We start from the raw sequence: 121896 nt of genomic DNA on the forward strand, positions 1-121896 counted from the left end.
TTTTCTAGCTGTAATTTCAAAAGAAAGCACCTTGTCATTTGTTGAGCCTAATAAGCTAATAAACACGGTCACAAAAAATTTTCCTAGGAAAACAGCCATCAATTTTTTTACCATAGAAGTAAAAAACTTGTTGGCCCCCTCCAAGAGCAGCTTATGCAAATAATCATACCTGCCAGGGTTCTTTCTGGTGTGCCTTATTTCCAGCCCCAGAGCAAGGTAATTTATTTATCAGCTTCTATTGTGTAAATTAAGATTATCCTTTAAGAGAGTTTTAAGTTAAATCAAGCCAGAAGTTTTAACCTTTTTGTTTTAAAACATGAAACATAGAACATTTATTCATTCCGACGAAACAAAGACAGACACGTGGACAGATTTGGCGCGCCAAGGACACACAGTAGATAGAGAAAGCATAACTAAGAATTCTCTTCAGTAGGAGCCAGAGAGAAACCTCCTAATTTGCTCCTGCTCCCAGAAGGGCTCTGAAATAGCCTTTCTTTTGTTAACACGCCTGAGAGCACACTGTTTTAGCTCTCTCTCTCTCTCTCTCTCTCTCTCTCTCTCTCTCTCTCTCACTCACTTTCTGTTCCTTTCACCAAATATTGCAGAGTAAAGCCCTGCAGCCCCTCAAGTCTCTCTAACTTCTTCCAGCAGTCAAGAGTCTCCTCATCACGTGCACAACAAGGACAAAACACAAAAACAGCAAGCAGAAACCAAACAACCTGAAACACACTGGCTACACCTAGTACTCCCCAACCACACAACCGACTCAGATGGAAGGGGGTTGCGAGGCTCCCCTCTCAGAAGGAGACCGCAATCCTCTTTCCTCAGATAGGAGGCTTTCACCAGACACCTCTGGCCCTCCTTAACCCCCCCGGACGTCTCCAGGGTTGGCAGCTTGTAGCCATCCAAGCACGTCTGCCGACTACAGCTTCCCAGTCATTACGACCAGTGAAGCAGCTGCAAAACCAAAAAGCGCTTTTCCGAATACAGAATACAGGTACAGATACAGAATCAGACCCGACAACTGACTTGCCGGTGCTTTACAGAATACTCCAAACCGAGTTCAGATTATTTCGGACCGAATACAGATTATTTTAAACACACCTCAAACAGACAATGGACTCGCCGGCCGGCTCATGCACTCACTCACTCACACTGGGGATCCCCTTACCTCCAAGGTTGTTTCTGGGAGTGTGGGGGTGGCTGCTGTTTCCCGGTCAGGGAACCAAAATGTAAAACCCAAATGAAAAGGACCTCACCAATCCGTGGAGAACTGCAGACGCACCCCAAATCACTCACGAGAAACACAACTTGATGCAAATTGCAAGAGGTTTACTGGCTAGCCAGGGCTGTCTTTCCTTCAAGCCCGCGCAGGGGCAGTGGAATTCAGCAGCAGAACAAAAGAAGTTTACAGCTTTTAAGGGGGCATCTACAAACCAGGTGGGGGTGGAGTTAGGGAAGAGGGAAGGCTGAGAGTGGAGTTAGGGAAGGGGGAAGGAGGGAGAACAGGTCACTAGGTCATGGATACATTTGATCTCAAATTCCTAAGATGCATGGTGTGTCACTTTATAATTGGCTATTTCGAAGTAGTTTCACACTATATATCATGAGCTCCAGTTCAAGGGGGTCAGGCTTATCTCAAACTTTTAGCATCCTGGCACCAACTGTCTCAGGGCTGTTAGTTCAAAGCCCGGCCAAGCTAATCTCGGGCCCATAGCATCCTGACACCATGAATCTTAAGATTTGTTTAGTTAGGGCCATCTGTTCAAATGGTCAGCTAATTTCCTGGGACTGAGGCAACACAGTGTTTGACTTACAGCTTTTTATGTCTTTGCTTTTAAGAGTAGGGTTCAGGGGATCAACTTATGATTTTTCTATCTTTCAAGTCCATTGTAGCAAAAAAAGACATGGTGGCAAGAGCAGGAATCTGGTCTCACCACATTCACACTTAGGAAACAGAGAGCATGAATGCATGCCACTGCCCAGATTCCTTTCTCTACTTATGCAGCCTAGGATCCCAGCCAGGGAATGGTGAAGCCCACAGTGGATGGGTATTCTGGTTCCTCACAGGCATGCCCGGAGCTCCATCTCTCCAGCAATTCCAGATTCTGCGATGTTCATTAATAACATTTTCATAGGGGATTAACATGGGAGGGAGCTATTGGAATTTGCCATTTATGTCAACATTTTCATTCAATCTACCTCAAAGATACTCTAATCCCCTCAACTCTCTTGACTGAGTCCAGTGTTCCAGAATTCAAGGTTCTCTAAGATTCCCAAGTGTAAGTAAGACTTTGGGGCTTTATTGGGTAGGTGACTGATAAGCTCCTTGAGCCACAGCAGTGGTTCTCAACCTGTGGGTCATGACCCCTTTCAGGGTCAATCAATCCTTTTACAAGGGTTGCATATCAGATATCCTGCATGTCAAATATTTACATTACAATTCATCACAGTGGCAAAATTACAGTTATGAAGTATTGAAAATAATTTTATAGTTGAAGGTCATCATAACATGTATTAAAGGAACTGAGTTAGGAAAGGTGAGAGCCAGGAAGCTAGAGAAAGGAGACTGGAAGCCTGGAACCTTCTTAAAGGAGCTTTCCAACCCCTAGTCTTTGTCCTTCAAAGGTAGGTGGTACCATCTGTGATTCTGCCTTTCTGGAATTCTGAAGGTGATCTGGTTGGCTTATAACTGGATTTTCCCTCTCATCTCCCCCAGGCATAAAGACAGCATTTTCATTTTGCAAAATTATGTTGATGTCGCTTTCTCTTTTTCCCCCCTCTCTGATTTTTACCATTTTCACTGCTTTATTCTCTTTTCATGGAGGAATAAATACCACTGCACATGTCCGGTTGAGAATGTTTAACTAGAGCGTGAAGTGTCAGCTTGCTTCAACTCTTCAGGCAAGGGCAACATCCATCAAGATGAGAGACCAATCTGACTACATTTCTAGACTGTTCTAGAACTTCCCTGCATAGAATCTTGTCCAGTTTTGCCAATACAATGAGACAAATTGGTTTGTTTTGATCTTGTTTTAGTTTTTTTTTTTTCCTTTCTGAGACAAAGTCCCATTTAGCCGAGGCTAGCTTCAAACTTATCCTCTTGCCCTCACCTCTAACAAGACAATTAACTTGAAAGAAAATATGTAAATGTTGGTCAGGCAATGAGCAGTATAAATGCTCAGGGTGTTTGTTACATTTTAGTCAAGATAAAGAACTTGACCTGGAATCAGGCCTTTCCTTGGTTGAGTTCAAGTCAACCAAGGTTGAGTTTGTGATCATTTTACAGCATTCTATATGTATCTTTTTATTTGGGGTTTTTAAGACATGCTTTCCTGTAGTTTGGGATGGCCTTGGGTTTGATATAAGCTGAGGATGACCTTGAACTCCTGATCTTCCTGTCTCTATCTCACACATGCTGCAATTACAGGCATGTCCCACCAAGCCCAGCTTCCATGACTCAGTGGTCAAGATACAGAGCTATTCATTCAACACTGTGAGTGAAGCCCTGAAGCCATCCCCACCTTTCTCCCACACACGCCTGGGAAGGCAAACAACAGGTGCAGTCCAGCAGACTGCTGCCTTTGTACAGCCTATGAGCTAAGAATGTGTCGAATGAAGAGAGAAAGAAAAACGAAGAGCATTTTATGAGGACTGCATGACATTCAAATTGCAATTGAAGGGATTTTTAGCCTTAGACCAAATTAAATGATCTAGGGTGTATGGAGTGGGAGGAAGGGAAAATGTTTGAGGTGCTGCTGTGCTTAAAGATTAAATGTGCCCACTTAGTGTGCTAAAGATGTAGACGGGTCAGTGGGGGCTTGTCCCTATTCCCAGGGGATCCTTTGCATAGGAGAAGATAGGGTTTTTTGTTTTTGTTTTGTTTTTTTTAAGGCAGGATCTCACATAGCCCAGGCTAGCCTAAATAACTGAGGATGACCTTGAATTTCTGACCCTCCTGTCTCCACCTTCAGGATTTGGGGATCCCAAAGTGTGTGCTAGTATTCCTGGCTAGAAGATAATTTTATTATTGGTTTTTTGAGACAGGGTTTCTCTGTGTAGTTCTGACTGTCCTGGAACTCACTCTGTAGACCAGGCTGGCCTCGAACTCAGAAATCCGCCTGCCTCTGCCTCCCAAGTGCTGGGATTAAAGGCATGTGCCACTACTGCCTGGATAATTTTATTATGGAATGGATATGCAATTGGAATTTGATTTGATATTTTTATGCTCAATTACAACTTTCATTAAGTTTCCTAAGTAGCAATCATCCCCAGACCTTTTGGGAACGAACTATAAACATGTAAGATTTAAATATACATATTTTAATGTCTAAGAAAAACCCCAGGAAACCAAACAAAATCTTAGAATAAATGCTATTGGATAAAGAGTAGGGCATGTCCTAAAAATATCAGATCTGAAAGTGTATTTTAAGTTTCAAAAGTCACAGGTCCAGGCACTGTGTCATTAAAAGCAAATTCGAGAGCTGGGGAAATGGCTTGGGGGTCGAGGGGGCGGGGTAAAAAGTGCTTGACAGTCATCTTCCAGTAAGCGGCCAGAGTCACTAGCTGCTGTGTTCACAGGTAACCTGTGAAGATGGTTCGCTACTCTCTTGACCCAGAAAACCCCACAAAATCATGCAAATCAAGAGGTCCAAACCTTCGTGTTCACTTTAAGAACACCCGAGGAAACTGCCCAGGCCATCACGGATATGCATATCCGCAAAGACACCAAGTATCTGAAGGATGTCACTTTAAAGAAGCAGTGTGTGCCATTCCGGCGGTATAATAGTGGAGTCGTAGGTGCGCCCAGGCCAAACAGTGGGGCTGGACACAGAGACGGTGGCCAAAAAGGCATGCTGAATTTTTGCTGCACATGCTTAAAACTGCAGAGAGTAATGCTGAACGTAAGGGTTTAGATGTAAATTCTCTAGTCATTGAACACATAAGATGTGCCGACGAACCTACCGAGCTCATGGCCGGATTAATGCACACACGAGCTCCCCCTGACACACTGAGATGATAATCCTCACTGAGAAGGAACAGACTGTTCCAAAGCCTGAAGAGGAGGTTGCACAGAAGAAAAAGTTATCCCAGAAGAAACAAAAACTCATGGCACGGGAATAAATTTAGCATAAAATGAATGCAGATAAAGTAAAAAAGAAAAGAAAACAAAAAAACTGCTTGACATTCGATGACATTTGATCCCGACAGCCCGAGTGCTAATTGCTGGGACTATGTAAAAATCAAGATGCAGCAGAACACATCTATGCTCCTAGCTCCCTTGGAGAGAAAGCAAGATGGGAGGTAAAGATAGGGCAAGTATAAGCCAGCCCAGAGCATCCAGTATGGTGGCAAACAAGAAAGGCTCCACCTAGAGACAGCATCTCCTGGACAGGGCAGGGGCACTGCATCCATGACCTCTCAACAATAAGGCTGCCTGCACAAGACAACATCAATCAACATGCCAACATGGATGGGAGAATGGATCACAAATCCCCGCCCCTAGATGAAATAGCTACAGTCAGATGATGGCTACTGAGGGAAAGTCAGGTTTTCTTAGTGGTAAGCCCCCTGATAGGTCACCCAAGCCTAAGTGGTCAGCCCTAAACTCACAGCCAACACAAACTGGAATCATTAGGTTGTGTGAGTATGTATGTATATAAATATACACATATGAAATTCTATAAATATATGTGAGGAGTATATGTATATGTATTTACCCTCTCCATGACTCCCTTTGGGTCCCTAGTCATATGATAATCATAGAAGACATGAATTCAGGGGGAGGGGGATGTGGAGGGAGAATACAAGAGATGGAGGAAGAGAATAAGGGATGGAAATAATGCAAGTACAGGGTATGCTCACGTATGAATCTCACTATATTTAATCATATATTTAAATGCTTAGGGATTCATGAATAAAATTCTTTGAAAGAGAGACCCTGCTTCAAGCAAAGTAAAAGGAAAGAGCCAACTACCGAAGTTGGCCTCTGACTTCCACACACTGTTGCACATGCAAGCACATACACACAAGCAGATAAAACATTATAAACTAAACTACATTTTAAATATAAGTTAGAGGTCTGGGGTAAATATATCCCAGTAGTATAAAAGTAAAGATCCTCACCAATGTGTAAGGCTCTGAGTTTTATCTTCAGAAACACACACACACACACACACAGACACACACACAGAGACACACACACACACACAGACACACACACACACACACACACACACACACATTCTATTATAAGAAATAGTTTTCATACTTTGCCATGAAAAGGATCCTCAGCCCTTATTCCATGACAAGTACATCATTTCCCTCTATGACCTCTCTTGACCCTCCCACCCTCAGGTAGAATAAATCTCCCCTATGCCCAAAGCATTGGAGTCTTGTTATTTGGTTTCAATTTGAAATGTCCCCGGTAGGCTCATAAGCTTAAACACTTGGTCCCAGCCGATTGCACTGCTGGAGTGGGGTGGGGGTGGGGTGCCCAGGGGTAACCCTGCTGCCATAGGTGGGTCACCTTGACTGCTTATAGCCCAGCCTGATTCTTGACAACCCATCGTTTCATGATCCATCAAGATATGAGGAGTCCCAGTCACATGCTTCTGCTTCCGTGAACTCTTGAGGACCTCTCACACTTTATGGACTATGGTCATTTGACTAAGAATGGCCCCCATAGGCTCATATATTTAAATGCTTAGGCACTGGCACTATTTGAAAGGCTTAGGAGGTATGGCCTTGTTGGAAGAAGTTTGTCACTAGAGGTGGGCTTTGAGATTTCAAAAGCCCAAGCCAGGCCCACTGGCTCTCTCATCTTGCTGCCTGAGGATTGGGATGCAGAACTCTCAACTCCTTTTCCAGTATCAGTCTGCCTGTGTGCTGCCGTGTTTCCTGCTATGATGATAATGGACTAACCCTCTGAACTGTAAGCCAGTCCCAATTAAATGCTTTCTTTTATAAGAGTTGCGGTGGTCATAATGTCTCTTCACAGCAATAGAATACTGGCTAAGACATGGACACACTCAAACTGTGAGCCAGCAGGAGCCCTCCCTTGGTTAAGTTGCTTACTTCAGGTAATTGAGAAGAGTGATTGTTCTGCTCGCCCAACACCTGAGATCCTTTTCTTCACTGGAGCCCTAGAAGGCAGCTCACCTGTCTCATGCCCCTGTTCTTTTTATGGAGTCAGGGTTATAGCAAGTGGTCTGCCCTAGATGTCTTCATCATACCATACTAGGCTCTGCTCACTCACACCTGGACCTCAGCCATCCAAAAGCATCTATCTCAAAATGTCCTGGAGCTGTAGGGATTTCCCACTGAAGCTAGGAACTGCAAACAAAACCAGAAAGTAATCCTTTAACAAGTTCCTGCCAAATGCCACTGGCAGAGAAACATCCCCAATGGAACTTGAAATCAACAGAAAACACATATGCTTCAGATTGGGGGAGCAGTGTCGGAAGGAAGCCACTGCTCCCTTGTGTGTCACAAAAGCAGAAAAGATTGCAGATGAAGAAAAAAAAAAAAATCTCCTTTGCAATATGGTTCCAGAGGCAGCTTCTAAACCTCTCAAATGTGGTAATGGAAATTACCACTCACTGAAGGTAGGTGAGAAAGATGTAAATGTTTCTAAGATGTCTCAAAGCCCATTTTCAATGGCTGCTTATGAAGTGCTTTCTCTGGCCACAAAAGGTCACTGAAACGTGTTGCTTGAGTAAGCTCAATTGAAACCCAACTATCCTCTTGGATCAAAGCTGTAAAAGTCACATTACTTATGCATATCTAGACGGTGTTTTCTTTCTGTTTACATTTGTTGGACTGTTTGGTCTTTGTACCAGGTGCCCAATGTCACTTGTCAGTTTGACATACTATTGAAGAAGAGGGTCTTTAAGGGTTTCCCATAGCTTTCAAGTGTTTCATTACAGTAGTGCAAAGCAGAATAATACATCAGATGTGTACTGTGGTGGTTAGAATATCTATGGCCCCCATAGACTCGTGTGTTTGAATGCTTGGCCCATGAGGTGTGGCACTATTAGGAGCTGTGGCCTTATTGGAGGAATTGTGTCACTGTGGGAGCAGGCTTGGAGGTCTCCTATGCGCAAGCTCCACCCATTGTGAAACATGGTCCTCTTCTGCTGAGTCAGATGACTTTAAACTTCTTCTTTATTTTAAGATTTATTTTATTTTATATATGTGAGTACACTGTCGCTGTCGCTGTCTTCAGACACACCAGAAGAGGGCATCGGATCCCATTACAGATGGTTGTGAGCCACTACGTGGTTGCTGGGAATTGAACTCAGGACCTTTGGAAGAGCAGTCAGTGCTCTTAACTTCTGAGCCATCTCTCCAGCCCAACTTTAAACTTCTGTTCCTTCTGCCCCAACATCCTGAGTGCCAAGACTATAGGCATGCTCCACCTTTAATGGTTTCTGTAGAGCTGGGGACAGAATCTAGGGCTTTGTGCATGCCAGGAAAATACCAACTGAGCTTCATCCAAAGCCTCAAGTGATGGTTTTCATGGGAATAAATGCTAATTTCTATCTTTTCTAAATTCAGGTATTATTAACCATGCAGAAATGTTAGAAAGAGGACAGTTAGGTTAAGCCCTGTGCCAACTGATCGCCAGCCTCAGACTGAGCAATATCTTATCTAGCTGGTGCTTAGGTAGTTGAGCACCTAACTAGTCCCCAGATAGCTATAGAAGGATGATAAATGCAAGGTCATTCTTAGCTAAAAGGCAAGGTCAAGGCCAGCTTGAGATACAAGACACTCTGTCTCAAAAAACAAAGTGAGGGTTGAGGAGACGCCTTGATTGGTAAAGTGCTTGCCATGGAAAAACAAGTGTGCTGGGTAGTTTTAAGTCAACTGGACACAAGTTGCCTTTTCATCTTGATGTCATCCAGAGTCATCTGAGAAGAGAGAACCTCAATAAAGGAAATGCCTCCTGTCTTAGTCAGGGTTACTATTCCTGCACAAACATCATGACCAAGAAGCGAGTTGGGGAGGAAAGGGTTCATTCAGCTCACATTTCCACATTGTTGTTAATCATCAAAGGAAGTCAGGACTGGAACTCAAGCAGGCCAGGAAGCAGGAGCTGATGCAGAGGCCATGGAGGGATGTTACTTACTGGCTTGCTACCCCCGGCTTGCTCAGCTTGCTTTCTTATAGAACACAGGACTACCAGCCCATGGATGGCACCACCCACAAGGGACACTCCCCACTTGATCACTAATTGAGAAAATGCCTTATAGCTGGAACTTTTGGAGGCATTTCCTCAAGAGAGGCTCCTTTCTCTGTGATAACTCCAGCTTGCCTCAAGTTGACACACAAAACCAGTTAGTACACCTCCCTAAGATCTAGCTGTATGTACTGGGTTGTGGTAGCACATGCCTTTAGTCCTAGCATTTTGGAGGAAGAGGCAGGACAATCTCTGAGTTTGAGGACAGCCTGCTCTACAGAGCAAGTTCCAGGGCAGCCAGGGCTACACCAAGAAACCTTATCTTGAAAATAAAACCAAAACTCTACCCCTACCCCCACCCAAAATAGGATCGGCCTGTATGGAAGCCTGTGTGGCGTTACTAGGAGGGGACACAGTCTCACAGCACACTCCCTGGTCCTCTGGCTCTTACAGTCTTTCTGCCCCTCTTCTGAAATGTTCCCTGGATTGTCGGGGACTGCTCTGCCAAATGTTGGAACCCGTACTGCCCCAAGCTTTGGGGGCTAAATTGTCCCGGCTCGTACTGCTGCTCCAATCCACGGGTCAGGGTTCAGCAAGAGAGAGTGAGGGTGGATGTGAAGAATGGAGACCAGACAGAGTGTGATTCAGTCCTGTTTATTAAAGTCTCTCTTCTCTCTTTCCAAGTTTCTTGTTCCTAGTCCAAGTCCCAAGTCTCCAGTTCCTAGTCCCTAGTTCCTAGTCCCTAGTGCCTCCAAGTTCCAAGTTTCCAGCCCCCTCTTCTGTGGCCTTCTCCCTTTTATAAGTCTGACTTCTCAAGTCACGCCTTTAAGTCACACCTTTAAGTCACACACACCCAAGGGAAAATCCTGGGTATATAAAACAAGACGTTATCAGAGTGTGCTCAGCTGTTGTAGGCTGTTGAAAACAAGTCTCTTGTCAGGGTATATGGCTCAAGATGGCTGCAAGGATGATAGCTGCCTTTTGTTGCTCCCCACACTGGGTGGCTCATCATTTAAGAGCCTTATTATTCTTCCGGGAGACCTGAGTTTGACAGGTGGCTCTCAACCACTTTGTCTTCAGCTTCAGGAGCTCCAACACTGTCTTCTGGATTCCACAGGCACGTGCACTCATGTACACATAAACACACACACATACCACACATATGCATATACCATACACACACACATACAGAGAGAGAGAGAGAGAGAGAGAGAGAGAGAGAGAGAGAGAGAGAGAGAGAATACAAATATAAGAACTAGCCCCTTTTAGTTACTAGGGTACCTATAACTAACCTACAAATCCCAGTCAGCATCAGTCAACCTCCCTCTCTTCCTCTCTCCCATACTCTTTCTCTTCTCACTTTGTAGTCCAGACTGACATGAAACTCACTACGTAGTCCAGGCCGGTCTGGAAACTCAGTAATTCTCCTGCCCTAGCCTCCTGACTACTAAGATTTGAGGCATCTGCCACCATACCTAGTCCAACCCTCTCTTAGGAAAGAACAGAGTCAGCACATGCCAAACTCTCCTCATATTCACCGCCATCTTTTGCAGCCTGCAGTGGTGAGAGGCAAGGCTGCAGAAGTGCCGACTGTAGCAAGCAGATTCCATCTCTACAGAAACCTTCTACTGAACAGTGGTGATCTCACTTTGAAGCTGGTGCCTGTGACAACAGGGCACATGACGGGTGTCCTGGATGTAAACATACTGTTTTCAAAGCAGCATCAGAAGGTTTGCACGGGATTGCACCTCACAGTTGTTCCCCCTTGTAAACAGCAAAGCTGCCTGGCCTTCAGAAGCTTGGGAGCTGCACCCTCCAGTGAAGCAGTAATGGTAGCTACTGACAGTTCCACAAACTGCTAGCTGTAAGCAAAGGAAATGAGTGACGGGGGCTGCACTTGGCTTCCAAAGATCACTTAAGGGAAAACAAATGCATTAGTCAAACAACACATGGACATGTTTTCCCAAGGCAAATGTCCTGTGTCTGCCACAGTGCCCTGGGGTTATTTCTGTTTGGTTTGCTTTTTGCTGCTTAAATTTTCCGTGTGATTGTATGGTTGACGGGACCTTCACAACTGGAGAGACGGCTGTGAAACTGCCCTAGTGAACGTAACACGTGGCGTTTGCATGACGGTAAGATTCTTTACAAAACCTCCATTTGCCATCTGTAGGACCATGTGGCACTTACAGCTATGCTGGAGATATCTGACAAACTACTGGCATGGCTTGATTAAGTCTTAAGGAGACCCTAAGAAGTTAAGAGGTCCATCTTCCATAGGTACTGAAAATAACATTTCCCACATGTCAAGTTTCGAATCATTTATATCTAACATTTTTTTTTAAGATCACAATTTTGTATAAATTTGCAAGAGAGTATTTTCCTCGATTTGCAAACTCTGCTTTGCCAAGCCTGCACTTCAGCTGCCAGCTGGGCAATCCAGCTGGTGACAGGCGATCAGCCTGGTCTCTTCAGTAAATGTGGAATTAAAACTTAGGCCTCTGTGAAATCAAGAAATCACAATCCTGGGCTTTTGAAAAACTTCTTCAAAGGATGAATTCATGGGTCTATGATAACTTAAAGGCTCTGCTTTGGCAAAATAATGGATTTCAAAGTTTTGGGGCAACGGATCCTGAGACGGCCCATGTGGAGCCCCTGGGAAGGATCACGCTGTGCTGTGTGAAATAGTTTCCTACTCTTGTTCTGTAGCATGAATTTTGTGTTTTGTATGCACGCCTGTACAAATGCATGCATGGGGATATATGTGCTTGTCTAGGGCACACACACAGAGGCCAGAGGCCAATCTCTGCTGTCCTTCTACAGGTCTGACATCTTGTCTACATTGAGGCCTCTCACTTGGTTACCCTGCCAGGGAGCTCCTGTGGTCCACTTGTCTTCATCTCCTCAGGGCTGGGATTCCAGGGAGACAGCACCATGCTTGCCTTTTCTGTATGTTTTAGGTGTAGCAGCTCAAGTCCTCACACTTGAAAGTCTATCTCTCCAGCCCTGGCATGGCACTGAGCACCTTCCAGGTTCTCTCCAGCTTTTACACTTCAGAACTTGAACCCTGATAACAGGAATGAGGTTGGGTTCAGTTACTCACAATCGACTATAGCGCAGAAGGCAGAGAAGCAAGCATCCAGCCCTGGAGGCATTTGGAAAGGTCGTTGTTTTCAGTGCCAGTCTTCTGTTTAGTAATTAAATAGCTGACACCTGATTTGCTTATGACAGTGCGTGGGACTGTTGATTATTGGTGTGAACCAACTAGAGAGCAGGAAGTGTTCCCATTTCATGTGGGTCCTGGCTTATAACAGGTACCATCACTATGGAATAGCTTTAGGAAAAGCTTTACATTATAGCAAAGTTATTCGCTACACCCACTGGGCAAGTACATATTTTATGCTCTGGGATTGCCCTAAGCTGTGCCAGGCATCAGGGCGAGACCAGCAAGCAGAGAAGCCCCAACTCTGTAGTAAGTGACAAGGCTCTTGGGGGAGAAGATTACAAGTGCTTCTATTTCATACCACATCTTTGGCATCCTACAATGCATCCTAAAACAGGGCAATGCTATCTTCCAAATAGACTTGCCTTCATTGCAAACACGCCCATTTCTGGGTGTAAAGTGAAATGACACTGGCCATTCATATGGGATTCCAAGTGGCAGAATCCTGCTTCAAAAATGGCAAAATTCTGCGCTGATAAAGGTGCATTGATGTGACCTCAAAGACCTAGATTGCTCAGTATTAAAGCTGACATGATCCAGTGACAAAGGTTCTGTTTAAGTGAAGCCCTGTCTCTTTAGCTTTCTATATGGCAAGCTACGTGGTCTCTAAATGTCCAGCTGTGCTGAACAACAGCTGCCTGGCTCAGAGAAGACACCACCCAAAGCCGCAGAATTGCTCAGTTAGTGTCTAGAGGTGCTTTGAAGTTGGTATTTTTGCTTTTGCTCTGAGCACATGAGTAATTCTAAGCCTTTTAGGAACCCGAAGAATGATCTAGTCTCCCTAAATTCAGAAGATTCTTAAGTCTTCTTCAATCCTACGCTGTAATCATCTAGCATATTTTTATTTTCCGGTGTTAAAGAATCAAACTTGGGGCCTCACCTATGCCAGGCAAGCATTCTACCACTGGGCTATAACCCCAGCCCTCCATTTCCTGTGTTTTTATTTACCACAGCATAAAATAACAGCAGCGGTCTCCATCACTATTACCTTTCAGTTGCAACTCGATTCTATAGTCACAACAAACAAACAAAGTAAAACAAAACCACAGAACAAATATTTAAAATATTTATTTTCTCAACAAGGCTTTCTTGTCTTCCTTTATTATGCCATGGAGGAAGACAGTTATTTAAAAACCAGAGTTTCATGCTCCGGAATACCGTATTTCCCTTTGTGTTCATTAAATAGTTTCCTTAGCTCCTCCATGTATGTCTGATGCAGCTCCTCAATCTGCTCTGGGGTCGGGTGCAGAGTCTGCTGAACAGGGATGGGACGGCCAACTGTGGAAAACAGAGCACGCGTCATCCCTGAGGAACCACTCCACCTCAGTCTGTATCTCCCGTGGGCAGCTGAGCGCTGGGCTGCCAATCGGCGTCCCTCCAGCCCGCTGGCTCCAGTCCTCTCCTCAGCTCACTGGCTGTCTACCTCAGTCACACCATCCCACTTGACAACAAATAAAGAGTTTCCCTTCTCAGCAGACACTGAGCTGTCATTCTGGTGGTTTAACTTCTGAGTCAAACGCGCTGCTGTGCCGACTGCAGCTGTGCACAGAGTAGGCGTTGCTGCATGCCACGTCACCCTCATTCTCCCCTGGGCACAGCTGACAGCAAGACCACAGGGTTCTTATTGTGATTGACTGTGAAATGCTCAGGTCACGTGACATCCCTCTATTATGACTTTTTTTAAACGTCTTTCGAAACAATTGAAAAATGTCACTTATCTTTACAGCAAAGCCTCTGTGCGAGAAAGTCATATAAGCACAAAACTGAAAGCAACCACAGCTCATTATGAAAACAGTTATATAAGCTGAGTGACATTCCAGTTATTCACTGGAATCTTAGGCAGCTATCTTTTTTAAAAGAAATAACAAATAACGTGGCACACACGATGCCTAAAATGTCCAAGAAAAGTTGCAAAATGAAGTGTGATCCTATCTATAAAAAAATTATTTCTATGTGCACCAACATTTTCAGTGTGCAGGAAAAATCTGGAAAGATAAACATTTTCCTCTGGGGACCGGATCAGGGATGCGGAACGGTGCATTTATTTTACCTGTATCATATGAATGTTTAACAAAGGGAAAAAAAGCATCTGTTTCATCTGTTTAATTACAAGAATGCCGATTGGTTGTAAATAAATCTGGTGGCTTCTGCACATATTTTAAAGGATGTTTATATAATAATCTCGGAATTTTGGAGTTCGGAAATACAAGTCTTGGCGACCTGTATACATTGCACCCTCTGCTGGCCTGATGCTGCTACTGCTCCCAAGGCCAGGCTAAGCCGGGTCATTAACTTCAAACCTTGAAGCAAACTACTCCTTGGGAAGTCTTTAGCTTGGGGGGCATGACGCCTGTGAACGCTGCTGTAGGGGAAAATGGAGTGCAGAAAGAGGGGTGAGGTGGAGGGGTCAGCTCCTTTGTCTTTCTTCAAGCTACATGTAGAGTGAATCTGTGCCAGTAACGGAAGGTGGTTATTTAAGAAAAAACTGAGCAACCGTAAAGGAATAGAGAGGCAGCACGTGATAAAGAACATGAATATGGGAGTTGAGGGGCACAGAGAAAGGTTGGACACACTCACACCTCTAATTGCTGAGTGTTTTACCAGACAGAGCCTCCGAACACTCATGGAGTGTTTCCTTTGATCTTTAGGAAGTCTGATTTATGCATGGTAGACATCAATCCTTCGATACACAGCAGCGAGAACTCGGAGGGAATAAGGCACTGCTGGTGTATACCTATAATTCCAGCACTCGGGAGGCAGAGGCTGGAAGGCCGGGAGCTCCAGGCCAGCCTTGGCTACACAGTGAGCAGCATGGACCTATCTTAGTTTTCTCTGCCCTAAAGTTTCCCAGGCAAGAGATGGAAGAATACAACTTGATGTTCTTAAAGCTTCCTCGCAGTTCTGAACTTTGAGGAAGGAAAACTGAGAAATCTGTACACGGATGGACCAGTAAACTTGTACACTCATAGAAATAGCTGTAGTTTTTAGTAAAACTACCTCAGGGAGAGAGGTCAATGGGATTGTGCAGTGGGGACTGTCGGAGAAGCATTGCTGTCAAGGGTGAGAGTAAGAACAGCTTACTGTTAGAGGAATTGTGACCTCTCAACTAGGGCATCTTCTCCTAGGAACGACACCACAGCTAAGTAAGTCCTATTCCCTTCTTACTAAGTTTTGTTACATTTCAGTGGGTTCTTCCAGGAGCTCAAATATACCCCTTCCTACTGACCGAGTCATAAGACCTTCTTCTTGTAAGATGACCACAGTCCTATTGCCTTCCTCTGAGATGCTAAACGTTCCATCACAGGAACTTAATCTTTAAGCCCAGCACCCCTTCCTCCTGCTCCTCCCCTGTCCCCTAACAAGATTAGAAGGTAAGAAAAATCTCAATGCTTTTTAGGGATGAGCTAGAGGTAATAAAGGAAAACTTTGATCATCAAGACCATTCTTAGACTACAAGACTCAGGGAAGCTCATCTAGTAGCTATGAGGCAAATCCACCCACTTGGGAACAGTGGGCCAATGGGAACAAGCTCCCGTGTGGGTTCAGTTTGATTCCTGCTTCTTGAAATTGAACTGAGCCCTTATTAAAAGCATTCATGCTTATGGGAGCCTATCAGATGCTATTAAATAGACTGCTAGAACAACCTAGGGAGGTTGCCACCACTGTCTCTCCTTCACAGATTAAAAAAAAAAGGCTCTAAATTCAAGCCAGCCTGGGCTACAGAGTGAGAGACCCTGTGACGAGGAAGTTTTTGCTTTCTTTGGCTCTACTAACTTTTCTTTTCCTCCAGCTCTGGTGGGTGGGGGCTGAAAGGGAGATTAAAGCATTTTAAAAAACCCTTATTAAAGTAGGTTAAGTATACAACCTCTCTTAGAAAGAACCCCCACCTGGAGCATTCTAAGTTTTCGTTGCATGGCTGCCATGCCCCGAGGCTCCAGCTTTCAATTGTGTGCAGCTATTCCAGTGTGACTGCTGATCTGTGGGTTCCACAGCAGCCCTGTTCATCTCCTCGTGCTGTGATAAATTTATCTGGCACAGAGAATGGAAAAAGCATATTGATGGCATAATCACCCCAAGGATCCCCGTCTTGCTTCTAGTCCATGCTACCACTTTGCAACTCGTACCTGGGCTAGAGGAGGAGGAGTTCTGTGAGCCAGTGCAGACAGCAGTTAGGAGGGTTGGGCATGGATGCTCTTTTTTTTCCCCTCGGGAAAGAATCAATTGTGGTGGTTTGTATATGGTTGGCCCAGGGAGTGGCACTATTTGGAGATGTGGCTTTTTTGGAGTAGGCGTGTCCCTGTGGGTATGGGCTATAAAACCCTCATCCTAGCTGCCCAAAAGTCAGTATTCTATTAGCAGCCTTCAGGTGCAGATGTAGAACTCTCAGCTCCTTCTGCACCATGCCTGCCTGGATGCTGCCATGCTCCCACCTTGATGATAATGGACTGAGCTTCTGAACCTGTAAGCCAGCCCCAATTAAATGTTGTCCTTAGAAGAGTTGCCTTGGTTGTGGTGTCTGTTCACAGCAGTAAAACCCTAACTAAAAAATAGATCTTTTAAAATGAAAACATCTTTAGTCTGCTTGTCTGTAGGTAGAAAGATTCCATAGAGCTTATAACTCCCCAATTATTTCTTTCTTTTAGACACAGATTCTCTGTGTAGTCAAGCTGACCTTGAACTCACTAAGTAGCCCAAGCTGGCGTCAAACTGCCTCAGCTTCTCTAAAGCAACTTGTATCAACACACCAAGCAAAATTCTCCTAGTGTAATGAAGGAAGCTCCCTCCTTAAGGTGTACCACTAGAGAAAGAACAGGTAGGCATATGTGGCCAGGTGCGGCTGTGGATAAACTTGGGAGCTGGAAGATCTCTGAGTTCAGATCCAGTCTGTGACGGAAGTTCAAAGGATGGCCTGTGTGTGTGTGTGCTTTCAAATGTGTACTTTGGTGCATGGCAGCACATAGGCACTCACTTGTGAACCTTCCTTGAGCAGTTAGAATGTAATACTGGGCACTGAAGTGCTGTAAGGATGCAGTGTGGTTTGCCACTTTGGCTCATGGGTTATTTTGAGTGAACAATACTTATAATGTGGCAGGGAATAATTTTGTGATGTGAGATGGGGCTTATGGTTTTCCCCTTTCTTCATGAGAAAAGGAACTAAAACTCTCGTGTAAACGATGCTCTTCTTGTACCAGGAAGAAAAGAACATTCTTTCCAGCAGATCAGGGAGGTAGCCAAGAGGAATCCTTGCAGTCTGTGTTACAATAACGCTTTCCTGTCTTTAGTCTCTGCATACATTTTAGCTACTTTCCCACACTGCTTGTCTTTGGTTAACCCAGTATATAAATGTGTCTCCTACCCACTTCTGTGAGACTTCAAGACATTATTCTCTCCTCTAATATTTCCTGTCTTATATAAATAAAACTTAAATTGCATTGCCTTCTTTTCCTTCTATTTCAGAAATCCCTTAGCCTGTGTCTCCTCCTCTAGTATATGACGACTTAAGACACAGTGGACTGTTTTGCCCTTATGTGGGTTGGAATCAGTTTCATTAAAATAAAATACATCTCCTTATCCTTTTTAGAAAGAATGCCAAAAGTACTTGCATCCTCTCAGCTACATTCAACCATTCCTGTGTGCTTTGTATATGGAAGAATACATATGAACATCAGCATACATAGAAATTATTATCTTTTTAATTTTTTTTGAGACAAGGTCTCCTATAGCCTGGGAAGGCCTTGAACTCACTATGTAGTGAAGAATGGCATGAACTTTGGATCCTCTTGCTTCTAACTTCCAAGTGCTGGGATTAAAGGTATTCATCTACCCTATCTGTTTTATGCCGGGGATCAAATCTCAGCCTTGTGCTTACTAGACAAGCATTCTGCCAACCAAATTACTTACCTAGTTCCTTATTAGGGTTTTTGTTTGGTTGTTTATTTATCTGTTTCATTTTGAGATGGGATCTAGTATGTAGCCCTGGCTAGCTTTAAACATGTAACAGTCTTGCTGCCTCTGCCTCCTAAATGCTGGAACCAAAGACACATACCACCATGTCAGGCATGCTATTTATGTCTTTAAAACATCTGAAATGAGATCATGGATAGCACTAACTCAGGCATGTGAATCACCCCTTTTTTATTTTCTAAGAATGGGAAAAGTGTCCTATGAATCACCACAATCACACCTAGAGTCCATTGCCAGATCACACTCACAGAGTCACACCTTTATGTGACATTTTGCACATAATCCACATTCAAACTCTGTCAAGGGCTTCATTAATCCTGCTTCCATTTGCTTCCTCAGCCCATGACAGCTGTATGTCTTTGAGTGTCTTCTCCTCTCTGTCCTCCCAGAAACTGATTTTTTTTTAAAATGAGCCATTTGTCTATTTCCTCACAATTTGATTTGGGTTAACATTTTGGCAGGAATCCCTGTTCAAGGAAAGCTCAGTACACTCAGAACCCTCAGCAAGCTGGTCAGGAAGGCTTCCTGGCACTGGAGTGGCATAGCTTTGCATGCATCATGACACACAACGTAATCCCTGGAGAAGCCCAAGAGAGAATGGGCCAGTTACACTTACTGTCTCTCTTAGAATTACAAAATCTAAGGCTAAGAGAAAAGGAAACACTGCTGGTCACTCGGAGTCAGACCTTAAACCTCACCACTCCCTTCAGCCCATCAGCCTGGTGCATGATAAGGATTCTTAATGTCAATATTGATCTGTGTACAGCTGGGGACATGTTAGCCACAGCCATTAAAACATACCTCCTAAGAACCAATCTCTCTCCCTCCTTTTCTTATTTCCTTCTTCCTTTGTTCCCTCCCTTTTTCTTAGCCTTCCTGTTTGCAGTTCTGTGAACTGAATATGCCTTTTACATACTGGGGAGTGGTAGAATGACTCCTCTACCACAGAGCTAAATAGAGTCTAACTATGTAGTTTATGTCCAGGCTGGCCTTGAACTCATTCTGCAGCCCAGGTTAGCTTTGAACTTGTGATCTTCTTGCCTCAGTTGCCTAGTAATTGGGACCCCAGGTCTATGCTTTGGTTCCCACAAATCAGGCTCTTTGGAATCCTTGACTTCCCTTCCGTTGTCCTAAGATTATGACAGCTGGGCCTTTATGAAATGTTCATATTTTTAGCCTCATTTAAACTTTTCAAATAATAACAGGCCGCCAGAGATGCTATGGACTAAGAACCATGGGGAGGGTCAGGCAGTGGTGGTGCACACCTTTAATCCCAGCACTTGAAAGGCAGAGGCAGGCAGATTTCTGAGTCCGAGGCCAGCCTGGTCTACAGAGTGAGTTCCAGGACAGCCAGGGCTACACAGAGGAAACCCTGTCTCAATAAATAAATAAATAAATAAATAAATAACCAACCATGGGGAAGAAGCAAAGGGAGGAGCCAATGGAGTGTCCCCTTATTCTGAGTTTTCAAAAGAAGCGCAGTGCACAGTATGAATGATAGTAACGTCTTGATAGCTAGCTCACATTTAGCAATTGCATTTGATTCTGGCTTTGTCAGAAAAGGCACAGTTTAACTATGTCAGATAACAAGTGACTCTAATTTTAAAAAACAACTAATTCAGTGGGGTAATAGCTATAATCCTTTAACTGAACAGAATGCCCTTTATTTTCAGGATGTGAGCATATACACTACATGTAATTAAACTTATTCCTCAAATCGTATCTTATAATTTCCATTCTATTCCTTCCCTAAATCAACAGCATGACACAGGGCAGCCCAAATGATGAACTGATACTATACCAAAGAAATAAGCCAGTTGATCATGAAGCTACAGTTGTACTCTGATCTGTACCTGTGTTCCCCACAGTAACCAACAGGCTGCTATATCCCATCTGAGTAAATATGACAGCCACAAACAGTATCATGTAACTACATCTGAATGGCAAGCAAAGCTCATGGGAACCGACAGCAGGAAATGCTACGTACGTTCATGCGCACTGTGACATTTCAGCAGGAGTGGTTCGGGTGGAAGCAGAAACATCAGCAGATCAAGAACACCTGGCTACATAGTTCCAGGCTAGCCTGGGCTACACGAGATTGTTATGAAAGAGAACCAGGAGGAGGAGAGAAAGTGAAGAAGGAATGAAGGAAATCCTAGTGAAATGGAGCTAAAAAAAAAAAAATAAGTTGGGCTGGAGAGATGGCTCAGCAGTTATGAGCACTGACTGCTTTTCCAGAGGTCCTGAGTTCAACTCCTAGTAAACACATGGTGGCTCACAATCATCTGTAATGGGATCGGATACCCTCTTCTGGTGTGTCTGAAGACATCTACGGTGTACTCACATACATAGAATAAAGAAATACATTTTAACTCAAAAGAGTCACTATGTTCAAATTTCAGTTATTAGGTTATTGTGGTAAAAATACTATTTCCATCTCATATAAAGCACAAAGCTGTGATTAATTCTGCTGAAGAGGTCAGCTCAGGGCCCTTGGAAAATTCCACCAGCCCCTCCCTTCCCAAAAGGGAGAAGTCAATGAATAAACTCCTTTTGCTTTTTCATCCATCTCCGGCCTTGTGTGGTTCACTCGGGGGTGTCCCCAGTAGCTAAGGCTCATCAAAGTCTTACATTGCATGTTTGGCTTTTTTTTTTTTTTTTTTTTTTTTTTTCATTTTCGACTTCCCAGTCTCTTCTGAGCCTAAGAAGGAAATTATTCCGCTCCTGTCAAACAGTTTTTGTTTTCTTTTTGAGACAGAGTCTTGTGTGTCGCTCAGCCTAACCTTGACCCTGGGTTCCTCCTGCCTCCATATCCTCCTGGTGAAACTACAGACACATCCAGGTTGGGTGCTGCCCCTTCCCTTTTCTACTCCTCCCCATCTCTAGTCACTCAGACACGCACCTTATATACATAAAATCACTCTATACCAGAACATATATAAGCATAATTAGTGACACAAAGCATGCCTTCAGTGACGGACTGACACCAGGGGTGTGTGGCTGTAGAGACGTAGAAGGAGCCATTTAGGAAAGGCCAAAGGCAAATACGTTTTCTGAAGATGGCCACTGAGATGTCTTTAAGCAACAGAGAAAAGAAACCAGCATTAATTAGCACAGAATAGTAAGAATTGCGGAGAGTGGAAACCAGCGCTTATTAGCAGAGAACAGTAAGAAAGAGTTAAGTTTCCAGAGGCCATCCGCTTCTGGCCTCCAGAAGAGCAGAACAGTAAGAGAGAGTAACAAGGCCACAGATCATCAGTCTTTTGCCTTCGTCCAACCTCATCACTTGTGATGCTGGGAAGGTCTTCAGCAAAGACATATATAGAAACTTCCACGTATTCAGCCTCTGATGTTATTTGTCTATCAGTCAACCACTACACTACTAAAGGCAGTTGCAGAGAATCAGGTCCACTAAGGGGCACTAGAAACTTCATGCCTAAACTTGGATTCTAATCCAACAGTGGAATTTTGCAAAGTAATCAACTGCCACTCAAAATTGGAATAGAGATAGTTCATTAAATGGGCATGCTATGGTTAAAAGTTCAGTTAAGGTCTAAGACAGTGGTTCTCAACTTATGTGTCTTGATGCCTTTGGGGACTAAATGACCCTTTCACAGGGGTTGCCTAAGACCATCAGAAAACACAGATATTTACATCACAATTCATAACAGTAACAAAACTATAGTTATGAAGTGGCAACGAAAATAATTTTATGGTTGGAGTCACCACAAGAAACTATATTAAAGGACTGTAGCATTAGAAGGTTGAGAACCACTGGTCTAGGGCATTAAGAAGTCCAAACTCAGGACTACTACCTTTTATTTTATTAGCACCTGACCAATAACAGCGAACACCACATGAAGTAAAAGCTTTGTGTATTTCATGTACATACCAACAGTGCAGATCAGTTTCCGATAGGGAATTATGCCAAAGTTGTACTGGAAAAGTCCTCTGGCATAGATCAGTGGCAAAGGTATTCCTGTTAAACTCTGCATTATGTCTTGTACAGTTCGAAGCCAGGAGCCTTTAGGGTTGTTAATTTGTTTATATAGTTCATTTTCACCAAAAGAAAACACTGGAACCAAATTGGCACTGCAACAGAGGGGAAGAGTACAAATTTACAAGTAAATGCAAAATGTTTGTTTGGTTGTGCATAGCAAAATGTATGCACACAGGTATCTGCAGGTGCACACACTATGCAGGCACAGAGATTAAAAGGTGGCCCTCCCTCTGAGCTAGAGCTATGCGTGTTTGCAGGATGCCTGGCTCACTATGTGGGTACTGGGATCTAAACTCCAGTCTTCATAATTGCACAGTTTAATTGTTGAGCCCTGAATCCCCACCCCCACTAGCCTCAAGTTTATGAATTTAGATAATTTACATTCATCCAGAGTTTTCAAGAAAACTTCCCAAACTCTAAACGTGCCAGTGACGTTGAATCTTTACTGTCAACTTGAGAGGATGTAAATGTAAAATCTCCTAGAAGACACACTATAGGCACCGGTCTGGCTTGTTCCTGGGCAGCCACCATGTTCCCACTGTTTCTCGGCTCTGACCTGGGGTCCAGCTAGCTAGATGCACAGGCCCTGGCACCCACAAGACGCCAGCATGGGGGATTGGCTGCCAATCCCCCATGCTGCATCCACAAAGCTCTGCTGAACCCCAGACAATATCTGTCATCCTTGCAGTACCTGGTAGAAATGAGACTCTTAAAGCTTAATGACTATCTAAAGGATTTATACATCTGGAAATGCTCAATTAACAAGCTGCCCACACAATTAGAACTGTAACCCAATATCTAACCTTTTGATAGAAGTTGCTACCCAGAACAGCTTTCGACCCATCTGTGGTTCTCCATGGAGGCTAGCTTCCTCTTTCTCCTCCTCTTCCTCTTTTTCTCCCCTCCCCTTCCTCTCTTTTTTCTCCCAGCTCTACCTCCTCTCCTACTGCCAATCACCCAGCTCCCCTGGGAATACAATGTAGCAGAATAAATATCCTGCTACAGCCTCTGGGTGTGTCTGTGAAGGTGTTTTTATAGAGGTTTTGAATGAAGAGGGGAAGATGATCCCTAAGCATAAGTGGCAAACATCCCATGGGCTGGGGTCCTGGACCGAATAAAGAGGAGGGAAGGAGAAAGTGAGCTGAGTCCCTTCGTTCATGTCTCTCTGCCTGTAGACTCTGGGTACAACAAGACTAGTGGCTTCCTGCTCCCCAAATGCCTTCCCCAGGAAAATGGACTGTATCCCCTGAAACAGGGAACCCAAATAAACCCTTCCTCCCTCAGACTGCTTTAATCTGGCATTTTTCAGCAACGGGAAAAGTAACTGACACCGTGCCCAACCCATCCACTTTGAGACACTGAAGCTACATGAAGCTGCATGGACTTCACAACGCTTTAAGCTGTTCTTGAAACCCCTAAGAAGTACTTCACCAAGCTAGCCATGGCCAGAGTTTTATTCTATAAAAGTCAAGTTTTTGGGTTAGTTAATTTTTCCCCACTGGCTTCCGTCCATTTTGTGGAGTATGTAAAATGTGTCCACTGTTGTTCTTTAAATTGCTGTGAGCTGTGACGTCAAACTGCCTTGGTCGAAAACTCATACTCCGTTGCCGTTGACTCGGAGAGTGTTCTCTAAGGACCAGGAAAGTTATTATCACTCCTTGTGCTCATGTAATTACTTATCCTTTTAAAACCCTAAACAAATAGCCATGTGACTAGGCCAGGCAGGGTGGCTCACACCTATAATCCTAGGACTTGGCAGGCTCAGAAGGAGGATCACAAGTTTGAGGCCTGCGTGGGCTACATAGTGAGTTCCAGGCCAGCCTGGACTATATATGAAGGTCCTGTCTTCAACAAAATGAAGAAAAAAAAAAAAAACACTTACCCATGGGTCAAGGCAATCTTAATAAATCCTTTGCGCTGGAGGAGGCATAGGGTAAATTTTCCTGGCTGGGACTCCAGTGTCTCCTGTGCACCCCCGAGGACAATGACTGAAATGTTCCCACCTCCATTCTTGCTCAACACATGAGACACACTCTTCTTAGAAACTGAAACCGGCCCTTAGTGAGTCAAACAGAAAGTATAGATAGCCATTTCTTTTGAAGAATAATTTTTTTAAATACTAATTTATTTAATGTATATGAGTACACTGTCGCTGTCTCCAGACACACCAGAAGAGAGGGCATGGGATCCCATTACAGATGGTTGGGAGTCACCATGTGGTTGCTGGGAATTGAACTCATGACCTCTGGAAGAGCAGTCAGTGCTCCTAACCCCTAAGCCATCTCTCAAGCCCTGAAGAATAATTTTTAAAAATAATGTTTTATAGGGACAGTGATGGTTTTATTATGATTCCTACTATTAGAGAAATATAAGACTTTGAATGATAATCTGTCTCGGTCTCGGTCTCTCTTTCTCTTGCTCTATCTCCTCTCTCTTTCTCTACATGGTCACACCATGTAGGCTTACTGTCCCTCAGCTCACTAGCCTAAGCTTGCACCAAACTCATGGCAATCATATTAAATAAGCCTCCAGTATGCTGGGGTTACAGGTCACACCTGGCTTTGAATGGACTACTCCCTTGAAAGAAAAGACAAGCGCTAATGGATAAGAAAATCGGACCTTTCGTGGATAGCTTTGAACTTTCCCTGAGTTCAAAGACATGTTATTTAGTTCTGAGTAACCTACATGAGAGAAGAAGAAGAAGAAAAAAAAAGATATCGCTTCTCTTGCAAAGACAGCCCCTGGATCTTGACACATAATCTTTCTGGCTCTCTCCTGGCCACTTCTCATACCCTGCTAGGTTTTGTCAACCCTTTCTGTAAGCTGCTATTTCTGAGAGTCCCTTCATTATTTCTGTTGTGTTCTCATCTCTATTCATGGACTCAACTACCACTTATGTGGGTTGTATCAAACCCATCTCCTGCAATATTTTCCTCAGCTTCCCAGGCCACATCACCAATGGCCAAAAGGAAATCTCCACTTTGATGGCTCAAAGACACTTCAAACTTATTATCTCCAAATCCAGTGCATCAAATCATTCCTAACAGCAGGCCCTGTTCCAACATTAACAACTAAGACAAAGAATTCCGTCACCCACCCGGTCATCCAGTTCAAAATATCAGTCTGTTGTGTAAATTCCCTTCAGCTGGCTATCAGTTGACTGTTGACTCATTTCATTCCAAAGCATTTATTGGACACCTGCTCATTGTATCAAATACCGACAATAATGATAATACCCAGCTGCTGCCAACTGAAGATGAGTCAATCGTGAAGTCTTGTTACTGTGTCAAGCATTGTTCTCTTCCAGATTTCTATTATCAGAACACTGTGTCAGTGCAGTGCACATCAGATCTCTCTGGTTACTGCCATAGACCTGTCCCAGAGTTCTAGCGTTCAGACTACACCCATCTAACCTGTCTCTATGCTGCTAGATGAATGATCTTTCTATCACAAAGCAAATGAGCAAGTAGATAGCACTTTTGTTCAAAGTCCCTCCCAAGTTCCCCAGGGCTTTACTCACAGAGGAAAAGCTAAAGTCCTCTGCACAAGAGGCTGCTGTAACTAGATCCCTGGCACCTACGCCAGCCAGCGTAATAGGCGGACAGATAGCCCATATGCACTGTTCCGGCTTACATCCGGTGGTTCCAGACCCTCAAAATGGGACAAGATGAATGGGCTGTAGTTAGGATTTAAACTTCCTGTGTGGGAGGAAGGTCATAGGAGGAAGCCTTGGACCACAGATTGTCCTCAGAAGCCAGCACTGGGAAATAATGCTGAAAACTTAAAGATGGCAACAGCCTCAGTCGTCACTGGCTACAAATTTGGATATTCTTATTTAGCATTTAAGGCATGAAGGCTACAGCAATATTATAAAGCCAACGATGACACACAGCATCTCAGCTCTAGTAAACAAGAACAGATATGATCACAATATTACGAAAGACTCGGGCTGACTGTGACTGACATGGCCACGGAAAGGGGAGTAGCTTGCTGTCTCTGCCGCACCTGTTCTCAACTACTCAAATTTATCAGCGATCATATTTTGATTCAGCAAAAGTATATTTAAAATCTATTTCTGTGACTTTTTTGGAAATTAAATATTTATCACCCCCCTTTCATAAAACTCTAACCCAATGTCTACAAGATGAGGAGAAAGAGAATGTCTTTCTTCGGTAGTTTGGGGTGTTAGTGCACCCTCTTGAGGCCAGATGGTAGATCACTCGGTAGTTCGAGGGGTTAGGGCGCCCTCTAGTGTGCTCTGCTGCACTCACTGGACTGAGGCGTTTGAGGCTACAAACTGGTGCAGACTCTAGCCAGCTTTGGATTGAAATGATTTCAAGATACATAACAACAGAAGTGACTATATAGGAAGCCATGCCAATCTGGAAGATAATAGAAAATCTGTCCCTAAATCTGTCCCTAACTCTGTCCCTAATCGATACTGAAATTTTTCTTTTTGAAAAAGGCTAGCCAGGTGGTGGTGGCGCATGCCTTTAATCCCAGCACTTGGGAGGCAGAGGCAGGCGGATTTCTGAGTTCGAGGCCAGCCTGGTCTACAGAGTGAGTTCCAGGACAGCCAGGGCTACACAGAGAAACCCTGTCTCGAAACAAACAAACAAACAACAACAAAAAAAGGCTAATCATTTTTCTTTATACCCAGGAGCTGCAAAGGTAATTATAACCACTGTACATAACATTGACAAGTACAAAATATTTTGTAAGCTTTGTAAGCTATTGAGGTGAGTGGTCAAAAAGCCCATCAAGTTGGAAAACCAAATAGAGTTGAAATGAAGGCTACTGGCATGAGCGTAGCTCTGCGTATATAGGCATCACTAAACCACTTCAGGATGATTCTGTTCTCAGAATTAGTCATTAAAGAGTATTGAATTGTACAGGCACAGTGGCACACACCTACAGTTTCAAAATTTGAGAGGTGGAAGCAGTACCATCAGGGATTCAGGGCCAGAAGACCAGCCTGGCTTACAGAGGGAGGTTCTGTGTAGCACTGGCTGTCCTGGAACTCACTTTATAGACCAGGCTGATGAGGGGTTACTTTTATTTCTCCATTCCATGCCCTCCCCTCCCTCTTCTTCTCTTTCCTTGTAGATCTGGGGGTAGCTTTGTTCATGCTAGACAAACACTGTACCACTGACAACATCCACAACCCTAGGAGTTACACACAACCTAGGATGACAGAGCCGGCAAGCACACTGAGTATTTTATAACTATTGCTACTGCGAGACACAATAGAAGACATTTTCCAGGTCTAGCATTCATAAAAGTATGCATACCTCTGCAGAGTGCAATTTATCATTTATTTGATCTGTGACTGTCTTCCACATTGGAATATACTAAATGCATTCACCAATTTCTTTTTTTCCAGTGGATTGGTGTTTATTGAAAAAAATCCCTATGTTGCTATCACAATACTAAGTACTTGGGATGAACAGAGGAACAGAAGGCATGGTTTCAAGGTCTATGCACTATGAGTTCAGGAGTGTGTATGAGGACAATTCACAGAGCTAGGAAGTGTAAAATCAAGTAGCTGCTGGAGGCGCTGCTGCCTGCCACCCCAGAACACTGTAGGGACAGTGGCTGTGTTACTGAGCCCTGTAGGGACAGTGGCTGCATCACTTACCGTTACTCATGAGATATTCTCGAAACAATGGGAAACAGAACCAGATCTTGGCCACGTGGAGATACGACGTAAACTTGGGAAATAGCTTCTTGAAGTCTGAGTAATTTGTACAAAAATTTCCAAAAGCTCCAGCCACAAATATTCCATGAGGGTGAAACCCAAATATATAATTGTGACCTGGATCCAGATCCTGGGTTTTGATGAGCTACAGCATGTTCACATGGAGAGAAGGAAATGGTATGACCTGGATCAGTGAGAGATGGAAGGGTTCCCTTCTCCGAACTTCAGTGGGAGATGAGCAACAAGCTTCATCGTAATTCCCTGGGTTGGAGATAGTTTGATATCCACTGAGCCCAGGTCCCTCCATACACAGTCTTCCAGACTTTGTCAACTTGTCTTAAGATTCATTTATTAACTTGGACCAAACTGCAAGCTTTCTCTGTAATAATTTGAATGTGTCCATCAGTTACCCACAAAACCACACTGGACACATAAACTCCAGAGCAGCAGTGTGGGGATATGGGACCTCATGAGAGGAGCTTAGATCATGATGGTGGAGTGAGGAGAGCCTGGCATCCTTACTGCTAGTGTGGGTGGCCTTTCTAAAAGGACAAATTGGTCCTTCCCTTACAATCTCTCGTCTTCTGTATGTCATGAGGTCATGGGACAAGATGATACTTAATGACTATTAGAATTTTTTTTATTGAATGTCCTCCCTCACCCCAGATTTCAGAACTGTGAGAAATAAATTTTCTCTATATAAATCTGAAGCTCTGGTATCATTATAAGAGGACAAAATGGACTATGGCACATTCTGCCTGGCAAGGAAGAAGGTGGGGATACACTGAAGGAAACACACTCCCACTGTTCTCCTGATTCAATCCTTTAGATGACAGTTCTACTTACATGTATTGGAAAATAGTCCTTAAAATACTTCCACATAGTCCAGCTTTGGACCCAGTTCCATCTCCTGCCTCCTTGCTCTGGGGTTTGCCAGTCATAGCAAAGCCAGGCCAGATACGGGATGTATAGGAACCAATAGTTGTACATGATCAGCATCACCATGATCCCAGTGCCCATCAGCCCTGTAAGAAAGGGAACAGCCAGGTGGAATTGGCCCATCTGTATCTGCTGTCTGTACTTCACAACCACTGGCTATGGAAAGTAGAAGATTCACTACTGTAGGAAAGTACTTTGACTGTACTGCCATTGTTCATGTACCCAGGAGGAGGGTGTGTGCTAGGTACACCCTCCATCCTCAAGAACTCTATTATCAGAAGCAGAAATAGCATTGTATAAGTTACTTTTCCATCGCTGTGACAAAACATCATGATCAAGACAACCTGTAAAAGAAAGTGTTTAATTTGAAGCTTATCATTTCAGAGAGCTAGAGGTCATGATTGGGTAGCAAAGGCATGAATGCAGGGACAGCTGGGAACTCACACCTATAAGCAGGAGGCAGAGAAGTCATACTAGGAATAGCACTTCACTTTTAGAGCCTCAGAACCTGCCAGCAGTGATGTAGCAGTGATGTACCTCCTCCAACAAGGCCTTGTCACCTAGTCCCATCAACCAAGGATCAAGTATTTAAACTAATGAGTCTCTGGGGCCCCATTCTCATTCAAACCACCACATTTAAAGAATGTATTCTTGGGCCAAGTATGATGGTACACACCTTTAATCCCAACACAAGGAAAGCAGAGGCAGAGGCAGGCAGAGCTCTGTGAGTTTGAGGTCAGCATGGTCTACATAGAAAGTTCTATGCCAGCCAGATATATAGTAAGACCCTGTCTCAAAAAAAAATATATATATATATACCTTAAACATAATGGGTTCTTGTAAAGTCATCTTTTGTTGTTGTCAGTATTCAGTTCAAGTTTTCTTCTTTTTTCTCCCCCACCTATATTTTGAAGCAATCTTGTTAAGTACATAAAAAGTTAGAATGACTCTCATAAACCTAACAAGAAGTCATAGACCCTAGAACCTGGATTAAATATATTGTGCACTGTGTTACAGCTACAAGCCTATGGGGGCCAGGGAGTGGAGTGTGGTGATTTGAATAGGTTTGGCTCCCAGAGACTCATGTGTTTGAATGCTTGGTCATAAGGAGTGGCACTATTAGGAGGTGTGGTCTTGTTGGAGGAATTGTGTTACTGTGGGGGTGGGATTTGAGGTCCCCTAGTGTTCAAGCCCTGCCCAGGGTGGAACTGGGCAATCTCTTTCTGACTGTCTTTAGATCAAGATGTAGAACTCTTAGCTCCTTCTCCAAAACCATGTCTGCCTGTGTGTTGCCATGCTTTCCACTATGATGGTAATAGGCTAAAATTCTGAAACTCTAAGCCAGCCTCAATTAAATGTTTGCCTTTATGAGAACAGCCTTGGTAATGGTGTCTCTTCACAGCAATAAAACCCTAATTTATACTGTACAGCATTGTTGGAGGAGCGTGTCACTAAGGGGTAGGCTTTGAGGTCACAGATGCTCAAGTCACACCCAGTATGGCAGTCTCTTTCTGCTGTCTGCTGATCCGAATGTAAAACTCCTTCTCCAGCTCCTTCTCCAGCACCAAGTCTGCCTGCCCACACCATGCTTCCCATCACAATAAGAATGGACTGAACCTCTGAAACTGTAAGCCAGCCCCAATTAAATGTTTTCCTTTATAAGGGTTGTCGTGGTCATGGTGTCTCTTCACAGCGATAGGAACCCGGACTAAGACAGCAATTATCAGTGATGATGGTATGTTCAGTGTGGATGGGCAGCCACTTTTAGCCAGACAACTTGAAGAGTGACTTCTGACTCATAAGCACCTAGATTTTAAAGACAAACAAGATCAGGGCAGAATAGAGACACACTTAGGTCATCCTAGACAGCTCTCAGGGAAACAAGGACAATTACAGTGCTTCGTGACTCTTCCCAGGGAGAGGTAAATGAACATTTATTCACCCAAAATAGGGTATCATCCACAGGCCAAAGGAAAATCCCACTGAAGTCCTGCTTGGGGGACCAGTGAATTTACTGGAGTTACAGCAACATGGGTGAGGGGGTACTCATAGAAGCATGGGTGAGGAAAGAGTTATATAACATAGGGTTTATAAGAAGCAGTAATTATTAGTTATCAGTTAGCTACCACTGAGTGTTTGGAATTTTTAGAAAACCATCCATTTCATGGAGTTTAATTAAATACATTACATTAAAAAAAAATCAAGAAGAAAAAAATATGCCAAAATTATAATGATGGTGTTTGGAATTGTCCTGTTCTCTTTCACAGATTTGAACCCAGATCTTGTTCACGCTGGACAAGCATTTTACCACTGAACTACATCCCCCCAAAAATTGCACATTTTTCTACTTTTCTCATAATTAGAATGGATTTTCTTTCATTTATAAAATTATTTGGTGGTGGTGGTGTGGTGTGTGTGTGTGTGTGTGTGTGTGTGTGTGTGTATGTGTGTGTGAATGTGTTGCTGGGAATTGAGTCCAGGGCCTTTTGTATGCTAAACAAGCATGCTACCTCTGATTTATATTCCCAGCCCTCAAAAAAATTCTTTTTTTAAAGAAGCTATCAAAGGAAGAAAAGAAGACCCAAATTAACCGTTGCAGACCAAAGTCACTAATCGAAGAATGGTCACAGCTTTAAAAGGCTTCATTAAATTTACACACACACCCTGTAACATGAAAACAGGCAAAACTTGACTCATTTGCATTAATGATCAATGTCTTATAAAGTGGAAACTTTGGAAAGTCAGTTGTGTTTGCTGGGGCAAATGTGAAGGAGCATTTTCCTGAAGTGGATACAGATGAAAGGCTAAAGCAGACTCTCGAAGGAGTGTTTGGCTGAAGCAGACACAGGTGAAAGGATGTTGTGCTACAGCAAGTATGTGAAAGGACACGTGGTGAAGGATTCCTAACTAATGACACCCATGTATTGGTTCCCCCTTACATTGTGTAGCCGAGCGCTGTGCCATGCTGGTTGGTCTTGCATTTTTGCTGATCTTTGCTTCGATGAGAGAGGCACAGCCAAGAATATTCCCCAAAGGTCTTGTTGGCCCTGGTCCCTCCTGCTGACTAGTGCCAAGGCTGAGGCCTAGCTGTCTCTGCTAGGTAGTGCCATAGATGCTGCTGACCAGACTCTACCGAACTGGATTGCTGATATTTCCATGAGGTGTTTGTGAGTGGATTGAGCTGTCACTGCTAACCTGTGAACTGAACTGCTGATTTCCAGACAACACAGACAGGGAAGTTGCTCTAAAGAACCTTTCTAAGCAGGTCCACCTCCCACCCCCATCCTTTCCTTTTCCATTACCTCTGGTGGGTGATGGGCTATAAGGGAGATTAAAGTGTTTAAGAACCATCATTAAAAATAGGATTTGAGGGCTGGAGAGATGGCTCAGTGGTTAGGAACACTGACTGCTCTTCCAAAGATCCTGAGTTCAATTCCCAGCATCCACATTGGTGGCTCACAACTATCTGTAATGGGATTCAATTCCCTCTTCTGGTGTGTCTGAAGACAGCAACAGTATACTCCTATAGATAAAACAAATAAATCTTTAAAAAAAAAATAGGATTTGAAAAAATTTAAATTAGTTAATTAAAATTAGTTAGGGTTTTACTGCTGTGAACAGATACCATGACCAAGGCAACTCTTATAAGGACAACATTTAATTGGGGCAGGCTTACAGGTTCAGAGGTTCAGTCCATTATCGTGGACTGGAAAGCATGGCAGAGTCTAGGCAGGCATGGTTCTGGAGGAGCTGAGAGTTCTGCCTCTTGTTTTGAGGGCAGCTAGGAGAAGACTGTCTTCTACAGGCAGCTAGGAGGGAACTCTCTTGAAATCTCTCTCTTCTGCACTGGGCAGAGCTTGAGCATAGGACCTCAAAGCCAACCCCCACACTTTCTACAACAAGGCCATACCTACTCCAAAAGGCCACACCTCCTAGTAGTGCCACTCTCTGGGCCAAGCATATTCAAACCACCACAATCAATATTAAGAAATAACAAGATATTTAAGTTATATGTGTTCTTTCCTTTCTCATCCCATCCAAGATGTCATCAATTTCTCCTATAAAACTGTTTCTGTCTGGTCAAGGTAGCACACACCTGGAATCCCAGTCTAAGATGCCAAGAGGGGAGGACTAGGAGTCTAAGGCCAGCCTTTGCTACATGAGATCCCATGCTTAAAATTATACAAAACTTAAGAAACAAACTTAAAAAGAAAAAACCTGCTTCTATATTTATTTTGATGATTTAACATGGAATAGTGAAAGATAATAGAATTCACAGGCAAGCAAAATCTATTAGCACTTTTGTTCATTTATATCCCTTAAGGCACAGAAATTCAAACCACTAATTAATGCCATCTGTTGAAGAGAGGAACATAAGTGTAATGTCCTCCTCATTCTCACAACTCATTCTGTAAGAGAACTCTCCCAGAATTGAAGATGGTGTTAGAAGACAAATCCTGCAGTCTGTTCTTCATATTTGTTCACTCCATACTTTTAAAGTATTATGTAAGAGGAATTCTTTTTCTTTTAAGAAACGAGTCCATTATTTGACCTAGTTCTTTGCCTATAGATGTCAAATGAATCAAAACCAGAACCCAGTTAAAACCTAGTCCCCTGTTGTGTGTGCTTTGGGAAGGTTTGCACATTTGAGACGGTACCAGCACAAATACCATTTTATAGCTTCATGCTGGAAACCTCGGAGCTTGTCCCTAAAAAAGAAGGTATGTCAGTATTCACAGATGCCCAAGAGCTTCATAAAAATCATTCCTATGTTAAAAGTTGCCCCTCTTTCCCAAAACTCCCAGCTCCAAGCAGACAGACACAACTAAATAAATGTGTGCAGACCTATGTGCTCCAGCTGCCCAGGTGAAAATCAGGTGTGCAGTTGTCAGGACTCAGAGTCATGACACTAAATCCATGTGGTTTTTCAGATTCGTATGTCAGTATGTGATGGCTGCAACTACAAACTATTAGTGACCAGAACACAGGAATTATGGACAGAGAGAACATTACTCACTCAGAGACAAAACTACCTTGAGAGAGCTTAGTCCCTTTTACTGGCCACTTAGCACCAACCTCTGTATCTGATCCAACGTCTTCCTCACTACTAGGTAAAACTCTGGCAAACTATTACTAAGCTTGCAGGACCTCTAACTTCTATTAGTCACAAAGCTGAGTGTCCTGGAAGATAACACCTGACACCTCAGAGAAGAGTTTGTCTGTCTGTCTGTCTGTCTATTACCTGCCTGACTTCGCTTCTTTTTATGATTTGCTTTGGTCCTGTGACAACGGCAGTCCATTTAATTGTGAAACAGGGTGGAATCCTGCATCGGTGGTCTCCATTACTCCCTGGTCATGTGTATTAGCTCAGAATAAACCATGCCTTCTTTCCTTTGGGACATAAACAGTGTTTCACTATGTAAGGGAATGTCCTTCATTTCCAATACATATAAAATCAGTAATATGTGTCAAAGTCTTCAGCGGAACAAATGTCCACACCTCCAAGTTAGTCTTTAAAGGAGTTCAGAAAATATGATAATGTGTGTGTGTGGCAAGGAAGATCTAGGGAAAGGAGGAGAAACAGAAAGGAGGGGGAGAGAGGAGGAGACGAAAATGGAGGGAGACAAGAAACTGTTTCCCAGGATTCACAAGCTGGAACCTCTAGAAATCTTCATTCTAACAAAAATCTCCAGGCATCGATCCTCTTCCCCACTCTTCCTCTCCCCCTCCTCATTCCCCTCCCTCTCTTCTCCCTCCTCCTACACCCCCCCCCCATTTTCTTCCATTTTTGCTTTCCTCTGAGACAGGGTCTCATAGACCAGGTGACCCAGAACTTGATGTGAAACTCTGGCTGACTGGTTGGCAATTTATAACCTTCCTACCTCACCTCCCAAGGGCTGGGATTGTAGGCACACGCTCCCATACCCTGTATCCCAGTGATTCTAGGATACAAGCTTCTAAGATAAGAATCTAAGTGCTGACCTTTTGTGTTTCCCAAGATAACACATAAAGGGATTTCAATTGCAACCAAGAGGCATCCTAGTTGAATACCAGCAGGGTTTTTTATTTAGTTTTTATGGAAAAGTTGTAAAGATGATTTGAAGACAAACAAAAATGGCAAGGACCTAGAATATTCCAAACAAGTTTGAGATGGAAGAGAGAAACACTGAGCTGGGTTTGGTGGCTCACACTTGTAATCCCAGTACTCAGGATGCCGATCAGGAGGGCTGCTAAAAGTTCAAGGCCAGCCTGGGCTACAGAGCAAACTTCAGGTCAGCCTGAGCTAAAATAAGACCATACTTCAAAAAGAAAAGCAAACAAAAATGAAGATAACCCCGCCCAATAAAGGATTATAAAAAGATTTATTAGATATGAAATTAAAGATACTGTCTGGTTCATTTTTGGAAACCCCCTTTTCCAAAAGTCTAGCATTTAGACAAAAGCAAGAATTCCCTTGGGGACATGAGAAAATAGTCCCCACCTGCTAAAAGGCATCATTCTCCTTATCTCTTGCAAAAAGGAGTTCTGCACATTAAGGTCTAGGCTAGCTTCTAGACACCTTCAATCCCAACTCACAAGTACCTGTTATGTGCTTCAAAGCCCTCCACCTCAGCTCACAGGTTCCCCTTCTCCCAGGTACCTGTTCCCTTAAGATCCTGGAACTCCACACCCCTTGCCCTCCACCCCCATATCCCCCCTACCCACCCCCAACCCACCATTGCTTCTCTGTTCATTCCTTGGCAGTTTGGAATAGACTTTTCCCTTTTCACCCACAGAGCAAAAAGGGTTTTTTTTTTTTTTTTTTTTTTTTTTTAACGGTGCTCATTTTGTTCAGATGTAATCTTTAAAAGACTGATGATTCAGGGCTGAGGGATGGTTTGGTAGGTAAAAACTCTTAAGTTTAGATCCCCAGAACCCAAGACAAAGCCAGATGAAATAGCTCAATCACCCACAATTTTAGCATGCCATAGCAAGATGGGAGGGAGAGACTGAGAGAATCTCCCCCAAAGCTCTCAGGTCAGCTAGCCTGACTCACTGAGCAGCAAAGAGACGATCTCTCAAACACTGTGGAAAGGTAAAGACAGACACCCAAAGACTGAAAGATAAAGGCTATCCTCTGGCATGTGTGATGGCATGTGTGGGCCTGCACCCTACACACAAACAAGCATACACACATACACACACACACACACACACACACACACACACACAAATTGATAAGACTGAACCAACATTAAATCCTCTGCTCTTGAAAAGACACTGGTAATAAGAACAAACTATCCAATCAAAAAAGGGCAGAGGATTTGAATAGATAATTCAACAAAACTTGCACAGGTAGCAGATGAGCCAGTGAAGATTCAGAACACACCATGCCAACAGGAGCCACAGTTAAAGACCACTAAGCAGCTATTGTAATTACAAATAAAAGAAGACTGAGTATGACAGGCTCTGGAGCCAGTGGAACTCTTGCCCACTGCTCAGGGGAATGTAAAATGGTAAAACTGCCTTTAAAAGCTAAACCTACACATGCCTTGTGACCTTGCCATTCTGGGCTCATTTCCCCAAGAATAAAGGAAAGCATGTTGGGACTGGTGAGATGGCTGATTGTGTAAAGGTACTTGTCACACAGACTAGAGATGCAAGTTTGATCCTCAGAACCCAGGAAAAAGTAAAAGGAGATCAGGGTCTCCACAAAGTTATCCTCCTCACCTTCCCATCTGTACAACATACACTTGGATGCATGCATGTGTGTGTGCGCACACACACACACACACACACACACACACACACACACACACACGAACACTGTGCTGGCAGCTTTTGTGTTTCTCAGTTGAGGAAACCTCAACCCATTGTGGCTGGTACTATCCCTGAGCTGAGAAAAGTTCCCTCCTTCAGATGACTCTAGCTTGTGTCAACTTGACACAAAAGCAACCAGCACAGTACTTGTCTGTGTTTGTGGTTCTATGAGCAAGCCAGTAAGCAGTACTTCTCCATGGCTCTGCATCAGCTCCTGCCTCCAGGTTCCTGATCTATTTGAGTTCTGGTCATGATTTTCTTCAGAGATAAACAGTAATATGGACTTGAAAACCAAATAAACCTTTTCTTCCCCAACTTGCTTTGGTCATAGTGTTTCATCACAGCAATAGTAATCATAATTAGTATAAACACATATACAATAATTATCAATTAAAAAGAGGCAACCCAGTAGTGATGGCACACATCGTTAATCCTAGTATTAAGGGGGCAGAGGCAGGCTGATCTCATAATTAAATGCCAGTCTGGTTTACACAGAGAGTTCTAGGACATCCAGAGGTACACAGAGAAGCCCTGTCTATAAATAAACAAACAAATAAACAAAAAACCAAATAAGTAAATAAGTAAATAAATAAATAGTAAGTATGTTCTCATGGAAAGATTACCAAGTAAGAACTTGTGATGTTTTAAATACTCTTGGTATAGAGAATGGCACTATTAGGAGATGTGGCCTTGTTTGAGTCAAAGTGTGTCACTTTGGGGGTGGGGACTAGCTGCCTGGAAGACTTCTAGATACCTTCTGATCAAGATGTAGAACTTTCTGCTAATCCAGTATCATGCCTGCCTAGATGCTACCATGCTTCCCCCATCCACCTTGATGATAACGGACTGAATCTTTAAACCTGTAAGTCAGCCCCAATTAAATGTTTGCCTTTATAAAAGTTACTGTGGTCATGATGTCTGTTCACAGTAATGGAAACCCTAACTAAGATAGAACTTACACATGACAGGTACAAGATAAACAAGCAACGGCACAGAAACACACAAACTGTGGTTTGTTCATTCAACAGAACATAATTTAAGGTGGCTCCACTCGGTGCAGGCTGGTGGAACAGGATGAAGACAACTCCTGCCCAGCTGAGACACTGAGGCCTGGCTGGTACCACCTCAGAAGATACCCAGAGGCCTCCAGGTGCCACTAAAATGAACAAGCAGGTGGTGGAGAGAAAGAGAAGCAGAAGGATGTGTGCACAATGGGGCGAGGGGCTGGAGACTCAAGGGTAGCGAGGAGCAGTCTGAAATGAGTAGCCTTCAATGATGTCTTGGCCTGGGCTGCCACTGAGGAACACGTCTGTGCCCATGGCCCTGCAGCAGTGAGGGTCTGGGTTGATATCCATGACCCGTTTTACCACCAAAGGCCATGCAGATGTCCCTGGTCTGGACTACTGCCTCCAGCAATGTTGAGGAACCAGAGCTGTGCAGATCTGGCCCTGAGGGCATGAGAGCAGGAGAGCTGGACTGTCCCTCACCAGCTGCAACACACTGAAGAGCATGTCCTGAACTTTGTCTGGGCAGCACAGTACAGTTGGCCCTGGTGGAGTGGGCAAGAGAGAGTTGGGAGCGAACCGGCGGTGGCGCAGCTGCTAAGGCATCCGTCCTGCAGAGGGCGCAGGGCCCTCTGCCGTCTCTCTCTCTCTCTCTCTCTCTGTCTCTCTCTCTCTCTCTGTCTCTCTCTCTCTCTCAGCCCGTAGGAATCCCGCTCCGTCCCGTTTTCTCCGCCCGAGTCTCATGGGGAAAAAGAAAAGAAAGAGAGAGAGAGAGAGAGAGAGAGAGAGAGAGAGAGAGAGAGAGAGAGAGAGAGAGAGAGAGAGTTGGGGCCATGAGAATAGGCCCTTGTGGGCTGCTGCACTTGGGTGAACTGGCCGACTTGGCCCTGCCCCTCACCTGGGCAGTGTTGGAGAGGTCGCAGGTGTCAGGAGCAAAGGAAAGCGGTCGGACTGACCAACTCAACTGTAACACACAGGCCCAGATCCAGGACAGCATCTACTCCATCTATGAACTGCTGGAGCTCATGAAGGGGCTGGTGTTCCAGAATCAAAGCTGCAAGATCTCCACGACACAGGGCAAGAATAGGATATCTGAAAGGAGTCCCAGTGAGGATCCGGTATCGAAAGTGTAGCCAAAGCCAGAGGCCTCAAACCAGACCAATAACTCACTGCAATGAAAATTTGCAAGAAAAACTGTTTAGACAAAGGGTATGTGTGTGACATACTGTGACCTCACCTTAGCTTCCATGGTAAAAATTTTTGTTTGTTTTCTTTGGGGGGGAGAAGTTGCAAGGGGAAAGGGTGGATGTGGAGGGACTGGGAGGTGAATGGGATTGGGGGCCATGATGTGAAATGCACAAAGAATCAATAAAAATTTTTTTTTTTTTTTTTTTTTTTTTTTTTAAAGAACATAACTTGGGAATCCCGAGAAGTGACTTGTTGGAATTCAAATACAAGAATAAATCTCAAAATAGTATGTGGAAAAGATAAATTTTTAAAGCTTTTTTTTTTTTTAACAAAACATTATAAAAAAAAAAATGGCAAAGCATTAAATGATTGGAAAACAAGGTCAAGTGGGATAGCTCAGGCCTGCAATCCTAGCACTGAAGTAGAAGGATTACTATGAGTCCAAAGCTAGCCTGGGCTAAAGTGAGACCTTGTCTCTAAAAGCTAAATAAGAAAACAAAACAAACAAATAAAAAAAAACAACAAAAAACAAAACCTGGCAAAGACAAAGAAAGGGACCAAGACCAGTTGGTTTGTGGGAATCCACCTCCTTTTCTCTGCCCTTCTATGTCTAAAAATAAAATCTACCTGCATGTAGCATATAGGCCCCTCCCCCCAAGCTAAGGGACCTTGTACAATACTTTCCTCATTGTGACACAAAAAACGAGAACAGTCCCACCCTTACTGGATTGTTAAGATGACACGAGTTTATACTTTTAGGGACACGTGAAGGGCAGCTTCTATTTTGGGTGACAGAGTAGAAATAATGCTAGTCCTCTTGGGTGTCTGGGTGTCCCTGGCCAGGCAGCTGCTGAGTATTCCTTCTCCGAGCTTGCACACTAAGATGCTGACATAGACACCCGCAACTGTAGACATTTACAAATGCAATCCATGATGACCGCCATGAATGGAAAGGGCTGTGGGCTCTTGGAGACTTGCTGTGTGATGTGTTAGAAAGTGAGGCCATCAAAGGCACACAGTGGCTGCTGAGCCAGGGATGTTGGACAGAAAACAAGTGTTTGCCTCCAGCTTCTCCACTTACTGGTTGTGTGGCCTGGAGTAATTCACTTTGTCTCTCAGTTCCCCCATCTGTATAGACAGTAGAAAGAGTCCTTACCACATTCTAACTATAAAGAGGGTGTGGGTAACAGCAGAAGGTGCTTGGGGTCCATTGGTAGTACTGAATGCTGGACACAGTGTCCTTAGGATGTACTTTGGCCCTCGGTCCAGAGAAGAATGAAATGTGCTATCACCATCCCAGCCTCTGAGTTTGGTCTGTGAGGACCTAGTGAGTTAGTTAATGCTCTAAATCACCTTTTCATAAACCTTTGCTGCACACTTGGAGAGTTCTGTTTCTGTTTTTCTTTTTTATATGTCTGGGTGACATATAAAGGCTGCAATCCAAGACAAATGAGCTAGAAATACTAGGGCTGGAGCCTGGGTATTAGCGTGTATAAGAAGCTCCTTCAATGATAGTTGTGGCCAAAGTCTTTAATTCCAGCACTGGGAGGCAGAGGCAAGCTGATCTCTGAGTTCAAGGCCAGCCTGGTCTGCAGAGTGAGTTCCAGGATAGCTAGGGCTACACAGAGAAACCCTGTCTCTAAAAACAAAAATGAAGAAAAAGAAGAAGAGGAGGAAGAGGAGGAGAAGAAGGAGAGAGGGAGAGGGAGAAAAAGGAGAAAGAGGAGAAGGAGGAGGAAGAGAAGGAAGGAGAAGAAGAAGGAGAAGGAGAAGGAGGAGAAAGGAGGAAAGAGGAAGGAGGAGGAGGAAGAGGAGGAAGGAGGAAGAGGAGGGTGGGGGGTGGAGATGTAGAAGAAGAAGAGGAGGAGGAGGAGGAGGAGGAGGAAGAGGAGGAGGAGGAGGAGGAAGAGGCAGCCCCTTCAGTGGTTCTCATATGCAGTCATGGTTGAGATCTGTGAGTGCACAAAACTCATGAAACGACTTTCAACGTGCAAAACTCTGTGATGAATGTTTTTATCATTACTTAGACCCATCGGTCTACAGCTTTGTCTTGACCCACATGGTGATTTCTGTTTCTCAGCAAAGTTTAAACAGAGTAGTTCATAGTCGTTCCTCTCTTCTCTTTGTGTGTCACACACCTTTCTCCAGAGGACAAGGACAAGTTTTCTCCAAGTGCTGTCCAGCGATCTGGTCCCTATACTGTCACTGTATTGGCTTAGTCTGGGAATACTCTAGAACCCACCCCTGGGTGGATTATTTCCAAACAGAAGGCATTCGAATCCAACACAAACACGCTGTTGGGTCTAGGCAGAAAAGCCTGAAAGTGGATGCAACCGGAAAACAGAAAACTAACAGTAGCTCTTTGTCCTGAAGTCAAGATGGCAAAGTTTTAATACCTAGAGGCATTACTTACCCATTATGAGTCAAGGAATCCAGAAATGAATTGGCCATCTTTGAGGGACTAAAATGCAACTTTGAATAGCACCCACTTTCTAGATGGGGTTATCACTACATTTGGGAGACCATAGTTGCTCTAAATTACCCACCTGTATATTTAAAACCCGTGTCTTCTATTGTAAGTAAGACACACCTCGCTTTAGAAATAAAATAGTACAAGCCAGTCGTAGTAGCGCATGCCTTTAATCCAAATACTTACCTTGCAAAGGCAGACAGACTATGATCTATGAGTTCGAGGCCAGCCAGGTATAAAGCAAGTTCTTCTGAGATAGCCAGGGCTACATAGAGGAAACCCTGTCTCAACACACACACACACACACACACACACACACACACGAGAGAGAGAGAGAGAGAGAGAGAGAGAGAGAGAGAGAGAGAGAGAGAGAGAGAGAGAGAGAGAGAGAGAACAAAGTCATTTGTCTCAAGTGAGAGAATCTAAAGCAGGGAGTCCCAAGGTAGGTGATCACCCTTTCTGACTGCCTCTCTGAGAGGCTGTGAGCCGGTAGGGCGGAGACTGTTGAGAGTGCATGGCGGGACTCTTACCCATCAGGAGGAAGGTAAAGATCCCCTGCAGCACCGCAGCGGTCTGCAGGCGCCTTGCCAGCGGGATGTTGAGCGGCGCGAACTCAATCTTCATGGTTCCACCTGGAGGACTCCTTGAGGACTCCTTTCGTAGGGTCTGTGGTACTAGTACGGACCGGACCGGACTGTCGGGGAGGCGGAGGCTCCTGCTGGCAGGGAAGGAACCAATTCGCCTTAGGGCAGGAGGTGAGAGAGGGTGTGCAGGGCTGAGGCGGGGTGCTGGGGATCACTGTGGTCAGCGTGAGACAGAACCCTGAGCACTCGTGGGAGAGGTCAGTCAGCCTCCTGCCCAATCGCTAGATCCTGGGTCTCCACCCGTGTTTGACCATTGTTCATGACTGCCTAGCGCTCAGTTCCAGCATCTGCCCTTAAACCCACCTCTTCCTCTGAACCCGAGGATTGGGGAATGGTAGTTTGGTTAGTTTTGGGGGGTCCAGCACTAGCTGGAGATAGGCGTGGGACTTGCAATTTTTAGCGTGGGTCTCCACACTACCACCGGTCTCAAGGTGTGTGTGTGTGTGTGTGTGTGTCTGGTCTCTCTTTGTGTGTACTTTCTTTTGTGTCCTAAAATTCCTACACAGATCCTTTATTCATTCTCTTAACCCATATTTACTGAAAGCCCACCAAATCTCCATTATCTTGTTCTCAGAGAAAATGACTTGGGGGTGTGTGTGGCAATTCTAAGCCAAATAACCACACAGCTGATAGTACATAATTATAAGACCCTATTATGGGCACAAGACTGAAGGATCTAGAATCTGGTGGCATGACTTCTTGTGTCTGTCTGTCTTTCTCAGCGCTTACCTGAATAGTGTTCTTAAATGTGTGCACAGGAACGTGTGGAGAGGCCAGAGGTCAACCTCAAATATGTTTCTCTACACTGTCTTAGCCCTCGACTTTGGTTTTTGAGATAGAGTCAGTGAAGCTTGTGTCCCATCCAATTAGGCTATGGTAGTTATCCTAAGAGCCCTAGGGTGCTCTCTGGTGCCACCTTACTAGCCTGACTTTTCACCTGGATTCTGGGCACCAGACTCAGATTTTCACGCTTGCAAGCGTTTTAACAGTTGAGCTGTCTCTCCAGTCCTTGACCCGAGTTTTAAACGATTAATTTAATTAACTGAAGAGGTCTGCAAGGTAAAGGGAATGTGTGTGCAAAGGTCTTCCTAAGAAAGGGGGAAGGAAGGGCACCATTTGTGACTTGCTGGCAAAACTGTTTGTTTGAGTTTTGTTTTTCTGGTCGAAGTGGTACTTTCTTCTCTCTTAGAGTTCTTTCTGAGCTATCCTCCATGCTAGTGGGAGACTCTGTGATTGCACACTATGCCACACACTGTAACAGTCTCTTGTCAGGCATGGCCTGCCTCCATAGCAGCACTCCAGAGTATCTGTTCCATTTCGCAGCTAGGGAAATCGGGACACAAAGTAGAGGGCAGCATGGGCTACCAGATCCTGTCTCAAAAATTAAACACACACACACACACACACACACACGAGAGAGAGACAGAGAGAGACAGAGAGACAGAGAGACAGAGAGAGACAGAGAGAGACAGAGAGGAGAGAGAGAAGAGGAGAGAGAAGAGGAGAGAGAGACAGAAACAGAGAGGAGAGAGAGAAAAGAAGGGAAGGGAAGGAGAAGGGAGGGAAAAGCAGAGAAGAGGGAGAGAGAAAGGAGGGGAGCTGTTATTGTAGGTAAGTGCTGAGGACCCTGGCTTGCCCTCCTGGAAGCTAGGCAGAGCAGAGATGAAATGAGATTCAGATGAAAGATACAAATGGATATGTGGAACACCTAAAACCCTTGGTCCTAATCGCTTAGAGTGTTATTCAGGAAGCATTTGTCACATCACAGAAAGCAGCTAGTAAAGAACAATCGAATCTTTTGTTGGAGGTGGAGAACTAGCTTGAGAGAGGGACTCCTGTTGCTCAGGCAAGCCTGCACTCCACGTGTTGATCAACTCGACCTCCGGATCCACCCACCTCCCCCTTCCTAGCGTTAAGGAGCTTACAGGCATGCAACACCAGGGGCAGCAAGAACCATCATATTTTAAAAGACTTATTTACTTTTATATGAGTGAGTGGGTTTATTTCCTATTTTGATTTTATGTGTATGGGTGTTCGGCCTGCTTGTCTGTCTGTCTGTGCACTACATGTATACCTGATGCCCACAGAGGACAGAAGAGGGTATTGGATCCCTGGAACTGCATTTACAGACAGTTGTGAACTGTCATATGGATACTGGACATTGGACTCAAATGCTCTGGAAGCACAGCAACTATTCTTAGATGCCAAGCCACTCTCCAGCACATATTATCACAGTCCACTGACGCCACACGCTGACCCAACAACAAAGTCAGTTCACTGGTCTGTCAGCATCTCCTCATTTTATCGTTTGTTTTTGTTTGTTTTGGGTTTTTTTGTTTTTGTTTTTGTTTTTGTTTTGTTTTGAGACAGAGTCCCATTATATAGCCTTGCTGGCCTGGAACTCATTCACAGACCAGACTCAATTTGAACTCACAAAGATCCACCTGTCTCTGTCTCTTAAGTGCTGGGATTAAAGGCCTGCACCACCACAGCCAGCTCTATCTTCACTTACCTCATTTGACCAACATTTGAATCCTTTCCTCATTTCTTGGGCATTCAGTGTGTCCATGTGTTTATAGGCTGTGTGGTCACTGGACTTGGGTGATTTCTGACTTGGAAGGTTGAGAAAGTTTCTCAGACTCTTATTGTTTCCTATAAGTCGTCTTGATCTCTAGAATTAAAACTAATAGGAAGCCAGGCAAGGTGGCACTTGCCTGTAATCCCTGCATTTGGGAGATGAGCGTTAAATCTCAAACTGTGGGACAACTGGCTGAGGTACTTAGTTAACATATCAAAGCAGGAACTTGGCCACCAGGTTTTCCCAGAATCCCTCAGTCCCAACCTGTTACAGGATATGGCTGGTATGCCCTGTCCTCTACTCTCAATTCTCCTGGCCAGGGGCTGGGCTGCTCTTCCCCAAGAGGCTCTTCTGTGTATATATATAATGCATCCATTTTGGTTACTCATTCCTCTTTTACTTTTGGCCATCTTGGCTGCTGACACCCCCACTGCCTGCCTCCCATCTCCTCACATGGTTCAGGGTCATGTCTACTCCAGACTCTCCCAAATGTCTCTGCTTCTGGTTATGCTCTCCCTTTTATCTACAATAAATTTTTTCCTCCACCATACCTAGGAGCAGTCATATTCTTTCTTTTTTTTTATCACTCAGTGAGGAAGGAAGAAGAGGAGTTCACACCATGTTTGCTATGCAGTAACTTCGGAGCCAGCTTGGACTGTATGAAATCATGTCTCAAGAAAACCAAACTAAACCAACCAACGGAAATCAACCAACCACATAAAAATCCATTGGACAACAGGAGCCATTGACATTATGCTTCCAAGCTGCACACTTAATAAATCAGGAAATGGAGAGCAAAGAAACCGAACGGCTTGCCTAAACAGCCAGCTACTTCCTGGTAAGCCATACACCTAGATCTCTCCATAGCCCTGCAAGCAATTCCTGTTCTCATGGGCTAGAATGAATGAGAAAAAGCAGTATGGTGTAAGACACCGGCTTCAGACTTTTTCTCTCAACGAAATATTGTTTAACCCTCGAAACCTTCCAGTTTATAAAACAAAGTGAAGCAAAGCAGCCATGGCAGAAGCCAGCATAGAACCGGACTCCTGCCTAATCCACATCCTCCCCCTTCCTGGGGAGACTGGAGTTTTTAGTAAAATGAAACCAGTATAAAGTAAACACCAACAGTTTCAGCTCCTCTGTGTCCAGCAAGAGCCACTGTTTTATGTGCTCGTTTTGGGGTATTGATCTCATTTTGTGGGTGGCTCAATATTTGGAGAAATACAGATCAAAGGAGGGTTATACTTCAAAATTTAACATCCAAGCATCACTGACTGAGTACACCTCTGCATATAGAGCTACGAGCCTTACACACCATGTCTGATTTCATCACAACAGGGACCTGTCCAGGGTAGGTATCATTCCTTTTATCAATTAAGAAAATGACTCTAAAAGTCAAGCGAATTTCCACACAGGATAGGCTGAGATAGGAAAGAATAGAACCAGATTTCTACTTTGGGGAAATAACTTTTGTCTCTAGCATTCTGGTAAATAGCTACCATAGTAAGACTTTTGCTTAAATAAGGAAGAGAGTATTATAGAATGAAGATCAGAAGACAGACCAAACTGGTCAGTTTAGACTGGGGGTATTCATTCAGTCAACAAACATTTGAACAAGTGGTCAAAGAAAAGGAATTGTGGGAGACAGTGTACCTGTGTTTGGCACTGCCAGCAACTAGGCATCCACTGACACAACATTCACCCTAAACGTTTATTCTTTTTTTTATGTGAAAATCTTTATTGAATATTTTATTTACATTTCAGATGCCATCCCCTTTCGCCATTTCCCCTCCCTAGAAAACCCCCACTTCTCCTTTTTGCTTTTATACTATTTTTTAGTGTTAATCAAGGGCTTTATAAGTTTGGTAATGTTCAATATCAATCAGAAGTGTAACCCAATACCCAACCTAGATATATCAACTATCTTTGACTGGCGAGGACACGCAAACATCCACCTCCATGCCCCCCCCTTGTCACCTAGCTCCTTCTCTCCTCCTCCTCTCCTTACTCCTTATCTTCCTCTCCTTACTCCTCCCTCCTTAGCTTCTCCTACATATCACTCTTCCTGTTAAAATAAACCTTTTCTCTTAAAATACAATTAGAGTATAACTATACCAATTTGTGCCAGTAAGGTACAAGATAGACCTAATACCCAGTCCATCATTTTGTTGACTAAATAGAACCTCTGTCGTCCCTCCTAACTAAAAGACTTAATTCTGAACCTGGCTTTTTTCTTGGCTTTAGAATGAATGTCAGCTGAAAACTATCCTCTCAAATCTTTTCTCTCAAAGTAAATAGCCAGGATTGGCTATGAGACTATAAGTCTTCAACCTCGTCAGAAATCCAGAATGACTGAGTTAACTGAAATTATGGGAAGCACAAAGCATAGCTTCTAAAACTTAGCCAATTTATAGATACCACTGAACACCTGGACAGTCCCTATACTACAAAACGTTGGAGCATCTGATCTTCAGCCTTCTGGCCCAGGATTATCTGACAGACCTTAGTGATGCAGAATTATTAAGGGCTAATTACTCTGTCTTGGCAGATATAATCAGTCGACTATTATGCAAGTGTGTCCTTTTCTGGACAGTGATTTGTCTGTAGATGAAAAGAGGCAATTCTTGCCTAGTGGCTGTCTCACCACAACTGGAGTAACTCCAAAGATGCTCAATTTCTTCTTAGAATCCAAGACAGAAAGCTGTCAGGAGCAGACAGGTCTCTAATCAAAATAGACATTAATACAGAAATGTTTGTAACGTCAATTCTGTGGACTTCTGATGCTAAACGTTTATTCTTATACCATTCATAAAAATCAATCTGCAGTAGATTCTAGATATACACATAAAAATTTAACTACAAAATTTCTGCCATAAAGTAGACTGGTAAAAATATTTCTGAGATGAATACCCAATAAACAATTTAATCTAGAATATGTAAAAATGCTTGTAGTTCAATAATAAAATAATACTCTTTAAAAATGAGTAAAATAGTTGGAGAGACATTTTACCAGTTAAGAGATGCATGGGCTCGGGGCTGGAGAGATGGCTCAGTGGATAAGAGCATTGACTGTTCTTCCAGAGGTCCTGAGTTCAATTCCCAGCAACCACATGGTGGCTCACAACCATCTGCAATGCAATCTAATGCCCTCTTCTGGTGTGTCTGAAAACAGCTACACATATACATTAAATAAATAAATAAATAAATAAATAAATAAATCTTTAAAAACAAAGAGAGATGCACGGGCTCACTGTGCGCTATTAGTGAAGTGAAATAAACTACATGTCTACGTGTAAGGTTTAAAAAAAATGACAGTGGGACGCTGAGCATGGTGGCACATACCTTTATCTTAGCACCCAGGATAAAGAAGCAGGTGGAACTCTGGGAGAGTGGCGCCAGCCAGGCCTACATAGTGAAAAGAAACCAATGACAACACGGGTGGCTGAGAGGTCTCAGAGGGTAAAGGCACTTGCCACCAGGACTCAAGACCTATGTATGTTTGGTCCTGTTCCACACCTGATGGAAGAAATAAAGTGACTTCTGTAAATTGTCTTCTGACCTCTGAACCCACCTCATATCCAGAAACAAACAAAAAATGTAATGGGGTATTTTTAAATTGCAATACAAAGTACCAATGGAAATACACAGCAATTAAACAATTCTTAACTAAACAATAAGAAAGTCACAGTTCAAATTGCCCCACAGATTACTGAAATGTAGACTGGATAATTAGGAATTTTGACTTCTTTCCATGCTTTTTATTTTTGTGTTTTACCATAGGTAACTGCTATGAGCAAGGAAATGCAAGCATAACTTTTGCCTCGACTTAAGATGAGACTAGTTTTAAGTTATAAAATAATGTGGCTGGGCAGATGGCTCCTTGGGTAAAACACTGGACATATTAGCTTGAGGACCTGAGCCAGAATACCCAGGTCTCAGCTAACACCAGATGTAATAGCATGTATGTGTGTACTCCAGAGAGAGAGAAGGAGGAGGTGAAGGAGACAGGAGAATCTCTGGTAGTTAGTGGGCTTGAGAGACTGCCATTTACAGAGGGAAAGGGGATGGGGGGACAAAAACCAGAGACCCTGTCTCAAATAAGATAGAAGGTGTTAGGCTCCAAAGGCCAACCCTCTCCCACCACAAATGGCAATGGCACCGACAATGTCCTAAATGGCATTCTGGACTCAGCTCAGGCAGGGTAAACAGGACTGCTGACAGACAGACAGACAGACAGACAGACAGACAGACAGACAGAGAGAGAGACAGAAAGGAGAAGCTTACAATCAGCTTTCCTCAGGAACCTGTGAAATGAGTTTCTGTCTGCCAGGAAGAGCCATCAAAGTCCCTTATCTCCCTCTATCCCAGCAAATAGGGTATCTAGTGTCCTATCGGCACACGCCTGTGACATGAAAGCCCTCACACTAGCCAGCTGGTTCTTCTGGCTCACAAACCTCCCCACTGTTGCTTTAAACATCCAGGCTTTTCTGGCTTGCACACCCCCCTCTCCGCAGCTGGCCTTAACTTTCTTTCTTTCTTTTTTCTTTTTTTTTTTTTATTATTGATTGATTGATTGATTGATTTGGGTTTTTGAGACAGGGTTTCTCTGTACAGCCCTGGCTGTCCTAGAAGTCACTCTGTAGACCAGGCTGGCCCCCTCAACTTTCTTTAAAATCAGTTAAGGATTTTCTCCACCTTCTTGCTATTCTCTCTCCACCAAGGGATAGCCACACGGCAATCTCACATTCAAAACCCACCGGAGTGACACACTCCTCCAAGTCCACACTTTCTAATTTTTCTAGATAGTTCCACCAAACCAGCCAACTATAACTCATGGGGGCCATTTCTGTTCAAACACCACAGGTACTTTGCTAGAATGACAGGCAACTGAAACAATGCTTATTGGGAGTTTTTCAAAATACCAAATTTTAATCTTGTCATTTGTAAAAATCCCAGAATTTCTTTTAACTTTTCTCAATGGATACTTAAATAGGTAGAGTATAAACCTTTCAAACAAGATTTATTTTTATTCATGTGTTTATGTGTGCTGTGCATACCTCTGCAAGAAGATCGTGTCATATCTCCTGGAGCCATGATAGTTGGTTGTGAGCAGCCCACATGAGGGCTGGGATTATAGATAATCTGCTTATTTCTTGATTCTCAACTGGAACATTGCAGCATGGAACACTGTAAGCTTTACCACTCTTGAACATCTCCCTGTTGAAAAAGCAGGAGGAGTAAAGGGTGTCTTAAAAACAACCAGGGGGTTCAGCCCCTTTAAGAGGCTCCACCCATTTGCTTTCTATCTTTTCAGTTGTCATCTCCCATTGAGAATTAGTTTTGGGTTTATTCTAGAGTCAGGACTAACACTGAAATCACAGTTTCATGTCAGCCTCCCAAATGAGTAGCTGGGGTTAAGGGAGTGTGCGTTGGTTGTTTTTGTTTACAAGACTTGGGACTGAGGGGGCTCACACTTGCTGGGAAAGTGCGGTCGGTACCAAGCTACATCTCTAGAAATCAGAAAAGGCATGCCATTTCTATTACAGGCAGTTAATACACACAATGAGTGCAAACTAGACAGTTATAGGAAATTGTATCCTCCGCCTATGCCATCTCACTTCTGGAAGACAGTAGATAAGTCGATCAAGTTCCAGTTGACTTAATATTATAGGGTTTATAGCCTTGGATCACTCAGGACTGTTAGCTCTAGTGTAAATATCTAATATCCAAATAGAAGGTTGTTTCTACAAGCTTTATTCTGACTGTCATCAGAGGAAGAGCTGTGTTCTTTTTATGAAGGAGAAAATGGAAACTGGCAGTGGACAACATACACGTGAAAACATATGTAATATCAGTGTGTCATGTTAGTCTTCCTCCACTCTAGTTTAAAGTGTACTGCATTTTAGGGCCTACACAGAAAGGGTTTCATACCTAGAGTATCACTCACTCAGTTACTGCCTGAGCCACAAGCACTACAGGAAGGAAAGGTAGTTCGCTCAGCAATGTTCTCTGTAGATACTGAAGCTCTGACAGGCAAAAGCGATCAGCCCCAACCCTATGTGCAATGAGAGAGCTACATTGTCTACCGGTAGTTAGGTGTGAGAAAGAAGTGAGTGATAATGTGTTTCATAATGACACTCTTCCTTATATTAAAAGCAATGACTATTAATTATAGTTTTGTAAACTATAAAATATATAATGAAGAAAATAATTGCACCATCTAGGGATAGCTATAACACTTAGAGGTATATTGTTGTACATTGTTGTTTTTATTCATACCCATGTACTCATATTTACTCAATTTAGATACTCAATTCTGCAAAATTAATCATTTTAAGCATATATAATAACTTCATTTTCATATTATTTGTTGAAAAGTCTTTTCATGCCGGGCGTGGTGGCTCACGCCTTTAATCCCAGCACTTGGGAGGCAGAGACAGGCAGATTTCTGAGTTCGAGGCCAGCCTGGTCTACAGAGTGAGTTCCAGGACAGCCAGGGCTATACAGAGAAACCCTGTCTCGAAAAAAAAAAAGAAAAGTCTTTTCATGTTAAAATTTCCACAGCACACATGGGCTGTGGTGGCAAGTGTTTTGATCCCAGTACTTGGGAGGTAGAGGCAGATGGATCTCTGTGAGCTTTGGGCTAGCCTGGTTTATATCAAGTTACAGGACAGCTAGCCAGGGCCACACAGAGTGTCTGTCTCTCTTTCTCTCTCTCTCAAAAATCTCACAACATTATATGCATACATAATGTGTGTGTTTTCCCTGCTATTGTGATAAAATACTTTGACAAAGCAACTTAAGGGAAGGGGGCATATTTTAGTTTACTCCTCAAGGTACAGTCCTCAAAGAGGAAAGTCAAGGCAGTGAGAACTTGAAGCAGCTGCTCACACCACATCCCTAATCAAGAACTAGACAGGGATGAATTCAGGCACGTAATAGTGCTCACTGTAGTCCAGAGTCCCCTGCCAAGGCAGGAGTCTCAATCATAATTATGATGGGTTTTTCCACATCAGGATCAAAATAATCCTTCGTAGGCATGTTCAGGGAGCCATCTCCCAGGTGGTTGTAGATTCTGTCAGGTTAACACTAAATCTACAACAGTCAACATTATTTTGACTTTTTTTTTTTTTTTTTACTTTGGGATGTTGGACATTTAACCAAAGATGTGATGCATACTGGGTAAACACTACCACTGAGCTGAATCCCCGGGCCTCTATATTGCTTTTAATGTTTTCATATTAGGTTATACCAAAAGGCCATGTTATCAGATGTTTCAGCAGTTTCGATTTTTTTCTATACTACAAAGAAATGATACCAGTTTGTTCTTTAGAATGATTCTAAGAATGGAGTTTCATGATGAAAGAGAAAACTTGCTTATGAAAGTTACTCTCATTGCTAACTTGACTGGATTTAGAACACCTAGGAGTTGGGGAGGTACACCGCTGGCTATGTTTGTGAAGGCTTGAGTCCAGAGAGGAAAAGGTCTGTCTTGTATGTAGGTGGCACCATCCTACCAGATAGAGATCTGGATGGAATGAAAACATTAAGGGAGAACTCTAAGAGAGCACCCACCTTTCCTTCCCTGCTTCCTGGCCCTCCATGATGTGAACTGAGCCGCCTCTCCTTGCCTTGCCTACCATGACAGACTGAATGAACCTTTTGAAAGGATGCCAGAAATAATTTTTTTCCCTTGAATTATTTCCGCTGGGTGTTTTTGGTCACAGCAATGGGAAAAGTAACTGGAGAAGTAGGGTCATTGCTGTAACTAAACTTGACAATGTGGTTCTTTGGCTTTTGGAACTGGTTTCCAGGAGGGATTTGGACAACAACACCATGATCATTAAAATAGCTTGGTACTGGCATTGAAACAGATACTTTGGTAGTGGATCCAAATATATGTGGAAATTTAATATGTGATATTACAAACTGGATGGGGAAAAGCAGCTTTTTAATAAATGGTACTGGCATTGGTGTTTGAAAATAAAATAAAACTAGCTTGTTCACTACTTCCAAAAACCAAAACAAATTTCAAAAAAGATCCGAGATTTAAATGGAAAAGAATTCTACTGATGTACTCAAAGAGGAACACATGATTTAAAAAAATGTGTGGAGGAAGATTTTTAAAAACACAACCTAAATCCAGAATCAATAGAAAAAAATAATTTAAATTGGGCTGAAACTTTGTAAATCTCTGCAGGAAAACAAACCTTAAAAGTAAAATATCAAGAACTATTTCTCTTTTACTCTCCAAATAGCATTATTTACTTTGTTTCCCACATCCATCTAAAATTTCTTATAACACACCTGTGGTGACATATCAGGGAAAACAAAGCAGTATTTTAAAACCTCTTACGAATCATGAGAGTTAATTTTGTGGTCAAATGGCTGAGTTAAAAGATCTCTTAATAAGTAGTCAAATACTGTTAGTTGTTTGTTTCTGAGAGATGAGCATTTGAGTTGGTAAACTAAGTAAGGTAATGAGATGCTCTTTCTGAGTGAGAACCATTCAATGGCTTGGATAGAGCAATAACATGAAGGGTATGTGAAATCATTCTTTGCTTGACTAAGCTAAGACATTGATCTTTTCCTGCCCTCAGTGTTCCTGGTCCTGAGACCCTCAGAGAGGTTACACACGTTCAGACCTTCAAGCCAGCGTATTCACTTCTCTGGGTGTCCAGTCTGTAGACAACAGATTGTATAACTTCTCGGTCTCCTCGTTTGCATAGGCTACTACTTTACTATCTGTCTGTCTGTCCATCCTGCTCACTGGTTTTCTCTGGGGGACACTGATACTCCCCTTCCCAGGAGCACTCCTTCCACCACACTAACTGGTTTGTGTTTGTTGCTATAGGCTTTTGTTTTTATCTTACAATTCCACCATTTATGTATGCTTGAAAATATAATCTTTAGGTTAGTGCAGTTTCTATTTCCTGTTACTGTAATAACAATTAAGCTTTCAGATTGGCCCCAAACTTAGACAAAACAATGTCATCTATTTGTATTTTGGATGTACTACATTTTTCCCTCCAAATATCTTTTCTATCAATCAGCTGATGCCATTTGTGATGAGTACCCGTGTTATACTTTGGCTTGTTCCTCTAGAATCTTCTAAGAGCCTTTTTAGTCACAAAAAAAAAAAAAAAAAAAAAAAAACACACAGTAGTTGTTTGTAATGAGGAAAATCACAATGCATTGTTTGGGAGAGATGACAGATAGAAACAGAGCATGTCACTGATGCTGAGAGCAGGAATATTGATAAGATAAAAATGGTGATATCTGCCCTATTTCTAGGACCGGTGAGGTAAGAACTCACTGTGTTAGTTAAGAGAATCATTTCTAACTCTTACATCAATTTTTCTAAGGTATGTATAATCATCTCTAGTTTGTAGATAAGAAAACTGAGGTTATGGCCATGGAAAAGTATGCAGTAAGTACATACTTACTGCAATTTAGGGGCAGAAAGTTACACATGGGACATAAGTGGACATTAGCGCAGTGAACAACTTATTAACTGAGGCCTAGATCTGGCCTCAGTTCTGCTTCCCCAAGTGAAGGGCAGTGGTGGCCCTTGCTCTATTTCTCTTGAGGAAGTAATGCTTCTGCTCTGCCTTACAGGTTAGGTGAGTCCCACAGTCCCTGGCTGTTTTGTTATCTCTCTGCTTTGATGTATTTGTTTTTTTCATGGCTCCTGAAAAAAAAAAATACCACAAACTTTAAATTTCTGGCCAGTCAGGGCTACAGGATGAGTCTGCTTTAGCTACAGAGTTGAGCTTTATCTCAAACCAAAAATATTAATAAATGAGATGAAACAGAGTTTTGTTATATTCCGGTTCTGGAGGCAAGAAACCCAAAAGCAGTTACACTGGCCCAAATCCAAGTGTTTGGGGGGCTGCGAGATTTCTTTCCTTGTTTCTTCCAGTTTCTGATAACTACTAACTTTATTTTTATTTTTTGTAGTGACCTTACTCGAACCATCGCCTTCCTCTTACCAAGGCTACACACAATTGCATTTAGGGCCCATCCTAATAACCTTGGCTATTCCATCTGAAAACCCTTAGCTTATTCCACAGACTCCGATACCACATAAAGTAGCATTTGCATGCTACAAGGGATTAAGTCCTGACATCTCAGTGGGCCATTATTTGACCTACTGTCCCTCAGAGTTGTTCTAAGGGGGAAATCTGCCCATGCTCATTTTAGGCTGAGAACAGCACTTGACAGTAGACAAGTTCCGCCGTTTTTAACGACGCCTACCTGTAAGGTTGCTGTTGCGTTCAAACAAGGCTTGGGTATAAAATCTATAGAGTTCCAAGAGGGTTAAAGAATTAAGTAAAAGTTGGGACGTGGTGGCGCATGCCTTTAATCCCAGCACTAGAGAGGTAGAGGCAAGCGGATCTCCGTGAGTTCAAAGCCACCCTATTCTACAGAGCGAGTTCCCAGACAGTCAAGGCTACAGAGAAACCTGTCTTTAAAAGGCCTGTTAACAGACTTTGCCATTAGTATTGCAAATTCTTCTTTCCAAGAAGCCTTGCACCCGGTTACCCTGCTTTTCAAACACGTCAGGGTAGACTTCACTACCTGGAAGTCCTTCCCACCCCGGTAGCGCTCCGCCTATCCAACTTGGCATCCTCCTTAGGGCTTTGGGAGCATCCGGGCCTCTGAGGTCTGTTGGCACTGTCGCCTGTCAAAAAAGAGGTAATTCCACCCGATTATATCTATTTTTCAAACTTTTTGGTTATCAGCACAACAGGACTATATTAAATAATCTAGAGAGTGGTATTTTTCTATACGCAGCTGGAAAACTGCTATGCAAATTGTTGAATTTAGACAGGCATTACGTGAGACAGCCTAAGAAAGGAGCGTCGGGTCCTTCGCTCTAGGGTCGCTGAGGCCCCGCACGTGGCGCAGGCGCAGTGTCCACGACTCGCCATGCCGACTGTCAGCGTGAAACGCGACCTGCTCTTCCAGGCTCTGGGCCGGACCTACAGTGAGTGCCCGCCCCGTGGTGTGGGCTCGGTGCCTTGGGGAGCCAGGTTCACCCTGCAGAAGGGCGTGCTGGCGGCGTTCATGCCGCCACGCGGGGTTTGGCCCTGCACGGCCAGAGTCTACAGGGGCGCGCTGATGGGCGAGGAGACTCGGCTGGGCTGAAGTAGCTTCTCGGAACCAGCTCTGCGGTGGCTCCGTTGCATCATCAGCGCGTGACGGGCGCTCCGTGTCATTCATTCAGAGACCGATCTCCTACTGCATGCCTAGTACCGACTTTGGTTTCAGGACACAGACGAGGAAACATGCCCTGGGTTACATCACGGGTGTAGGCTGTGGAACCAGATTGACAGTGAAGGGGAGACGTTTGAGAAAGATGCGGGTCTCACTATGCAGCCCAGACTGTTTTCGAACGGTCGCTCTTCCTGCTTCAGTTTCTTGAGTGCGGGGATAACAAGCGTGTGCCACCAAGCCCGGTATTGGCTTTATTTAGTGTTGACTAGGCTCCAGACTTGTGTCAGGCAGTGTTTGAGAGTAGAGCTGTGCACATGACACATACATGAGAAAATAACAAACCATGACATTAGTCAAACGGTTATTGGACATGCTAAATGTTTCTAGGAAAGGAAAGCAGGTGGTGTGCAGGGGTGGCATTTGATAGGTAACATTGATTTAAGCCCTGAATAGAATCTCTTCTATGGGCTTAGCATTCACGGTACACTTCTCTCTTCCTCAGTTCTAAAACTAAACCACTGGGGGGGGGGGGGGAGGGGAAGGGAGGTAAATATTAGTCAAGTTATCATTTCCTACACCGATGCAGTAAGTTGAAGCGATATCTGCCTCACCCTGTAATTATCAGCTTCTATAAAGGTCATAACGAGAGTTTTAGGAGAGCCACCTGTTTTTTGAGTATTAGAGGCCAAAATGATAACAAAATGGAGCAAGTACAGCTGCTCATATTAACACAGTACTGATGTATAAATAAACTTGTAAAAAATTTTTCTAAAGATGGACTTTTAGATATTACTCACACCCCGTGTTTGTCAGTTTTTGTTGCTGTTCTTTTGGAGACAGAACCTTATTCTAAAGTCCAGGCTAACTCTAAAATTGTGACAATCTCCTAACTCAGTCTCCCAAGTGATAACAGTTATAGTTGTGACCAGGAACTGTCCCAAGTCCTTAGAAACAGAGGAAATATCTTTGCTTTTGGAATGTGGTTTTAATTTCTTAACCAGTTTCTGTTCTATAGTAGTAGGCTTATTTATATCCCTCACTTTTCCTGTTTTCCTAAACCATATTCTCTCTACTGGTGGTTGCTGTCTCTGAACTGCATATGATGGTGTGTGGCAAGTTTAGCACCTTTAGAATCAGTTCCTAGTCAGACTCTGGAAAAGTACCAGATTGTCTGAATTGTAAGAGATGACAAGACTTAAAACTTGTTCACTATTATCAGATAATGCTTTGTTAATACACTCTCTGGCTGTTTCCTTTTCCCTCCACTTGGAAATGGTGAGCGATTAAATAAGCTTGATTTCAGGACACAGATTGTTAACTGTAAGCTCTTTTGAAATTCTTTATCATATATATTGACGGTATTGAGATATATATCAGATGGGTTAGTACTAATCTTCATTGTTTCTAAGCCTTTCTTTTTAAATGTCAGTTCAGTGGTGGTTGGAGTTGGAAAAGGCTATTCACCAAAACAGGTAGTTTCCAAATGAAGTGTCGATCCCCTTTGTTTTTTTTTTTTTTTTTTCTTTCTTGTTTTCCTCCTCCTCTTGTTTTCAGATAATGTCTCATTTGTGCTCTCACACAGCTTCTTCTTATTGAGTCCTCCTAGGGTTGCTGCCACCATCACCTTCCATGGCTTCTCTTACAGAGCACATTTCTCATCGAAGTTTTTGTTACCCAGGGCATTTTGTTTCCCCTGCCTTCGTTGGAGCAGCTCTGTCTTTTTAGTCTTTGTGATTACCTTTTGTTCAGGGTTTTTGTTGTTGTTGTTGTTTGTTTTGTTTTTAATATTTGCTTTTTGATATTTATTTTCTTGTGAACTGATTTCTTATTGCTTTTAAGTTTGGGCTTTGTTCTAACTTGGTATAGTAAGTTCTGTCAGAACCATCTGTGTGCCATGCAAACAGTATTTTAGGTTTATCATTTTATTGTAGGGAATTACTCATTGTTTTACTTTTGTTTCTTTTATCGAAGTTTTAAAAATATAGCTTAAAGGAATAATGAATAAGATTCAGTATATTTTAGTAGTTCATATAATTTTATTGCCATATTTAGCTGACAAAATTTTTGCATATTACAACAATGATTATTTGCTATTTTGTTTTTGATGGTTAAGACTAGATGCTTGGTGGTCCTGAATCTTACTCCAGGTTGCAAATCTGAAGTCAGGTCAAGAGCTCATTGGGGCTGGTCTGTTTCTAAGTTATTTCTTAAATTATCACCATCATTATTATTATTTAGACTTAACCCATAAGTATTTTGCTGTGCATCATGTGCGTATCTGGTACTTGTGGAGGCCAGAAGAGGGCATTAGATCCCCTGGAACTTGAGTTACAGATGGTTGTAAGCCACAGGTTCTAGGAAGCAAACCTGGGTCCTCTGCAATATCGACAAGTGTTCCCAACTGCTGAGCCATCTCTCTGCTAAGTGTTCTTAAGTGGTATCAGTGGGTCTTGTTTACCTACTGCTGTTTTCCAGTTTCTTCCACCTTGGCTTTTGTTAATTTGTCCCAGAAGGAGAACTCTTAAGAGAACAGGTAAATGAGAGAGCTTAAGTACTATCCTCTGTGTTTGATAATTGCTCAGAAGTGCTATTCCATCCTTTTCCATATTCTGTTGGTCACAGAGACGAATCCTGACCTCGGGTTAGGGGACTAGATAGACAGGTTTCATTGGTATGGGTCTCTCCACACAGCCACCAGATGGTTCTTGTTCATCCACATGCTTGTCCCAGAAGCGTCATCTTAACAGCAGCATCAAAGTCCACAGTGTTTAGCATCTTGTGATAGACAATTAACAATTAACCAGTGACCTGAGAGGCTCAAGCACTAGGATAGCTGTTTCCCATACATCTAAGATGCTATAGAGAGACGTAGCTGGGGTAACTATTGGAGGGGAGAAAATGGAACTCACAGAGGAGCCATTGGTCCACGCAGTTCTGAAGTTGAATGTCAAATGCTGGATGGTCTTGATTAGTTCTCAGGCCTGGGATAATTCTCCATGGCTCTGCGCCTTACCCTCTAGGCTCTGATTCCACCCTCTGAGTGATCCCCAGAAAGCATGTGCTTCACAGCTGATTAGCTTTCTCATTCTACTTCCTGTCAATAGAATTTTAGGGGCTCAAAGACTTCCTTTTGTCTTACTTCCGCCCCTTTCAGTTCAAGCTGGCTATGTCTGTCCAAGTGTTTTTTCTAAAAACTTTCTCTTTGGTAAATTTTTTGGTGGATTCCTTTTCATTAGTTAAAAACCACAGACTCCAAAAACCTCTGAAATTAGCTGTTTCAGTACTTGAGGTTTTTTCATACAGTGCTCTTAATTAAGCTTTATTGTTTGATTAATTGGATTTGTGAGGCACACCCTTAATTTCTTTATTACACCTTTTATTTGAATGAATTGTGCCTTTGATCTTGAAGGCTTTTCAGTCACACTGTTGATTCTATCTCATGCCTAGGATTTGGTCTCTGTCCATAAGCATTGCTTTACATTTAGAAGACCAAAAAAAAAAATTTTTTTTTTTTAAATCACCAACATCCTGGCTCTTTTTTGTTGAATACCTCTGTGTTTATCTCTTCTTACATAAATGGTAAAACAAAACAACAATCAAGCTGCTCTTTGAGCACTGATCAGAAGTCTTAGTAACATCATTTTTTGCAGTGTGAGTACCTGCAGCAGTGGTACTGATCAAGTTTTTCCCTTACATGACAAGGATGCCCTTGTACTTTCCTGCAGTGTTACCCCATTCCCTACCCCACAACCCCCACCTTTGCTTGCATTCTGATTCAAGATCATGGAACTTCAGCCAATAGGCTCTTGGGTTTTCTTTTACAATCCTCAAAGCCTGCTTTGTGATTCCAAATCTATTCCCAGAATTCTGGTTCTGGTGCCACTTCCTTTACAGGAGATTTGTATTAGTCTATTGTTACATAACAGATTATCCCGTTTCTTAGGAGGAGAAAACAATATGCCTTTGTTACTTCACACAATCAGAGGGAGTTAGCTGGGTGGCTCTGTCTCTAGTGTTCTTGCTAGGTGGCAAGCAAGCTGTTGTCTAGAACTACAGTCACCTCACGGTTATGGGTTAGCTGAGCTTCCTAGCTCACTCATGTGATTGCACCATATATAAGTTCATCACACAAAGGTGAGCCACGAGGCAGGATCATTTCAGACCATATTGGAGGCTAGGTATCACCAACACTGCATGCCTTTCTTTTTTTTTTTCCTTTTCACTTAAGTGAGCTGGGAGCTACGCCGTTCTTACCATTTCTCCTGTAATTAGCCCACCACTGAGTTTTACACATTCTGCTTCTAACACTTTTCATGTTCCTTCTTCCCCATATTCTGTTGGTTTATGAGAACAGCTCTGTGTTTCACCTGTACTGTTGTAGGAGACTCCCTTCAGTTCTCCATCCTCCCACCAGTCTTAAAAGTTCAGATATAAGGAACCAAGCTTGGTCCCTATGACTATGAGAGAAACACATGGTAGTCTGAGGCCGGAGGATCTTGAGTTTATGCCAGCCTTGGTATACATAATTTGCAGTCTGGTTTGGTCTACCTATGAGGGAGGCCTTGTTTCAGAAAAATAATAGAACAAAACAAAATGAAGATACAGAGCTAAGGGGTTGGAGAAGCACATCTAATCAGAGTTTGCCCAGCTGAAAAGCTGCTGAATACAGCTCTCATTGCCTGCAGGTTGGACAGAGGGCAAATCCCTTGGCGTGCCATGAGCTACCTTTTTTCTACTTGTATCCTATTTCTTTCTAACACAAACTTTATTCTTCATCCATACTGAACTGCTTAGGAGTTCCCAGCTTTGCCAAGTACTTGATTCACTGCCTCCAATCTTTGACTAATGAAGACATCCTTTATGTAGCTCTAAGTGAACCTAAGCGGAACATTGTGTCACCCTTGAACCTTGTACTGTATTTATTTACACTTATGGTTTCTTTGCTTAAGAAGGAAGTAGTTCAGGCAGGGATGGTAATTTATTTATCTTCATAGCCGTGGCATCTAGTACTGTTTCTTGGCACATAATGGCAGTAAATATTTGTTAAATTGAATTAAAGTTGGATATCTAGGCCAGACAAGTCTTTTGTCATTTTATTTTGATGTTGGGAATTGAACCTAGGGCCAGTGACATACTAAACATGCATTCTACCACTGAAGCCAACTCCTCACCATGGATCAGGAAACCTAAGACATCTGCTTCATTCACTAGAATATAATGGTAATTGTGGTGTGTGTTCGGTGTTTGATAAATGAAGACCTTGAAAAATACTGTCTTAGGTAACAAAGCAAATCGAAATAAGGAAGAAACATTGGTTTTGTAGACCTGCGGTGTTTCAGAGTATTAGGCTAGGTCCATTTCTACTTACACCTTTTTAAGGTTTCATACTAAAAATGTTGACAAAAGGTTGTTTCCAGATGAGGGTGTTGGTGAAATTTTACATAAAGGTGCTGAGCCTTCAAAGTGAGGGACATCAAATCCTGGTTAGTGTGGTTCCCAAAAATACCTGAGAGAATTTTAATTAAATACCAAGACTTAGTGGCATTCTTTTGTATAGGACCCGTGCTTCTGAGCTTGCTTTCTCATATGATCTCTACTGAATGATTCTTTTTCTCCTGAGTCTATACAGATATCTCAGCACCGATAACGAAAGCGTATAGCTGATATTAGTGCAGCGTGATCGGCTCTTTGTTTTTCTAGATGTTTGGCATCAGACAAATCTTTTCTTGTTATTGTTTTGATGCTAGAGAGTGGACTCAGCCTCTGACGTTCTAAGTCCCACTCTTTTCCTTGGAACTTAGGACATGTAGCTTTTCACTCATGTGTGGTGGCTTTGATGGTTTGTGGTCAGTGATTGATAATGTGAAAACAATGGAGATGCTGCGTCAGGTAACAAAGCAAAGCAGATAAAAGACCTTTGCCAGTCTGTAGACACACTATATTTCAGGCTGTTTCTTAACCATGTTTCTTAGCTTAAAAGAAAACCAGACAAAGCCACTGATGCACTATAAAGTGCTATCTGATGTATGCTAGAATGCCCATGGTTAGCAAACCGAACAGTAGACGACATTCATACATCCACATGCAGTTTTCACTTGTGCTCAATACATTAAAATTAGCATTCTTTTCTTTTCTTTTCTCCTAGCTGATGAAGAATTTGACGAACTGTGTTTTGAATTTGGTCTGGAACTTGATGAAATTGTATGTATTAGACTTTTTTAAAAAAGCTATTCTATGAGCTCATATTTAAAAGTGTTTTCTTATTACTATTGGATAAGCCCTGATGTATTCTTGTTTGATGAATTTGTGTTATATCATTTAATGATGAATTTAGTTATATCATTTCCCTCTTCCCTTTTCTCCTTCCAAATCCTTTCATGTACACATCCTTCTTGTCTTTTATACAGGGCTTCTTTTTTCTTTGATTGTTGTTGCATATATACACACACACACACACACACACACACACACACACATATATATATATATATAATACATAAATATAACCTGTTTATATGTTACTTGTATGTATATGCTTTCAGGGCTGACCATTTGGTGTTGGATAACCAATTGATGTGTATGTATGAGCTCGCTCTCTCTCTTTTTTTTCCTAAGAGTTTGCTGTGTTTTATCTTTATTAACCTATAGTGGGTCTCTGGTAATAAATTTGGGGATTTCAGTATTGTATTCTGGGGAGGGTTACTTGTGTTCTTGATCTCTGAATTTGTCTTGCCAGGCCTCATTTTGGAGAAACAAATGATTTGTTTTATATGATCACACATGCCTTCTGGCTCTGAAATTCATGTGGTCTTTGATTTCTGTAAAACTTATGTCAGGTAGCAGTACAGGCTCAGCCTTCACATATGGGCTTCATGAACTGAGTTGTAAGATGACACTGATAGCCACACAAATATCAGGTTACTTTCTATTCATGTGCCTTCATTTCTCTGGTTACCCTGTTATTTCCAGTTCTTTATTTAGAACTCTTCTGATATCTGCCATCTAGCTAGCTTTCTTCACTGAAAAACATTACTCTTATTACTGCTTTAATCAAACATTATTTCAGTTTTAGTTATTATTATTATTATTTTGGCCTCTCTGCATCCTTGTCTTTCCTTTTCCCTCCTCTCTTTGTCTTCTTCCCTTCCTAATTTTTATCATCTTCTCTGATTTTAAGTTTAATGACCAGGTTAGATGTGTTTTAAAGCCCTTGGAACAGCCTTGAACTGTGTGGCCCAATGGCTCTTTTCTCTCCTTTCCCTACTTTGCCCCACCTCCGTTTTTTTAGCAGCATATGAAGAAATGGGTTTTAGTGTGACATTTTCATGCACATGTATGTGTACGTTGTCCTCTGTTGCCCTCCTCTGTTCCCCTCTGCCCATCTTGCTGATGGTTTTCTTTCCCCCAGATAGCAGCTTGTAATCCTTACTGTGGACAGGGCCTGGCTAGTCAGTGTTCACAGGAAGGTGTCATGGCGGGCAGGAAGCTCGGCATGTTGTTACAAAGCTCCCGTTGTTACTTTAGCAGGTCACTGATGCGTTGCCATTGAGTAGCATTTCTAAATAAAGGGTAACAGAAACACTTGAAATTTAGCTTTTATCACTGTTCAACCTTTGGCTAAGGTCAGGTGTGGAATATAACTTTTAGTCATTGTGACTGAAAATTTCTTAAATGTATTTATAGTGCCCCGCTGTTTTAAATAACAAATATAAAAAAAAATAGTAGAATTTTAACATTTTGGCCATGATTATTTTTTTCAAAAATCTGTTATTCTCTGCTGTAATGTGTTATTTTAGGCATACCTAAGAAGGTTTTTAAGCTCTGCTGCTGCATTAGGGCCACTGTTGTGGTGGCTCCTTCAGTTTGCTGTCTCTCTATGGCTTCCCACCACCTCTGCTGTCCTTCATTTTCAGCCCAGCTCTCCTCAGGGTGTTCAGATTTGCCTCAGTGCAGTTCCTCCTGTCCTCATGTTCCGTGGGACTGCTTGCTGGGGTGCTGTATTTCTGCACTCCTTCTTTCATGTGGTAACTCATCTGTTCCCTTCTGACACTTTTCTTTTCTGGGTTCTTGACGATTTCCTTTGATGGCAAAAATTTTTGTGTAAGGTGGCAAATAGAAAGTATTGCCTCTGTTATAACTCAGTTGTTTCAGTGTATGACAGTAGAAAATAATTGTAATTATTGTAATTGTTTTTATCCGTGTTCCAGTTAAAGCATTGTGTGTAAAAACATATGGGATGTGTGATTTCCTGGTGGACCACTGTTTGCTGACGGTGCTTTAGATGGATTATAGTGTGCTACGATGAAATAGTAGTTTTCTGTTTGCTATGATTATAACACACGTAACATTCTTGTGGTGTTATCACTGCAGAAAGGATATATTTTGTAGTTCATTAAACTCTTTTTGGCTTGCTTTAGACTTCTGAGAAGCAAATCATAAGCAAGGAACAAGGTAATGTGAAGGCACAGGGGGCCTCGGATGTTGTGCTTTACAAGATTGATGTCCCTGCCAACAGATATGATCTCCTGTGTCTGGAAGGATTGGCTCGGGGACTCCAAGTCTTCAAAGAAAGGTAAGGAATTGCACACATCACTGAGTTGTCTCGCCACTTTTCTCTCTGCTGCTGTCAGCAAATGAGTTCAAATTTCTAGGGGAAACCTCATATGGGTAACATAGCTTCAGGTCCTCAGAAGTGGTGATTGGGAGATAAGAGTCATGTGGATTGTAGCCATCTCAAAGTTTGGGAATATTTAAAAACCGGGAATACATGATCTTAGGGTTACTATAAAAATCCTTCATCAGGATTCTATGGTTTCCCTCAGTAATCCTGTGCAGTGGATAGTTCATTAGATTTGTTAAAGCATCGAGGGAAAAATAGAGGTGACAATGGACTTTATTTGCCTTTACTTACTTACTAGTTGTAAGGCACCCGAGTAAAAAAACCCTTGTGGAAATCTTGAATATGGTGGGTATATGGTCTCAGGTGTGCTAATCACCTTCTCTAGTTTTAGTCTCTTGATGTGTAATGAAGACTTTTAAGGCCCTTCAAACCCAGCACGCAATAGATGTAGAAGGCAATGAATGTAAGATGAAGACAAAAACAGTTATCAGAATTCATTATTTTTGTTTTTATTTACTTACACATCATCTGGTCGACTGCAAAAGAGTATATGCTTTGGTTGCTAGACTAGATTCTGAAATTATGACATCTTTGGGTAAATGTAGATATTTGACATGAGGTTTGAGTTTTGGGGGTTTGTTCAGTTGCTTTCATACTTGAAAATTAAATGACTGGATTTTAAGACTTTACATTTAATTATTTAAATTAATGGTTGTAGGTGTTTGTGTTTGGCAAAATGGGGGCCGTTTTATGTATCTCTGGTAGCCTGGAAGTTAGTATATACACCAGGCTGCCCCTGAACTTGGGGTAGTTCTTTTGTCCCTGCCTTCCAGGTGCGTATAGGCATTATAGGTGTGTACAGGCATTCCTTTCTAGGATTTGTATTTTTAATAAAAGCCTTGTGAAGGTTTATGTCTAGACAGAATTGGGATGTGCTTTCAACCTTTCCAATGACAAGTATGGCCCATAAGCCAGTAGCATCTGCATTGCAAGAGAGCTCAGCCTCTGGGATCCATCTGAGCTCCAGCAATACCATCAGAGAGATGGTGCAGAGATGGACAGCGGTGGGCTGACAGTCCTGTGAGTGGGAGAAGTGCTGACTTACAACAGCAGTGCCTGGGGCTTCAGGTGACGAGAGTTGCCCAGAATACCTTCAAGCTGCACCCGTTACCAAGCTTTCCTAATACCTTCACTGCTGTAGTAACTTCAGATAGAACCAGAGAAGCTCTATTTTCAATTTAAGTAAACTTTATTTATTCTTAGAAGCTTAGAATCTTGTGTTGTAATGAAATTTGAACACTGTTAAGTCCAGTGCCTTGAACAGTTGCTCTGCTAATAGCTTTTTAGTTTTTCTGGGACTCCAGTGAGAAGCTCATTACCATGGGCTATTCTGTGCATTTTTAGATTACTTTAAATGTTAGGAAGCTTGCATTTTTTTTTTTTTGTTTTTATTTCTGACATTCAAGGGAAGCTGACACTGTAAGTTAACCTATTTCTTTAATTCTATTGATTATATATATGCACTTAATATTTATAAACATAAGATATAATTATCAAATAGTCTTACTATTTCGAGTAACTTTGCTTTAATATTATTTTAGGATAAAAGCTCCAATATATAAACGAGTAATGCCTAAGGGAGAAATCCAAAAACTGATTATCACAGAAGAGGTAACAAAATAGGTTCTTACTTTTCCCTTAAGCCCCCCCATCCCCCGCATGTATTGATAAGGTGGGAAGGAGAAGGTAATACAACTAACCCTTCTGTCAGATGTAATTTCCTGTGGTCATGTGTTAAGGATGGATGGATGGTTTTCAGTTTCTCACCCTTGAAAATTGTCAATCTATGGGTCTGGAGAAATGACTCAGCAGTTAAGAGCACTGGCTGCTCTTTCAAAGGACCTGGGTTCCATCTCCAGCCCCAACGTGGCAGCTTACAGCCATCTGTAATTCCATTTGTAGGGAGTCTGATGCTCTCTCTGTGCCTCTGTGTTCACCAAGCGTACATGTGATGCATAGGCATATATGCAAGGCAGAACACCTGTACATATAAAATAAATTAATAGTTTTTAAAGGATTGTAGTACCTCCTTTCAATAGGTAATTTTGAAAAATATCAATTGCTTTTAAAAAGCACATTTGAACTAGGCATGGTGGTACAAGTCTGTAATTCCAGAACTGTTGGGGACACAGAGGTTCTTGTGCTCACAGAAAAGCACTAAGAGATCCAGGTTTGTTAATCACACAGGGGTGTCTCCTCAGTGCAGGGATAAAAATTAAATACCTGCGTTCCATCCAGAAAGCTGAGAGTGGATTTTGTGACAACCTGGTGACCTTTTTACTATCTGTGGAGACAGACCTCACCCACTTTTGCTATAGCTTCCCTAGAATGATTATCCCAGACTCTCCCCTCCCTAGAACTTTACCCATTCTTAAGGGAGATGTCACATGTACTTTATGGCCTGCTGACTTCTGTGCTGTCTGTCAGACACCACACTAGATTTTAGACCTTTTAGCTATAGACCTCACCCTCATGGTCACATGTACTTCGTAAAAGTTGTTATGCGGTCATACTTCGAGCTTTATGGTGTACCTGGAATTGGACTGATATTGCCTGGGAACCTTTTCCCAAATTGTACTGTGTTTCAAATGTGCTTACAATGAATTGCTTGGCTTTAGACTCCCTGAAGTCTGATCCAGACTGACAAGTCAGTCTGCACTGGGTTTCCTTCTTACGTCTTTACAAGGTTTGCTTTCCTGTCTGACACCTCATAGAATGTGGGAGGTGGAGGCAGGAAGATCAGTTTTTCAAGGCCAGCATCCATACACTGAGTTTAAGACTAGCCTGGGGTACATGAGAAAGAGATACTGTTTTAAATGTCCAAACCAAAACGAAGAAAAAACATGAGAATTGTCATACTGCTCAGTGATAGAACGCTGGCTTAGTCTAAGGGAGGCACCGTGTTTATTGTCTGCCACCAAAAATTTTAATTAAATAAATAGGATACATTGGAGATTTAGTTGTCTAAAATAGTGGCACATTAATAAACTTTGTAAAGGTAAAATGTAGAGGGATTATTTTGGTAAAAAGTAAGGCCTGTGAGCAAAGTATTTGAAGGTTAATTTTTCCTTAATTATTTAACATGTTTTCAGAAGTCTTACTCAGATATAAATTGTGTTTGTATAGTACCTGTACCTCCTGCTTGCTGCTCAACTCCTTGTTGACTGGCATGAATATATGCCTGTTTGAATCAAAATTTGTGACCCTGTCAGGAGTGCAGCTAGTCTGCTGTGGTAAAATGTTACGACAAAGAAAAGTCATAAACCTAACCATCTCGTTGGCGTTGTGACCTGCAGACAGCTAAAGTGCGCCCTTTTGCTGTGGCAGCGGTTCTCCGGAACATCAGATTCACTAAAGACCGATATGACAGCTTCATCGAACTTCAGGAGAAACTACACCAGAATATTTGCAGGTTCGTCAGCCTTCATCATGGTCCTCCTTGTCGTCGCCTCCTGCTTCCTTCCATTCCACATCTCCTTGTCTCATGTACCTCCCTGTCTTAGTCACTGTTCTGTTGCTGAAAAGAGACACCATGCCCAAGACAGCTTGCAAAAGGAAGTGCTTCATTGAGGGCAGGGTGGACCTTGCATGGTGGCAGGCAGACAGGCAAGCACAGTGCTGAGAGCTTTACATCCTGATCTGCAGGCAGCACTAGAGAGGCACTGACATGACATGAGTTTTTGAAAGCACAGTGCCTGTCCCCAGGGATACACCTCCTCCAACAATGCCAACCCTCTTAATCCTTCCCAGATAGTTCCACTACTTGGGGATCAAGCATTCAAGCATATGAGTCTTGGGGGAGGGGGGGCATTCTCATTCAAACCAGCACGCTGCCTTCTTCTGCAGATTAGTTTTTCAAAACATTTCTAAACTATATCATGAGAGAATTTCACTTTGCTGTACTGGACAGATGTTTGTTACTTTTTAAAGCTGGTATGTGTGGGGTTGGAGAGATGGCACAGTGATAAGAGGATTTGCTGTTCTTGCTTTTGATCCCAGCACCCACATGGTGTATCTTGCAGTCATGGTGCTGTAACTCCAGCTCTCGGTCAGCCACAGCCGCAAGGCTCCGTGGGCACTTGCACGTGGCTGTGTGTGTCTGCACATAAGATACACATACACAGCATAAATAAAAACAAAAATCTCAAGAATGCTGTCTGTGTGGTATATAGAGGACTTTGATTCCTACAAGTTCTCTTGATTATTTTCTTTCTGTTTAAATCATTCTAAAAATGATGTTTAATAAGTATGATTTCTTTATGTACTGCTAAGAGTCAAATCAAGTTGTTTATGCATGCTAAATATTCTATCTTTGAGCTAGATGCCCTCAACCTTGTTCATATAGTTATTAATGGGTTACCAAGTATAAAACATGGTAATTTGAAGGATAGTCTGGCATTTAAAAAGTGGAAAAATGTCTTTACTTGATCCGCATTTTGAATAAGTATAATTAAATTTTGACACACAGAACTTAAGTACCATGTAGTGTGGGCCTAGGCTTGATCCAACAATGGAAAAAAAATTAAATAGAAACAGCCTGACCTTAAGTGACTGAACTTACTTTGTCTTTGTCGGTGGTGCTGTGTACTATACCCAGGGCCTCTTTTGTGTTAGTTAGGCAGAACCCTTAGCTTGAGTCTTGCTGAGCTTCTATGGCACATTACTTCCTGTGTGGTTTTTCTCTAGTACAGTGATCTTTAAACCTTTTATTTCCAAACCCTAATAGTAAAGGAGGGTAAGTGTAGGAGTCCTTGAAATAATTTCAGTACTTCACATTTCCTCTGCAGACAGATCTCTGTGAGTTAGAGGCCAGTCTAGGGCCAGCTATAGTGAAACCCTGTCTCAAAAAGGGGGGTGGTGGTATAATAAGTGTTATAGCCAGATATGGTTGTACACATCTTAATCCTAGCACATGGGAGACAGTTGCAGGGAGTTTGATGTAAGGTCAAGACCAGCCTACTTGCAAGCCAGCCAGGACTGTAGGTAGAATTTGTCTAAACAAACAACAACAAAGAAAATTACATATTTATTAATGGTGAGAAACCCTAGTTTTAGATATTTTACGTGGATCTTGAAACAAGTTATTTTGGTCCAAAGATAATACTTATGGTTACATTACATATTCTTAAATAGAATAGAAAACTGATAAATGATATAAAAGCAATGATATAAAATTATTTCTTAATAATTGAAGCTTGTCAAAGTTTACTGACTTGGAGGGTGTGTGTGTTTGTGTGTGTGTGTCTTATATATGGGATGGCCTAGGGGCAGTTTGAAAGGAGAATTTTAGATATTTTCTTCAATGGTGAAAAATGCTTAAAATTACAAGTCAGACTTGGCAGCTAGAGTATGTGTTTTCTTCATAAAGTGTCTTTGCTCAGATAGTACAGACATGTCCCTAGGATTTCAAATAACTTAGTCTTTTTATATTAAAAACTATGTATTAGCTTGCTGACATATATCATGACTAAGCAAAATAATAAGTGAACTATGAATTTATTTTGAAGAAGGAAGTTTATTGTACATTGTAAGAGTGTAGTGGGCAAGGGTGGTAACATGGAAACACCCTGCCTGAAGCAGAGTACACTATGACTTTAAAGATGCCACAGCGAGAGCTAGGAAACCAATGGCAGACTACTGTTTTACACATATTTATTAAAAATTCTTCCCTCCCTCCTTTCCCTGTCCCTTCCTCCTCCTCTCTTCCTCTTGTTGAGTTGTAGCTCAGGCTAGCCTGAGGCTTCTCCTGTAGCCTTTGAGCACTGGAACTCCTGCACTTGGCTCAGAAATGTCTTAGGCAGCAGAAAGCATTTCATGACTTAATTCCACTTCAGCCTGTTTTACTTACTGTTTCTGGCAATCATGAACTTTAACTGTTGGGGAGAACAGAGCACATTCTAAACTGAGGTACACTAGAATCAGGGCCTACCAGTAGCTTCTGAGTAATGTCTTTAGAGAGCTGACGTCCAGATTATCATTGATTGCCATGAAGCTGTCCTGATGCACTCTTACTTAGCCTTTGACATCTGTAGTGTCTGCTGTGATGCTGCCTCCTGATTCCCAGAGTCTATTCCACCGTTGGTCAGTGTAGATGAGTATTTGTTTTATTAGTCTTTCAAAGAGCACACTGGTACTTTCCTGGGTTTTTCTTTTTTAATTTTTCTCTCTTGATTTTATTGTTCAAGCATTGCCTTTTCCTTCCTTCCTTCGCTCCTTCCTTCCTTTCTTTTTTAGGGCTGATTGATTTCTACTTTCTTTTCCTTGGATTTGGCAGTCTAAATTTACTGCACCGTGTGTTTTATTATGGTAGTTCTGTATTTATTATTAACTCATTGAATAACAGATCCTTTGTGCTTGCTAGTAATTCTGCCCAGTTCAGCCATAGTTATTCCAGTTTTTATTCACGTATACTTTTTTGTTTGTTTGTTTGTTTCAGTGCTAGGACTCCATCTCAAGGCCTTGTGTATGCAAGGCAAGAGCTCTACCAACTAGCTAAGTCCACAGCTTTGTCTTGCATTATACATTTTATCTGATTTATATATGTGTGTGTGGTTATATGTAACCACGTCATATGTGTGCACCTCCATGTTGAACTAATTTTAAGGACTCATAGAACACAATACTTAGCAAAAGTATTTGTTTCCACTATTGAAGTAATGTTTAACTAACTTTTGTTCTATTTTTAATGATTGTGAGAATTTATTATATTGCAATAAAGATGTTATGAAGCAGCTATGGGCTGTTTGAAGGAAATAAAATATTATTTTTTTAAAATAAAAATCAAAAACATGAACTGTGTTATCTTCAGAATATTAAGATATCTTGCTTTCATTTCTTCTTCCTCTTTTTCCTCTTTTACTTTAGAAAAAGAACATTGGTTGCTATTGGAACTCATGACTTGGACACTTTATCAGGCCCATTTACTTACACTGCAAAACGTCCTTCAGATATCAAATTCAAACCTCTGAATAAGACCAAGGAGTATACAGCTTGTGAATTAATGAACATTTACAAGGTAAAGAAGTCTTCTGGTTTATTTATTTGTGTGTGATTTGTGTGTGTGTGTGTGTGTGTGTGTGTGTGTGTATGTGTGTGACTGTGTGAGAGTGTGGAGTGAGAATGAGTGTGTGTGTGTGTGTGTGTGTGTGTGTAGATGTGTAGTAGACTTAACACCAGTGTAGGGATGAGAGGACTATTGGAAGTTGGTTCTTTCCTTTCAGAATGGATTCTGAAGATCAAGCCCAGGTTGCCTGGCTTGTAAGAGGAAAGTACCTTTACCTGCTAAGCCATCTCACTGGTTTGGTATTCTTTTTGATTTTCTTTTTAACAAAAAGTAAAATAGGCACTTATGTGTTCCCTTCTCAATTTGCAGTTAGCATACATGTTTTACTATCATCACAATCATAATCAACATCATTATCATTAGTGCCATAGCTTTGAATAAATCATGAGATGCTTTTAGGTGTAAGCCTTGAACTCAAGGAGATCACCCACCTCTGCTTCCTGAATGCTGAGACTAAAGGAATAAACCTCTGAGATGCTATTAGTGTCATATAAGAATTGAGACCTAATAAGTAAACTATCCCTTTTTAATTTTCATATTTGTATTGAATTATCACTCATGCTTATATAATTATAAAGTTAGGGGCTAGAGATGGCTCAGAGGTTAAGAGCACAGACTGTTCTTCCAGAGGACCCTGGTTCCTAGGACCCACATGGCAGCTCACAACTGTCTGTAACTCCAGTTCCAGAGGTTCTGACAACCTCACACAGACATGCATGCAAGCAAAACACTAATGTACATAAAAATTTAAAAGGAACCATTAAAAACTTAAAAAAAAAATTTTTTTTTTTAGCTCTTTTGTGTACATGAGGAATACCATTGCAAAACATCTATTCCTGTTGTTAACATCTTAGAGCCTCAACAATGAGAAGGGATTCAGCCATCACTTAACACTGGAAATAACAAGTAGAAATAGTATCATTGGTCCTGACTTGCCAGTGACTTAACTCATCTTTCTTAATTTTGTGATGGCTTTATATTGTTTGTCATGACTTGGCAGTGCTAGTGAAAATCTGTTTTTACTTTAGGAAAGTGATCATTTTCTCACCTCACTCTGGTAGGAGAGACTGAATGCAGACATTAAGATTCCATTTATACTGGTGAGGTTTATAAGGTTATAGCCTCTCGTCATGTAGAACATTTTTGGTGTCTTTCTGCCTTTTTTCTTTTAAATTTCAGATTAATGTCAGCTGGTTATAGTAGAAATAAATAATTACTTTTGTTTGACTTCATTTTTTTCTAGACTGACAATCACCTTAAACATTATTTACATATCATTGAAAGTAAGCCTCTGTATCCAGTTATCTATGACAGCAATGGTGTGGTCCTGTCAATGCCTCCAATTATAAATGGTAAGTTACTTCATGAAGAACATGGATCTTTGCAGTTTCTTCCTATTAGTGCTTTTGTAGGACTGCAGTAGGGTGAGTTAGTCATTGACTTTAGATCTGAATGTCAGGTCTTTTGTAGATTTTATTATTTAAATTTTTAAATTTATTTTTTGTGTATATGAATGTTTTGGCTGCATGTGTGTCTGTTACCACATGTGTGCCTGGTTCCTTTTGAGGCAAGAATAGAGCATTGAACCTTCTGGAACGGGAGTTACAGATGACTATGAACCGCTGTGTCATGTTAGGAACTGAGCCCAGATCCTTTGCAAGTGCAACCACTAAGCCATCTCTCCAGCTCAATAGATTTTATTTTAATATTTTTTTTATATATTTCTTAAAACCTTTAGTTTAACTGCTGATTGTTTTGTAATAATCTGTGTTATTATATAAGATGAGTATTTAATTCATAACTGTACATGTGTATGCATATGTAAGTATATTCTGATACTACTCTGGGTTCTGTCTCTTCTTTTGAGATGTGTTGGTGTTTTACATATTTTAGTGTCTTGTTAGTGCACATACTTGGGCTTGTGTGGGAGCATGCATCCCATGGCATGTTTGGAGGCCTGGGGACAGCTTCTTAGAGTTGGTTCTCTCCTTCCAACATGCAGATTCTGTGGATTGAGCTCAGGCTCAATTGGCAAGTGCACGGCCCTTGGGGAGGGGGGATTGAGAGGTTTTTTTTTTTTCCTTTGTTTTTATTTAGATCTTTTGGTATTAACAGCAACTCTCTTTGTTGAACTCAAACCCTTAATTTGTAGTTTTATAAACTAAACTGTTATTTTCATTTTGTACTTTTAATTCTTTTCATTACTTTATGGAGAAAGTGTTTATGAAGCAGTTTAAATGTGTTTTCTCAGTTTAATGATGTCCAAGCCATAGCTGTGTGTCTTTGGGGTGATCAGAACTGGTTTAGTTGACACAAGATGAGAAAGAACTCTTGAGATTGCAAATTGAATCTTGCAGTTTGAATGGTTAAGAAGGCAGACATGCAGGTTAACTAGATCCAAACTGACCTTAACTTATGGCTTCATAGTTTGTGGTAACCAGGTAGTTTAATCTTTCTAAGCCTTATTTATTTATTTATTTATTTATTTATTTATTTATTTATTTATTTATTTTTGTTACTTCATTTATATTTCGGGACAGGGTTTCTCCACGAAGCCCTGAATGTCCTAAAGCTCGTGTCTAGACCAGGCTTGCCCTGAACTCATAGAAGTCTGCCTGCTTCTCCTTCCCTAGTACTGGTATTGTTTGTGATTATGTCCAAAGATAGTGAGGATTATTTCTATTTTCCAACTTCAGTGGGAGCTTAAAAGTCTCATATCTCAGGTCTGGTGGCATGGCCCAGTGGAGGGTAGAGGCATTTGACTCCACACCTGCTGAGCTGTGCTTGATCCCTGGAGCCTGTGTGATGGGAAGAGGGAATTTATTCCTACACGAGTTTCTCTGACATTCATACATGCACACTAAATAAAAAGAATGTAAGAAGATGATGTTACATACCCATAACCAGGCAGAGTTGGCTTATGTTTATAATCCCAGTACTTGGAAGGCTGAGACAGGAGGCCTGAGCTATGTAGTGAATTCTAGATTGACCTGGGCTAATAATAACCTATCTATCATTTCTAAGGTATTTCGATTGTTTTCTGAGTTTAAAATGTAATTTTTTAAAAAGTTGTAGTTTGTATCATGTCATATCTATGAAATTTTGTTATTGTTTACAGGGGATCATTCAAAAATAACAGTAAATACTAGGAATATATTTATTGAATGCACAGGGACTGACTTCACTAAGGTAAATAAAATCTTTAAAGTATAAAATGTTAGAATAGGTGGGAACTGAACCACCAGTCAAAGAGTGAGCATGAGCTGGACCAACCCCTGCCCCCTCCCAGTCATATGTAGCAGATGTGCAGCTTGATCTTCATACAGGTCCTCTAGTAACTAGAGCAGGGGCTGTCCCACTCTCAGTTACAATAAATGTTGGATTTGAGTGCTAGGAAAGTGTTTTGTTCTATGATACATGATGTGCTTACACATGGTGAGTAAAGCCGAGAGAGTGGGCAGGTAGGCAAATTAAGAGAGAGCCTGCAACAGTAGGACCTGCAGAGACTTTCACCTTCAGCTGCCACATGGGAACTGTTCTAGGCATGTGGTTTTTATCTCTTAACTGTGATATTTGCCTTTAGACGTACTGTCAAAGTGATATAGATTTTACTATATATTATTTAACCTTTAAATCCATATTTATTGTATGTCTATGAGTGTTTGGCCTGCATGTTTATATGTGGACTACATACATGCCTGATCGCTGTAGAAACCAGAAAATGGCTCCAGATTTCCTGGAACTGAAGTTGTCTTAGATAGTTGTGGGTGCTGGGAACTGAACTTGGGTGCTCTTTAAGAGTAGCAAATGCTCTAAACCACTGAGCCATCTCTTCAGCCCCCCTGAAGGATTGGTTTTACCTTAAGGACAAATGTATGTGGCCCTTACTACTTACTAGGGCTGTTCCATGTGTTTTATGTTTGTGCATTCATTCTTATAGCTACCAAAGGTAGAAAGTTTTGTATGACCACTTAACCAATGAGAGGACTGAGATGGAGAGAGAATAAACTAGATCATCCAAAGTATTGTTAGTAAGTGGTTGAGCCAGATTCCAGCAGTCTGGCTCCAGAGACTTATGAAATTGATAACATTGACTCCAGTAACTAGCCATTTGTCTCTCTTGAAACCTCATAATCCAGAGTTGGGATGGGGGAACTAAACGATTTGTCTCAGTCATGGATTGTAACTCTCAGAGAGCTGCATAAATAGAGAACACCTGAAGATAAGAGTGAGCCTGCTCCTACATTTTTATTCTATTTCCTTTCTTAGAATGTGTATGTAAGGGTTCATTATTAGATGTCTGAAGACTAAGTTATAGTAAATATTCATTATGGTAGAATTGAATGAGAATATACTTATAAATTACCATAATATTTGTATTTTTCCTTTTGCAGGCAAAAATTGTGCTTGACATTATTGTCACCATGTTCAGTGAACACTGTGAAAATCAGTTTACGTAAGTTCACTCAGCACCATCATTTGTCTATGCCCCGAAGCCAAGGGTCTAAGGCCTCCCTCCCTGTACTAATTTTTGTAATGTATGTAGTGTACATATATATGTGCAGGCAAAACATTCATACACAATAAATAACTCTTTAAAAAAATCCTTATGAGGCTTATGTTTAGCTTGGGCAGAAGTTTCAGGGAATACCACTAAGGTCTGTCAGTACATGGGTTCAAATGTGGTTCCTGTAGGCTGAACACAGCCGGGGAGATGACATAGCTCTAAACAAGTGGTCAATCTCCTGGCAGTAGTCTGGTGTTTGTAAGATCAGTCTGGCAAGGCCTCACGGAGGCAGTGATATTTAAATAGTATTTAAGGACTGGATGTAGAGGATGTAAAGATGGAGGCATAGCTAAACAGGTGTAGAAGTGTATAAAAAAGGTGTATGTCCTTACTATATGTTAGCATCAGCTTATTCTAGACTCAGTTATAATTCATAAATATATAATAATAAAAATGACTGAAGTTATATAGGCTGTACCAGATTTCTTGTTTTTTATAATTTGCATTTCAGGGATGTAAGCATTAACTCTGTCTTTCACTATAATATCCTGGTAAAGCTTAGGTGAACATCAGCACAAAGAGTCCATGCAGGATGCACACTTTACACACTGGGAGTAAGGGACATGGGAGGGAGCTTTAGGACCTGGAATGGTAGAATAATATTGTATCTAGTGTATCTAGGAAGATTGGTCAAGACAATGATGCTAGGATGTGAGAGGTCGAACAAGTTGAGGCTGTAGTTATAAAACAGAATAGTTATTAGTCATATGCATTTTAAGAATCTATAGCTCATTTATCTTCATAAACATTTTATTTCTGACTTTATTCTTCTTCTTCTTTTGTTTTTTTTTTTTTTTTTTAAAGAGTTGAAGCAGCTGAAGTAGTTTCTCCTAATGGAAAATCAAGTACCTTTCCAGTAAGTTCTTAAAAGATGGCGGTAGTACTGGTAGTGCTAGTGGCTGTTGAGTGTTGGCTTCTTTCTGCTAATTAATTCACCTGTTCCTTGCAACGCGTACTGCACCATGTCTTATGGAGGATTCAGTTCTCAATAACCTTTTGAGGGTGGGTGGTGTGCTGCCTTTCTGTGGGGAGATCTAGAGGCCTGGAAGTGTTTAATAGGTTGTCTGTTAATAAGTGTTACAGATTTAAGTGCAGGAGCCTGACTGTACTTGTCTCACAGTGTATTACATAGCATCATAATTCTGTGACCTGTCTTGTTATTAACTAGTTAACTAAGTGGTTACTTTTGTGGTTACTCAGTTCTGTAAATCTAGTTAGGATGTTCACATTTGCATCCATAATTGCCGAAGGCTGTTACTGTAGAATAATTCTAAGTTTGTTCAGACTGGTTGAGAAGTAAGCACAGTTAATGTTAAGTATGGGGTCTTGGTAGAAAACATCCAAACTAGTATTATTCTTAATTTATTTCTGGTTACTTTTCAGATAGGTTCTTGTTTTGTAACTGAGGCTGTCCTGGAATTCACTGTGTAGCTAAAGCTACTTTTTGAATTCATGATCCTCCTGCCTCTCTCCCCAAGAACTAAAGTATGCCACCACATCCACATTAAAGTGTTAAATGACAGTGTCAAATCATGTAGCTGTGATTCTGATCAGTGACACCATTCTCTGATCAACTTGCATTCCTTTGCTTTTCTTTTTTCCTCTTATCATTTGTAAAGTGAATCAGAACATAAAATTTCTTTAACTAATTTTTTAAAAATTTTAAGTATCTGAGTATTTTTCCTGTATGTATGTCTATGCATCATGTGTGCTGTAGGTTGGTGTTGAAGGAGGCCAGAGGAGGGCACAGGATCTCTGGAACAGGAGTTCTAGAGGGTTGTGAGCTGCTGTGTGGGTGCTGGGAACAGAACCTGGGTCCAGTACTCTTAACCCCTGAGCTGTCCTGCACCTAAATTGTATGTATTTGTGTGTGACTATGTTCTGCATAGTTTATAGAACTTGATTGTCTCCTCCTATGCGGGCATCAGAAACTTAAGTCATTAGACTGTTGTGGTTAGTATTTAATACAGAGGCACCCAATCTGGCTTGTTGCCTCTGCCGCAGCTCAGGCCGACTAGAAGCACCAGTCCTGCCGCCCACTGGACGCTAGTATGGGAGATGGCTCTGCCACATATGTGGTTCTCCATGGCTTCTACATATCTCCTTCTTTGCTTAGCTCCTCTTCTTCCTCCTCTTCTCTTCTCTTTCTGACTCCTCACTCTGCCTAGCTCTCATACAGCCCAATCGCTGAGCTTTATACAACTATAGTGGGAAGATGTCCCGCTACATTAGAATTTGTGGGAAGTACCTTTCTCTGTTTCCTTCCTGACAATAAAGTAGTTTTGAAAGTATGATAAGGTCTGTTAAGATACAAATGTTACCCTTCCTAGAAACATTAGTGTTTAGCATAGTATTCTTTTAAAAAAAAAATTGCTATTAGTATTGTGTGTGTGTGTGTGTATGTGTTCGTAAGCCCTCGTGTGTACATCTTTAAAAAATTTTACTATTAGTAGTGTGTTTATGTGTGTGTGCACGTGGTGATGTCTGCTGTACCCCTGGAGGCCAGAGGACAACTTTGTGGAGTCATTCTTTCCATCTGCTTTATGTGGATTCTGGGGATAGAACTTGAGTTGCCAGGCTTGTGCAGAAAAGCACTTCTGCCCAACTGAGGCATTTCACTGACCAGCCTCCTATTCTAGATTATCATGGAAAAAATGAGTATGTAACCATATAGCTGAAATTAGTGTCAGCTTCTATATGGGTTTAGAGATTTTGTAGTTTTTGTTTGGGCTTTTTATGTTGTGGCTAGAACCCAAGGTACCACAAATGGGAGGCAAGGACTATATTACAGAACCATACTTTTACTTGATTTGCAATTAATAGTGATTGTTAGTTATAACAGACAAAAACAAGAAGAAAGGAAGGAAGGAAAGGAAAGGAAGGAGAGAGAGAAAGAAAGGAAGAAGGAAGATGCAAGCCCAGCTTTCACTGAGACATAGCCTTGTGGGTGTCAGGGGGAGTTCAGGGAGTAGCAACTACTGGAGTGTTGTGGCGATGAGGGACAAAAAACGGCTAAAGTTTCTTTAAAGGTGATGTTCAGGGCTACCTGCACTAAGGGAGCAAGTCCAGTGATGTCCCAGCAGGGTATCCAGCCCTATGGCTGGATTTGAGGGAATTGTTGAGGTGGAGAAATAGGTTCCATCTATCTGTTGGGTAAATGCAGTGTTGCATTCCAAGGTGATATATGTGGACAAAAGAAGAATTTGTGGTTGCTTTTTAGTTTGCTTTTCAAGACCAAAAATGAATGTAGCCAGACTGGTATTAAATTCATGAGCCTCCTGCTTCAGCCCTCAGTGCTGTGACCCAGGTGTGCACAACTTTGTAATGATTTATTTAAATGTCTGATTAGAAGAAAGGTTCTTTTTTAAAATATTTTAAGTATTATGTGTATAAGTTTTCTTCCTGTGTGTATAAGTGCGCACCGTGTGCATGTAGCGCCTCCAGAGGCCAGAAGAGGGCATATGCTCTCCTGGAACTGGAGTTAACGGTTGTGAGCTATCACATAGGTACTGGGAATTAACTTGGGTTCTGTGGAAGCCACTGAGCCTTCTCTCCGTCGAAGATTCTTTTTTTTCGAAGTTTCTTTTCTTTTTTTTAATGTGAGGAATTGTCAAGCCTCAGTAAAACTATATATTTTTATAAAGAGGAAGAGAAATGGCTTTAAAATTTTGTTTGCTTTTCCCCATGTAGACAGTCTCATGAAAGCATTTATATGTTATAGAGTACTTTTGTAAATTTAAAATAGTGGGCTTTCTGAAAAGGAGTGCTGGGTATTTGTGAGGTTTTTTTTTTTTTTTTTTTTCTTTTCTCTTAAACTTATCCTTGAACAGCTCTGAGGTCCACAGAGCAGAACACCCCAAAGGAGGGTACTTTTTCCTTATATGAAATACAGGATTTTAACAAACACTGTGAATGGAAATTGTTGTCTTTCACTAGACATGCTGCTTTATAGAACGGAGTAAGGTTTAGACGATAAGTGCTAAGCAGTGTGAGCTTTGGCATTAGACTCTGTCTGTGCCTTCATTATTTTATGCATGCACATCGTCATTAACGTGTACACAGTGAGGGTAATTTGGATTAGTGTTTATAAGCTGTTTCCAAAAGTGGTGGAGAGCCACTTTTTTTTTTTTTTTTTAATGTATGTGCATTTTCGCTTACTAAAGTAAGGTTATGTACCATTTGAAGGAGAGCCAATGCCAATTTATGAAGTATTCTCACCCACTTTTACTGTCTTTTGGAGCAGATTGTTAGGCAGATCTGGGGACATTATAGTATTTTTCCACTTGGGAAATGATAACAAAGAAATTTGCTCTTTAAAAAAAATTAATCATAGGTTTTGGGTATTTATTTAGCTCAGTGGTAGAGGATTTACCTAGTAAAACATAAGATCCTAGGTTCAGTAATAGATTGCATTTATTTAGAGTGTGTGAACTACAGCACTGAAGTGGAAGTCACTGGACTGTGTGCAGGAGACCCTTCTCTCCTTCTATCATGTGGGTCCTGGGGATTGAACTCAGGACATCAGACTTGCAGCAAGCTCCTTTACCCATTGAGCCATCTGGCTGACCCAAGCATTAAAGAATTATTTAGGACATAGACTATTCATATATGAGTCAGATGTAACAAATGATTATCATGTTTAAAGACCTCAGGTTTATTTCAGTGTGTGGCCCTAGGAACAGTCTCTTGGCTAGGTTAAAGCTGCAACAGCTGAGTGAAGGAGACAGACTAGAAAGCGGCATCTGATGGGGGATGATTGATTGATGTCAAACTTTCTCTCTCAGGAGCTGCCTTACAGAAAGGAGATGGTGAGAGCCGATTTAATTAACAAGAAAGTTGGAATCAGGTATGCTTTGAAACTTATTTATGGTGAGACAGAAGATGAATTGTAGCATAAAGTATACAGTGAGTTTTTTTTTTTTTGAAAGTGCTTGATAGTATGGTAGGATATTTGATACCTAGCAGAACTAAGAAAGGTTACTATTTCAGGTAGAAACCTATCTTAAAGCATAATATAAGCATGTTTTACATACTCTAGTGAAGCTAATGGCTTGGGCATTGTTTTTTTTAGAGAAACTCCTGCAAATCTTGCCAAGCTCCTGACTAGGATGTGTCTAAAGTCAGAAGTCATAGGTGATGGCAATCAGATTGAGGTTGAAATTCCTCCGACCAGAGCTGATGTCATCCATGCATGTGACATTGTGGAGGATGCAGCTATCGCTTATGGCTATAACAACATTCAGATGACTCTGCCGAAAACATACACCATAGCTAATCAAGTAAGATTGCACCCTTGAATAAACACTCCTATTGTTAGCAACTGATTACTGAATGCCAGGAAGGCTCTGAGACAAACAGGACCTGGGAATTAAATAGCATTTGGATGTACTTTGCTATGAGAGGCGTTTGTTATAGGGAAGGATTCAGAACAGATGCCCAGATGATTAGAATGAGTTGAGAGCCTGTGGTTACTAGCTCTGTGAAGGATGGGTTTCCAGTGTGAAGCTCTGGTTGACTCTAAGATTCATTTTCTTTCCTTGGACCTGAAGGCAAATGCCATGTGGGAGAGGTGGGGTGGAAGGCTGTTGGATAGTGTAATGGTGATGGTAGCAGTGTGCTAGTCAGGGGGGAGTTTGTTTCCTTGTAATGGTATGTTCCAGATAAATCTGTTTAAGAAAACAAAGCGGGGAGATGTCATGGTGTGTTGCTCTTCCCTCAGTTTCCTCTCAACAAGCTCACAGAGCTCCTCAGACTTGACATGGCTGCTGCTGGCTTCACCGAAGCACTGACTTTTGCTCTGGTATGTCTTCAGCTTACTTCTGTCCAGCTGAGTATTTCTTTGAAATCCCTGAATTGTGTATTGTATGATTCCTTATTTGAATTTATAGTCTAGACTGCTGAAACTTACAGATTCTAAAAAGGAAACTTTGTCACTTGACATCATACAGTTTCCAGTAAAGAAAGATTGAGAGTGATTCTTTTTGTAGTCATAGAAGACCATGAAGGCCTACAAACAAAAAGTCCCAGTGAAATGACCACGTGCTTTATATCTGATGTAAGTGTAGAAGGCACACAATGAATTTCATAAAAAGATTTGCTAGGTTGGAATATTTGGTCTTAATTTGGTTGTGGCTGTACCCACTAGATAATCACCCTGGTTAGGGTCTTGGGAACTGTTCCATATTAGACTTATTTCTTTGTCTTTGAACACGTTTACAAACATTTGCTTTGAGTTGAAAAGCTGACATAAAAGGCCTAAATCAGGAAATGAATGTTACTACAGAATCAGAAGGAACTCCCCTCCCCCTCCTCAGGCTGACCACTGAAAGAAGTGTGTGTGCAGCTCTTGGGTTTCCCTGGCAGAGGGTACCTGTGGTGCCTAGACTGCACCTTTAGAGTAGTTATGGGACTGTTGTGTGTCAGGACTTGTTAGCATGCACTGCACCCAGGAGGAAGCTTGAAACTGAAAGAAGACGAGAAGCTGACATACTGCACACAGCAGAGTCATGATGAGAATCAAGGCTTTGGGTGGCTACTGCTTGACCCTGGTCTCATCTTGTGTATGCTGAACTTAGAGTCCCATGCCATCCATATACAGATGTTTTGTTTCCGTTGTGAGCAGTCACCATTTTATACACGTTGAAATATAAAACTTAACATTGAGAAATGCGTTTGTTTTTTAAAGTATATTAAGTGACAGTAGGAATCAACATATTCTCATTCTGAAGGATATCAACTTTATAAATACAAAGTAAGCACTCAAGTGCTCCTCTCTACTTGTGACTCTGGTTTTCTTCCCCAAACTAACTGCAGTTACAACCTTGGCTTGTACTTCTTACCACCTCTGTTGGTGCTTTGTGATTTTGTAATTGAGTCCCATGTATCTTGCAGAAGTACATAAGCTGCCTCCTGCTGGAGGCTGCTGTGCAGGGAGGGGTTCCTCTGCACTAATAGCTGTGTGCACATGATACCAGTTCTTCTCAGGAGTGTTCTGTCTTCCACAGCAGTCAGAGTAACTTCTCTCAGTCCCTCCATCCCCCATACAGCCACAGGCACATGCCCAAGATTCCAGCTCGGACCTGTTAGGAGCCAGAGCTTGTGAGCTCCACACACTCCAGCTCCTCACTCCTTTTCTCCTAGACAATGAACATAAATGTGTGACTGAGCAGCTGAGCACACTGCTCAGGTTCAAGCTCCAGTACCCACATGGTGGCTTGTAGGGTCTAACTCCAGGCTCAGGGCATCTGATGGCCTCTTCTGGCTTCTGTAGGCACCATGCACTCATGCAGACAAAACACCTATATGCATAAAATAAATCATTAAAATTTAAACATCTATAAAGTTGTCTTTTTTATAAATAGATCTTCACATTGCTGGTCTGTATTACCATATCCAGTTTGTATAGGAGTGGCAGTCAGTCTTCAAAAGGTGCTCCTTGACTTCTTAATGAGCAGTTCACTTTCCAACATTATGATTTTTTACTAGCACTGCATACTAGTTGTAATATCGTCTTCAATAAATTGACTCATTTTAGAACAAAATGCCTACTTTAACCTTAAGAGTAACACTTATAATTTATTATTTATTTATATGGGCTATTTATTTATTTAAGAGAAGGTTTTTCTACATAGCCCTAGCTGTGCGATGGAACTCACTCTGTAGACCAGGCTAGCCTCAAACTCAGCGTCTACCTGCCTCTGCCTCCTGAGTGCTCAGGTTAAAGGTGTGCACCACCACAGCCCAGTTATGATTATGGGTTTGATATATGTTATATTCCTAACATAGTAGACACATAAATGTTGGTATTTAAGAACATCTGCCTTCCTGGGCCTGAGCTACTGTCAACTTCAGGAACGCTTAATGAAAACTGTTTCCGATTGTCTGTCTTTTTTTCCATCACTATTGTGAAGCACAGGGTCATCCAGATACACTGGAAAGCGTTTTTCTTTCACCCAGACAGAAGTAGCTGTGCTTGAGAGTGGGTAGCATCATGTAAATACATTTCACATTAATTGATCACAATGTATTTAAATCCTGTAGCAAAACTCGCCTCTGCTCTGCAGAAAGTGGCAATTGTAGTATGGTGTAGGCTTTCCCTCTAGCACAGCAGCTGTGTGGGGCTCTGTTCTGATAGAATTTAGTAGCCTTTTAAGAAATATGGCAGAGTTGGGTATGGGGATGCATACCAGCACATATATAAATATAAGACCAACACTTGGGAGCCTGAGGTAGGATGATAAGTTCCCTGCCAGTCTGGCCTCAGGTAAGCTAAGGCAGGAGTTGCTAGGGCAGGCATTAGCATGCAGTGAAGACAAAATTCCCCTCAGGTGAGCTGGCTGTTTACCTTCTCTCAGCTCCTGGTGCAGTGCCTGGCAGCCAGCAGGTGTCATCACTCTTTAGTGCTGTAAAGACTCACTACTTCAGGATGCCTTTAGAGCAGTTCAGTGAGCAATATTGTCCTAAAGTTAGAGAGGACTCAGTAACCTGATGGCACCAATTGATTATTTTTCATTTTATTATGTTTTAGCACTCTGTCAGGCATTGGACATCCAGTATCTCTAAATGTTGATTCTTGTTAGATTTGTTGGATCTAACAGTGAGTTCTGCTCTAACATGTACCTCTTGTTCTATACTCCGCATGTGGGTAAGAACCGAGTAGTTTCTCTGTTCCTAGGAGTTACATGGTTATGCACGGGGGAAGTTCAGTGGCAGTATTTCAAAGAACACTGAGCAGAGTTCAGCCATGGGAAGTCTCCTAGTTGCACACTTCTGCCCCAAGTCAGTGCAGATTTAATCTGGGATTGCACTGGTAACCAGAAAGCCCTGGGGACTCTCTTTCTGGTCCCACTAGAGATACTTTTATGGAAGAGCTAAAGGGCAGTCACTTAAGTAGAGCCTTGGGTTTGCTGTGTGTGGTGCTGGCACATGATTTTACCTTAAGGCAGGTAAAAGTATAATGCTCAGAAAACGGAGGAATTTGGGGTGTAGATGGGAAAGGGAAGTGGGGACCTAGTACAGACAGGACCTGGGTGTGGACTGAACCCGCACCTCTACAGGAGACGTTAAGTAGCTCCTGTTGTGGCTACAACTCCTCATAGAGAGCTATTCATAGTTAATTGCATCTTCTGTGAGCCTAAACTAGGTGAACTACAAGTGATGAGTTATTAATTATTAAACTTATTAGATCAAATTCTTACGTTATTATTAACTTACTAGATTCCATAGAGCAAACTGAGTGATAGCATTAAATACTTTTAAACTTTGAGTTAGGCATTGCCCTGTACTAATCTATTTTATGTGTTTTTAGTGCTCCCAAGAAGATATTGCTGATAAACTTGGCTTGGATATCTCTGCAACAAAGGCAGTCCACATAAGTAATCCCAAAACCGCCGAGTTCCAGGTGAGAATTTTAAGTAGATAAATAAGAACTGGGGTAAAAGTCGTTTGTGGTAAATGACTTAGGGAAGCTGTCTTCAGTTATTATACCTCAGGAGTGAATCCTTAGAACACGTTAATGAACTTTCCTTAGATAATTTGGAGTTGGTCCCCTTTCCCCTCTGTCTCTCTTTCTTTCTCTGTGTATGTATTAGTATTGAACCCAGAGCCTTGTGCTTGGTAGACAAATGTACTATTAATTATTAACCAGACTGTGCAGTTAGCTTATTTAAAAGTATATAATAGGCCGGGCGGTGGTGGTGCACGCCTTTAATCCCAGCACTTGGGAGGCAGAGGCAGGCGGATTTCTGAGTTTGAGGCCAGCCTGGTCTACAGAGTGAGCTCCAGGACAGCCAGGGCTATACAAAGAAACCCTGTCTCAAAAAACCAAAAAAAAAAAAAAAAAAAAGTATATAATATTTATTATTATTATTATCATTATTATTATTATTATTATTATTATTATTATTATTATTATTATTATTTCTGTCTTTGAGATTGTGTCTTACACTGTAGCCCAGACTGACCTGAAACTCATTTCATACTTCAGGCTGGACTTCTTGTGCTCACATTCAACCTCTTCTTAGTTGTTACATGCGTTGATTTTGCTGGCTCAGCCACCCTTACCTGTTTTGATATTTACTTTCTGGTTACCAGTGCAATCCCAGATTAAATCTGCACTGTTTTTCACATCATAATTGATATTTACTTAAAATTCTCAGTGTCCTCTCTTCCCATTCATTTGTAGTAGATGGATTATAAAATGCACTTCGTGTCTCTCCGTAAGCCATCCTGCCAGTTTCTGATGAGTGCTCTCTGTCTTTCATTGTTCTCTTGAGTTTATTGGCAGTTTCTTACAGAGTTTAGGAAGACTTAAATGGAACAGTCCTGCAGTAGCAGTCCATGTTATATGATTCAGAGTATGGACTAGGATGTTAGCTGTAGACGTGCATTTCAAGTTATAACAGCTTTGCTAACAGCTGGCTCGAGCTGTCCTTCTTCCTATGTTTGTGAACTCTGGCTTTCTTTCTTGCATATGCAGTCCCACATGTTTGAAAAATCTTTGAACCAAAGAATCTGGCTTTAGGAAACTTGACCCTAGTGTGGAGCAAACCTCAGCAGTGGTCTGTAATAATTTCTGTGGACCTTGGTTCTTACATGTGTAAAAGGTACATGGTGGGTTAGTTTTTGGAAAATCCTATAGGCCCTGGAAATGTTTACACTTAAAAAATTCTGAGTTTTATCTATAGAACTACCTACTGTATAACAAATGAGGAATACTAATATTTATTCATAACATATTTTCATTGAATAGGAGTGGATTTTTACTTGTTTATGTTAAATGTATCCCCCTACTTCAGTTTCATTTATTAAGTGTGACACAAATTTTGATTTCTCAAGATTTCTGTAGCTGTTATATTCCTCCGAGTTTGTCCTGCCTGCTCTACTCTATATAAACAGAGGGGAAGCAGATCAGAAGTGCCTCAGCTGCCTCTGTACATGGCTGTGGCTTAACATTCTCAAGAGTCCTTTAGAGTTGACAGTTTCTGTGTTACCCCTGCTTTACCTAGCCATTCTGCCATTACTAATGCATCACTAAGTACAGGTTTGTACTTATTATGGTTAAATTAAATGGAAAGTGGCTTATAATTTGAGTACAAGCATGTTCTTTTTCTATGTAATTCTTAACTTGTGTTCTTCTTTGACAGTAGATGTGTTATAGAATGGGCAGGAGAAAATACTACTTAGGAAAATATGTAAATTTTTATTGCAATTATTATAAACAAGATTATTCTTACTGGGGACAAGTATTCTCACTTGTCCCCAGGTTAACAGTAATATTAAGTAGGTCTTCAAATGCCTGTCACTGTGTAAATGTTCCCAGCTGTCTTTTTCTTTTTGGTTAGGATTCCCTTGAGGTTATACATTAGAGTTGACTGATTTCTTAAGCATAGTCTGTAGGTTATTAGTCCATCATTCACTCTGCACCGTGTCATCTTTCTTGAACACCTCCTTTATTTCATTTTTTTTTTTTTTTTTTTTTTTTTTTTTTTTTTTTTAAATACGGGCCCTTTGTTCTACAGGCATTCAACATTTAGGATTTGACTGAATTTATCTTAGTGGTCTCCTATATTTCTCAGATGAGTACTTAGATCTGGAAGTTTGACAGATTCAAAATTTTTATGTTGCTGATGGATTTGAACTAAGCAAATAAGGGTTATGTGTACAAAAACCATTGGTAAGTGTGGATATTTAGCACTACTAAGGAGAATGACAAACTTAAGAAAGAATTTAGAGCTTTTTTTTGTTTTGGATCTTCAGTGGAGAAAATGTTCCCACCAGATTGCAGATTGGCCTGCGGGAAAGCCTATGGTGCTTTCTCTTGATAATTAATGGAAGAGGGCCTAGTTCACTGTGGGTGGTGCCGCTCCTGGGCTGGTGGTTCTAGGTGCTACAAAAAGGCATGAGCTAGCCATGAGGAACAAGCTATAAGCAGCACTCAGCTATGGCTTCTGCTTTAGTTCTTGCATCTAGATTCCTGTTCTGCTTGAATTAAAGTATTGATTTCTCTCAACAGTGGGGTATTAACTGGAATAGTAAAATGAAATAAACCCTGTCCATCCCAAGTTGCTTTGGTTACAGTGTTTATCACAGCAATAGAAACCCTAAGTCACTTAGTTAGTTCAGGTGGGCTTCAAGCTGTTGTGAAGCCTCTGCCTGCAGGGGCTGAGATTACGACATGCACATCTAGTTAGAGACGCTTGAGCTTGCAAGTTGGCTCAGTGCATGTTGACCAGAAAGGCTCACAGCCTGCATTTGATCCTGGAACCCACAGGGTTGATAGGTCAAACAGTAAATACTTCCTTTAAAAGTTGAAAATATCTAACTTACGAGGTAAAAAAACTCAAGACCCCAAAAACAATATAACAAGATTGCTAAGCTCTATATTAATATAAGGTATCTTGAAAAGAGATTGTGTTGACTAACCTTTATTACCGTGTGCTATTAGTCATAACTGGTCTCTGACTGTGCCCAGGGTGTACACTGTTATCATGGGTACAAATGTATGGGACTTGGTTTCCAATCTAGGAATACATCCTTTGTAGAACGGAGGGAACTAGAGTGCAAGAACTAAAAAGCAGATTTAACAGCTAAATATAAGGAAACCACTTTGCTTCTGTTTGAGAGATAGTCTTGCTAGCCCAGTACTCACTGTATCTCTCAGATTGATTGTGAGCACATGACAGCCTTCCTCTTGCCTCAGCCTCCCAAGTGCCAGATTCTGTGTGCACCCCCATGGTGGGCAAGACACAGGATCTTGATAGGCAGCTCAGACGGGCTTTAAATGATGTTGCCCAAGCTAGCCTTGAACTCAAAATTCTCACTGTCAGGATCAGAAAACTACATCCATATTTACTTACTCTCTCTCTCTCTCTCTCTCTCTCTCTCTCTCATCTATATCATCTATCTATTTTACATTTACTATAAATGGATGAGAAAACAGAAAATAGTAAGTAAAAGTCAATTATGAAGTGAAAAATTGATGTAAGAGTGATTGTGCCAGTTAGCTTAAAGCATGTAAGAACCAAGTGTAGGCTGAATGTGAGCATTTGGGAGTTCAGCCTGGACTATTTCAATTACTTTGTGAAAGAAGACAGAATATAAAAAATTTGTATGTGTACAACCTTGAAAACTCAATTTAATTTTAAGAATTATAATGGAATAGCCAATCTTTAGATAGGAATAATCGTTATATTTGTTTCTCACAGTATAAATTACATTTATCGGTGCTTATTTTGTTAATTTGGAATGGAGAATATTTTCAGTTCTTTTAGTGAACTGGACTTGAGAATTTAAAAATAAAAAGACATGGCCCTTCCCAAAAGTTTTCCTTGAAAGCAGGAAGCTGACCTGCTTTGTCTCCTTTTCTCCAGAGTCTGTCAGTTCTTGAGTCAGTGTGAATTCCCATCTTTGCCTGTAGGTGGCGCGCACTACCCTTCTTCCTGGCCTTCTGAAGACCATTGCGGCAAACCGGAAGATGCCCCTTCCTCTCAAATTGTTTGAAATCTCTGACATTGTAGTAAAAGATTCTAGCAAAGGTAAGAGTGATGAGCTACCTCGAATTTGCATACATAGCATTTTTTATTGTGTGAATTTCAGCTGTTTAGAGATGTTAGCATGCTTAATCCTGTACATGCAGTCAGTTTCTTTCTTCCATATTGCTACCACCCTCCTCATAGTATTTTAATGTAAATCTGAGTTAGTGCATCACTACCAGAGCATCCTTAAGTTGGTAATTGTAAAATTAAGCCCTATCACAGCTGTGTTGTTTGTTATTAAATAAAATCGTTGTCAAACTTCTTATCAAATATCCTATGTAAGTGTTCCAGGCCCCCTCTTGTTGTTTCTTAAATTTCTTATAATGATTAATTATTGGAGTCTGCATCCTACCAGAGCCTGGGCTTTGGTGGCTGTGTCTCTTGCTTCCTGGAATGGAAAGCACATTTTCATCAAAAATTTAGTAATTATGAGGAGCTCTACTTAAACATCACCTGAAAAAGCTCCAGAAAAGGCAGGGAATATGGTTCAGTGGTAGTTTGTGACAGGAGCATGCATGGCCCCTGAGCTCACCTCAGTACCAGCCTTGGGGGCCAGGGGGAGGAAGGAAGAATGGAAGGTCCCCAGAGCACTCCGAAACTTTTCTTTGCTCCCCTGTGACGTTTGTCATTTGTGGCATGGTTTTATGGTGAGGCTTTGATTGCTCAGCATTATTGGAACAGTGATTATGAATGTGTTTTCTAATTTTTCCCTTTGAAGTACTTAAGGTCAAAGTACTTAGTATAGCAGGTTTTTTGTTCTAACACTTGGAATGCATGATTATTCAATAAATGTGAATTTTGGAAGCCTGATTTTCCTGGAAGTCAGTCTTTCTAATGCAAGCGCAAGTTCAATTGTCTAGCCCCATAAGTGCTGTGGCCCCTCAGTGAGCAGTGCCTCAAGTGACCCCTTGGCTGGCAGCCTTCCTTATGAGTGGTTCTTAACTCCAGGTTGTAGTCTGTAGAATTCTTCTGACGTGACAAACCTATACTAAAAGCTAGAATAGTATCAGCTATAAAGAGTGTTGAGGATTTGCTCAGTTTTCCATTGGTGTAGATACTTAGGGTGCAGGGTGGCACTGACCTGCTAACGTTGGCTGTTTCTTTCCACATTTATTCTCTGAGCCTCATACTATCTTGATCTCTATGACGTGCTCATAATTATAAGTGCAGGATTAAGGTAACTACTGTTTCCTCAAAAGTTGTGTAATATTCTTTCAGCAGTGAGTCCCTTAAGGTCACTGACAGGGCTCCTTAATGGCCTTTCAAGGCTGGGTGTACTCACAGGCTGTAGGGGAAGAGTGAGGGGCGGCCCTGCTTACCACATTTACTGTAGAGTTAGGATATAGCCATGGAGCAGTGCATTGTCATGTTTCAGCCCTAGGTGCACGTGCCTGAGCTGGGTTTTATTATTGTTTGTTTTAGCTCAGACATTTGTATTTCTGTTGTGCTTTTTCTCATTGGGGAGAACTCCGTGCCTGTCCTAGTTGAAACTATCCATTGATTTCTCCATGGTTTGTTTCCGTCTGATCCCTCTTTGTCTTGCATTGGCTTATTTTCTTTAATATTTTTTATCGTATCAATAGCATTTGAAAAATGAATGGAAGTTAAATTACTCACTGAGTCTACGATCTTGAAAACATGTTTCCTTTTGTTGAAATAGAGTATGTTTTCTGTTTAGGTGGGCCTGGATTTTATTTCATAACAAAAACTTTTCTGATGCGGTATTCTAAATAAGTACATGTGGATCCTTCCTAGTCATCTGGCCTACAGGAAAGGGTCTTACAGCATCTGTAGGGAGGCAGCAGCGAGTCTGGGTTCTGCAGACTGCATCCATAAGGCGTGGGTTTTAGTCATGTTTTCTGTGGTGCACAGTTTATTTGAACTCTGTGGCTGTTTTCTCATCTGTACAATGGGGTAATGACAACACTTGCTTCATTAGCAGTAGTAAGGATCCAGTGAAACTGCATTTGGAAAGTTTTACTCACATAGTAAGTGATGACTGCTGTTCTTGTTAGGGTGCTGGCTGTCCCAGGGCCAGATGCCGCTGGCCCGGGCCATGTCCATTTTCTGCCGTAGTGCTTAAAAGCCCAGGGTGGCCAACAGTGTCCCTGTGCTTTGCTGAGATGATGGGATTTGATTTTTTTATCCTAACCTTTAAGGGACTTGGTGTTGTTGAATTTTTTTCTTTTGAGGGTTTTTTTTCCCCTTATGAGAAACACAAACCATACTAATGTAAGTCTTTACTTTTAAAAATAAATCCCACCCTGCACTGGAAGATCCCATTGCTGCTGTTGCAGTGTGAGCTGAGAGCCTGGGCAGAGGCCTGGTAGGTACAGTCATAGTGAAAGGTGACCTGGAGAGCAAAGCTGCCCTTAGACCCACAGGCTTGACAGTGAGACTGCTCCTTCTCTTTGGGGCAGCCACCTGCTTTTGGTCTTGATACTAAGGCTCACCAGGATCGAAAGACGACATTCAGACCTAAGTGGATCTGGGTGATACTGGCTCTGGAAGAAATGCTGTGCTGCACTCTGCCAAAGAATACCAAAATCGGGTGCAAAGCCGCCTGCCTGGGAGTTCCTCAGCATTAATTCTATCAAAGTCTGCAGGGTAAAAACTACACTGGCCGGGCGGTGGTGGCGCACGCCTTTAATCCCAGCACTTGGGAGGCAGAGGCAGGCGGATTTCTGAGTTCGTGGCCAGCCTGGTCTACAGAGTGAGTTCCAGGACAATCAGGGCTACACAGAGAAACACTGTCTTGAAAAACCAAAAAAAAAAAAAAAAAAAAAAAACCCTACACTGGAATAGCATTAATAAATAAATAAATCAATAAATCACAGAAAGCTTTATTTGAGTAATTTACTATTTTTAAGTGACAAATTAGAAGTCACCTCTCTCTTAGATGTATTTTAGCCATGTGTTCCTAAATGAAACTTTGAATAATAAAGTTGAAACCACCAAAAAATAAATGATAGAGGGATTTTCTAATTAATAATGAAATTTCCCAAATCTCTTTAGTGAGCAGTCTCCAAATTTATGGGGTTAAAAAAAAGTGGAGATATGTGGCAAGCTCGAACCAAGTGGTCTAGTTAACCATGGTGACCGAAAACTAGAAACGACTTTAGGATATAAGAGAGCACTTGCCACATATGTATGAAGAGCTGAGTTCAGATTCCCCAGCACCTGTGTGAAAAACCAGGCGTGGCAGCATGTGTCTGTCTTACCAAGACTAGGGAGGCAGAGACTGGCAGAACCCTGGAGCTCACTGGCCACCCAGCGTATCCATGTTCCATGTGGAGTGACTATGCAAAGTACCCTGGGAATGCAGAGAATGGAGCTATGACTGCCAGTAACTCATTCTGCAATGCCGAGAAAATCCTAGCACTCCTAAGCCTCATAGCTTCCAAAATGAAAACAAAAATGGAATCTGAATTTCCATGTTTTCCTGTTTGACCCAAGTTCTTCTGAAAGCAGGCAAAAGACAACTCCTATTTTCCTGCTTGACCTAATCAGACATTTTACTCTAGTGTGCACTCCTCTCACTGGCCATCATGATGAATGAGGCTGTCGGGCTGCCAGTTCTGAAACCAAGTCAGGCGCACTTTTCAAGCATTAAGACGTCCACTGTAGGTCAGGCCCATTTGGCTTGTTTGAGGCTGAGCCAGCCACTGCATTTGTTGAGCCTCAAGATCCGAAGCTGCTGTAACACTTTTAAAAATTAGTCATGACTCGAGACTAAGCTGATTTATCCCTTTTGTTGGACAGAGTGGCATGTGTTTTTGGAACATGAAACTGAGTACAGACTCTGCCCTAGGCTAAGTTATTCAGTTTTGTAGCAGGAAGGGTAACAGTAGAGAGCATGCCAGGCTGCTGTGAAAGTTACTGGCTGATTTCAGATGTTAATAGCTCATTCATTTCAATGTCAGGAATGACCAAACTGTAAACAAAATATTTTTAAAAGCCAAAAAAACTTCAGGGATGAGCAAAAGACTGCCTGTCTGGAAAAGCTAGCTCATTTTGCAGAATCCAGCCTTCCCACTTTTTAAACATAGTTGAGTCCTGCAGTCACAGTTCCTCCCTCGGTGCTCATGGAAGCTGCCACTATGCCTACAATCTCACTGAAATGCAAGAGAAACCGGATCTCTGGGTCAAGGATGGGCAAGTCTAAAAGGAGCAGGAACCTAAGGATGTGCGTGAGCTTGGCTCTGTAAAGGGTTTCGGGAATTTATATTATCAGGATCAGACCAGCAGGACCTGCTCATCCAAGGGTCAGCCTGATGTGCATCTTAGTCACCTACTCATGGTTTCAGCAACAGCAGTTCAGAAGGTTTGGACTTGGTCATTGCTGTACTAAGTGCAGTGGGTTAGAGCTCTCACATAAAGCTTTTGACTTACTCAGACCTTCCTCCATCTTCCAGAGTGGTTCCTGCTTTGAACTCCATTCCCCCTGCCTCCAGGTTACAGTTAAATAGTTCCCAAACTTTCACATTGTCCCAGACCTGTCTCTAAGTGAGAGGACCGTCTGTTTCTTTTTACCCTTCCTAAGTGGATGTGGAAGTAAAGAATTTATGTTTTAAGCCTTTAATTGCAAGATCTGTTTCAGAGTTTTGTTTCTTCTTCCTCCCTTGAGCATGGCTGCCACAGAACATAATGGTTTGGTCTTTGCATGGGTTGTTTCCTCGGCATACTATTCTTACAAATGCATGCACACGCGGATGTTAGTGTTTATCTGCCGTGTGTTACAGAACTTTAAACATAGGGATATGCATAAGGCCTTAGGTTCGATCTCCAGGACGACAAAAAATAGACATAAATGAGGGAAGTAAGGGTCAGGTCTTTATAATTTTTGGTATACCTGTGCTCGATGAAGACTCAAGAAGATTTTATTATAAGCTTGTGAATACCTATCTTCTGAGACACTATCCATCAATTCTGGAGCCTCAGATAATAGGTTATCCCACATCCACATGTGGAATGCAGCTTTCTGAAGAGGGCTTATGTCATCAGTCTGGATTAATTTAATTTCACCATTTTATATTTTTTGGCATGTAGAATTCCTAATTAATAATTCAAAAAACATGGGTGTAAGGAAGCTGACGTTAACAGTTTTTGAAGTAGCATCCTTCGCATATGAGATGGCATCTTAGCTGAGTAAATATATCATTTTTAATATAGAAAGTTATTTTAGTGTGCTTGGTTCCACAGAGTTAAGATCTGCTAACATGAGTATAATGTGCCCTGTCATGCATCCAGTACAGTATTTTTTTAATAGATAAAAATCCATTCCAGGTTTATGTTAACAAAATAAAAGCCAACCCTCAGGAATATATATATATATATATATATATATATATATATATATATATATATTTTTTTTTTTTTTTTTTCCCCTGTATGCATTGAGAATTTTAGAGATTTCTTTTCACATTTGTTTCTTGGCTTTTCAGCATCATTTTAAAAGACAATTCTGTACTTTGGTACTGCCATATAAAAGCATTTTAGGAAAGCTGTTGCTTTTTTTAAAATAATTGAACATATATTTTTAATATTCTTAAGCTTTTATGAATATCTATTATTGATTTAAGAATTTTGGTCTTTTGTTTAATTAAAAAAAAAATAAGATCTACAACTTATCAGTCATTCCACACCTAGAATTAATTCCCTGCCAGTCCTTGTGTATATCTACGGCCATGTTACATTTCCATGTGCAGTTACAAAGAAAGTGATAGTCTTATAGTTTGCACAGATGTGGTTACACTCAATCTAACCTATCTGAATGCATACTCTTGATCTCACTTTTAACAGTTCCATAATATTCTACCATATGGAAGCAGAGTGAGCGTGAGTGGATTGCTATGAGACTTTTCCTACAGTATGTCTTTAAATGAGTATCATTTTCCCTGGTACAAATACTTGTTTTTAGAAATAACAAGTTGTCAATACCTAGGAATATACATTTAAGTATTTGATAATTTAGTAAATTATTTTCTAAAATTTTTAACTGATTTTTTTTTTCTTTTTTGTTTTGATTTGGTTGGCTTTGAGACAGGTCTTGCTGTGTGACACTATCTTCAAACTCACATCCTACTTACAGGCTCACATGAGTCAACATACCCAGCATATAGTTATGTCTATATGTATAAATATATGTTGCATATGACACTGTATTGCACATATTAATTATACGTATAAAATGGATTTCACTATGCCATTTTCTTTCTTCCTGTTCGCCTCTTTCTTCTTTCTTTTTCTTAAAACAGATACATCTGGCTTGGTCGGAACTTCTATGTAAGACTGGCCTCCAGTCTGGCTGCCTTTGCCTCGAATGCTGGGATTAAAGGCATCTGCTGGTTATTGTGCCCTGTGTTTTATTCACACCCCCACTGCTTGTCCCTGAGTCACTGCTGCTCATCACTCCCATGTTTTTGCTTAATTATTTCCGCTGTACTAATTTATAGTCCTATCAGGAATATATAGGGCTCTTGGTTCCCTACATTAGCTGTGGTTATTTAGAGTGTGATAAAATTCTTTAGGAGATTGGTCTGCAGCGTGAGTTATGGTTTTGTGAGTACCAGTGTTGAAATGCTGCTGGAACATAGATGCTACAGTGATGTGCTTCATTTTTGGAGTCCAGCCTGCTGTTAATTTTCGGCTGGAGCAGAGTATCAGCCCTTGATAATTCTAGAAGCTTTTTGTTGTCCCCATACACTTTTGTTCTGACAGCATCTTTATTTAGGCGTCTGGGTACATGTGAGCATAAAGAAGGCTAGGTACTCTGGATGATATTATTACCAGAAACCACTAATTCCCCTCTAATCATTGGTGCAACAGGATCTACACTGCCTGGAAGCCTATGGCAAAGCCTAGGATATAAGTAAGAGTCACGTGCTCAGGATGCTATGTACCACTCCTTTTTCTTTTTCTTTAAAAAAAAAAAAAAAAAAAGTCATTTGTTGTATTCTTTGAGCTCACAGAACTGCATCTAGCCACCCCTCCTTTGGGTGGTTTAGATCAGCTCTCTCCAGGCAGTACTTTGAAGTCTGTGCAATACACGGATAATTTAGGCTGACATACTTGGCAGGCCCATTTAAGAAGCAGAATTGTTTGATGGCATGACACAAGAGGTCTGTTAACTGAGTTATAAAGAACCGAGGCATTTCCAACAAACTCTAGCTTTGGCATGAAATCTAAATAGTTCTTACTTTGTGGCATGCAGTCTTTACTTCCTGTGATGTAATATGGCCTCTCATGTAGAAGGCAAGGAGGTGGGAATTTTAGCATACCTAGTCATTTTTCTGTAGGCGGTGATGGGAATAGAGAATGAATGTTTAAACAAAATATAAAGAACCAAACCAGAGGGGGTGGTACCTTTGGAAAATGTGAAAAACAGTGGTGGGGTAGGAAGAAGACACCCAAATAATAAGGTTAATACATAGCCCTCAAAGTATTGCAAAATTAAACCTAGAAGTTAGTTTATTGTTTTCCATATATGTTATAAACATCCTGAAATGTTTCTTAAATGAAATAAACTTTAATTTTATTTTTTAACTTTTTGAAGACAAAGTTTCATGTAGCCTAGGATAGCTTTAAACTCCCTTTGTACCCAAGGATGTCTTTGAACGTCTGATCCTCCTGACAGGCATGTGCCACCGTGCAGAGCTCCGAAGCACTCTAGCAACTGAGTCCCATTCTCAGCTCTTTTTTTTTTTTTAAAGTTTTTAAACTATAACTTTTTTTTTTTGCTATAGTCCCTCAAAACACATAATTTGCTTTTAAAATTCTGTGGTTTTGGTCTAGATATTTTACTGTTATCAAGAAAGGTTCACGTTAAATAGTTTAGAGATTAGGAAAAAGTAGTTCAAGGCAAAGGTTACCAAACGAAGGCAGCTTCTCACTTGCGTTGGTGAGCTCTCTGAACTGTGGCCTACTGCTGGTCTGTTCTCTCACGAAGTGGAGGCATGTGACACCAATAAATGGGGGCCACATGGCAGGAGTACCCAGAAGCAAGTCGGCAGTATGAAAGGGTCATTTAGTTCTGTTGCACTTCATTTTCTCCCTTCAGGAGGAGAAAGACTGTCTGTGTGTGTGTGTGTGTGTGTGTGTGTGTGTGTGTGTGTGTGTGTGTGTGTGTGTTTTCACATTTCTGCAGTAGAATTAGGCCTCTCATTTTAGTTTGTGCGTGTGTGTGTGTGTGTGTTTTCACATTTCTGCAGTAGAATTAGGCTTCTCATTTTAGTTTGTGCGTGTGTGTGTGTGTGTGTGTGTGTTTTCACATTTCTGCAGTAGAATTAGGCCTCTCATTTTAGTTTGTGCGTGTGTGTGTGTGTGTTTTCACATTTCTGCAGTAGAATTAGGCCTCTCATTTTAGTTTGTGCGTGCTGCTGGGTTACCTGGCATTTATACCTGCCTGACTTTAATATTGATCCTTATCCTCACCCTTGATTACAGAGTTGAGACAGCAGAGTCCTATGTCCTTGGTGGAAACAGTGACAAGGGCGGCAGCATGGTGCTCTTCCCTCATTCTGCCTTGGAGTAGGGTCCGCTCTGTGCTCCTGGCCTGGAGTGCTAGTTGCTTCCCAGTGTTAGCCTCTTTTTCCAGACTTCAGTTATGTATTCAGAAAATAAATCTTTGGTTTGTCTGAGTCCTGAAGTGTTCCTGGACATTATCATGTAAGGAAGATGAGTTTCTCAAGCATAGCACACAAGACGTTTTAAAATGGTGAAAACAGTTTTTTCTCTGTGTCTATTCAGTCAGAAGTTACTGAGAATATAATCTCCATAAATTAAAATACTGTTGATGGACACAGATTCCAGATTTTAAAAAATAATTTATTTCAGTGACTTAAAAAAATTTTAAGAATCATAAAAACTTTGGAGAAGTAAAACATCTGTTCTTTGTACTAAAAGTGTTTCAAGAATGTCCATCTTTGACTGTATTAAGCAATTGTATGGCTACGCATGCATTTATCTTTAGACCGTGTCCCTTCTGAATTCTTTGTGGTGCACTGTAGGGCAGTGGAGAGAGTGTGGGCCTTAGCCAGTCCTAAGCAACTCCTGATTTGTAACTTCATAGCTATGGAATTGATAATGATTAGCCCGAACTAGTTACCTCGACTTGGGAACAACTTCACTTAATTGCTGTTGGGGTCCACACTAGCCCCACGTTGGGGCGGCCAAAAAATGTCGCGGCCCAGGCAAAATGTTGAGGCCCGGGCCAACCCACGTTTGAGCGGCCACTGTATCCCGGCCCAAGCTGCCGCTCCGGTCTGCGGGTCGGGGTTCAGCAAGAGCGAGGGTGAGAGCAGACTCTACCTAATGTCTGATGTGTCTGATTCATCTCTCTATAGTCTGATTCTGATCTGTTCTGTCTCTGCCTTTTATATGTCTCACTTCTAAGCCTCTAAGTTACACCTTTAATCATGCCCTTAGGTCTTGTCTCTAACTCTGATCTCTATACTTCTAAGTCATATTCTTAAGTCACACACCTTTAATCTCACACACCTTTAATCTCAAGGTATCTAAACCAAGATTATGGAGTGTTCTCAGCTGTTGTAGGCTATTGTAATCCAAATCTCATGTCAGGGTATATGGCTCAAGATGGCTGCAAAGCTGATAGCTGCTTTCTGCTAAAAGTCGGCCCCCAACAAATTGCCTTGAGGTTTGGCTTCCCCATCATAGAAGTAGTAATCCTTGCTATGTAGTGTCTTGAGCAAAGTGGCATTGATGGCTGCCTGGTAGATGCTCATTCCCTGGCCAGAGTTTCCCAGTGGCTTGACTGCCACAGTATCTGGCTCTCGGGATGATAAGAGGCCATCTGTGCCAGCATGGCTAGTAGCCTTTACCTGTGGAGAAGCTGTGGACGAGCTTTTGTTCTGCCCATGGGAACAGAGGCAGCTTGCTGTCTTCATTTTATTTCCCAAGATAGGCATACTCGTTTTTCTTTTTTCCTAATTTAAAAAGCAAAATGAGGCCAAATGCATTCTAATTTGTATTTAGAGCTATGTGTTGTGTCTCTAGTTTAAGGGTCATGGTATTTACCTAAGTTGTACGCTAGTTTTAAAGTTAAATGATGCTGTCGACTTTAAATCCTCCTTTATGTGCTATGTACCTTTTAAACCATCACCCTGAGATCCTGAGCAACGTCACCCTGGAAATCCTCCATGTTTTCCCATTTTAGTCACATTTCCCCCATATTTTACTTTATACAACTACTATCTAGTCTCAGTTGCTTGAAATACACTTTTCCACCATGGCATGAGTGGATCATGTCCTGTAGCCTTCTGTGGCTGGCTTCTTTTCATTCACTACAGTGCCTCTGAGAACCTTCCACCTGTTAGGTCCATTAACAGTTGCTGAAGTTTGATGTGTGAGCAGTGTCTCACTGTTTATATGCGGATCCATTATCCAGTTATCCATTGGGGTCCACCTTAGGTTGTGAGTCTTTGTGGGGTATGTGTGTGTAAAGAGGAGATGGGGTTTCCCTATAGCCTTGGCTGTCCTAGAACTTGTTCTGTAGACCAGGCTGGCCTCAAACTTACAGAGATCTGCCTGCTTCTGCTTCCTGAGTGCTGGTATTAAAGGAATGTGCTACCACTCCCCTGGCAGTTTGTCTTATTTTTATATAAGGTAACATATTAATCATGGAAAGATTTTAAAATGGTCAAACATAGAAAAAATTATCTCCTTCAAATATAACCTGTTAACATTAGATCTATTTCTTTTGAGTCCTTTTTCCCGGTGCACGGATGTTTCTGATTATGGTTATATTTGTATAGTTTGATTCTTAGTTACTGTGGTGGTTTAAAATACAGATGCAAGCTACCTTCTCAGTAAGCTTCTCCGTGAATAGCACAGCAGCAGCTCTCCATACTCTGTAAGACCACGGAAACAGTCTCATTATACATGGCTCTACCTGTGCCAATGAGCGGCACTTCTCCACTCTTCCTTCCTGTCAGCCCTGATGGCCACCCTTCTGTTTCTGTTTCTGTTTCTGTGAGAGTATGACTGTGAGGTATGGGGGAGGGTGTAGCGCATGGTAGTGTCCTTTCACACATGGTCCTGCCTTTAATCACATTAAAGAGCAAAAGGCTTCAATACCTCACGTATGGGGATCATACAGGTTTGACCAGCTGTGTCTAACTTATTTCTCTTGGTGTGATGTCTTTGGAATTGATTCATATCCCCTGTTTTACTTCTTTCATGAATAAAAAGATTTTTTTAAATTTTATTTTATGTGTATGAGTACTTTGCTTGTATGTTTGTCTGTGCCCTTGGAGTTCAGAAGACAGAGTCAAATTCCCAGGAATTATGCATGCTTGCGAGCTGCTATGTGGGTGGGTGCTAGGAACTAAGCACCCTTGGCAAGAGCAACAAGTGTTTTCTAGGTGTAGGTGTGAAAAACTACAGGCATCTCTGTACTGTTTATTACAACAAGAATCCTTAACCACCGAGTCAGTTGTCTAGCCCATCATTCCAGGTTTTAATTGTGAAGGTTTATGTAGAATTTTATGTACATATATCACATACAGTTTTTTGTTTCTAAGATTATAAAGTAAACAGTATTGTACTATAATTACAACGTGGCTAAGAGATGGAATGTTGGTGGGATCCTTAGAGTCTGGTGTGATGCGTCTGCTACAGTGCCTTCCCTGTACTGGAGCAACCTCTCTAACTTTCCTGATAGTTACTGTCTTGTTTTGCTTCATAGTTTTCCAACCTGGGCAGGTTCTTTGAACAACATAATTTAGTTTGGTTTCCTTTTTAACTTGTTGGCCTCCTTTAAAAAAAAATACAGGATCTGGGTGTACAGCAAGGTCCTCAGGGTTTTATTTGTTGTGTTATTATAAGTGTTTGCTCTTGTCCAGTAAGGGGAGCTTTCGAAGAATGCTTTCCCACAGCCTCCACAGTGCTTCAAGAAGTGACTGTACTGCACTCATACCATCTAGGTTTCTACATCTCAATTGGAAATAATATAATGCATGTTCTGCAGAAAGCTCTTTTGGTATTTAATAGTAGTATTTGGGTGATATCATGAATATAGAATATGAATCATTAACTGGTACATTTTACTAGAGTGTTTACAGTAAGTTTTACAAGCAGGTTCTGTAGTGAAGCTTTTCGATCTGGGGCCAGCCCTGAAAGCTAATTACTCCTTCCCCCAGAGTAAACACCTTTGAAGATTTGGTGGCTAAAAAGTTTGATCTTTTCATGAATTTCTGAGGCTGGATACTTATCTTGTTGTCAAATAATCTGTTAATCTCTTTTTGTTAGCTTTGTCCAAGTTGCTTAAATAATGGCTAATTTGACCTGATGACCAAGTCTTTTTTGCTTTTCTAGATGTAGGTGCAAAAAACTACAGGCATCTCTGTGCTGTTTATTACAACAAGAATCCTGGTTTTGAGATCATCCATGGACTGCTGGACAGAATTATGCAGCTGCTGGATGTGCCTCCCGGTGAGGAGAGCGGGGGCTACGTGATCAAAGCATCCACAGGTACGATGCCAGAGTTGGTGAGCGTGATGAAAGGCCACAGCCTGGTTTTGATAAAGTCCAGTTTCATTTCATGTTGCTTTCGATTTAGAGAGTGTGGGCAGTAAAGGACAGAGAACTTTATTTCAATTGTTAGTATTTTCTAGAAGCTACTATTCCCTTTTCCTCCAGAACCTCAAGAGGTTGTTCTTCACAATTGTTAGGAGCTGCTGCGCAGTGTAGCTTTTCCAAGTAGCTGAGCTGTGGTATCCTCCAGCACTGGTGAGCCAGAGAGCTCAGGCTGCAGGCTCAGAAGACGGAAGTGCCGCTGCACTCACACCCTGTGTGCCTGCAGCTTTGAGGCAAGGCAAGAAGAATGCCACTGTGAAAACTTCACTCGTTAATCAAGGAGCAAGGTGGAATCCACTGCCAAAAGCCCAGGCCAGTCTCTGGCTTTAATTTAGGCCAATAAATGCCACGTGTGTGTGTTCCTTACATGCTGGTTTCTCCTTGTCCAAGGAGTTCTGAAGCTTTTGCTGTTTGTTCTCCTGTGGCTTGAATCTAAGTTTATTTTCTTTGACAAGAAACCTAGAAACAATTGAAGCAAGTATTTTTATCACTCGTTCCTGCTGTTTACCTTGCTGTTTTTAGGACTAGATTTGGCATCCTAAATTTCCACCAGAACCTTCATTTTGAAAATGTTATTTAGCAGTTATTTATAGTGAGATTTGGTGAGGAAATATTTTGGGGCTTTGCTTATATTTATTTTCTTAATCCTCAGAGGTTTTTTTCTGTTTTTATTTTTTATTGTGGCTTGTTTTATTTTGAACCATTTTAAAAAATATCTAGCTATGTTAGGCTGTTGCTCATATAAAGTCGAGCGGTTTAATAGTAGCAGAAATTAGGCAGGCATTTCCATACATTTCTCATCGGATGTGATCCAGTGTTATGTGTTGTGCTTGCATAGTAGAGTCCAGTGCTGGAACTGGATCTTAGAGTCCATCTAGTACAGTATCTGGGCTTTATAAGTGAGGCAATTCAGGGAAGACAAGTTGTATGGGTTGGGCCTGGTTGTTCATGTCAAACCCAGGGCTTTTCCTCCAATTGCTTCAGGCCCTCTTGTATACACACTGTCAGCAGTTGTACTGTTCTAGAAATGAGCTGGGGGAAGTGACAGGGTCTTTAAAAGAATAGAGCCAGGGTTTGTCCCACAGAGCTCTTGGACAGATCTGAAGGTGAGTACGGTGGGATGCATGTGGGATAGAGGGCCATTTGTGTGACTACAAGCTGTGGCTGAATGCTGCAAGGGGCTTCAGCTAGCTAGAAAGTGTTGAAACTTCTGCGTCTTTTGAAGCGGGTGAGTGATAACAGGTCTGTACTTCAGTGGGGTTAATGCAGCAGCAGCGGTGTGTGGTCTGGGGCAGGAAGAACAGTGGCAAGTCAATGGTGGGAGGCCTTACAGGATACTGTGGGGCAGTGAGAGGGAGCACTTCTAAAAGATGGTCTGAGACTGAGCTTCAGAAGCCACAGCAGATAAAACAGCAGCAGCCAACATTTGGAAGTTTTCATAGACTATATTGTTTAGAGCATTGTATAACAGCCAGTAGGTGTTGATCTTAAAATTATATTTTTGTAATTTCAGATTTACCTAATTTGAGTCATGTGGATATTAAAGTTCAAAGCAATAGAGAACTTATTAGCATCTAATTTCCCTAATAAAAAGTATCTGCTATTTTGGCCTGGAGTTGTTTTTAAATTACAAAACACATCCATAAGTTATAACTATTTCTCTTCATCCCCGCCCACTCCCCCCACCCCCTCATTTCCCCCTGGAACTAACTAGCTCTGTAGATGAGGCCTCAAACTCAGAGACCTGCCTGCCCCTGCCTACTGATTGCTGGGATTAAAGGAGTTTGTCACTACAAGCTAGCTTGTTTGTTTGTTTTTGAGTTTTACCTTGTGTAACTCTGGAGGTCCTGGAACTCACTATGTAAACCAATCTGGCTTTGAATTCACAGAAATTGGCCTACTTCTGCTCCTGAATCTAGGATTAAAGGTGTGTGCCACCAGGCCCATCCAGTGATTATAACTATTTCTTAAATTACTTGTAGGTCTTTATGTTTCTTTTCCTTAGGGCAAATTGTTACTTTTTTCCCCCCCTTTTCAGTGTTAGAGATTGCACCCAGGGCTTTGGGCAATCCGAGCAAACACCGCTACCGAGCCGTACCCTGCCCTGGTTCTCTGCTACTGAGCCTTACCCTGCCCTGGTTCTCTGCTACTGAGCCTTACCCTGCCCTGGTTCTCTGCTACTGAGCCTTACCCTGCCCTGGTTCTCTGCTACTGAGCCTTACCCTGCCCTGGTTCTCTGCTACTGAGCCTTACCCTGCCCTGGTTCTCTGCTACAGGATCTGGCTGCATAGCTTGAGCTTGCGTTTAGTTTTCAGTCCTTTTCCTCTGCTCTAAGTACGGCTGTACTCCTCTGAGTAGAGATGATTGGCAGGAGCCTCCACACTATCTTACTTTGTTTGCTTGCTTGCTTGTTTTTGACATGAGAATTTAAGGGCTCAGACTTAGTTTCTTTTTGGGTCTACATTTGGTTCTCAGAATATCATAGTATTTTAAAATTTTTGTGACAACTTTGAAAAGCTTTGACATAAGGTGTACACATGGGTGGCCTGGATCAGTATTAACTGATCTGTTTAACTGGCTTTCCTTGAAAAGAGAAGGAAAGAGTTTACTTTGTTTCCTGTCATCAGTTTCCCACCACCATCAGCAGCCGAATCCGGCTCCCTGGGCTCTGGGCATGTCCTAGTTCCTGGGTGCTTTTCTCTTAGGGATGCATTCTGTAAAAGCCATCAAGCCAAAGACAATTAGTCTCATTATAAGTAATGGCTCTTAATTTTTCACAGGGATTTCTCAGTTTGATTCTCTTAATGACAAATATGATTATCTTTTTATGGTCAGAAAAATCAAGGTCTAAATAAATGGCTTGTCAAAAAAAGTCAGCAGCAAAAAAAATCATTCTGTCTGTGATATATATACACACACACACACACACACACACACACACACCACAACTAAGGAATAGCAAAGGAACAGTTTTCCAGACTCCTGAGTCACTCTGTAAGCACAGGGATTTAGTCACTGGAGTGTGTTTAGCTATATCTTTTCTTCAGGCTCACTGATACTTTGTATAGACACACACACACACACTATATATATATATATATATATATATATATATATATATATGGAAAAGATCTTCAGAGTAGGGCAAGTAGAACCAGAATTAGAACTACTGTTTGATGCCATTTTTGATTACTGAACTGTCTTTTATTACTTTAGCATATGGCTTACTTTTTAATAATTAAACATCCCTACTGGTTTTGCAGTTATACTTTAGCTTAGTCTGTTTAGCAGACTTCTTGATTGTCGCTTTCTGTCTTTTAGTGCTTGCTTACCAGCTTCCTTCTCTGCTCCTGTGTTGGGAGAATAAGTAGAATGGAGCTTAATCTTCCTCTTAGAACCTAGCCTTGCCTATTGGAAGGGAACTCTGGAAATTCATTTGGTTGATCATCACACGGCTCCCAAGGAACATGCTGACTTTAGAGCATAGTCTTACTGATGGAGCAGTAGCAGCTCTGTGCAGCTTGTGGGTCTGCAGAAAGCCATGACTACAGCCAGAGAGGAAAGGCGTGGTCACTAGTCATACATCGATTTCATTTTCTGAGCACTTCTGCAATTTAAGGTCATAGAGTGATGTAGATTGTGAAGTTGATGATAGAATGGGATCAATCTGGATGGAAAAAAACCCCTTAAACTTGTTAGCACACTACAGAGCATTTTAGGGTTTCAAAAGTTCAGCACAGTGTTTTAGAGGTATTTGATCGGATCATTATACCAAATACATGTTTTTATTTTTTTCAGGCTTTCCCCCCTTCATTTCTGTGGCTTGTTGCAAACTAAATTATGTATGTTAAGATGCACTTAGCCTTTTAACAAAACCACTTCTGGGCAAGGAAAATTCTCAACATTTTTGTGTTTAGAACAGTAATGTGGTTGCTGGGCAAATCAGTGGCAAAAATAATTTCTTGTAGAATGTGGTGGGCTTTGTTTGTGACTGGCTACATTGACTCCGGCATGTGGTTTTTCCTCCTTAGCTTGTTACCTAGTTCAGTTTTGATTTTTTTTTTTTTCTTTCAGTTCTACAGAAAGTTCAGTTTAACTTGAGACAAGATCCGTGATGAACAGACAGGTTTCAGAGCTTTAGTTTGTTTGTTTGTTTGTTTGTTTTTGACAGTCTGAGTTTTCATGCTACTCAGAATTCTTTTCAGGAAATGAAAATTGACCTTGTAATGCCACACTTAGGGCAGCACCATATGTACTCACCCTGGCCATTAGGTACCTTCTGTTACAGTAACACCTAGTGATTGTTGGCTTGACCTGAGGTCATGACCTTATTCCCCTTTCAGGACACCTGTGAAAGATCTCAGATGCTAAAATACATGGGTGAAATTGTGCTGTTTCCCTTGTCACTCTGTCTTTGTGTAACACAAACTTGAAAATTCACTGGGAACATATCTGAACAGCTGTTGACGTAAAGGTGCTCAGTTTGTGGTTTGGTTACACAGAGCATTCTGGAATATAATATAGGGGTTCTAAAGAGTGTACCCACACTGTACCATCAGCAAAGACTAATCTAAGGCTTTGGTAAAAATTTTGAAGCTTGAAGCCTTGCAACTTTACAAAGAGGACCTCTTCAGTGGTTGTCTACAGCTTGTGGTCAAAGATTCTCAGTACTGTGTCCATGTGCTTTGAAGTGGTAGAAAACTGGGGCAGGCAGCAGGACAGTAGGGCCACAGGGCTCTTAGAAGCCCTGGCACCTACCTCATGTTTCACTCGGCCTGTCTTATTTGTGAATGGAGGTTCATCGTTCCTGCCTCTTTTCTGTATATAAGGTAAAGGTCTTCCCATGCATGGACACGTAGGTTTCTTCAGGTGTGTTTTGTTCTGCAGTTGTTATATTCACAATCCCCTCATAAAATGGTTTAGTTCAGTGTTCTGATAGTGTTGTAACACAGTGTGACAACCTTTGTGTTGTTGTTGCTATTATTATTATCATCATTATTTCTCTTAAAGACTTTTTTATAAGGCCTAAGATATTCTGTCTTTTTTCCAGAATTCAGAACTGTTTACCTCCTGCTTAGGCCAGCTTCTGTGGATGACACAGAGCATAGCACATAACCCTTTTCTCTTAACAAAAAGGTTTCTTTCAGGCCTTTGTTAGAAATGCTCTTCCTGGAGATGTTAAAAGCCTTCTTTCAGCAGGTCCTAGGCTCTCAGGAGGAAGCTGGTTCAGTGGCTGTACTTCTCCAGTGCTCCTATCTTGATCCATGAGGGAGGAAGTGTATCTATGAGCTGATGGATTTTAACTGTTCTCAGACAAAGAAAAGCATTACCATACCCCAGCTTGAGGGAAGGAAATGGTCCTGCTCTAATTTACCCAGGACAGACTCCCAACCTCAAGGCAGGCAGTTCTCTGCTTCAAGAATACCTGTTAGTCTCTCTAGTTACCAGACAGACATTTTTGTCTTAATTGCCCTTTGATTAAATTTTAATTCTGCAGATATACTGTGTATCACTTATATGCTACATGTGTAACTGTGTATATAGAACCTATAAAATGTAATAATTTTATGTGTGTGGGCATATGCACCTCAGGGATCAAACCTAGAGCCTCATCCATGCTAAGCAAGTTCTCTATAAAACTTTTAATTGTTTACTGAAGGGTTAACATTGGCCAAACAAATTTTAGCTTTTAAAATCTGTTTGTTATTTATACATAATAATATGACTATCCTTGTGCCATACATGCACAGTAAGTAAAGTACTTGGATCTTATATCTTTAAAAACCTAGTTATTGCATATGAGAAAACATGCAGCATTTTTCTTACCAAGTCTGGCTTGTTTTCACTTAAAATGAGATTCTGTCCATTTTGCTGGGGTATGGTAATGCCTTTCTTTGTCTGAGAACAGTTAAAATCCATCAGTTCATAGATGCACTTCCTCCCTCATGGATCAAGATAGGAGTACTGGGGAGTTGAGACTAGTTTCCCTTCACTAAGTACAGCCACTGAACCAGCTTCCTCCTGAGAGCCTAGGACCTGCTGAAAGAAAGCTTTTAACATCTCCAGGAAGAGCATGATCAATTCCATTCTTCTTTATGGGTAGATAATACTGCACCACCAAGCTAAATTTGTAATTTGGAAGTTGAATTTAAAAACAATTTCTTTTAGGTTTTTATCTGCTGAAAAAGTTTGGGTTCTGTTTTTGTTTTAATGTTGGTTTGGTTTTGCTTTTTTGAGGTAGGTCTCATATAGCCTAGATTGGCCTTGAACTTGTTACATAGAGTGATAGTCTTAAAATATGATCCTCTTACTACATTTTTACTTATTTTTGTGGGAGGTCTAGGGTATTCATACCACTGTAATTTATGGGGGTCAGAGAACAACTTGTGGGAATCAGTTCTCTTTCTACCACGTGGATGCTGGGGAAGAGACTTGGGTCACTGGGCTTGGTAATAAGTACCTTGCCCCTGAGCCCCTTTGCACTGCCCAAACTTTGATCCTTCTGCTGCCAGGATTACAGGCATGTGCCATCACACTTTGTTTATGGGGTGCTTGAAATTGAACCCAGGACTTTGCATGTTTGGTGAGTACTCTTCCAACTGAGCTGACTTTAGACCTCTTCTGAAAAAAATTTAATATTTATTTACATATGTAAATAATAGTATAAAACTACTTATGCCAGCTAATAAATAAGATAATAAATGAGAACATAATTGAACTAATTGATAATGATAATTTTATGTTTTTAATACTTGACAAAAAGCCGGGCGGTGGTGGCGCACGCCTTTAATCCCAGCACTTGGGAGGCAGAGGCAGGTGGATTTCTGAGTTCGAGGCCAGCCTGGTCTACAGAGTGAGTTCCAGGACAGCCAGGGCTATACAGAGAAACCCTGTCTTGAAAAAACCAAAAAAAAAAAAAAAAAAAAAAAAAAAAAAAAATACTTGACAAAGATTAATTTAGAACTTTTAAAATTGAAGTGATGTGAGCACACAGATGGTGTCAGGAGGAAACATAAGCAACACTCACAGGACAGGACAGGACAGGACAGGACAGGACAGGAGCCCTTAGGTGCCTTTAAGCTCTTGCTGTGTGATTTCTATTCTTGTTTTGGTTTTTGAGACAAAATCTTGCTTTGTCGACCAGGCCTTCTTTCTTCTCAGCCTCCTGAGAACTGGGCTCACAAGCCTGTGCCCACCTGGACTGTGCTGTAGAACAATCTTGCTAGAGCTTTCCAGCTCTAGCTGTGACACAGTTCCTGCTCACACTTGCCTGTGTGACAATCCAGTGAGAGGAACTGAACACTCAGTCAAAATTTTGTCAACTGGAGCTTAGCCTTGAGGGCTCCAAACTGTAAGGAGACTCGAGGGGACCTATTTTTACCCTGAGATCAGCACCTTCAGAGTAAACTCTCTTCATCACCCTGTGCTCCCTGATGAGTTTGTACTGCCTAGCACTGGAATCAGCCATGTGTCCAGGATCCCTGTTCCTTTTAGGGAGAAATCAAATTTATATCATGGTCTGGATGCTAAGGTTGTTCAGTACAACTTTGTTTCTGGGCTTTTTAGCATACAAAGATTACGGAGATTCAGAAAACACTTGTTTGTTTGTGTTTGTTTGTTTGTTTAGTGTTAATCTTTTCAAATCAAACAGGTTTTTGTTTGTCTGTTTTATTTGCCCCTTAGTCCTGGGGTTTGAACCTAGGGCCTCCTGTATGTTAGCCAAATACTTTACCACTAAGCTACCTCCCCATCCCAACATGGGATATTTTCAGTTTATATTCAGAACCTGAGGATATTTACACAGTTGTATAGTTCTCTTAGTTTACACTGAAACTCCTGTTTTTTGTTTTTTTTTTTTTTTTAACACATTTTCATTTTTGTTTGTTTTTACTCATCTGGCCCTGTATGTCATCAGAGTTTCAAAATGAGAGTTCCAATGTTATTAACTATATGACTGCTGAAATAGTTTAAGTACTACATACAATTGTTTCTTTTATCTAGTTTATAACCTATGGAGTGAGTACATATAGATAATCATATTTAGTCTTGTTTCATCTTTTATTTCATTCCTTTACTGCCTTCTGGGGCTGTGGGGCTTTTTGTTTGTTTGGTGTGTGTGTGTATGTGTGTGTGTGTGTGTGTGTGTGTGTGTATGTGTGTGTGTGTGTATGTGTGTATGTGTAGAGAGAGAGAGGGAGTTGGTGTTGTTTTTTTGAGACAGGGTGTTTCTATATCATGACTGGCCTTGAACCCATGGTCCCCCTGCCTTCACCTCTCAGGTGATGGAAATATAGGTGTGCTCCCATGACCTCAGCCTTCTTTTTGTTTGTCCTGTGGTTTGTTTTTAGATGTAAGTACACATATAAGCGTATGCACCATTCTGCCTTCTCAACTGAGGGAGCAATGCTATGTGCATTGTTGTGTAGCTGGCTCCTTGTTCCAGGAGCCTACACAGGCAGCGTATAGAGCCTTTTTTACTTTGGCACAAATGAACTGTTCTTATGTGTAGAATCCCAGAGTTGGACCAGTTCTCTGTCAGTGAACTTTGGCTTAGTTCCAGTCAGTACTGCACTGTGTGTAGCCTTGTGCTCATGCTAGTTGATGCTTTGTCAGTGTACTTTTGGGGAGAGATTCCTAGAAGGATGGGGTTGTTGGGACAAAGGGTACATCATTGGTGGACACCCTTCTGCTAGACCTGATTCTTACACTGCAGGTGCAGCCGGTGAGACGATTTTGTTTACACTGAATTGTACTTTCTGTCCTTGTTTGTTTTTTTCTTTCTGTTCTCAGTTTCATAGATGGGAAGTGGCATCTCATTCACATTTGCCTCGATCTTCTTTATGAACAAATGTGAGCATATTTTCTCATTTGTAGTACATTTTAATTTCCTTTTCTCTGAACCTCTTGTTCATTTGTTTCTTTAGATTTATTGGTTTTTGAACCTTTTGTGTTCTATGACTATTAACCTTTTGTGATAAATATTTTTTTTTTTTTTTTTTTTTTAGTTTGTTAACTCTTTGATTTTCTGGCCTTTGCTATGTAGATTTTTAAACATCATATAGTAAGTTATTTATTTCTTTCCTTCTGGAATCTGACTTTCTTAGTGGAGATGCTTTCACACTGAGATCAGAAAGGAGGTGTTTACTTCAATCATAGTAATGAAGACTGGTTTCATTTTTTCTTGCAGAGTGCTTCGTAGTATTTGCACTTACTGTTTTTGTAGTTGTTACTATAACTTTTGTTAAATTGTACTGATTAACTTCCAAAATTTCCATTGCTGTGAAGAGACACCATGACCAAGGCAACTTTTAAAAGGACAACATTTAATTGGGGTTGGCTTACAGGTTCAGAAGTTCAGTTTATAATCATCAAGACAGGAAGCATGGCAGCATCCAGGCAGGCACGGTGCAGGAGGAGCTGAGAGTTCTACATCTTGTTCCAAAAGCAAACAGGAGAAGACTGGCTCCTACTTGGCTAGGAGGAGGGTCTCAAAGCCCACCCCCACAGTGACACAATGACTTCCTCCAACAAGGCCAGGCCTACTCCAACATGGCCATATTTCCTAATAGTGCCACTCCCTGGCCCAAGCATATTCAAACCACCACATAAATGATAAATGCCTTTTGAAATTCATGAAGAAATTGAGGGAACAGTATTTGATGATCACATTCAATTTGTATATTTAAAAGATAAAATAACTTTCAAAGGCTGGGATAGATACAAAAGGAAATAGAATTATACTAAAAGTGAGTAAGAATTAGAAAAAAGGCCTAACTTATATATACTTGGGTAAAGCACAGCTCCCAGCATTGCACAGCTTCTCAGAGGCCCCGTGTTCATTTCTGAAGGCCTCCAAAAGTCAGTTCCTTTCTTGAGAAGTATTTCAAGAAGCTTTTGGATATATATCAGAGTTAGTATCAAGGTCTCCTTAGTCATCCAAATCTGTCTCAGAACATTAAAAGTCCTTTCCCAGCATTAAAAACAAATTTATCTATAAGTAAAATGGACTTGAACTGAGACCTTGTTTTTCAGAGTTATACATTTAATCTGTGACTTTCATATATCCCACATGTGTAATATAATATAATTACATGTGTAATATATAGTAGTCAATATAAGATTCACAGACGCTGTGAAGTAGTGTTCAGGACATAGCCAAGAGGAGCTGAACTGCTAAGCTGAGGTTCTCGATGCTGGGAATTGTACAGCAGATTCACAAATGCAGTATGCGCTCAGGAGACAGCTGCTCTGAAGCTCTGCTTGTGTCTGTTTTGGGGGTTTTTTGTTTTGTTTTGTTTTATATTTCTTTTTAATATGCTATATTCTAAAAGCCTTTATAACTACTTATATTCTGATTTTTAAAATTGTTATTTATAACCTGCTTTCTTTAAAATGAGAAATGTATATTTTATTGTGAATGTGGGTCAGTGGTTCATCTTATTTTTTATTTTTCTTTTACTTATGTACTACTATATTTGGGAAACTATAGAAGCACAAGCAACACATGTTCATAGAAGCCCATTTACAATAATAAATAAGCAAGAATTATTTGGCAAACTGATATGTAAACATAATGGAATATGACAAATATGTCTTAAACATGTGACTATAAACAGAATTAGAAACATAGATCCCAAAATGCTGTAGTTGCTAAGTATAAAGATAATAATATCCTTATAGATATTGCTTGGGCTAGTTAGGTAAAGCCTACAATCTATGAGTTCCATCCCCAGGTGCTCCTGCAAGTTGTCCTCTGACCTGCATTCTGTCTCTCTCTCTATTTCTTACACACACACACACACACACACACACACACACACAAAATAAAAATATAAAACGGAGACAGTATTGTTGGCCCTAGGATGCATGACTCCCGGCCACTGGATGTTGCCATGGATCTTTCACCTTTACCATGGAGCTAGGGGCTTTTTAATTTATTTACTTTTAGGTAGGTCTTCAGTGTGTAGCCCAGGTTGGACTCAGATTCTTTTTGCCTCAGTCTCTCCAGTGGCAGGGCCTACAGAGTGGTGCTGTTGAATTCTAACGATTTTGTTCGTCTCTTTGTTGTAAATGAGAACAAGTGTGTGTCCTGTCTAGACCAGAGTTTTATTGGGAAAAGAAGATATGTGGATGTGTAAGGGTCTTGTGAATGGGCAAGTCACTCTTCAGACTTGCAGTCTGCCACCAGAAAAAGCAGCCCTGCATGGGAGAGCTCAGCCCCGTGGATTCTATCTAACCTCAGTTCTACTGTTTACCTGCTGTCCGATCCTCTTGTCCTGTGTAAGCTAGAGGATGGACAGGGGTTTTGCAAGGTCATTTCCAGTTATGAGCTCTGAAGTTGAGTTCAGAAGAGGCCTCTGCTGTATGTTTTAATGCACTGGCTCCTTTTTTACTTGCCCAGACTTTTACATGTGTTATTGCTCCAATAATTCAAGACTTGTTTTAAGAACCTAGAATTTATTCATTAAAGATGCTTTGTTATAGGGGGCCTTTTAGAAATATTCTGAGGCAGGAGAGATAGCTCAGTGGTTAATAGCACTTGCTGTTTTTCTAGAAGACCTGGGTTCTATTCCAGTACCCATAAAGAAGCTCACAACCCTCTGCAACTCTTCTGACCTCTGAGGCATGTATGTGGTGTTCCTCCCTATATGTATGCAGGCAAAACATTCATTTACATATTTTAAAGTAAAATAAAAACAACAATTTTAAACGTAATTTTGTTTCCCCAAATGAATGTTGTGGTTGTGCTAATACTCCGTTGTATTAACAGGATCACAGTGTGTGCCTGGGTGTGTGCTAATGTTAGAGGTGACAGACTGTTAGTTCTCTAGTCCCTCTTTACATTTTATTTGTTGTAAACCAGAGGAAGCTTGCAAACATGAAGTGGTGGACAGCTTGGCCAGCAGCTTAAAAGCATCATTCTGCAGGCCCATGTGCCTGTGGGCCTCAGGAGGAGGGGGCTTCATGCTGCAGCCCCATGTGCCTGTGGGCCTCAGGAGGAGGGGGCTTCAAGGGGCCCTTCTTCACCTTTGCCTTGCTCTCTAGCTATATTATTGCTTGCCTTGGGCAAGGCTCCTAATCTCCTTGTGCTTTTTTTTCTTCCCATCTGTAACTTACTGTTACTCAAAGGGCTTGGCCAGATCCACACTCTGAGACCCTCAGCAGAAAGGAGGATACAGCATCTTTCCCCTACAGCTGAATACTCTTTTCTTTCTTTTTTAGTTTTCTTTCTTTCTTTCTTTCTTTCTTTCTTTCTTTCTTTCTTTCTTTCTTTCTTTCTTTCTTTAAAAAAAACATGCAAACATGCGTAGTCAACTAAAATCAGATTCTGGAAACATAACATACCTATTATAATTACATGTTTGAAATTGTGTTTGCTACAAGTTAGTCACAGCTCTGTCGATTCTGTGTGGATTTGTGGCTGTGTGTGGCTCTGCTTTTCTTCTTAGCTTCCTAGCCCCACCACAACCATATTGCTACCATTTTAATGTACCTGTGAGAGAAATATGTTGCTCACATTTGGGTTGATAAACAGTCCTGGGTCAGGCGGAGAACTAGAAAAGGAGCTGGTGGCTCAGAAACTCCAGGCAATTGAGTTATTATTGTTTGTGTGTGTATATATACAAGAGTTGGATGATGGTGTTCTTTAGGAATTTTCAAGTGAATCTTTGCTAACCTACTGTTAAAATTTGTCCTTTGATTTTATATAACTTACTTTGACGATAGTTTAAATTGTAGTTAGATAGATCACCTTTAAGCCTTTGCCGCCATTTTGATTTCCTTCAGGTTGGGAAATAACAGTGTGAGATGCATAGCAAGGACTGAACTTGTAAAATTTATCTTAGGTTTCCATAGCATGATCTCTGTTAATTAAGTTAACTGTTAAAGTGACAGCCACAGAAGCAAAGACTGTAGATTTGGTATTTCAGTTCAAAACACTTAGGGAATAAAAGAGGGTGTATTTCTCTGACACTATCTTCTGAGGAGTCCAGACTGGTCTCAGCCTGGCAGTCTTTTGCTTCCTGAGTGCTGGGAAGACAGATATGAGCCACATGCCCAACAAAAGATGGTTCTCTGTTGAAGACATTTCTCTATGAGAAGATGAGGTCATCTGAGCTTTGCTGATTTCTTAGAAGAATAAGGTCCCAGGTCCTTGTCTATTACATGGTGCCAGTATTAAGATCTGGCTACTGCCTCCCTGTAAGAGTTAATGGTGTCTGCAGGTGTGTTGGGATTAGCACTGTAAAATTGTGTAAGGGGGTTTTCTTTCTTTTGATCTTCCGAAAGGGATGAAAGATGGCCATTAAATTCAAAGGATTAGGTCCCCTGTCTTTATAGACTTTAGGTACCATAAATATTCACTTCAAATGCAAGGTGAAGAATTGTATACATCTGGGAGAAAATGGGTGTTTTATATTACCAGTCGGAAATTATTCAGTCTCCCCTTACAAATTAAATGGTCTTTGCAGGGGCATTTTTTTTCCCAAGTGCCCTGAGATCAGGGGGAAAAAAAATGTTTTGTGTTCATATCTTGTTTGTGGTGCTTTGGCTCTTTAGAACCTTAAAGTTTTTTACAAGTTAATACCTTACCTATAATGGACATCTCTTCCCTTGTGTGATTCTGTGTCCTCAAAACATCTGCTTGTTTTAAAACTAGAGAACAATGGCCTCATATTGTGTATACAATGAGGGTATAATTGAGTAAGACTGACTTCCTTCCTTCCTTCCTTCCTTCCTTCCTTCCTTCCTTCCTTCCTTCCTTCCTTCCTTCCTTCCTTCCTCTTTCTCCATCCTTTGAGAAGAGTATAGGATTTGGGGTAGGTGCTAACTCTAAAGTTAGCCTATTAACATATTTTTTTCACCCCTATTACATAGTCAGCCATTTTGAATAGATTTAAGACACTCAGTTGTTACTACAGTTACACAGTTTCCATTTCATCCCTAAATTTGGAGACATGTGTGTGGTGAAAGTCTAATTAATTAGTATAATTTCTGTTATTAGCAATGACACACTACTTTACCAGAATTTTCTGCCCCTGTTAATTTGTTGTTGTTCCTTCTCCTCTTCCTCCTCCTTTTCTAGATTTGGGTAATGAAGTATCCAGTTACAATCACTTGTGAGTTTGAATCCCAAAATATGTATTGGCAATATGAAGAAAGGGAAGAGGAAAGTTGAGTAAGCTGGTATTTCAGAGCATAGCAAGTCAACTGTTAGGAAGTGACCTGGCTCTAGCCCGTGGCAGGAGTAGGAGAGGAGGGTGAAGAGCCTCATGCCTGATAACACCCTCAGGTGCTCTCAGATGAGGGGTCTGTTCAGTCACTACCTTAAGCTTAGACTTCCGATGCTTTCTACAGTGAAAGGAATGAGCGAGTGTATGGTAAGCTTCTGCCAGCTCTAGGCTATAATATTGCTCCAAAAAGATGGGAGCGAAAGGAAACTGTGAACAGTGTTTGGCAAAGGGCAGGCGAAGGCACTCCCAAATGCTTTGATGGCCAGTTAGCCAGAAAACATGCTAAAGACAGGGTGCTGTGCTAGATTAGGGCCCACAGGTGACCCCAAGGACACAAAGACTTTAATTAAGGAGCTTATTCACACCCTGCTAAGTTTGGGAAATTAAGCTCTTCTTTGTGCCTAACTGGTGTTTCTTTTGTCTGCACTTGCACGTGTATTGCAATAGAGAGCAACATTTTCCGAAATGTGTTCTGCCTTGGAAACGCCATTAACTGTGCCAGGTAAATGCAAAACCTTGAATTTATTGTCTCAAGGAGTTCATGCAGATGTGGTGAGAGCTGGCGTATTGGGCCATTCAGTGCTTTACACAGAGAATGAAGGTGCCGTAGAGTCTGAATCTTTGTTCCCTTTCTGTAGTCACAGCACAGCATGCTGCCCTTCTCCAGTGTGGTTGGACAAAGTCCAGATCTGACTTTCTGAAAGCCTAGGCCATGGCCTTCATATGTGACTTTGTGTGTTTTGAGACAGACTTTATGATGTATCAGTTCTAGCTGGAGCTTTTGGGTCACATCTGTCCACCTGGGTACTGAGCTGAAGTACTTTTCTTTGTCCAGTGGTGAACACTGTAAACAAAAGTTTCTGAAAAGAAACTGTGTGGCTGTTAACAAAAACCTCCAAAAGGAGTTCCGTTGTCTGCAGAGACTGATGGACTAGCAATTTCAGTACTGTGTATTGTGCAGAGATTTGAACTTTGTAGGTTCAGAGACTAATTAATTGCTTTATCTTGGGCTAGTTTTAGCCTTATGGAATAGCCATTCAGTACCCAACTCTATATCTGAACTAACACTTTGTGGTAATAAATAAAAAACACATAGATGCTATTAGAACTAATAATATCTTGTGATAATAAATAAAAACCTCTTAAAAGCTATTAACTTAACAGAACTCTAGCTTCCATCCATCCATGAGCTAAGAATGTCATCAGATTATATTTTAGGCCTGTAGAAAAGCATCCCCCATCTCTGCCCCTCTGGTGTACCCACCAATCCATTTTAAATTTTCTTTAATTTATTATTTTGTTCTGTAAAATGACAAAAACCCTGAGAAACTGGGTTGTTTTTGTTGGTTTTGTGTTGGAACATGGGTTTTGGGGTAACAAAAGTGTGTTTTCCCAGACAGTGATCACTCGAAAAATGCTCCAGAATAGACTGCTTTTAAGTTGAGAGCTGTGGTTGACAGCGACGACGCTCATCTAGAAGGCCCTGGGCTCATTGCTGCCCCAATGTGGGCCCTGTCCCCCCCCCCCCCGCCTTCCCCCCCCCCCCCACCGTCTTGTTAATGAGGCAGTTCTGCCTGTGGAGTTTGATTTACTCTATAAGTTTCTAAAATACTAAGAATGCTTCTGTTTTTGTAACTTTACACGTTTCTAGTTCACCTGTGGCATCAGTCAAGTGGCCTATTTGTTTCTTAAGGTTCCTTCTGCTCTTGATATCAGAAGGCCCTTTTGCATGCTTCTCAGTTTGTATATTTGGAGAACATAGCCTTAGTGTGCTCTAATTGAACAGGAAATGTGAGACTCATAGTTCATGCTGTCATCTGAATTTATTAGAAGTGAAAACATGAAAAATAGTAGTGAAAGATAAAGTTGTCACCACAGGTCCAGGCCTGCAGTTGGACAGAGTAGAGTGATGATCCAGGGATCCCAAATTGGGCTCATTACACAAGGATGCAGAGCCTGGTGGCCAAGGAGCCTTGGAGCAGCAGTTGTGACTTTGGTTGGGCCCATGTGAAGTGTCAGCTTTTGACATTTGCATCCTTTTTCAATGCTCTTTTACCTTGAGATATGTTAAACAGTTTCGAATATGGATTTTCTTTGTTTTTCTCTGGAAAGAGAGAAAATAACATTTATTGATATAAATGTTACTCTATATCTAGCTGATTAATGAACTAAAACAGATTTGGTCCAAATTTATAGGCTAAGTAAACCTGGCAACTGAAGAAGAATATAACTGAATTTTACTAAAAAATGCTGAATCAAAATGTTATATGAAGTAAAAATTCCCATTTCTTATTGTAGGCTTTATTTTGCTAACATTGTCAGAACTAGCACATCTGGCTTAGATTCTAAAATAGTTTGGTTTTATGCTTCAGTAAAAATGAATCCAATCAAATTGGAATTGAAAATAGATAAAAGGAAAGCTTTCGTACAGCAAGGCTGTCAGGAAGGTTTTGAGTATTTCCTCCCCGGTGGCCTTTAGAGCAAGCCAGAGTTCTCTTCAGGAGTGTCCTTGTCCTCATCCAGAGTGTCCTCGATGCTGTGTCCAGCCTTACAGCTCTGTGTACGGGGAGGGTGGGATGTGAGTGCAGCCCAGCTCTGGGGGTGCTGAATGCTCTCAGTAAAAGCTTCCTCAGCTTGTCATTTGAAAAGCCTGGTTCATTCTCCCTTGAAGACAGCCTCCCTTCCTTCCTTTTCCCTCCCTCCCTTCTTCCCTTCCTCCCTTCCTCTTCTTCTTCCCTCTCCCTCTCTCTTCCCCTTCCCTCCCTCCCTCCTTTCCTCCCCCTCTCCTTTCTTCCCTCCCCCTCTCTTTCCTTTCCTCCCTTCCTCCCTTCCTCTTCTCCTTCCCTCTCCTGCTCTCTTCCCCTTCCCTCCCTCCCTCCTTTCCTCCCCCTCTCCGTTCTTCCCTCCCCTCTCTTTCCTTTCCTCCCTTCATCCCTTCCTCCTTCCCTCCCTCTCTCAGTTCCTCCCTCCCTGTTTTTCCTGTTGTTAGGGATGTAGTTGGCAGTCTTGTCTTAATGGGTAATATTGTCTCTTAAGTTATATTTTCATTTCACGGGATGGTAATGTGTCATCTTTATCAGGTTTAACTGTAATTACTATCCCAGCCAGGCTCTTTATTATCTATCCAGTTTGGTTTCTGAGTTGTGGTATAACATTCTTTTCCTCAACCCTTTCCTGAGTGTGGATTAGGGCACAGAGCTAACTGTAGCACTTAAATGGAGTTCATGGGATAGCTTGCCTTGACTGTGAAGCAGAATCACTTACCTTGATGAGATGTGAAAAAAATAGTTCAGCCATGTTGCTTTTGGGCTGAGAATGACAAGTGTTTTTCTGTTCTTTCCTGAGAATGGAAGCAAGTATCTCTGCACATTGATCGATCAGTCTGTAACTCTGTCTCCATGGTATCATCCCAACAGTAGTAGAGTCCCCTATTCATCCCTCCAAGCACTCTGTATTCTTAAATTATGCTGACCTTGGAGCTATTAGAGACTCAGCAGTTTGCTCCCCCATAAATAATGCACTCACTCTGAGTGGCAGACTGCGGGCTTGTGGCCCAGTTCTGCTGGGTATTTATAGTTCAAGCCAGTAAACATTTTGCTTGACTCCTTCAGGAGCTGTGGGTCTGATCCCTTTTCAAGTGGGTGTTGAGAGAAATGAATCAGCATTGTTTTTTAAGCTACTGCAGAGTCTAGCAGGTTGATAAGCCCATGGCACTGGTAATTTAGTGACTAGGAAGTGGGTGGGCCTCCTGGCTTGTTGGTTCATTTTCAGCTGGTTAAGCCTCAAGAATGGTTACTGGGTTGGAAGCTGGAGCAGAGCTCTGGCAGCAAGTGAAGAGAGCTGTCTGCCTGCCTTGAAGTGAAGTAGGAGTCAGCTAGGACTAGTGAGGGTCTGCCATGTCTCTGCCGTGGCCTTCACTGGAGCTTTACAGATGTTGCCCGATCTGCTTAGAGGCCTCTTTTCAGGCAGGGATGCAGGTTGCACCATGGAGATGTGGCCTGTAATCACAGGTGCAGGTCCCTGTGGCTGTGGTATCTCAGTGTGGGTTTCGTGTGTAGTAAGGTGAAGTGTGACATAGTAAGGAGTGAATGGAGCCACAGCAGACGTGGTCTTACCCAGCAGGTGCTGATGTGGGAGAGCTTCTGTCTGCTCTGTACTGGAGGCTCATCAGTTTGACTTCTTTTCCTTGTGTCCTTTTTGGGACTTGTTCCTCTAAGAAATGATGACACTCCTGCGGCCACCTTCCCGTTCAGCCCCATGATCAGAAGAATAGGGCTCTTATTCTCACGATTGTTTTCTGGTGTAGCTGTAAGTGCTCCTTAATACCAGCAAGTGCGAGGTGCTGCACCATGCAGCCAGTGGCTTAAAGAATGGAGATTTTTAAAGGAGAACTGTAGGCTTTTAGTGTTAAATGGCTGTTGACTTTTTTTTTTTTTTTTTCCAGAAGAAACATTGATTTTCCTCCCACTCTCTGTTTCAGGTTCTGCATTCTTCCCTGGACGGTGTGCTGAGATCTTTGTCGGGGGACAAAGCATCGGGAAGCTAGGCGTCCTCCATCCTGATGTTATCACCAAATTTGAGCTGACCATGCCCTGTTCCTCTCTGGAAATCAATATTGAGCCCTTTTTGTGAAGTTGGTCTCTGTTGTGTGGCTCTGTCTCTAAGTGTCCCTTTCTGCTCCTATGGTGTCCTTCAGCCCTCTATACCAGGCACATCCATTTGTGCGTCAATGTTTAATAAAGTGAGATGTGCTATCTGGCTCCTTGCATTAGGCTGGCTTGTGGAACAGCCAGTGTGTACCTGTAGGTTCCACGTCAGGGAGAGGTGCCCTGGGCAGGCAGGGTGAGTTCTGGAAGTGGAAGTTGCTTGGCCTTCAGAGTGTTGGTTACTTAGGACTCCTCCTGCATAGAAGGAAACAACTCATCAACTAGAACACATGTTGCACATGTTTAAGCCTTTTCTATACCTGATACACATATTAACCAATAAAATCAATAATTTAGGAAAAATTTTAAGAGTCAGTATGATCAAGCAGTGACAGCTTTTCAAGTCATCTTTTTTTAAAAGTTGATTTATGTATGAATATATGTATATATGAGTGGTGTGTGAGTCTGCATGTGTGTGTTTGTGTATGTGTGTATATATACAATTTCTTACAACTTCATAAGACAACGTTATAGTCCTCATCAGAATACAGCTAAAGACCACATTGATAAACTGCTGCACACTCCTTAAAATGGCCGCTGTGGGGGCTGGAAAGGTGTTAAGTCACTGGACACTCTTGCATCTGAATTTAATTCCTGAATTCCTGTCACCCACA

General features: G+C 41.6%; 2 protein-coding genes and 1 long non-coding RNA gene across 5 annotated transcripts; 1 reads left to right on the forward strand and 2 right to left on the reverse strand.

The window, feature by feature from the left end:
- Window positions 1–13453: 13453 nt before the first annotated feature.
- Mogat1 (monoacylglycerol O-acyltransferase 1) lies at window positions 13454–42182 on the reverse strand. 2 transcript variants are annotated; one of them, XM_034498928.2, is made up of 6 exons: window positions 41995–42182; window positions 28910–29088; window positions 28004–28208; window positions 24248–24422; window positions 22258–22457; window positions 13454–13679 (listed from the first exon to the last, which is right to left on the reverse strand). In XM_034498928.2, the coding sequence occupies exons 1-6, from the start codon at window positions 42086–42088 to the stop codon at window positions 13525–13527; spliced, it is 1008 nt and encodes a 335-aa protein (XP_034354819.1). In that variant the 5' UTR covers window positions 42089–42182; the 3' UTR covers window positions 13454–13524. The 2 variants fall into 2 exon arrangements, with proteins under 2 accessions (XP_034354819.1, XP_076787729.1); XM_076931614.1 differs by lacking the exon at window positions 41995–42182 and adding an exon at window positions 29822–30306.
- A 4283-nt stretch (window positions 42183–46465) lies between these two features.
- On the reverse strand, window positions 46466–55291 carry LOC143441613 (uncharacterized). Its single transcript, XR_013109178.1, has 4 exons — window positions 54944–55291; window positions 49744–49903; window positions 48029–48202; window positions 46466–47408 (listed from the first exon to the last, which is right to left on the reverse strand). It is a non-coding gene; the product is annotated as an uncharacterized LOC143441613 (long non-coding RNA).
- A 267-nt stretch (window positions 55292–55558) lies between these two features.
- Farsb (phenylalanyl-tRNA synthetase subunit beta) lies at window positions 55559–121334 on the forward strand. 2 transcript variants are annotated; one of them, XM_034497641.2, is made up of 17 exons: window positions 55559–55676; window positions 62052–62107; window positions 64324–64478; window positions 66128–66197; window positions 67883–67998; window positions 71451–71601; window positions 72893–73001; window positions 74768–74838; window positions 76044–76105; window positions 77021–77072; window positions 81001–81062; window positions 81288–81495; window positions 81936–82016; window positions 85524–85616; window positions 89634–89751; window positions 102085–102240; window positions 121057–121334. In XM_034497641.2, the coding sequence occupies exons 1-17, from the start codon at window positions 55619–55621 to the stop codon at window positions 121206–121208; spliced, it is 1770 nt and encodes a 589-aa protein (XP_034353532.1). In that variant the 5' UTR covers window positions 55559–55618; the 3' UTR covers window positions 121209–121334. The 2 variants fall into 2 exon arrangements, with proteins under 2 accessions (XP_034353532.1, XP_034353533.1); XM_034497642.2 differs by lacking the exon at window positions 62052–62107 and having other exon boundaries at window positions 55579–55676.
- Window positions 121335–121896: the final 562 nt, after the last annotated feature.

Source organism: Arvicanthis niloticus, chromosome 3, assembly GCF_011762505.2.
Source record: "Arvicanthis niloticus isolate mArvNil1 chromosome 3, mArvNil1.pat.X, whole genome shotgun sequence".
Classification (NCBI taxonomy): domain Eukaryota; kingdom Metazoa; phylum Chordata; class Mammalia; order Rodentia; family Muridae; genus Arvicanthis; species Arvicanthis niloticus.

Excerpts from the sequence above, each read along its gene's own strand:
- Mogat1 (XM_034498928.2), bottom strand. The coding sequence starts at position 42,088 with ATGAAGATTGAGTTCGCGCCGCTCAACATCCCGCTGGCAAGGCGCCTG. Across the intron at positions 28,209-28,909 it reads AGGACTATTTTCCAATACAT|CTCATCAAAACCCAGGATCT; the intron begins GTAAGTAGAACT and ends AACATGCTGTAG. Across the intron at positions 13,680-22,257 it reads GAAACTGATCTGCACTGTTG|TTGGCCGTCCCATCCCTGTT; the intron begins GTATGTACATGA and ends TGTTTTCCACAG.
- Farsb (XM_034497641.2), top strand. The coding sequence starts at position 55,619 with ATGCCGACTGTCAGCGTGAAACGCGACCTGCTCTTCCAGGCTCTGGGC. Across the intron at positions 67,999-71,450 it reads CTACACCAGAATATTTGCAG|AAAAAGAACATTGGTTGCTA; the intron begins GTTCGTCAGCCT and ends CTTTTACTTTAG. Across the intron at positions 102,241-121,056 it reads CGTGATCAAAGCATCCACAG|GTTCTGCATTCTTCCCTGGA; the intron begins GTACGATGCCAG and ends TCTCTGTTTCAG.